Source organism: Coturnix japonica, chromosome Z (genome assembly GCF_054131305.1).
Source record: "Coturnix japonica strain WE chromosome Z, WE-NBRP24, whole genome shotgun sequence".
Lineage (NCBI taxonomy): Eukaryota > Metazoa > Chordata > Aves > Galliformes > Phasianidae > Coturnix > Coturnix japonica.
The window spans coordinates 3,539,351-3,663,593 of record NC_140702.1 but is presented as its reverse complement, the minus strand read 5'-3'; the positions used below and the strand labels follow the sequence as shown (position 1 = coordinate 3,663,593).

Genomic DNA, 124,243 nt, shown 5'->3' with positions numbered 1-124,243 from the left:
CTGGACAGCGGACCACAAGTGTCCATTTCCATTGCAGCTCCCTGTAGAGAACAGCACCAATCAGCAGGCGTGAGTCAATTCATTCACAAGCTGCACAATGACTCTGTTCTTTACATGATAAAGAAACACACAGAGATTCCTGACCAAAAAGTTGGGAGTTAATAACGACCAAAGAGGTTCCTGTTCCTACGCCTCATCCTCTCACCCCAACTCCTGGATGATGCCCACAGGCTTCAAGTCAGCTCTCAAATCCATTGAACTCCAGTCACAGAACTCCATCAAAAAGGATGTCACACATGTGACACTTACATACATTTTGCATCAGAAACAGTGACGCCAGCAGGAGCAGAGAGGTGACTGTCCCCCTGTACTCAGCACTGGTGAGGCCACAACTCGAATTCTGTTTCCAGTTTGTGGCCCCTCACTGCAAAAAAGACACTGAGGCATTGGAACGTGTTCAAAGAAGGGCAACAAAGCTGGTGAGGGGTCTGGAGCACAATGGGGCCATATGAGGAGAGGCTGCAGGAGATGGGAATGTCCAGCCTGGAGAAGAGGTGGCTCAGGGGAGACCTCATTGCTCTCTGTAACTTCCTGAAGGGAGGTTGCATTGAGCTGGAGGTCGGTCTCTTCTCTCGTGTCATTATTGATAGAACTAGAGGGAATGTTTTCAAGCTGCAGCAGGGGAGGTTCAGGCTGGACATTAGGAAATATTACTTCTCAGGAATGTCCGTGCCAGGCACTGGAATGGACTGCCCAGGGAGGTGGTGGAGTCACCCACTCTGGGGGTGTTCAAGGAACGTCTGCAGAAATCCCTGCTGAAATCCTGACCTCTGCCACAGGTGGCTGAGTGACACAAAAGCTGTGTCCTTGGTTCCCGGCCTTACCTTCCCATGCCGTTCATCTTGCTCTGCAGCTCCTGCTCTGAATAGTCTTCTTATATTCCCATGTGATGTACCCTGAAATACATCATTTAGTGAGTCTGAACAAAACATAAGACATTAATTGGAACTGTGAAGAAAAGTTTTTTGCACTTTACTTGGAGAATGTTCCATGCTATACCTTCTTTTCTCAATTGTAACACATGATTTTTTATAAAAAGAAACACAGCAAGTCAGCTTTTCAGTGTGCACATTGATGAAACTTGGTGAAATACAACTTTAGAAAAAGGTAATTTGAAAATTTAAATATTCTTATCAGAATCTCTGCTATTAGTTACCGTTCCCAGGTTCTGATATGATGATGATTCTCTCAGAGCTGTTTTGTCACTCCCCCCCTCAAATGCACTTCAAGTGCTTTAGGAGCATCACTGGAATTTTGAATAAACTCGATATATTTTAGCAAAGCTGCTACAGATGCATGACTGCAGTACTTTCGAAAAATATCATCTTGATTGAACGCTGAACAGTGTTATTTAATTATATTCCAGGTAATTAAATTAATTAAACCAAGGAAATCACCTCCCAGTCAGTCAGCTCTCACCAGGGAAATTGCTTCCCTGCCAAGCAGATGCAACCAACACAAGCTGCTACATCACTCTAGGGCCCCACTGAGTCTTCCCAAGGGGTCTCCAAAGGCTTCCCTGTTGACTTCTGGGAACCTGGGAACACTCACATGGAAGCCAGTGCCCCCTAATGTGCCCCAGAGGTTTCTCAGGGCCCCGCAATTAGCTCTACAGACATCCAGATATGCCCCAGAGCAAGTATGTGTGCTGTAGGGAGCCCAAGAGACATTCCAGAGTATCCTAGTACTCCTCATTGCGCTCAAGGGTTCTTCACCTGTCTCTAAATATGCCATACTGGACTTTGTTTTCTCTTCTGGAGCCTTCCTTAGTTCTCAGCTTTGCTTTCTCATGCCATTTATCATTCAGTTTAGAGATTATTTTAACTAAAATATTTTAATCCACCATATTTTCTGAAAACTAAGAATTGATCCCGCTCAAGGAAACAGAAGAGAAAAACATCACCCACAGGCTGCAGATATTTACCTCGACTTCTCTACATGCCATCCCCAGTGTGCTTTTCAACTCACCTTGCACAGTGACCCTGGCTTTTGTTTCAGAGTCCTCTGTCTCACAGGTGTACTCCCCGCTGTCCTTGGCGGTAGAGTCATGGATGATCAGAATGGCCCCAGTTCCCTCCTACTGCAAGTCGTACTTCTGGCTTTTTCTGATTGCTTTGCCATCCTTGTACCACCTGATGTTCACATCTGGTTTTGACAGCTCACGGCTCAGGCTGATGTCCTGCCCTGCTGCTGCTGTCTTATCCTCCAGCTGTTTTGTTACCTCAGTAGGTTTTTCTGAAAGAAAACATGCTTTTTGAGTAACATACACTTAGGGTAGGATGCCTCTCTCAAAATACACGCATCTACATGCTGGACTTAAGTTAGAGAGGCACTTGCAACAGAGGCCATCCTACAGCCAGCAGTAATCTGTAAAGTACAGACAATTGAATTCCAGGCACCATTAATTCTCTCTTAAATCTACCCCACTAAGGATGATGAACCATGTCTGAAAACTGCCTCTTCCTTCTCTCCACTGATCACACTGGGAGCCTCAGATGATGCTCTCAGATGCACATGTTCTAGATAGGAATTTGTTGTACAGCTAGATGATGTGAAGGCCATCCCTTCAGCTTATACTTAGAGGATATTTGCTCCCACAGTTCCCTCAACAGATCATTCCTGATTTACTGGTAATGGAACAAGCTGTAGTGAGATGCCCATTTCCAACACTACCCCAGTGCTTTAGGTAGTTCTCACATTTGTGTCAAATGGTTCCTCCTTTTACTTATTTTTAAGAGAAATTCTCAGTGCTTCAAGGTTCAAGTAGAAGGTTGCTATTCACTTTAACCATATTATGAGTTAGCTCTCATGACAATCTTATCAGAAGACAGTTGAAGGAATCAGACCCCAGAATCTCTCCCATCTCATTACCTTTCACAAACAGAGAGGCTTTGGAGGTTAGACCACGGGCAATAAAAACAACTTCCCCAGAGTCAGTAGGAGTCACACTTTTGATAAGGAGAGTCTCTTACCAACCCACGTTAGAAGCTTTAAATCACCCACCACTTTCCACTCTGCTTCCATTCAGTGTCCAGTTGAACTCATCAATGCTTTCATGGGACAGAATGCATTCAAAAGTACACTCTTCTACCTCCTGGATTTCATTGTTTTTCAGCCGTTTGCTAATGCCAATATTCAGCTCTGAAAGATAAGAGATAGGTTAGTATGAGGTTTAGATGGAGAAAAGGCATTTGTGACCGATGTGAGTAGCAGTACTGGTGTTTGAACTCAGGATTTGCAGATCATGGCTGCGTTCCTCACTGATGTATTCTCTAAGACATTCTCCTCTCAGAATTAACAGAAAGCTATAAAAAAAAAGAGACGTGAATCTCTTGGCTTTGCTCTGGAAGAACTACAAGGAGAGCAGCTCAGTCCATGGAGCACAATGAAGATTCAATGAGCTACAGAGGGAAAAACCTAACAGAGAGGACAACTCTAGGATGCTGCGTGAGAAAAAGGGTTTTGCCTACGACAAGACATTAAATGTTTCTATTAGCTCTTTTGTTACCATCCTACCCCTACTGGTGTTCAAACCATTTCTCCATTTTAGGGATGTTTAGAAAGGAAACATTTCCAGGACATCCTTGATGTGTTTGGTGATTTTCATGGCAAAAGGAGATACATTTACTTCAAAAGCAATGGGAATTTTCCAGACATCACTGCGCTAAATTGCAGAAATACAGTTCTATTGTAGAAACTATTAAGGCTCGTGGGGGAATAGGTGTAAGACATAGTGACCACACTGAATGTGCTTTTAGCACTCCTTCACTTTCCACAGTACTTACCCTGAACGCCGACATTTGACTTGGCAACATCAGTGCCAATATCACAGGTATATAAACCTGCATCTGACTTCTCGAGGTCATGGAGAAGGAGACATAGGGTCTTCCCAGACTGTAGCAGCTCAAACTTGTTGCCAGAAGTGAGCACAACACCGTCCTTTTTCCACACTGGTTTGACCTTCTCTTTAGAGACTTCGCATTCCAATTTAATCACACCCCACTCCTCAACAAAAGCATCATTCAAACACTTCATGAAGACAGCTGGCTTCTCTGCAATTAAACAGGCAAAACAGAACAACATGATACAGAAGTTGAGACATTTCCAGTTGTGTTCAGATTTTTAAAGAGGTATCAATAAATCTTTACCATTACTGACGACACCAATATAGAACCTAAAGTGGTTTCATGTCTGTTGACTGAATACGCTTTATGGAATTCTCAAGTATTCAGTAGGAGAATACAGGGAACAGGAGGGACAGCCTGCATTGCCGTAGGTGGGACTGATATCATATGAAAAAATTGGGATGTAGCTCTTCTAAAGCTGGAGAGCTGGCATTGCCCTCACGTGGAGCAGAGCTCATACAGCAGGCCACAGTATTAAGAGGATAAGCTGCTGAACACTTTTGATTTTCCTCTTTATTGACTCCTTTTATCTATCTTCTATTTCACACATCAGAGGTTTACACTGGGGAAAAAACATCCACCAAATGCAAAAGAAAGGAGAAAGAGGAAATCCTTCAAACTCTGAGCGCGTAGAGTAAAAGAGCTTAATTACTGGGGAGAGCAGATTAGAATCACAGTATCCTTAGAATTGGAAGAGACCCTTAAAGGCCATCTAGCCCAGCTCCCCTGCAATAAACAGGGACATTCACAGCTAGATCGGGTTGCTCACAGCCTGTCATTAGTCATTCCAGAGGCAAAACACACACTGAATGATCTCTCCCTGCAGTCATAAATCCTTGGAGACAACAGCATTGACACTGCATGGCACTGAAGCAGTAAAAAAATCTGCTCCTGTAACTCTCCTTGTGTTAAGTAAAATGATGATAAAAAGCAATGGAATGCTTTGGCAGGACACCAAAACCATCCTCCTTCGTTGATATCTGCTGCAATGGAACCTTCCACTGGAAGAAAGCCCCTGATGACTTGTCACCCCAGAGAGGTGAGCTTTAGAAGCAGGACTGCTGCACAATAGAATGAACTGTCGCTCCTTAGCATCTCTTACTTCCAGGAGGGCTGTGATCAGACCCACCTCTCACCTTCAGGCGCGCGCTTTCTGACACCTTGTCTGACTTCACTGTCACTGGGCCAGCATCCTCAGGCTTAACCTGCTTCACTGTCAGTGTGCAGCAGTTGCCAACGTTCTTGATGTCATTGTAATTGTTGGTGTAAAGGAGGCTGCCATTCAGAAAACATTCTACATCCTCGTCATCATGGGACAGCTCGCAGGAGAAGACAGCAGAGCTCTCTTCTTCAATTTCCACATCCTGCAGGTGCTTCCTTACTTCTACGTCGTGGGCTGTAGGGAAACAAGGTGAACTGTTACCACTGTTACTATAAAGCATACTGGGATGTGGTAGAATGGCTGGACTAGATAATCTTTGTGTAATCTTCTCAGTGAAGTTTATACATTTGCAAAGTTAGCAGGAGAGAACGGCAGAAATCAACCTCAAGAAGAGAAATCTGAGGTGAAATAGGACATGGAAGAGGCCACCCTCCCTGCTCATACCTTCAGCTGTCAGCGTGGCCTCAGTCTCTGCAATTCCCGCCTTGCACTTGTACACACCAGCATCATTGGGCTTCAGCTTGAGAATCTGGAGCTCTGCTGAATGCTTATCCCTCTTGATCTTGTACTTCTCAGAGGGCTCGATGGGTGTGTGGCCCTTGAACCATTTCACAACCTTTGGAGAAGGCCTGAAGTCACAGGACAGGATGACAGAATGACATTCCAAAGCTGTCTTGTCCTCCAACTTCCTGGTGATTTGTATATGGTAATCTGAAAAGCAGGGGTGGAAGAGAAGAAAGGATGAGGACAATTGGAAGAAGAGGAAAGTCTCTTGCATCTATTCCATTCCAATTAATTTCATGTTCACAATGGTTCTGTGAACCACTCTAAAGATAAAACAAATGATTATCTATAGGGAAGGCCATTGATTACATTTCTATAAAGTAATACTGTATAGTATCTACCAAATGCAAGGTCCAGCTCTTGCTCTGTGCTTATTAAATTGCTCCCAGTTGAGGCTTTTATTCAAATAAGAGTGAGTTGAAAATATAATAAGTACTTTAGGATGTGAATGGAGACTCTTACACTGGGGACAACAGCAGATAAAAAGCCTGGAAGTTTCTTTCAGATAAAATCAATGACAAACTGCATCAAATTTAGGTGCTACCAAACTTAAACTTGTCTACTTCAGAAATACAATTAATTTCACCTGATTTGACTTCTTTGGTATAGCCAAGGACAAAACCTCAGCTCTGTAGATCTGAACAGTAAGCACATCACAACTATTCATACAGATCTTTTACTGAGACGCAGCTGTCTCATTTAGTGTCCAATGACTTTGAACTGGAAATGGAGCAGAACCTCCAGACACACACACAATATTTCAAAGATCCCAGTGAAGGAAGACTGGACATTAATTAATTCTTCATCTTCATGATGTAAACCAAGCCAGGATATGTTACCTCTAACAAGCAGATTGGCTGTGGATTTTGATTTGCCAATTGAGAACTGAATGGTGCCTGTCATATCAGTGGTGGTTTTCGGTATGGTCAGCCGGTGGATGGTGCCTTCTTGCTGCATAATCAAGTTTCCGCCAGCCTGTAAGACTTCCCCACGTAGATACTACTTGGGAGGTTTCACAGAAGGAATGGGTATCTCGCATTCAAATTTGGCTTCTTCAGGCTCAGTCACATCCTCATCACACAGCTCCTTTACTAGATTAATGGATTGCTCTTTAAGAAGGATGGAACAAGAGAAAGCAGAGATTTAGAAGGAATGTAAATAACCCTTACATTATCACCCTACTTACTCACGTCAGCATTACTGCACATGAACACTACACCTATCAGCTCAAAATGCCTTAAAACATCATTAAAAAATAATAGAAAGAAAGGAATGCTGTTAAGAAGTCAGAAAATAAGACTGACAACCAGAAGAGAGCCCAGATCTTCTGATTCCCAGTCCAACATCCAAATCAAACCATGACCTTCCCATCCCGATATCAAACTCCTCGCATTACGAAATGGAAAAGAGGTTCAATGAAACACGGACATTGATAATTACTTTGGTTTAATACAGCAACTTAGCTCTGAACAACAAGTTTTCTCCTAGTAAAGGTCTCTGTAGCTCAAATGTAATGACTCAACTTAGGAGAAATTCATTTTCCAGGATGTTCTTGCCCTTATAATTGTAACAGTGGCAAAGCTGGGGACTGAACTCTTGAGTAGCGTGCTAACTCAAATGTCTCCCTTTTCTTTATCACACTTAACATCATATATATACCCTAACATTGTATAAATTAAAAAAAACAAAACTGTGGTCTTTTCAAACAGACAGAGAAAATGAAGAAAAAGTCAAGCTATGTTTTTATCCCTCAACGTTCAAACACAAATCTGAAGTCTAGAGGTAGAAAATCAACCTCCTAAGAAAATAATCTGTTTTACTTAGCAAAAGTAAATCCCAAAAGACAAGCTGCATATTTTGTGGGCAGAAAGGTAGGTAGCTAGGAGTTTTTATTTCTGTGAAAGGTTCTGGTGGTGTTTAGCTTCCTTGACATTAAAGCAAAAGTTGTTGGCTGGTTTATAACATAAGATAATTTAAGCAAAATCGTCATCAGAAGCATAATTACCTTTCACTGTAAGATGGGCACTTTTTCTGCTACAGATTTTATTTCTGCTGCATCCTTGACTTGGACACGTGTGTAAGTCAGCGAGTAGGTCCTTCCTGAAGCAGAGAACCACAGAGTCACTAAGGCTGGAAAAGACCACTAAGGTCATCTAGTCCAACCGCCAACTCATCCCTACCAAACTGTGCTCTTGAGAGCAAACCCACAACCACACTTGGCTTCCTTGAGCAAACAGCTCTGAGGCAAATGGCCAGGCTGAGCATCATCCATCTGGTTTCACAGCATCACTGCCTGTTCTCTCATGTCAATGAAACCACCCATTCCCCCATATCCACATCCCCACCAAAGCAGAATCTAAACATGGCTTCTACAAGGACTGACCGAATGCGGCCGCCGTCACCTTCAAAGTACCTGATACAGAAGGATCACACTCACTGTCAGACAAAACCTCTTTGGAGAGGTGAACTGACTGACCTGTTCACCCCCACTTTGGAAAGAACTGCACTCATTTCCTACCTGCTCCTGGCAGTGTGGGATGGTGGGATAGCATCACACTTCCCACACTAAGCTTCCCACCTGTCACTTGTTCCACCCTAACCTCAGTCCCAAAACAAAAGGGGAACTCCCTTCTGAACCTTCTTCACTTCATTTCAGATGTCCTTTCTGTTTGATCTCCAACCAACCCCCCACTCAGGAGAAAGATCCCCCTCTTACACCCTACCATCTTGCCGCATTCTGATGTTGTCATCAGCCTTCAGCTTGTTGTCATCTTTGTACCACTGGCTCTGAACCTCATCGTGTGAAATCTCACAGACAAAAGATGCACTCCCATACTCATTCACTTCCGCATCTTCCACTGGTTTCACAATCTTGATATCTCCAGCTGTGAAACAGTAGAGATATATTTGTCAGGGTATTTCCAGAACTGAGTCAAGCATCTTTTCCTTACACATACTTGCATAGAAAATAAGTAGGATTATGTTTTATTCTAAACCATCATCCATTCCTGCGTCATTTCTCTCTTCAACACAGTAAATGCATTATTGGCCTTGAACTTAAACATAGACTTACTAGCTACAATGGAGCTCCCTGCAAACAGTTTTCATGGAAACCAGAATCTCATTTATTCTAAAACCTTTCAAGCAAAATTAAGGGTAGAAAAACAATAGAATGGAATGAATCTTTAAGGTCATTTAGTTCCAATCCCACTGCTATAGGCAGGGACACCTCCCTCCAGACCAACTCTTCTCCTCAGGGTCAAGGCTTCTCTCAAATCATTCTCCTCTAAGCCTGTGCCTGTGCTTGGGATTGCCCTGACCCAGGTGCAGGGCCTTGGACTTGGCCACACTCAAGTTCATGAGGCTGCCAAGGGCCCACCTCTCCAGCCTGTCCAGGTCCCTCTGGGTAGCATCCCTTCCCTCTAGCACATCAACAGCACCGCTCAGCTTGGTGTCATCTGCAGACTTGCTGAGGCTGCATTTGATTCCACTGGCCATGTTGCCTACAAAAATGTTAAAGAAAACTGGTAACAACACCACCTTCCACCATGGAAAACTAGGCAGAACTCTACAATGTCATGTCACTACAAACCTGTCTGAACCATTGGCTTCTCTGCATGCTCATCACTAGTCTCTCCTTAGCTTGTGTGCCCACAATGTATAGGGAATGTCAGCCAGAAATCTTACCTAGGGGACATTTTTGCTTCAAAATCCCTTGAACATCACACAATCCCTTTTAACTCTCCAGGTCTGCACTTCTTTATGTCAGAATCAGCTCATATTTCTGTGCTACTATTTCCATTTCCTTCTGAAGGGCCTGGATACAACTTGGATAAACCTCTGGGGCAGAATTCCTGCATAAAACAGCCAGTACTGAAACACCAACCCAACCTGGTTGCAGACTGAGAGAGAAAATGAGAGTTCACCAAAGTCATGGGACAGAACAGATGTTCATGTTCATGCTAACACTGAACCCAAGTGGCCACATGAGGACAGCATCTAGTAGGAAATCAGATAAAAGCATCCTTTCAGACGTCCCTTTGGAAAGTGGCATCTACCAGGGCACAGCAGACCCGTCTGTTCAGTAACCAGTCTGATGCTTCAGAGCCAGCTGATGAACTACAAACTGGGGTTTAACCAGTGCAACACATGGAGGGAAAATCTGTCTTGAGCATAAAGAAGAAAGAGAAAGGTATCCAAAATGACTAACCAAGAAATGCCCAAACTGCCCATGAAGCATTTCTTCCTGTGGTGCAAAACACCACAAGAGGATTTATTTGCTCTTTCAGTTAAACATACCATGAACCTTTAGGGTAGCTGATGTCTTGTCTTCAGCTGCTTGGCACGTGGGTGTTCCCTGACCTTCATATTCACACTGGTGAATCATGAGACTTCTCCTATTTCCCTGGGAAGTAATGCCCACTTTTTTACTATGATGGAGCTCCTTCCCATCTAAGAAGGGAAAGTATCAAGTCAGATCTCCATGAGTCCTTCCATCTCTGCACTGAGCATAGGCAGCCTTCAGATCTATGCTTAATTCACCCGCTTCCCTAGAATTAATGGAACTGTGCTTACTGGAACATATGCTGAAGCTTAAGCACAGTGTAGTGTTTTCAACATGGAGGAATGGCTATAGAACATGCATAAATTCTGGCTGACCTATGACAGCTTAAAGCACTGTGGAAAACTGTTAACAAGCCCGTTTGGACATCATCTTGAATAAATGACGTTATCCCCAAGTAAGGGAAGGAACAGCTGAGCACAGGGGAGGTACACAAAGTGCCAGAGCAAATTCTCACACTGTCAGGTGCAAAGAAAACTCAGATTTCACCCTAAAAGCCAGATCACAACAAGGATACAAAATCCTGGCTGAGAATTTCTGTGTTAGAGTTGAAGCTCAAGACTCTACACCAACCAACAATATTTTGTGCAGCAAGACCTCAGGAGTTCACAAGAAACACAAAACAAACTTCCATTTCAACTTGATAAATGAACTCAGGACATAATAACAAAGAGTGCTGATCTGGGCAAGTAAAAGAGCATAAAGAAAAGAGAGCAGTGCAAAAGCTATCAAGCAAAAGCTCAGACTCGCATCCCTTGGAAGTGAAATTAAAGGCTCTCATTCATTTCCAGACAAGTCAGAAAGGAAAACACCATTACATGCCATACCTTGAACCACTTGACATCCACGTTGGGCCTGGACAGCTCACACTCAAATGTGACCTTGTCCTTCTGAGTGACGCTCGTGTCTGCCAATGGTTTGCTGATTTACAAAGGCAATTCTGAGAAGGAGAAAGAAGGATGTGGATTTCGTTGGGAATGAGGTCTCTAGGAGCATCCGGCATAAGGAATAATGAAAGGCAGTGCCTACTCTCTATGCTTACTAGAACTTGTCATTAACAACAAAAAAACCTATTGTTTTGAGCACATTATCATTACTTGTGCTAGGGACAATAATGTTACAACAATCCTCTTGATAGATCAGGGATACTCTGGTGGCAATGGCCCAGTGCAAAACATTCCTATATGCATTACTGACATAATTGCCAATAGAATATTGGCATAACTGCCAATAGAAGTGATAAGTGCACATTTTGGGACACAGAGCAGAATTTAGTGACAACTCTCAGCCCGGAATATGTTGATGAAGAAGATGTCCTAACAGTGCATGCCAGTGATTTGACAAACCCTGCTCTATATGACACAGTTCGTCTTCAATTTTTGGGATCTTTGATTCCCAGTTGGCTCTTAGGAAAAAAAAAAAAAAAAAAAAAGCCACCCAAACAACCTAGTCCTCCCTCATCTCACCCTTCTCATCCAGCTGCTGCCTCACAGAAGGGGTAAAATAAAAACTCTCCTGTACTAGCAGAGAGATTTGCAACGGAGTAACTCAAGTAAGGATGGGAGACTGAAGGTGCTGGGGAAGACATCCAGGCTTTAGCTACAGGGCATGCATGCAGAATCACAATACAAAGGCCAGTCAGAGAAATCAGAGCTTCATGAGAATTAATGGGGTTGTTTCTACATGCCCACCATATCTGCCAGTGTAAAACCTTCCAGTGAAAAAAAGGAAAGCTACATATAGGTGGGGAGAATTGTTGGTGAAATTATTTGTGATATTTCTGCTAAGAATATGCCCAAAATCCTGGAGCAAGACTTCAAGTTAAGCAACTCAGTCTGTGTAAGTAGACTTACAGAAAGGAACCATAAAGCATGTGGAAGAAACTGTAAAGTTAATCCACAGCTAAAACAGAATAGAGACGAATTGCAGGAGCTTGTTTACTTTGCACAAGTGTGAGCTTTAACCACTGCTGAGCTCCTAGTACAAAAGTCTGAACCAATGCAACAAACCAACCCATCCATGCTGTACGAAAGAATGTACTGACACCACCAGAACACAAAATTCTATGGCTGAAAATACGCGCAAAAATCATCCAGCCCTTCTCCATTGCTCCAGGACATGCTCAGCTCTTTGTGCCCCAGATATTTCACTAACCTTTCCTGAAACCCACAGTGAAGGCTTCAAAGCCCCTCCAAATTACTAATCCAGTCATCCAACCATTAAATGCTTTTTTGTTGTATAACTCAAAACCAGCTATCATGTTATGTATGAGCACCTTCAAAGAGCCAACAGAGTCAATGATTTTATTGGAAGTATCAGATTTTATGACTTGCAGTAAGTGATCACCATAACTGACACTCACATCTCCTGCCTGTAGAGGAGATCCTCCTTGCATCTACAAAGATGCAAGAAGAAAAGAGGCAAAGAAGGGGTAAAAAAAATCCCATCTCACATTTGGGATGCTTAATTCCAGCCTTGAAGGCTGATTTCCTCGCTTAACTGCTGTGCTCTTCAGAAGCAGTTGTTCCACAGTTATTTAGAGAGAAAGACAAGTTTTGTACTTGGTTGTTAACACAAAGAACAGCATAAACACACAAATGAACTCAGCTTTGCAGTGTTGTAATGGCTGATGAGGGAAGCCAAGGATCCTTCCACACTGTCAGCCTTCATTTCCAGAGACATACCTTTGGGGGTGATGGTAATGCTGCTCTTGTCATCTCTGGACTCACACAAGTACTCTCCCTCATCCTCAGCCCGGATCCCTGTTATTGTCAGGGTTCTTCTGACCCCTTCCTCATCAATTTGGAAACGTTTGCTGGGTTTGATCTCAACTGCATTCCTGCGCCACACCACCTTCCCTTTGACATGGCTCACTTCCTCTTCCTCTAAGCCACATAAACAGCTGCTTAGTGCTCCCAAAGCGAATGCTCACCAGTTGATTCCAACTTGAAGGTCATCTTCTGGCCAGCAGCCTCGCAGATGTATTCTCCAGCACCTTTCTTCTCCAGCTGCTCCACAACCAGACGCCATGTTTTGCCCACAGATTCCATTCTGAACTTTCTGGAGGAGGCAAGCAGTCTTCCATCCTTGAACCATTTTACTCCAGTGCTACTTCACAGCTGAGGGAGGCACTTGCTGTCAGGGCAGCACTCACCTCTTTCTGCACCTGCTCCTGGTTTATAAACACAGGTTTTGGCCCTGAGGGAAGAAAAGAAAAAGTATTGACTGAGGGACTGAAATGAGACCATCTTGCAGGTCTGTATGTACAGGTTGGAACAGGTTTAGGTTACCACTTGTGACCAAACTAATAGCCTTCACCAGAGAATATCAGCTCTTCTGTTGAAACTAAGTGTCAAATCTAGGCAAGAAAGAACCTAGGAGCTGAAGGAACCAAGAGGGTCCTTGAACACCAGTCCCATGGTTGCAAGTCACTATGCAAACATATTGAACCCAAAAGAACATCTGTCCTGCAGGCAACCAAAGCCTGAGTTCCTTTTACTTAAGACCCACTGTGAAACATCAAAACACATAAACATGTGATAGTCAAACCACTGGCTGCCTTTTCATGACCCAGAATAGTACTCCTGGCTTCCTGAACAGACTACTCATGGCCTCTACCATTGCCACAACTGTGACTGTCAAAGGCACAAAGGAAATATGCTCACCAAAGCAGTCCTTTGTTCTTTGTGTGTGATTTGCAGATATCTGTTTTACTTGGAGCTCTGGGAATAGTCAGCTCTACCAGGTCTCTTACTGTGAGTAGCAGACTCACCTATCCAGATTTAGTCTGACTCAGCCTTGAATTTCTTGCTCCAGGTGATCAGTTTCCCCTCCTTGTACCACTTCACCTACGTCTTCACCTGGGCCACCTCGCAGCTCAGCGTGGCATTTTGAGTCAGTACAGCCTTCACCTCCTTTTGTACCTTGTCCTTGTTTGTAAACACGTCTTCTTCCTCTGCAGGGACATCACAACAGTCACACTGTTTTGCTGTAGTCTGCTGCAGAGCTTACTTCAGTTCCCCGTTTTCACTATACTTGCCATTCACAGGGAGCATCGTGATGCCTCATTAAGGCAGGAAAACACTTTCCCCTCTATTTTGCCTTGGGAAATGATAGGCATATCATATCACATCATATCATATCATATCATATCATATCATATCATATCATATCATATCATATCATATCACAAAGCTAAACATTTCGCTATCTGATAGCAGATTTGGACATGAGATTTAGAACACCTGCATGCACTGTTGAACCTCCTCCCTTCTCTTTGTTTCTTCTGATGTCTCTCTACATTTCCAGTAAATCAGAAGGGAACGGCCCTCTAGAACAGGTTGCCCAAGGAGACTGTGGATGCTCCATCCCTGCAGGCATTCAAGGACAGGCTGGATGTGGTTCTGGGCAGCCTGGGCTGCTGCTTGGCAACCCTGCACAGCGGAAGGAGGGGGCTGGAACTGGATGAGCACTGTGGGCCTTTGCAACCCAGACCATTTATTAGTCTGATTATTGGCATTTTCAACCTCATTTTGTCCTTCAAATTTTGTAACCAGATCTCTTCAAACACCTCCCCTTTTCTCACTCCTTGCATGCTAAGATTCCAAGCATTTTCTCACCTCTGACTTTCACTTGGAATGTTGCTTTGTCATCTTTTGTTTCACAGCTGTAGCTCCCTTGGTCTTTCAGGGTCACATTTTTGACCATGAGCTTGCGGTGCGTCCCCTGGGAGATGATGGTTGTCTTCTGGTCCTGCTTCACCTCTGTTTGATCTTTCTTCCATACAACAGCTCCGCTTGCAGCTGACACCTCACACACCAGCTCCAGGTCTTCAGAAGGACTGACTGATATTTCTGGAGTCATTTTTGGCTTGTTGACAACATTAATGGCTTCATCTGAAGAAAAAAAGAGAAAGTGGTTTACATCCTGACTCAGGCTTATTCAGCACAGCATGAAGATACAGTTAGAACTGATTGTAACGTCTCTGCTCATTACATTTGGGTGATGGAGTTTCACCTCTGGAGATACTCACATACAAACGTCTGTTTGATTCTCCTGTGTAAGGAAAGAGTAAGTTCTATGCAGACAGTTCTTATTTCTTTTAATCAAGTCTGTATTCTGCACGTGTTCTTCTGAAGCTAAAATGAAGGCAGCTAAGTAACGTGTTTGCAATGCATGAACAAACCTATTCAACACCTTGTCTCTAAGCTAACAAGCAGCGTTTGAAGAGCACATCAGTATTTCATGCCCTTCATTCCATCCAGACAGAACCTGCCTGAGGAGCAAGCTGATGGCTGTCAGCTACAGGCAGACCCAGCTTAGCATTGCATTTCTTAGAGCAACAACTGTTGCTTTCAGTCACTGAATATACCAAGGCCAATTGCTATGCCAGGCACATTTATGGCATCAGTGAACAAATAATGCTTTAAAAATTGTAATAGACAGGAGCCATCTATTCTTTTAAAACTAGGTGACCAAAGAAGAACAGTCCCTCTAGAGTCAAGCTGTTTAGAACTAATAGCATCAATCAATGTCACGTAGATAGATTACTTCCCTGCCCTAAGACCATCTTGTGACCATTTGGTGCTCCTAATTAAGCCCTCTTAATGGCTTTTTTGTCTGAGCCATGTGACATTTTGTGATAGGAGTTACTGCTAGTGTTCCCTTCACCCTACACCAAAGTAGGAGGTATCCATTCTCAGGGAATCATGCAGGCTTCCTCTGGATTTGATGCTCAACAGACAGCCCCAGAACTTTTTAAATCTTAGCTTAGCTCTCATCCAATAATGTTCATCAAACAGTGCAACTTGTCCTTTGGGGATGCCTTTGTTCTGCATCAACCAGTTCCAACGGAGTCTTCTCGGCTTGTTTTAGATCAGTTTTTTAACAGATAAAGAAAGGGGCTTTGAATTACAAAGTGAAATTGCAGAATGCATGATTCTCAACCAAACAGAACGGGAGGTGGGATGCAGGGTGAATACCTGAGCCAACACCACCTGCAAGCAACCCTTCAATATCTTAGGAATCTCTAGCCATCCCAAATCCAGTGTTGTGCTTGATCTATCATCTCTGCTGAGTTTTTAGCCTGCTGATGGTGAGCATCATGGTGGTGATGGGTGAGCAGTTGGACTAGAGGGTATTAATCAACCTTAAGGAGCCTGTGATCAGAGGAATGTGAATGTGCTGTTAAAGGTCACAAGCGCTGCACTGCAGCATGAGCATACACAGCAAAAGGCTTTCAGTAGAGCTTCAGTTCATAAATGAGGACTGGGTTATGGAAAATAGGCTCAAGATAGAAACCAGAAACCAGATCTTAACGCCAGGTTCTGTGAATGCAGCCAGTTGAATTTCACAGATATTGAATTTCAATGACAATTTCTTGTGTTATTTTATCCTCCAGCTCCACCCTGAACAGGAACATGTCAGTGACAAGCATTACTCCTCCAGGCTTGACCTGACAGTGCTTTACTTGCACTATGAGCTAATGGCTGTGCTTACAGCACCTCAGGGAGACACCTCAGAGATCACAACGTCCTTCGGGTACAGCAGGAGACACTCAACTCTCCAAATGTGGAGTTTAATTTGTCAAAAGAGGAGACTGGATTCCCATGCTAAGAACTTAGGACCATTTCAGTCATAGGTTTAAAGATGATGTAAGTGCTGAGGCAATTCATGAACTAGAAGAATGAAGCCCAGATGTCAGGGCTCAAGTCGTGACTCCAGTTGTCTCTTTGTTTATGAAGTCTGCCAGTGCTGAAACAAAATATGGGCACACAAAATATGTACGATGGTAAAGAACTGCAGGGACATTGCTGACCATGAGGCATTCATTTATCATAAGGCCAAACATACACGTTTAATCCTAGTTCTAATTGCTAGATTCTAATTCAGAAGCTGGCAAATTGGCAGCTTTTATAAACCACGTACCAGATTACCTTATCTCCACAAGTTGAAAGACATACACTGTACAGGGGACAGAGCCAAAGGAAGAAGCCCAGGGCTTAAAGAAAATGTCTAAACTCGGAAAACTGAGGAAAGAATTGGAACAAGCAAACTAGAAGGAAATAAATGGAGGGTGTTCTATTACTGCATTGTAACCCCCTGGAAAACAAATCGAGCCTAAAAGATGGAGACAACACTTAGGACTGAAAAGAAAAACAGAATTCCTTTATGGAAGTTAATTGGAGCGCAAAAGTTAGATGATGAAACTGGCCTCTATTAACACACAGTGGAATAATTGTAGTCACCTCACCACTGCTGGATGTGAGCCCAGCCACACAAAAGCAGCTGCTGGTTTTCACTGCAGATACTGCAGGAAGGAGGAACAGCCTCCAGACTGGACCAGCTGAGCGTGGCCCTACCAGGATTTGCTCCAAAAGTCTTATTACCAGTAGTGCTTCCTGCTGAAATACATGGGGGTCCTCCTTTGATTCCAACCCCAACCCACCCCACCATGCCCCCTGATAACATCCATCAGGGCCACATCTCCACAGTTCCTGAACACCTCCAGGGATCCCACCACCTCCCCCGGTAGCCTGTGCCAGTTAATTCTGAGGGCAGACCTGCCAGTATGAAATATTATGGTAACGTGACAAAGAGGGAGAAGAAAAGCAAAATTAAGACTAGCTGACAAGCCTTGGCAGGAAGTTCTGCTCTCCATAAGTTTAGTCCCGTTATTCAATTCTGTTTGGAGCTGTCTCCATGCCTCTCTGGAGTTTGTTCATTGAGAAGAAGCAATTAAGTAAGCTCTCCAATGCCAAAGTGCATACACTACTCTAGGGCTTTGTTGTTTCTCCATGGATCAACAAGGGTGACAAGCCAGAAGAATAAGATGAAGAGCCTCATGCATACTCAGTGTAAAAAAGAACAAGGCAATTGTTGCTGGGAAGAAGGTGCATTTGCATTTGTGTCTTCTGCAGAGGGTACTGCAGAAATGGAAAGTCTTCCACTGGAGCAAACAAAGGGCTCTCATTTATTGCAATCAAGGCCCAGCGTGTGGATCTCAGAGATCAGACCTAAACCCTGCAGCAAAACAGAGACCTGCGTGGGAAAGTTCAGTTTCTCCCTACATCTGTGTAAGAAAAAGCCCACCATGGAATGACAGCTAAGTAAACATCCCTGTGACTCGTCACAGGTCTCTTCTACATGTCAGTGCTGAGCAATTCAAGATATTTCATTTGGTCTTCTTGCCGGATTTACTAAGTAAAAATCAACCAAACATCTCCTTCTACTGATTAAGAATGCTCTAAACATGCTTCTGCAGAGGTTTCCACCCAGTGACAAACAGCTCCTCCCATCACGAATGTTTGTTATATTTGGTCATGCAACGCTGATTGATATTATTGAATGATTGCTCCCCTACTTCTAAACTATTCCAGTGCAATCAGAAAGGCTGTCTGAACCTGGAGCTGAAAGTACTGCTCTATGGTGATGCAGTGGTAAACCCGGTGACTGAATGCACTGGCCAATAGCTGTGAACTGCAGACATTCATCAGCTGGCATGAAGCAATCTGGTTCAGATACCAAGCAGCTGGGTAGATTGGCTTACCCTACACTCTGTGCTATCATGTTTAGGTCATTATCAGGACTCACATCAGTCCATGGGTTGCAATTTCAGGTATTTGGTACAGTCAGTGAATGCCTGCAGCCCCAGTTCTAATCAGCAGATCACAGCAACTATGCCTTGACTGGAAGAGGAAAGGAGAAGGATCAAAGCAAATACCTCTCACTTTCATCTTGCTGCTGACATCAACATTTTTGGCAACAAATTTCACTTCTGCTCCATCATCGTTCTTGGTGACGTTCTTTATGATTAGGCTGTGAGTAGTTTGGGTTCTCTTGATGATGCAGGTCTCGCTTTCCTGTAAGACTTTACCATTGATGTACCAAGTGCCGCAACACGTTGTTGTAAGGTCAATAGTAAACATGGCATTCCTTCCAGGTACAGCTTCACCAGTTGTTAGGGGGGATTTCACAGCCAGGACTGGTTCTGAGGAAGAACAACATGGATGTCTTAATGCTCTTTAGATGCAAGTCTGGTATCTCATTTAGAGATGGAAGATTAAATCATAGGTACATTTCTACTTCTCCCTTTGCATGAGTGCTGGAAGAAGCACTTCTATGCTTCAAATCTGTTACAGAAAGTTCTGCCTCTTGCACATGTGAGATATCAAAAGATAATAATATTCATGTCTCTGTCACAGAAACAGAACTTGTATCACTTTAGTGGTAGCTGGAGGTTGATAGGAGATAGGAGAACTAGGAATAAGGGAAAGCCTTTGGTGTGTTAATGCACTACTATCCTTCAAGTCAAAGAAAACAACTTTAGGGAACCAACACAGCTGCTCAGCACACACTGACCCATTTCCATTGGGGCTTTTGTGCTTACCAAGGTGCACGCTCCCTGGGAATTCCAGAGACGGGCTCTGTCCATGCACATTGACTGCAGACACTCGGAACTGATCATCAGCCTCTTCAGACAGATTGCTCACCGTGAACTCTGGGACGGGGACATGAGACTCGTGGCACCTCACCCAGGTGAAGCCAGTTAGTTTATTGGGTTCCACAATGTAGCCATCGATTGGAATGGGGCGGTGCATCTTCGGAGGGGACCATGCCAGCGTCACTGAGGTTTCTGTTTTATTATTCACCACGGGGTCAACTGGGGGCTGGGTGGGAGGTTTTCTGGGATCTGAACAGAAAGAAATACAGAAATATTAGCATAAGGTCATGTAGGCTGGAAAAGACCTTCAAGATCAGCAGACTCAACTTGCAGCATGACCTACTGAGTCCCACCGTTAACTACTGTGGTACCTGAGGACATACATGACAAGCTTATTCCTGCAGGTATTTGCATAGTGAATATATTCACCCTCTGGTTGCTTTGGAACATTTTAGAGGTTAAAATCCCATCAGACTTTTTCACTGTGTGCAGCCACTGATACAGGCAGGAGGCTGGGAATTACCTGACGGGCTCTAGTTACAGACTACTGACACAGTAAAGGATTGAGTTCATTTCGTTTTGGCCATCAGAAAGTTTGGTGTCTGGTTTAAGTCACACATCTAGACTCCAATTATAATCATATGGAGAACAGCACATTCAGGAGAACTCATCTCATCCTAATAAACCTGAATGAAATCACAGAATCATAGGATCACAGGAAGGCTTGGGTTGGAAGAAACCTTCAAGATCATTAAGTGCTAGATGCCAAAGGTCCCACTAACATAGCATGAAGCCAAAAGCTAGACGCTGGAATCAGATCTCCTCACCTTACCATCAGAAATCGAGATGTCATATTTTGCTCAGAGGTGCCTGCTTGTAGGAGGGACAGCTTCCGAGCTTTTTCTGCTCCAGGAACCAGCTCGAGCTTCAGAATTTAAACAGCAGTCAGAAATTAAACTGAGCTTTGTCACCTCCATCAAATAGAAGGAGTGGTTGGGTGGTACAGCTTTCCAAATAACTTAGAAACTGTCACAGCAATCAGATGCCTACCTTTTCTTTATTAACTTGTTAATACATAGAGCTTAATAGCATCAGAATGCCCCAAGCACTTCAGATAACACGACAGCTGTAAACCCTTCTTTAAGGATTCCTTTGTTTAACCTCTAAGTAACTGTAATTCAGTGGTGCTGGTGGGAGAAGGGAAGTCCTAATCTTCCCAGATGGTGAATAGAGTTGATGTTCACATGCAGACTGGTGCTGCAGCAGAGCCAGAAACCACTCATTTGGGAAACACAGCACCAAGAAAATAATGGGAATAGCTTCATAAAATCAGGCAGCTTCACTCAAATTTCATGTCAGGTCCATTATTCTTCCTATTTTCAGGAAGAAATGTTTTCCCTTTTTCTAGTAGTTTTCTTTTCCTTTCATGCAAGCAGCTTTGTAGCTTACAAAGTGTTTCCTAATCACCTCCTGGTGTGGACAAATCACACAGGTTTGACTCCATGTTTTACATAGTTAGCATTTTATATTTGTTCCAGTATGGAACTGTAGAGTCATAGAATGGCCTGAGTTGAAAAGGATCTCAAAGATCATCCAGTTCCAACCCCCTGCGATGTGCAGGGTCGCCAACCACCAGAACTGGCTGCCCAGAGCCACATCCAGCCTGGCCCTGAATGCCTGCAGGGATGGGGCATCCACAGCCTCCTTGGGCAACCTGTTCCAGTGCGTCATCACCCTCTGGATGAAAAACATCTTCCTAAGATCCAACTTAAACCTCCCCTGTCTCAGTTTAAAACCATTACCCCTTGTCCTATCACTGTCCTCCCTCATAAACAGCCATTCCCCCTCCTGTTTATATGCTCCCTTCAAGTACTGAAAGGCCACAATGAGGTCTCCCTGCAGCCTTCTCTTCTCCAGGCTAAAGAAGCCCATATCCCTCCACCTTTCCTCATAGGAGAGCTGCTCCAGCCCTCTGATCATCACAGTGGCCCTCCTCTGGACCCACCCCAACAGCTCCAAAAACTTATTGTCCACAGAAAGCATATAACCCTCATTCAATTGCCCTTCCACTCAGCTTAGAGCACTACTAAAACCAGCATCTTCACCTTAGCTCATCACACTGCTGCAGTTCCTTTTACAAGGATTTCACTGGCAAAAATAAAATCAAAGCTCTCAAAAGGGATTTAGCACAGTTACGTGTTACTGGCTACGAGAGCTGTCAGCACAGTCACCTGTCAGGCTTTGCTGCTGTTCTCTTTATGTAGAGGCACAACAAGGTTCAGACACCTCACAGTGCAATTCTCACTTGGACTGTAAAGAAAAAGGAGGCTTGAAAAGCAGCGTGTGGAAAACAAAGAAACAAGAATTAGAACAACAGTGGGGCCATGGCACTTGTAGGAATTGTTCTGCCTTTAACAGCAGAGCGATTCAAGAAGGATGAGGGCATTGCAAACCAGACCAGTTTGGACAGATTAACAACTGCAAGTAGTGGGTTCCAAAATTCCAGACATGAAATCAAAGCTGGAAAAACTCTTCACATTTTCATCTCTCAGTTTTTAGTACATTGTGCATTACAGTGCAAACAAGTCTTCACATACAACTTGGAAGCTAAAGACAAGTCTGACAAAACAGACTGCACAAAAATGATGGATAATTAACACAGCAAATTGCTCTTTCAAAAACTTAGTCATAGAAAGAGATCTCTGGAGTTGCTGTTCTGTAGAGCCCCAAAGCAGTCGCTTGAGGCAGTTCAGGATTAGCCAGAGACAAACCAGCCAGCTGTGTGAACTGAGACCAATTGCACTTTTCTAGTCTGTGGCCACTGACAGCTTCTGAGAGCTACCAAGCAATGCAACCTAGCAGAATTCAGAAGGGAAACCAAGAGAGCCTACCTGAGCTCCACTGCCTTGAAATGCTCTGTGGAGAGGGAAGGGAAAGAGGGGAAAACAAACACCGCTCAAGGGAAGTTGATTGGGGGTGGGAGTTGGAGGGGGTGGGATCAGAAAGGATTGTTAGGGTGGGAAATGGTTGGGTGGGAATACTGTCATTTCTTGACTGTTTGCTACGTTCCATGATTAAATGTCTTTGCCATATTTCTGCCTGCCTGCCTGCGGCCGTTCCTTCAGTTCCAAAGCCCACCTCCCCAGGCCCCCAGGCCCACCTTCAGGGCAATGTGGCTTCAGGGCAGCAGAAAGGGCAGTGTCCCAGATCTGCCACCACCATTGGACCCATCCCTCCCCTCCTCAGTCAGTTCTGCGTGGGAATGGAGGGATGAGAAAGGGGGATGGATGGCAATTCTAATTAAGGGAGAGCTGAGTGGCTCAGCCTGGAGTGGAGGAGGCTCACTGCCATCCCAGACACAGCCATCAGTCCCCAGGTGCAGAGAGGACTGAGCCAGGCTGCACCCTGCAGCACCCAGCAGCAGGATCCCAGTCTGAGGCCTGCCTAGGTCGTGTGGCTGCGCTGCAGGCTGAGCTATGGAGAAAGCCCCACTTGGAGATTTCTTCGCTCCCTGAATGTTCCCCCCTTTCTCCATCTTGCTCTGCTCCATCCCCAGCCGCAGCCCGGCGTCCCCGACATGTTGCTGTGCTTGCAGAGCTGGACTTGGCCCTTGACCTGTACAGGCCCCTGTCCCCACCTGTCGGATATCCACCTTGCCTTCTCACCCCTCTCTCTAGATCCAGTTCATGCCCCATCTATCTCACCTCCATGTCCCACCTACGTCCTCTCTACGTCTTTTGCTCTCCCCCAAACCACCCTCACGGTGCCTTACCTCCTGGCAGCCTCAGGGAAGGAGCACCCGGTGCCCTGAGCCCACAGGCCCAGCCCTGCACAGCACTGCACACACCACTGTCATGGCGGCGCCCGGGGCTGCCGCACAGCATCCTGGGAGTGGTAGTTCCTGCAGCTCCCAGCAGGCCCAGGCGAGGGCAGAGGGGAGCAGTGCTGTCAGCCGGGAGCTCGCCCAGAGAGCCCGATGTTCGGAGCACTTCACACCAGGAACTTTGGACTCGGCTGCTTCTGGCCACAACGTCCCTGAGCTGCTCAGGAAGCACAACTGTCTCACCCTCTGACAGCTGGGCTGTGCAAAGGAGGCTGCAGTTGCAGGCTCAGCTCTGCCCTGTTCCAGCAATGCACTTCCTTACAACTGGAGCACTGGCACGCTTGCTTCTTGCTTCAACGGAGCAATCGCCCACCGCTTTGCACACCTCTGTGCTCGTGACAATGGACACCACCCCATCCCTGCACACACACACACACACACACACACACACGGAATCACAGAATCACAGAATGACCCGGGTTGGAAGGGACCTCAAGGATCATGTAGTTCCAACGCCCCTGCCTAGCAGGGCCACCAAACATACACCTTTACTAGATCAGGTTGCCCAGGGCCCCGTCCAACCTGGTCTTTAACACCTCCAAGGACAGGGCATCCACAACCTCCCTGGGCAGCCTGTTCCAGGGCCTAACCACTCTCCTAGTGAAGAACTTCCTCCTAACATCCAACCTAAATCTTCCCTCTTTTAACTTAAAACCATTTCCCCTAGTCCTGCTATTATCAGCCCTTTCAAAGAGTTTACTCCCCTCCTAGGAGTAAGTTCCCTTCAGGTACTGAAAGGCTGCAATGAGGTCACCCCGCAACCTTCTCTTCTCTAGGCTGAACAAGCCCAACTCCCTCAGCCTGTCCTCATAGGGGAGGTGCTCCAGCCCCCTGATCATCTTCGTGGCCCTCCTCTGGACCCATTCCAAAATCTCCATGTCATTCTTGTACTGAGGGCTCCACACCTGGACACAGTACTCCAGATGGGGCCTCACAAGAGCAGAGTAGAGAGGGACAATCAACTCCCTTTACCTGCTGACCACCCCTCTCCTGATGGAGCCCAGGATCCCATTTGCTTTCCGGGCTGCCAGAGCGCACTGCTGGCTCATGTTAAGTTTCTCATCTATCAGGACCCCTAGGTCTTTTTCAGCCGAGCTGCTCTCAAGGACAACTCCTCCCAGCCTGTACAGGTGCCTGGGGTTCTTCCGGCCCAAGTGCAAAACCTTGCACTTTTCCGTGTTGAACCTCATTAGGTTCACCCGAGCCCAGCTTTCCAGCCTGTCAAGGTCCCTCTGAATGGCATCCGTTCCCTCCACCGAATCGACTGCACCACTCAGCTTGGTGTCATCAGCAAACTTGCTGAGGGTGCACTCCATTCCCTCATCGATGTCATTAAAGATGTTAAAGAGCACCGGTCCCAAGACAGACCCTTGAGGGACACTGCTCGTTACCAGCCTCCACCTGGACATAGAGCCATTGACCACCACCCTCTGTCTGCGGCCTTTCAACCAATTGCTTATCCATCTAGTTGTCCACCCATCAATTCCACTTCCCTCCAATTTGGAGATGAGGATGAGATGGGGGACCATGTCAAAGGCCTTGCTCAGGTCCAGGTAAATGACATCGGTCGCCTTCCCTTCGTCCACCAACGCCATCACTCCATCATAGAAGGCCACAAGATTAGTTAAGCATGACCTTCCCCTGGTGAAGCCGTGCTGGCTGTCTAGGATTACGTGCTCGTTCTTTATGTGATCGAGCCTGTTGTCCAGGAGGATCTGTTCCATAATCTTCCCAGGCACGGAGGTGAGACTCACCGGCCTGTAGTTACCTGGGTCCTCCCTGCTCCCCTTCCTGTAAATGGAAGTGACGTGACCCTTCCTCCAATCGTCCGGGAACTCACCTGACAGCCACACACACTTACCACCGCGTCCTTGCACACCCTCTTCCCACAGAGTCCAGAGCACATTAATGTCTTCTGACACTCACACTCAGAGAGAAAATGTCAAGGGGGAGCATGAGCATGTACATAAAGGATGTACGGACCTACAGATAAGGATGTGGTTGTGCATCTGAGTCTGTGCCTGCAGACAATGCAAGCGCTATGCATTGTCAACCAATGGAAATGATCAAACAGCTGCTTTGGGACAGACTGTCTGTAGGGCTCAGGCAGTGTGGCCTTCCAAGGTACTTCAGGTGTCTCAAAGAACAGAGGCAAGCAGTGATGATTCCTTTCTCTCTCGATTTTAATACTTGAAGGTAGAGCGCTTGAGAAAGACTTTGGAGGCTTTCCTCAGCCTCCTCCTTTCCTTGTACCTTTACAAAAGCGGATTGCCAAAAACCAAGAAGACTGGACACACTTTTTGGGTTTGGTTGTTTTTATTTTTTTTAGAATATTATAATATATATAATATATATTATATATTATACATAATATATATATAGTATATAGTACATAATTATATACTATATATATATTATATAATATATAATATTTATATATTATACATAATATATATATAGTATATAGTACATAATTATATACTATATATATATTATATAATATATAATATTTGTTGTTGTTGTTTTGGTGTATTTTGTGAATTTTTTTGTTTTTTTTTTTTTTTAATCCAGTCCAATGTAATAAATCCTCAGTCATACAAGGGATGAATTTTTAAGGTCTTGCTGCTGATGGACCACACTCCACTTGAACATCAAGTGGAGCAGGAGGTAGCCTTCATCCAGAAAGGTGGAATCTTGATAAGATGTTGATGTCTTATGGAGAGGAATTTCGGTGTCCCCCAGGCTAAGCCAACACACAGGCACAGATTTCTGGATGGTGACCATCACTTTCTGCCCCTCTCCTGCTGCCTGGTCACTCTTCGTCATCGGTATCCAGCAGGAGATCACGAAGCCCTGGAGGCACGGTGGTATCCAGCTCATCATCTGAAACTTCTTCCACCAGATTGGAAGGAACCAGTCCTCTTGTGCCGTCTGTCAGCTCTCCCAGAAACCAGCCATCCTCATCCATGTCTCCACAGATGTAAACATATTGTCCAGCTGTCAGTGGAAGCTCGTTTTCTGGGTCCTCATTCGGGCCCTCAAAAGGATTGTAGCTGTGACGAGCTATGAATCTTCGTATTGGTGGTGATGGTCTGCGACAATGCATGATGCAGACTGCCGCTGTCCAAACGTTCGGCTCCCCCAGCTTTTCCTGGGGGTTGGAGCATTCCCGTTTGGGATTTCCGTGCGGCCTCAGCTTTGTCCCCATCTCCTGGAGCTGTGTGCAGTTTTCCTCCAGACGCTTGCCGAGTGCTCCAAGTTTGATGTCAGCCTGCTGGACACTCTGCAGCTTCTGGCACGCTTCATCACCATCACTTTCTGCCCCTCTCCTGCTGCCTGGTCTCTCTTCGTCATCGGTATCCAGCAGGAGATCACGAAGCCCTGGAGGCACGGTGGTATCCAGCTCATCATCTGAAACTTCTTCCACCAGATTGGAAGGGACCAGTCCTCTTGTGCCGTCTGTCAGCTCTCCCAGAAACCAGCCATCCTCATCCATGTCTCCACAGATGTAAACGTATTGTCCAGCTGTCAGTGGAAGCTCGTTTTCTGGGTCCTCATTCGGGCCCTCAAAAGGATTGTAGCTGTGACGAGCTATGAATCTTCGTATTGGTGGTGATGGTCTGCGACAATGCATGATGCAGACTGCCGCTGTCCAAACGTTCGGCTCCCCCAGCTTTTCCTGGGGGTTGGAGCATTCCCGTTTGGGATTTCCGTGCGGCCTCAGCTTTGTCCCCATCTCCTGGAGCTGTGTGCAGTTTTCCTCCAGACGCTTGCCGAGTGCTCCAAGTTTGATGTCAGCCTGCTGGACACTCTGCAGCTTCTGGCACGCTTCATCACCATCACTTTCTGCCCCTCTCCTGCTGCCTGGTCTCTCTTCGTCATCGGTATCCAGCAGGAGATCACGAAGCCCTGGAGGCACGGTGGTATCCAGCTCATCATCTGAAACTTCTTCCACCAGATTGGAAGGGACCAGTCCTCTTGTGCCGTCCGTCAGCTCTCCCAGAAACCAGCCATCCTCATCCATGTCTCCACAGATGTAAACGTATTGTCCAGCTGTCAGTGGAAGCTCGTTTTCTGGGTCCTCATTCGGGCCCTCAAAAGGATTGTAGCTGTGACGAGCTATGAATCTTCGTATTGGTGGTGATGGTCTGCGACAATGCATGATGCAGACTGCCGCTGTCCAAACGTTCGGCTCCCCCAGCTTTTCCTGGGGGTTGGAGCATTCCCGTTTGGGATTTCCGTGCAGCCTCAGCTTTGTCCCCATCTCCTGGAGCTGTGTGCAGTTTTCCTCCAGACGCTTGCCGAGTGCTCCAAGTTTGACGTCAGCCTGCTGGACACTCTGCAGCTTCTGGCACGCTTCTGGGCCTTCAGGGTGGTTGTGGGCCTTCAGGGCCTGGCACTGCCTCTCCAGGTTGCTCAGGGCCTCTTGTTGCTCTGCAGCCTGAACACCCACCTCTGCTACAGCCCGACGGCAGGCCCTGGCCCCGCTGCAGGAGGCGGGTGGCTGCCCCTCCACGTGCTCCAGGATGTAGTGCAGGAAGCGCCTTCTCTGCTCCTGCAGCTCACACTGGAGGCGCTTGCTCTCCACGGCCTGCTCTCCACGGGACTTCCAGCAGAGCTGCCGCTGGACTTGCTGCTGCATTCTGCGGTCCGCTCTGCTGCTGCCGCTCCTCAGCAGCGCCTCCGCCAGCTGCCGCTGCAGATGCCATGCGTGGCGGATGGTGTCGTTGCGCCGCTTCTGCAGCAGCTCCGTCATCTGGCGCAGCTGGGCCTCCTTCTCCCGCAGCAGTTGGCGAATCTCTGCTTCCCACTGCCTCAGGCTCTGCTCCCGCAGGCGCTGCAGCTTTGACACCCGCACCCGCTCCCACTTGGAGCGCAGTTTGTCGGCCAGCAGCTGCCGCTCCCGCTCTGCCACCTCCTGCCGCTCACGTCTCTCAGCAGCGCAGCGGCGCTGCAGCTCCTGGGAGCGGAACCGCTCACCCTCCAGCTGGGCCTGCAGTGCCTTCAGCTCCTGCCTCTTCTCCTCCCGCTGCGCAGGGCAGGCGGGGGGCTGTGCCGGGCCCCGGCGGGGTGAGGGCCGGCTTCCAGGGAGCCCCAGGTCTTCCTTGGCTGTCTCTGGCACCTAGAACCAGAAAATCATACCATAACAAAATGGTCTGTGTAGGAAGGGGCCTTCAAGACTCTCCCGTTCCAAGCCCATGCCAAGGGCAGGGACAGCTTCCACTAGCTCACGTTGCCCAGAGGTGCCTCCAGTGGTGTCCGCGGAGCCTCCCCTCCCTCCCCAGGCTGAACAATCCCCACTCTCTCAGTGTGTCATCTCACCTGGACGTGAGCGTCCTTCATGGCCGGTCGACTGGAGCCCTGCTCTGCACAGTGGCGGCGCAGAGCTCCTTCTCCGTCCTGGGAGCAGGACATTCCGTTGCGGAGCTCGTCTTCCAAGCTGCCCACGACGTACTGGTTGAAGAGCCTCCTCTCCAGCTCCAGCTGCTGCTGGAGGTGGCGGATGCAGGCGGGCTGCTCCCCATCCGTCTCCCAGCGCAGCTTGCTGAGGACGTCCTGCAGCTGGGCATGGGCCGCCTCGCTGCGGCTGGGGGGGTTCCTCAGCACCTTGGCCAGCTGCTGCTGCAGCTCCCGAGCCTGGCACAGGGCTGCATCGCACTCCCGCTGCAGCAGCTCCTTTGTGGCGCGCAGCTCGGCCTCCTTCCAGCGCAGCAGCTGCCGGGTCACCGTCGCCCGCTGCCGCTGCTCCCACTCCTTCAGCTGCTGCTCTTCCTGGGCCTGCTGCTTCTCCCAGGCACAATGCAGTTGGTCGGCCAGCAGCTGCCGCTCCCGCTCTGCCGCCTCCTGCAGCTCACATCTCTCGGCAGCCCAGCGGCGCTGCAGCTCCTGGCAGTGGAGCCGCTCGCCCTCCAGCTGGGCCTGCAGCACCTCCAGCTCCCAGCTCTTCTCCTCCTGCTGTGCAGCGCAGGCTGGGGGCTGTGCCGGGCCCCGGCGGGGAGAGGGCCGGCTGCACTTGCCTTGTCCCCGTCCCGCACTGCCTCGCAGCACGGCCATGGCAAGATCTGAAGCTGAAGAGACCTTCGGCCTCCAAAAGCTCTGGCCAAAGGCCACCAACAATCGCTCTGCTCTCACTCGTGGGGTCTGCAAGGACAGCTGCCCCTGACCCCGTAGCGCCCACTGCCTCTCGTCCCTGTCGCAAGGGTGTGCAGACAGTGAATGCCTTGGGTGTGCTGCGCCAGCACCTTCTGTGCTGTGTGCTGGCCCAGCTCATAGTGGAGGGCGGGGCAGTGGCCTTCAGCTATTGGACAGTGAGGCCTTCTGGCCCAGCTCATAGTGGAGGGCGGGGCAGTGGCCTTCTGTGCTAGATTCTGCTCATAGATTCCACGTGTGAGAGGTAGATGTGTTTTTGCGGCGGAATTTGTCAGTATTATCAAGCTCATCTGGAGTTATAAGTTCAATGGTGCCACGCTTATTTGGAATTGTTTTAATTATTTTTTAAAGAAACTAAGGAGTATTTAAAAACCAAACAGATGGAAACACACACAAAGATGAAAGGAAACAAACAACAACAACAACAAATCCTTCCCTCCCCAACCAATCCAGACTCCGATCTTTCACTGGAATCACTTGATAAGCATTAACCCTTGGCAGCTGGCTTTGCCGTAATTGCTTCCCAGAGCTTGGCCTGCGTGCTTCTTAACAATATTATCTCTGGGTGGCTGTGGGTGGTGATGTCAGTCCTGAGATCGGTTCAACTTCACACTGGGGTTAACACAGTTTGTACAGGTCGTCCTGGCTCACTCACTCCCTGCACTGTGGTACCATTCCTTTTGACACCTTCATTCCTTGCTTTTATCCACCTGATGATGACTGACGTGTAACTATCCATGGTATCTCCAACTTCCTAACAAACTGGGATTTGAATCAAGGGACCTATCTGCTATCAGTTAGATGTGGTCACAGAAGAAACCCATCATAAAGCCCTTTGCAACGTGATGTAGTGTCATGGAGTCATTGATTGTAACACCAGTCCAGGAGGCCCATTGGGAACACGGTTGTTGGAAAGTGTCTAAGTTTTGATAAGAGATGTGAATGTGCTGGGGTCACCCTCTTGTAATTTATATGGTGGGGTGCCCTACGCACTCTGTTCTCTGAAATTTCTATAGACTATATCAATACCTGAACTGGCCAAATCAGTCTTTATCCTGAACCATTTGGATTGCCTTGGAGATGCTCAAATGGAAAATTCTATTTGTATTTAGCCTTGGAGCAATGTTCAGAGTTGTAGCGTGGTATAGTGATAGTGCTGCCCAAATCGAGTGTTCAGCTCAGTTCAGAGCTGACTGCTGGACCGAGAATCTCTACGATATTAGAGAACATATTTGCTCTATAAATTGTCCTGGCAAAACATAAAGTCATCTTTGAAAACACCACCTGGCAAGTCCACATGTTGTCAAATTGGACTAGACATGCTTTTGAAGAATTAAACTCACAAGTGCAACAAGCATTGCAAATGGCACTGCAACAACACTTAGTGCTTGATATGTTAAAACTTAACAGAGTGCATGTGGCATGCAAAGTGTAATCAAAGGGTAATGTATTTCTGTTCGTAATGCTACAGCCTTCCTAGAAGAAGCTTGAAGACAAGAGATCATAGAGCAAACATCTGAACTGTTCCACTCGGACCATCCTCTGACATTCTGGATGCTTCTCCTAACCAGGATTTCCTGCATATTGCACTTTAAAAAGCACTATGTTCTGGGAATGAACACTGACGTCACTCGACACCATGTGCAGCGGATGGGTGATCACCGTGTGAGCTGTGGAGGCTGCTGTGCAGGGCTGGGGATGGCACCTCCCCCATCTTAACTTAGAGGCCAGATGGGGATTGATTGGGAAATAAATTCCAAACTCACATTAAAATAAGTTTTGTATTGGCTCTGGTGTTCCGAACAATGTATATCTGGCAGTAACCTCCAGCTGTGGTGCAGCAGTTTGGGCAGTGATGTTGGCAGTGTTTGGCAGATGCTGCTAGTGAGCTGTGTCTGCAGGGGCAGCACGAGTGCCACTCTGCTCTGCTCCCAGATTTATAAACACGATGGAACTCAGGTTGGAACAGATGGAAGAATTCACTGGGTCTGACGTCTTCTGCAGATCTGCAGTCGGTTCATGGAGCTGAAACAATTCATCTCCTTATTGCTCCTGAAAAAGATTTTGCATAAAACAGTTGATATGTGATCACTGAAAATTGGAGAGTTACAGCAACACAGGAAAGAATTTACAGAAAATGGCTTATTTTATGAGGAAAAACTTGCATTACTTCAGGAGTTTGGTGTAATTCTGTCTCCCGGCAGAAAGTTCCCAAGATACAGACAGAAAAATCTTGGCAAAAATCATCAGGTACTGCACTTTCACTTGACTAAGTGCTATTGAGACATTGTATAGTGGAATCTGCAGGAAAGGTTGTGAGGGGATTTCCCCAAGGAGAAGTGAGATTTCAGGAACGGGACACACTCAGAAAACCCAGAATGATATTGAGGCAAATGTAAAAACGGCTGCTACAAAGCCAGTGATAACAAGAAAGAATTCACTTCCAGGAGTTTTTCAGAGCCCAGTTAAAAAGATTCACGGCACTGGCTGTAGGATCCTCTTTATTTCAAACAATCTGGATTTCTGAGCTAACTTTAGTTTACTTCCAATGAGAGCTGTGATTCAAACCAAGGTATTTCACAAGAAAACACCACTTTCCCAGAGTTCAGATTTGTTCCTAAGAAATCCCAACAAATCCCAGAGCTCTGGAAATAAGGAACTATAAGGGAAACAATGGCTGAGCTCGTATGTCTGCTTTGGGAAACCAAACAATCCCATTAAGTAACGCCCCCATGAAAGCCAGCAGCACTCTTCCACTGACGCAGTAAAGATCCCTGTTGCATACTGGTGATGGATTGGCTGCAATGGAAACCTCTTTTCTAAAGGTTAACAATCCCCCCAAAGCCTGGACTGCCTCATGGCTGTAACTCGTTATCTATCTGGAAAATGTCAGGTTGGCCGGTGTCCATTGTCACATGCAGCATTAAGTGTCCCGAGGTCTTTACCAAGGAAAATGTTTGTCACAGACAGGTAACTGCCAGCAAAGAACGTCCAGCATTGTCTGCACTGGAGCAAGCAAACAGCAAAGCAGAGCTTTTGACAAAGGACAAAGAGAAAAGTTCCCATGTGTACTGATCTCTACAAGAACCAACAGAATAATGGCAAGAAGGGATTACCTTATATCAGAGAGGTGTTGCAGTACAACAGGAGCTTCTCTGTATTTTGAATGTCCAGCCTGCAGTAACAAAGCAAGGTGGCACAGCGATGGAAAAAGGACTCGTTACTGCAGGCTGCCAGGACGGGCTGCAAGGGACCTGCAAAAGAAAAGGGTTTTTAAATGGCTGCACAGATGTTGGGGCAGAACAAATAAACTGGTGACTGATGGCTTTTCAGGGCTTTATATGCAACCGGAATAACTGGGTTGGTTCTGGGCACATGGTGCACAACTCAGGTAGAACTAGGAATGGCGTGGCATTGACTGCACCTACAAACCACCGAGTGCCGTCCTCCTGAAGTGGAGTACATCTCATCAAGCATTATACGACACACTGAAGGCAACAGTATTTGTGGGCACCTGCTAGATGACACTGTCAGGTGAACAAACTGACCAACAGCAAATGCCTTCAGTGCAGAAGTGGCACCGTGTGAAGAGGCAGCAGCCCGTGCAGCCTCTGTCTGCAGCGTGTGCACCAAAAAGCCATCCTGAACACAGTCCTGCCTGTCAGTAAGACCCCAGAGATAGAGTCAGCAACTAAAGAGACCAAGTGACAGAAAGCATACTATGGATTTACAGTCCAGCTCGTGTCTAGCAGTTTGAGGCATGTTTTGTCAGAGCAGCCCAATGCTTTGGTCCATTAGTGCTTCAGAACAGAAGCAGACAGCAACTTGTCTATAGGCAACTGATTCTACCAAAGAGAAAAGCACTGCAGAAAGTCTTATCTCCAGCTGCTGAGAAATCAATTCCCAGTCCTACCTCCATTCAATTAAGCATGACTCCTCCTTCTCCAAGGAGGATCCTCTATGAGGAGCAACATGGCAAAACGTGACCCTCTCACGTTACTCCACTATCCTTCAAACCAAGGCATCTAGCATCTCAAGCTTGGATTCTGGCAGGCAACAGGTTAGGAGGCAGTGGGTTCTTTCCTCACCAATCAGATCTTACAGCCGCACTGACCTTCCTATTTAGCAAAGCCAGACCCAAATCTCTCTTGTGCAATATTATGGCTGGTTTTGAAACTTGCAGCACATCCCTGTAATGGGGGCCGTGTGTTTCCCACATAGCTGGATTTGGGCTTTGGCATGAAAATTTGCAGTTGCTTTCTTTGGAACAGCAACAACCTACCTGTTAAGGGAGCTTGATGAAGATTTTCCACTCTCTGAGTACGATCTGACACAGCATCTGTTCCACAGCTTTTAGCAGGCCACTGGTGAGATGATACACTCACATTGGAGTTATTACATTTCATTTCTCAAATTTCATTCTGTTAAAGACAGTGTTTCAATTAAGAGAATGTACAGGTATTCCATAGGTACTTGAAGGAAATCTAAGCAATGATCCCTACAGTCTCGCTGTATAAAACTCCACTGAGAGTCTGAAAAAAAATTCAGGAGTTAACTGCTGGAATAATTCAAGATCTGCCCACGCTGTACAGAACACTGAGTCTGTTCTTTTGCACTTTACTTGGAGAATGTTCCATCCTATAACTTCTGCTCTCAATTGTAACACATGATTTTTTATAAAAAGAAAGATAACAAGTCAGCTCTTCAGTGTGCACATTGATGAAACTTGGTGAAATACAACTTTAAGAAAAGGTAATTTGAAAACTTCAATATTCTTATCAGAATCTCTGCTATTAGTTACCGTTCCAATGTTCTGATCTGATGATGTGTCTCTCAGAGCTGTTTTGTCACTCCCCCCCTCAAATGCACTTCAAGTGCTTTAGGAGCATCACTGGAATTTTGAATAAACTCGATATATCTTAGCAAAGCTGCTACAGCTGCACAACTGAAGTACTTTGGAAAAAAAAAGAAATCTTGATTGAACGCTGAACAGTGTTATTTAATTATAATCCAGGTAATTAAATTAATTAAACCAAGGAAATCACCTTCCAGTCACTCAGCTCTCACCAGGGAAATCGCTTCCCTGCCAAGCAGATGCAACCAACACAAGCTGCTACATCACTCTAGGGCCCCACTGAGTCTTCCCAAGGGGTCTCCAAAGGCTTCCCTGTTGACTTCTGGGAACCTGGGAACACTCACATGGAAGCCAGTGCCCCCTAATGTGCCCCAGACGTTTCTCAGGGCCCCACAATTAGCTCTACAGACATCCAGACATGCCCCAGAGCAAGTATGTGTGCTGTAGGGAGCCCAAGAGACATTCCAGAGCACCCTAGTACTCCTCAGTGCACTCATGGATGCTTCACCTGTGTCTAAATATGCCCTACTGGACTTTGTTTTCTCTTCTGGAGCTTTCCTTAGTTCTCAGCTTTGCTTTCTCATGCCATTTATCTCGCTCCACAGCTTTTGCTCGCAATATTCTCTCTTGCATTCCCACCTTCCAACAGAATCACAGAATTGTAGGGGTTGGAAGGGACCTCTAGTGATCATTGAGTCCAACCCCCCTGCCAATGCAGGCTCCCTACACCACGTTGCACAGGTAGGTGTTCAGGCGGGTCTTGAATATCTCCAGAGAAGGAGACTCCACCACCTCCCTGGGCAACCTGTTCCAGTGCTCCGTCACCCTCACCATAAAGAAGTTATAGTGCACATTCATGTGGAACTTCCTATGCAGAAGTTTCAGCCCATTACCCCTAGTCCTGTCCCCACGCACTACTGAAAGGAGACCAGCCGTGCCACTATGGCCCCCACACCTCAGGTATTTATAAACCTGGATCAAATCCCCTCTCAGCACAGCAAACGACAACCCTCTGCACTCTGCCAGTCAGACAGTTCACGACCCACTTCACTGTCCACTCATCTATCCCATACTTCCTCAGCTTTGTTATAAGGATGTCATGGGGGACAGTATCAAAAACCTTTCTGAAATCAAGGTAGACTACATCTACCACTCTAGCCCCGTCCACCCAGCTAGTGACATCTTCATAAAAGGCCACCAGGTTGGTCAAACACGACCTCCCCTTGGTGAACCCATGCTGATTACTCCTGATAACCTCCTTATCACCCAGTTCTCTGGAGATGGCATCCAGCACAAGCTGTTCCATCACCTTCCCTGGGACAGAGGTGAGGCTGACTGGCCTATAATTACCTGGCTCTTCCTTCTTGCCCTTTTTGAAGACTGCAGTGACATTGGTCATCCTCCAGTCTTCAGGCACCTCCCCAGTTCTCCAAGACCTCTGAAAGATTACAGAGAGCGGCTCAGCAATGACCTCCACCAGTTCTCTCAGCACCCGTGGATGCACCCCATGCACCCATCCCATGTATTTATGGACATTAATGTTTCCTAGGCAATCACAGACCACCTCTTCCCTGACTAAAGAGAAATCTCCTATTGTCCAGACTCTCTCATTAACCTCCAGGGTCTGGGATTTCTGAGGGAGAGCCTTTTCACTAAAGACAGAAGCAAAGAAGGCATTCAGTGTTTCTGCCTTCTCAGCATCCTCTGTTATCAGAACGCCTTCCTCCCCCCCTTGTTTTTTGTTTATTAGCAAACTATTAACATACTACAAAATAATAGCACTAATTACTAAGTAACATCACCATGCCAGCATCCCGACCAACTGCTTTAGAGATTTCTCCTTCATTTTGTGCAACACTTCAAAAACTGCAAAGGAAAAAAGCAAGTACAGAACCAGGACACCACTTCCCTCAGGATTTTACAGCCTCATTCATGTCTGACAGATGGAGGCCCTGACAACAAGAGCTGTGTCTGTCCATAACAAGGACTCACCTCTGCAGGTGCAGGGGCAGCTCTCAGAGAAGCCTTCTTCATTTCTGCTTTCTTCTCTTTTTGTCTTTTGTCTGGGAGCTGGTGTCAATCTCCCTGAGGGAAGGGAGGCCCCTTCAGAGGGATCTAGATAAGCTGGATCAACCTCACTGGGCTGAGGTGAATGGGATGAGGTTCAGTGAGGCCAAATGCCAGGTCCTGCACTTTGGCCACAATAACCCCATGCAGCGCTATAGGCTTGGGGCTGAGTGGCTGCAGGGCTGTGCAGAGGAAATGGACCTGGGGCTGTTGGTCGATGCTCAGCTGAACATGAGCCAACAGTGTGCCCAGGTGGCCAAGAAGGCCAACGGCATCCTGGCCTGTATAAGAAATAGTGTGGCCAGCAGAAGCAGAGAGGTAATCATCCCCTTGGACTCAACACTGGGGAGGCTGCGCCTCAAGTCTTATGTTCAGTTTTGGGCTCCTCGCTACAAGAAAGTCATTGAGGCACTGCAACTTGTACATGGAAGTCTGTCCCTCGAGCAGCTCCCATTCATCATCAGCTCCCATTCTGAACCCCACTGTGCAAAACAGCAAAACTTCTACTGCAAATGGCTGCAGTCACCAAAGCTCAGCCCACTATCCAGGTATCAGCCTTCTCCCTTCTGTTTTCCATCTTAGCCCATAGTTTTGCTTCCAGAAATGGAACTGCACTCCAACAGTCAAAACACAAACTAATACATCACTTTCACTGCTCCTTCCTGCACCCCCAAATTAATGGTTACCTGACACGCCCTACAGCACAGCACCTGCTCACAAGTATTATTCAAACTCTATTCTTTCATACTTCTTGAGAGAGGACGGTAAAAACTCACTTATGCATGGCGGTAAGGACAGTCTGTCCCCATCACATCCCTCTGTGTGCTGAAAGCTGCCATTGGATCTCTTGCAGCCTGCTGGCTGCTGCTCACAAACACAGGGAACTGCACCACACTGATTCTAAAGAGAGAAAGGAAGAAACTCTGGTGGGAATGAGCACCCAAGGTTTGCAGAGATGCTCCAGATTGTGCCAGAGATGGAATATCACAGTGCTGGGACATGATTGATCACTAAGGAAAACACTTGGAAGCACATTCAATCTGCAGAAGCTGTAATTACTGGGCACAGTCAGCTTTCCTATGGCTCAGCTGGAGTAGGAGGGTGCTCTCACACATCTGCTCAGGGGCTTCAGCTGAGACACTTGCACAATGCTGGGATCATTCTGATGGAAACTATGTCTTCAGATACCATGGTTAAATCCATCCAAAATGATCAAGCCGAGCCTTAGCTCTTGAGCAGCACTTCTTCCCCACCCTTCACTACTCCAAGCAGCTCCAACAAACTTCTCAGAAGAAATCCAGGCCAGCACAGACCTGGCAGACCAGAACCAAGTGCCGCTTGTGGGACGGCAGTGCCCACTCCTTGCTTCCACCCTGCTCCAGCAGGTTAAGGAGTCTGAGCATCACTGGCCTTTGACAGCTCAAGACTTTCAGCACCTCATGCCAACATTTCTCACTAAGATACACCTCAGGCATTGAATTCTCTTCTCACTACCTCCTCCCAGTCCTCCCCTAGGAACAGAAACCATTCAGATTCTACAGCAAACTACAGCTTCTGCACTGCAAGAGCACACTGAACCACCTGCAACAGTGAAACATGGTTTTGGAGAGTGGGTTTGAAAACACACCTTTAGACAGCTGTCTCCCTGTAGCCAAAAGGAAACCAAGCAGCAAAAGAAGAGTCCAGCCTGAAACATGTCCATGCTACTAGCCCAGGTTTTTCACAGTGAATGTAAAATCCATCCTGTTCTTGAGGTAACAAATGACCAGTGGGTCTCCCTTTGCTCCACCCCTTCTCCTTCAAAGCCAGAAAAAGAAAGAAAAAACAAGCAGAAGAAACCCAGACATACCTTTCCACACACAGAGCAGAAAGTGGAACAGCAGTTGTCTCCTTCCTGAGACATGGTGGGGAGCATCCCAGAGGAAGCCCAAGTTCTTTGCTTCTCTCCACAGGGACTTCAAGCACTCTTCGCAAGAGCTGCTTTGGTTCTTTCTTCAACTGCTTCCATCACCAGAATCTCCTTTGGAAAAGGAACACTAAAGAAAGAATCAGCAAATGAAAAAGAATGAGCAATAACCACTTTCCCAGCTTTCTTCTGACATGCAATTAAGACTCTCAGCTCTGGCGAGGTCTTAAAATCAGCTGGTTACAAGAACTGTCCCACAATATATCCAGCTTCTGTATAGCTGCCGTTATTTCTGACAGCGAGTGTAATCACAGAATCATAGAATGGCCCGGGTTGGAAGGGACCTCAAGGATCATGAAGATCAATCACCTCCCTGTCCCTGCTGGCCATCCCCTCTTCTGATGGAGCCCAGGGGACCATTTGCTCTCTGAGCTGCAAGAGCACGCTGATGGCTCACGTTCTGTTTTTCATCCACCAGGACCCCCAGGTCCTTCTCTGCGGGGCTTCTCTTAAGGACTGCTCCTCCCAGGCTGTAGAAATGCCTGGGATTCCTCCAGCCCAAGTGCAAAACCTTGCACTTTGCTGTGTTCCACCTCATGAGATTCACCTAGGCCAACCTCTCAGTTGAGCTCCCTCTGAATGGCATCCCTTCCTTCCACTGCATCAGCCGCACCACTCAGCAAACAGCAGAGGGTGCACTCCATTGCATCATTGGTGTCACTGATAACCATGTAAAAAAGCACTGGTCCCAAGAACTGGTCCTGAACACCTCCAGGGATCCCACCACCTCCCCGGGCAGCCTGTGCCAGTTAATTCTGTGGGCAGAACTGCCAGTATGAAATATTATGCTATCGTGACAAAGAGAGAGAAGAAAAGCAAAATTAAGACTAGCTGACAAGCCTTGGCAGGAAGTTCTGCTCTCCTTAAATTTATACCCATTATTCAATTCTCTTTGGAGCTGTCTCCATGCCTCTCTGGAGTTTGTTCTTTGAGAAGAAGCAATTAAGTAAGCTCTCCAATGCCAAACTGCATACACTACTCTAGGGCTTTCTCGTCTCTCCATGGATCAACAAGGGTGACAAGCCAGCAGAATATGATGAAGAGCCTCATGCATACTCAGTGTAAAAAAAAAAACACAATTGTTGCTGGGAAGAAGGTGCATTTGCATTTGTGTCATCTGCAGAGGGTACTGCAGAAATGGAAAGTCTTCCACTGGAGCAAACAAAGGGCTCTCATTTATTGCAATCAAGGCCCAGCGTGTGGATCTCAGAGATCAGACCTACACCCTGCAGCAAAACAGACTTTCCCTGCGTGGGAAAGTTCAGTTTCTCTCTACATCTGTGTAAGAAAAAGCCCACCATGGAATGACAGCTAAGGAAACATCCCTGTGACTCTTCACAGGTCTCTTCTACATTTGGGATCACTGCTACAAAAGAGCTGTTGACATCATCTCTCGTGGCCAACCTGAGAGAAGAGCAGGAAGGCTGGGATGCTCTTTTTCCTATCTTTCCCTTGATTTCCTCTATATCTTAGGGACGAATCACAGGACTGAACACAGAAATAAAATGGCTCTACAAAGCAGATTGGCCAGTTCAAGTCAAAACAGCCACTGAAAACACCCCAGATGCTGTCTGACAACAGCTGGACTGTCGGGGAGTCAGGTGAATGCAGTCTGCTGGCCCTGGGCAGGAAGAGGACAGCCCAGACTGTCACATACCTTTCACTGAAAGCTGATAGAGCATTTTATCCCCCTCACAGATGCACTGACAACTTACAGCATCATCCATTGAGACGCTGTGAATTTTCAGGGTGTGTTTCTTCCCCACAATGTGCAGTTCATATTTTTCACTGGCCTTGAGCTCCTTCCCATCCTTCATCCACCCCACAGTAGCGCCTGTGTCTGAAAGCTCAGCCTGCAGTTTGGCTTCCTCACACAGCCGAGCGGAGATCTTTTCTACATCTTTGCTTTTATTGGTAAATCTCACTGCAGCACCTGTCAGGAGCAAAGGCCTCGTTATTTCACTTTAGATCAGGCTAACGTGGTCAATGTTTGCTGCAACATCTCTGAAAAAGTATCACCTTCTGTTCCTGCACTCAGCATTGTGTCACTGCTGAGCAATTCAAGATATTTCATTTGCTCTTCTTCCGGATTTACTAAGTAAAAATCAACCAAATATCTCCTGCTACTGATTAAGACTGCTCTAAACATGCTTCTGCAGAGGTTTACACCCAGTGACAAACAGCTCCTCCCATCATGAATGTTTATTTGTTCTATTTGGTCATGCAAAGCTGATTCATAGAGATATTATTGGAATGATTGCTCCCCTACTTCTAAACTATTCCAGTGCAATCAGAAAGGCTGTCTGAACCTGGAGCTGAAAGTACTGCTCTATGGTGATGCTGTGGTAAACCTGCTGACTGAATGCACTGGCCAAGAGCAGTGAACTGCTGACATACATCAGCTGGCATGAAGCAATCTGGTTCAGATACCAAGCAGCTGGGTAGATTGGCTTACCCTACACTCAGTGCTATCATGTTTAGGTCATTACCAGGACTCACGTCAATCCATGGGATGCAATTTCAGGTACTTGGTACAGTCAGTGAATGCCTGCAGCCCCAGTTCTAATCAGCAGATCACAGCAACTATGCCTTGACTGTAAGAGGAAAGGAGAAGGATCAAAGCAAATACCTCTCACTCTCATCTTGGTGCTGACATCAACATTTTCGGCAACAAATTTCACTTCTGCTCCATCATCGTTCTTGGTGACGTTCTTTATGATTAGGCTGTGAGTAGTTTGGGTTCTCTTGATGATGCAGGTCTCGCTTTCCTGTAAGACTTTACCACTGAGGTACCAAGTGCCGCAACACGTTGTTGTAAGGTCAATAGTAAACATGGCATCCCCTCCAGGTACAGCTTCACCAGTTGTTAGGGGGGATCTCACAGCCAGGACTGGTCCTGAGGAAGAACAACATGGATGTCTTAATGCTCTTTAGATGCAAGTCTGGTATCTCATTTAGAGATGGAAGATTAAATCATAGGGACATTTCTACTTCTCCCTTTGCATGAGTGCTGGAAGAAGCACTTCTATGCTTCAAATCTGTTACAGAAAGTTCTGCCTCTTGCACATGTGAGATATCAAAAGATAAGGATATTCATGTCTCTGTCACAGAAACATAACTCGTATCACTTTAGTGGTAGCTGGAGGTTGATAGGAGGTAGGATAACTAGGAATAAAGGAAAGCCTTTGGTGTGTTAATGCACTACTATCCTTAAAGTCAGAGGAAACATCTTTAGGGAGCCAACACAGCTGCTCAGCACACACTGACCCATTTCCATTGGGGTTTTTGTGCTTACCAAGGTGCACGCTCCCTGGGAATTCCAGAGACGGGCTCTGTCCATGCGCATTGACTGCAGACACTCGGAACTGATCATCAGCCTCTTCAGACAGATTGCTCACCGTGAACTCTGGGACGGGGACATGAGACTCGTGGCACCTCACCCAGGTGAAGCCAGTTAGTTTATTGGGTTCCACAATGTAGCCATCGATTGGAATGGGGCGGTGCATCTTTGGAGGGGACCATGCCAGCGTCACTGAGGTTTCTGTTTTATTTTTCACCACGGGGTCAGTTGGGGGCTGGGTGGGAGGTTTTCTGGAAGCTGAGCAGAAATAAATACAGAAATATTAGCATAAGGTCATGTAGGCTGGAAAAGACCTTCAAGATCAGCAGACTCAACTTGCAGCATGACCTACTGAGTCCCACCATTAACTACTGTGGTACCCGAGGACATACATGACAAGCTTATTCCTGCAGGTATTTGCATAGTGAATATATTCACCCTCTGGTTGCTTTGGAACATTTTAGAGGTTAAAATCCCATCAGACTTTTTCACTGTGTGCAGCCACTGATACAGGCAGGAGGCTGGGAATTACCTGATGGGCTCTAGTTACAGACTACTGACACAGTAAAGGATTGATTTCATTTCATTTTGGCCATCAGAAAGTTTGGTGGCTGGTTTAAGTCATCCAATTATAATTTAAGACTCCAATTATCATCATATGGAGAACAGCGCATTTAGGAGAACTCATCTCATCTTAATAAACCTGAATGAAATCACAGAATCATAGGATCACGGGAGGGCTTGGGTTGGAAGAAACCTTCAAGATCATTAAGTTCTAAACACCCTGCCATGGGCTGGCTGCCCACTAACCAGCTCAGGCTGCCCATCACCCATCCAACCTCGTTTTCAACACCAAGGACAGGCATCCACAGCTTCTCTGGGCAGCCTGAAATGGAAGCAGTGAGACACATGTTGAAGATACTCAAACATTCACAACTGTAGAGAGAGCCAAATACTCCATACATATTGCCTGCCTGGGAAATGGTGTTAAAATGCCAACAACAGACTCATCCTGCTCATTGAAAATGGTGTGAACATGGCGTGCAGGATTCTTCCAGCAGCTAGTTAGATCTGCAAAGAGTAAAAATAGGAAATCTCAATGCGATACAATTTTCCCTCATAACATAAATAGACACATAACTGCTTTGGGGTGCACTGTTACCAGCCTGTCAGTTGCTGTTGGTCAGTGCTAGATGCCAAAGGTCCCACTAACATAGCATGAAGCTGAAAGCGAGACGCTGGAATCAGATCTCCTGACCTTACCATCAGAAACTGAGATGTCATATTTTGCTCAGAGGTGCCTGCTTGTAGGAGGGACAGCTTCCGAGCTTTTTCTGCTCCAGGAACCAGCTCCAGCTTCAGAATTTAAACAGCAGTCAGAAATTAAACTGAGCTTTGTCACCTCCATCAAATAGAAGGAGTGGTTGGGTGGTACAGCTTTCCAAATAACTTAGAAACTGGCACAACAATCAGATGCCGACCTTTTCTTTTTGAACTTGTTAATACATAGAGCTTAATAGCATCAGAATGCCCCAAGCACTTCAGATAACACGACAGCTGTAAACCCTTCTTTAAGGATTCCTTTGTTTAACCACTGAGTAACTGTAATTCAGTGGTGCTGGTGGGAGAAGGGAAGTCCTAATCTTCCCAGATGGTGAATAGAGCTGATGTTCACATGCAGACTGGTGCTGCAGCACAGCCAGAAACCACTCATTTGGGAAACACAGCACCAAGAAAATAATGGGAATAGCTTCATAAAATCAGGCAGCTTCACCCAAATTTCATGTCAGGTCCATTATTCTTCCTATTTTCAGGAAGAAAGGTTTTCCCTTTTTCTTGTAGTTTTATTTTCTTTTCCTTTCATGCAAGCAGCTTCGTAGCTTAAAAAATTGTTTTCTAATCACCTCCTGGTGTAGACAAATCACACAGGTTTGACTCCATGTTTTACATAGTTAGCATTTTATCTTTGTTCCAGTATGGAACTGTACAGCCATAGAATGGCCTGAGTTGAAAAGGATCTCAAAGATCATCCAGTTCCAACCCCCTGCTATGTGCAGGGTCGCCAACCACCAGACCAGGCTGCCCAGAGCCACAATCCAGCCTTTCCTCATAGGAGAGCTGCTCCAACCCTCTGATCATCACAGTGGCCCCTCCTCTGGACCCACCCCAACAGCACCACAACCTTATTGTCCACAGAAAGCATATAACCCTCATTCAATTGCCCTTCCACTCAGCTTAGAGCACTACTAAAACCAGCATCTTCACCTTAGCTCATCACACTGCTGCAGTTCCTTTTACAAGGATTTCACTGGCAAAAATGAAATCAAAGCCATCACAAGGGATTTAGCACAGTTACGTGTTACTGGCTACGAGAGCTGTCAGCACAGTCACCTGTCAGGCTTTGCTGCTGTTCTCTTTATGTTGAGGCACAACAAGGTTCAGACACTTCACAGTGCAATTCTCACTTGGACTGTAAAGAAAAAGGAGGCTTGAAAAGCAGCGTGTGGAAAACAAAGAAACAAGAATTAGAACAACAGTGGGGCCATGGCACTTGTAGGAATTGTTCTGCCTTTAACAGCAGAGCTTTTCAAGAAGTATGAGGGCATTGCAAACCAGACCAGTTTGGACAGATTAACAACTGCAAGTAGTGGGTTCCAAAATTCCAGACATGAAATCAAAGATAGAAAAACTCTTCACATTTTCATCTCTCAATTTTTCGTACATTGTGCATTACAGTGCAAACAAGTCTTCACATACAACTTGGAAGCTAAAGACAAGTCTGACAAAACAGACTGCACAAAAATGATGGATAATTAACAGAGCAATTTGCTCTTTCAAAAACAGAGTTTATGTCTTCTGGTCATAACACTTCAGAAGCCTCAGAGGCTTCTTCTCCTGTGTATATTTTCATTCATCTTAGATTTTGCTTTCATTCAATTTGACCTCACTAAACAAATATTGTCTAAGACCATGAGTATCACATAAATGTGCAGATCTCAAGCTGCTCACTTAACTAGTACCCCTGGCATGATGCTTTATTTTCCTCAGCTGATCATCTAGATTGTGCCTGTTGATTGTGCAACAACAGCCTGTTGGTCTCGATTACCTGTGAGAGGCTCTAACTTTGGCCAGGAAAAATCATTTGAGGACAAGTAATTCTCTTGGAATCAGTAAGGCAGTCTTCCCATTCTTTCTTACCAGCACCCATCTTACATGCTAATAAAGGCTTCTGGAAATCAGTTTGAAGATCAAGAAACAATTCAGTTCAAGCATATGCAATCACAGGATCTGTACGTCACCTGCAAAAGTCATTTTATTCTATCCACAATCTCATCCTACATGCAGTTCCTTAGAGGGTTCCTTAGGCACACCAACCCCATGCTCCTATTACAGTCCCTTGCATAAGACAGGTGATATACCTACAAGATTATCTACAGCTTAGACTATGAAAACAGGGAGTCTAGCTAGAGAAAATTATCTACCTGTGCTTCTGAGCAATCTGTTAACCACTCTCATACAGTTCAGGCCAATCCAAACAAGATGCAATGACATGTCAGCCACAGAAACAGCTTGATTTTAAGGAGTTTGTTTGGACAAGCCCCTGTTGCATACGGTGCTCAAACATGCATTACTTGGGGGCACATTGTATTTGATTTAACAGATCCTCTTACCTTTGGCTTTGCACAGAGTCCAAAGTCTATCAGCTTCAAATTGTCAATCAGCAGATTTTCCCGGTGGATGAGAAAGCAGTCAGGAATGATTTCCACCCAAATGCCCAAGGAAACATCTTTTCTCTTCTCTTATTTCCTGCTGTGGACAGTGGTTCCCAGTCTACTCAAAGCTCGCTCGCTCTCGCTGTCTCAGAGATCTTCACTGACTGCTGGCAAGTTCCCATCTTCCAATATCCCAGGTGGGAAATACTAGCTTGTATCTGTTGGAAAGGACCTGGGGACTAGGAGGACAAGTGGTGAGAGACCACAGGCTGAATGCAAGCCAGCAGTGTGCTCTGACAGAAAAGAAGTACAACAAGATCATCAGCTGCATTAAAAAGCAGCACAACCAGACCAGGACAAGTCATTCCTGCTTCAACACTCACTGGACCACATCTACAATACTGTATCTGGTTTTTGGCCAGGAAGGATAACAACCTGAAACAAACTCTGTGGATGACATCCAGCCTGTGCAGGGGGCTGAAGCTCCCACTCAGAGAAGAGAAGCTGGGGAGAAAGATGTTTGTTCAGGGTGTAGAGGAACCTCATGGCAGCTTCTCAGTGCCTACGGGGTGGGGAGAGGGGGTGCGTATGAAGATTGACTGAGGCTCTGGCCAGCAGGTCACGATGGGATAGTGACAGGAAACAGTCATACACCTAAACAGCAGACTAGATAGAAGGAAATAGCTTTCCAAGCACTGAACATATTACCCAGAGAGAACATGCAGCCTCATCCATCGCAGAAGGTGATGATGAGAGTGGGAAAAGCTCTTGAGAAACTTGGTCTCACGATTCCCAGAGCAGCAGGTTCAGGCACAAATCTCTACAAGTCACCTCCACACCCAGTTCCTGTCCAAGCCCATAAATCCATCAGCTTCTCAGCTGGAAGCCAGTTGCTTCTAAAACATACAGACAATGATTCATTTTTCAGAGGGGAAAGGTTCCTTAGATAGAGGGATTTCATAAGATGCCTAGGAAAATGCTCATGCTGTAATTATTTGCTTTACTCCGAGATACCAGCAGCTTACAAAATGCCAAGCTCTAACCTATTGGTGAGGAAATATTCAAGCCTTCCAGTACCTAACCTGTGCTTCAAGACTTCAGTGACAGAAAATCCATTGGATGGGGCCAGAGGAATGCATCTCACCCCATACCCTCTGTACAGCCACCATTTGTTTAAAGGATCACTCTTCCTTGAGGCACAAAACTAGAGCAGGTTACACAACAGACTGACACCACAAGGGCTTCTCTCGAGATACAAACTGCAGCAAAGAGCATCACAAAAATGTGAAACCAACACTCAGATCAGATCTGTGTCTCTGCTCCGCTCATTAGGAGCATCATGTTTTACTCCCCTTTCAGAGGAAGATACTTCTTCAAGGATAACAAAATCCAGCTCAGCTACAGAACACAGTACCAAATAGCAATAATTATCTAACATTTCCTGTAGGGAAAGAATCCTAAGCACACGTTATTGTCTGAGTTTCAGCTGGGACTGAATTATTTTCTTCAGTGTCTGATGTAATACTACGTTTTCATTCTAGAGTCTGAAAATGCATTTAGAGAGTATCAGAGAGAGATAAGTAACAATGACAGCACAGAAAGCATGCAACAGCACCGACAGGACTCTCCAGTTCCCCGTTCTCAATCAGAGAATATATATCAGAATATATAAAATTTTCTACTTAATTTTCAAACCAATGAATCTTGAACCCAGTCTCCACTGAGATATATAAGAATCCTTTCATTTCAGCTTTATTTTTATATTATTGTCTACTGCTAAAGATAAAAACAGTCAACTGAAGTGTGGCAGAAATTATTTCTTACCTCTAAGACTATAAATATTTCTTTGATGTCTCTCTTACATGATCCAATGGGCAAACATGTTGATGACTTCAGTTCTTCACGGCATGAATTTCTGTTTTAGCATGAGACAAGTCATCCTTAAGAGACCATAAAAGCAAGCGATGAAATCGCTAACTACTGTGACTTACCAGGTACCACATCTGACTGCTGTGGAACAGAACAAGCACATATGGGACTGTACACAATTCAACATCAACTCAGCAATGACTGACATCACTCCCATAGAAATTCTGAAACAGAGCTGTGAAAACTGAAAAGTAAAACATTCACCATTTTCATTGGCATTTTGGTAAAGTTGCTGTAATAATGTAATAATGTTGTAATGACATAATGTAATGATGTAATAACTTCCTCCATTTTACAGCCAGAGAATACTGCCCTCTGAACAAGGAGGAACAAGATTTGTGGTGCTCTGTTAAACTTTTTCCAGCTCTACAGCATCTTTCAAAAGGCAATGGGACCAGTAGGCTGTATTCCTATGTACCATCCCACCTGCCCCCGTGTTCTTGAGAACTCCACAACTCCAACAGAAGATATTATCATATTTAAATACCTTTTGGCTTACCCCTAAAGTAACTTTCTCCATGATTTTTACTGCAACTTTTTCACCACTAAGAAGATGCCGCCCAAGTTTTACCTTTGCAAAACCACCTACAATTCAGAACACAGATGCTTAAAGTTGAGTGTGAATTCTTCTCTAACATAATATTACAGGTAAAGCAGAGTACCTAGCATTGGGTGTAATGTTTTAATTAGAGGAAGAGGTAATCAGCACCATCAATTTCCAACTGGTTTCAAAAATCCAATTTCAAGTTTATACTAATGAAACCTGACTTAGAGAACTGACAAGAGCTGTCAATCTATTCTCAGATTAATTCTAGAGTGCTGAGACAGACTGTTAGGCGTGCTGTTTCTGTACAAAGATGACACTTACCCGTTCCAACTGTTTCATGGAATTCCTAGTACTTGAGAATTTCCTCGTAGTCACTGACAGACATCCTGAATGTGCAAGAACTGAAGATCCTCCAAGCACGTGCAATGAGGAAGTGCCAGCAGTGTTCACATCCTACTTAGGACATATTCTTAGAGGCAGAAGGGACACTCGTGGCAGATCCAGCAATGCTCATCTTCTCACCAACGTGCATCCCCCTCTCACCCAGCAACAACAAAACACAGTGCATGAAGCTGGCTTCACTTAGGTTAACAATATGGAACATCCCTCAGGGCTTTGTGCCACAGAGCAGTAGCAGGGCTGGACTACAGCTTGAGGAAGCAGTGGAAGCCTTTCCCTGTATGGTTACAGTGTCCCTGCATGCACCCCACAGCCAGAGCGTTGCAAGCTGAGCTGCCTTGATGTTTCTTACACTCATCGCAAACTCTGCAAATGAAAACTCAGTATGCAGTCATGGCACGATTGAGCACGAGCGTGCCTTTATTCAGTAGGAGAAAGGAGGGGGTGTGAAGTTTGGCGGAACGACGGGACTCATCCACTGTTGTCTCACTAGAGTGTCTCAGAAGTCGTGCTGTTGCCCGGAGCCTGGGACTCTTGGCCTGATTCTACCTGCCCCTCCAAGATGTTTGGCTTCTCCTCTGTAAAGCTGACCTGAGCCTGCATGGTTGTGCTGCTGTCGGGCCACTCGGGCTGTGCTTTCGCTGGGCTTTCCTGGAAAGGCTCTGGGTCACAGTCCAGGCTGGTGCCTGAGGTGTCTGGCAGGCTCAGGTCAGCAGGTTCATCAGGGATGGGGTGAATGAGAGCTTCAACGATGATGACATTTCTTTCTTCGTCACTGCTGTCATATGATAGGCTGTCACTTGAAGTGCCGCATCCTGTGCTTCCCATGAGCTCTATATTGATGGAAGCACAGGATGCGGCATCATCATATGAGCTGCGTCCTTCAGTTCCACAAGGGCTAGACTCACCTAGGAACGAGTAGATGCACAGTGGTTAGTGTTGAATGTTCAGAAGATGAATCATGAAACAGGTTCTTGCCATTTGGCTATGTAGTGGTGGTGGGCAGAAGCAAATAGGCTTCTAGCAAATGTGTCACTGTCTTGAAAGTGATCCTCGTGCAGGTCCAGCTCTTGTGTTGACAAGAGACTCATTTGGGAAAGACAGGGGTCAACTGAAGATGTCAGGCACGGGCCTGAACTCCACAAGGAGGTACAAGCCCACTGAAAGCAAGAATTCTACCCCTGTTGCTGACAAGCAGTGTTTTGAAAGCTGGATTTGCACCCTTACCTGCCAGGACCATGAATTCTGCTTCGGAGGGCGCACTGGCACTGCTCTGCAGTTGGTGTTCGGCCACACTGGATGTTCTGTGCAGGCAGAAGCACGAACACCAACTGCAAGCTGGTGACTCTGCCCTCTTACTGGGAGAACGTGGTCTGGAGAGAGAAAACAGAGCATGCTGTCAGTCGTGGTGCAGGGTGAGGGAAGAGCTGCACTGAGTCCTTGCCAATAGTTGCCCATTCCCGGCACTGTCTGCTTTCTGCTGAAACACAGCTTAGAAACACGCTCTGTTTCAAACAGCAGAGGATGCTTCCATTCCTACAGCTCAGCCCTCAAGTCCTGCTGGCTACATTCCTCTCAACCATGTCAATCAAGATACAGAGCATGTGAGTAAAGGCTACACAGCCGGACAGGACAGGAGCTGGCAGGCTCATACATATATAATGGACAAAAGTAAAACCAATAAAACCCACCCAACCAATGAAGATAGGGGCTGGAAAGGGAAGTCCTCTTTACCTTTTAGATGGAAAATCAATGACTGTGTGGAAGGTCCCCGGTACAGCTGCGGGACCCTCCTCCACTTCTACATCGCTGCTCCGAGTTGCAGTGGGAGAGCTTCTCTGGCCGCTTATCTGAGCCTGTGCCTCCTGCAGCGTGAGCAGCTTTGCAGCAGGAGACACAGACTTGGGCCCAGCCAGAGAACTGTTCCCTGCAAGGGAAAACCACAGGTAAGACCGAGGATCAGAAAGCAACAGCACAGCCATCCCAGTTCTGCATTTCTCTCAGACTTTCTTTTCCAAGCCACTGGAAGAAGAGGAGCTCAAACTAACTGTGTGCCCAGAGGTATGCTCAGGGCAAAGGACACAGCCATAATTAAAAACAGCTCACTGTACCAAAACAGGTAAACAAAAAGCCTATAAAAACTAGGGGGCTGGGATCTCAGAAAGCTTTGCTGCCATTTCAATCAAGCTTCACCTTCATGAAGAATACATAAACGGCAGTGACAGTTTTCTCCATGTAAGGTTTGGGTTTGGACACACTAAGGACCCAGAAACGGGGAGCCATATTCTAATCTAAGCCCAGACGCCTGCTGTCTCCTCGACAGCAAAAGCATTTTCAAGGGTCTTGGAGAAGGCCTGGATTGGATCAAGCTGTCAGATCCAGATCAAGCTAATGGAGGAAGATGCTCACCCTCTCCCACGGCTGATGTGGATTCGGAGCTGAAGACAACATCTGTGTGGGTTATGATGAACTCCACAACATCTGTCTGTGTCTGCAGCTCCTTACAGGCAGCTTCATTGCCTGCGCAGGCAGACGGGCTCTGCTGGGATCTGAAGAAAAGGCAGATCTTACAAGTCATTTCCCCAAGATCATTTCCCCAAGTCTGAATTTCTGTAGCCAAAAACTGCCAAACTGTGCTCTGGAGACTTCTGCAGTGGGCAAACAGTGATGCCACTGACGAAATTCTCCTGGATTATCAGGGACACAGCAGTCCCAGCAAAACAAGTGAGTAGAAACTGTCATCTAGAAATTGTGCCCCTGGGATTGAAGGAGAGCAGAATTAAGCATTGTGTTGAAATGGAAAAAGAAGTTTACCTTAAGAGGTTTGGAGCCCACACAATTGCTAGATTCTTAGCATCCATGCTGGTGATCGAGCAGTTCCCTGCTAGAGACGCCAGGTGTCTCATTAAATACTGCAGAGTCCTGGAAAAAAAGAGAGGCACATGTTCAGCACCAAAAAGCAACACGTGCTACAGTGCACAAAACAAACCTCCCTTAATGCTAGTTGATGTCATTGCTACCATCCCTGAATATGAAGTAGATAAAACGTTCCCAATGCCACCACGCTGTAGCACCAAGCCCTGCAAAGCACAGCCGCAGCCATCGGCTGCACCAACCGTGCCCCCGTGCCAAGGAACTGACCCAATTAATTGACCCAATGCAGCCTTCAGCCGCTGCAGCGTGCACAGGCATGATGTTGCAGGTGTGAGACAACACCTGGAATCGCATCATCGCCCTCTGAAAGGCAGCAGGGCTGAGCTCAGCAGACCGAGCGCAGCACTGACCTGTAGTGAGGAGCGGGCAGCTGCTGGATGGCATCCTTCATTCTCTGCACCCGCTCCTCCTCTGCAGCACCGGCAGCGTCCTGGAAAAAGGCAAGAAGGGATTCAGACACCAATCAGCATAGATAGCTGCCACAGGTTTGGGAACCATGGGGACAGCGCGCTGGTGGTCAGCACTGATGCAGACTCGATGCCTTCCAAGAGGCATCAGGGGAACACAGCAGCACGCAGCCTGTGCCATCAAGGCCAAGCAGTGCAAGCTCTGGGGGGCTTTACAGCCTGACTGCTCAGTGCAACTCCTTGCAGCAGGCATTCGTCTCTAAGTCCACCTTGCTATTAACCCCATTCTATCAATAGCAGGGGAACAGCAAAGGAAAGGGAATTCTCGCAAGCATTGTGAATAGATTAAATAAGCATTTCCTGGCACCACAAGTGCCATCAGTGAGAGGCAGGATGTGGCAAAGACATGCCTCATGGGGCTAACAGAAAGAAGACCTCAGAGCTGGGGCACTGCTGCAACCACTAGCCAGGACGCCCAGGGAACAGGAATGTGTCTTTATCAAGACACTGCCCTGAGCTTACCAAGAACTTGTCATACAACTGGTCAGTCAGCAGAGGGTTTGGGAGCTCCCTGAAATACATTTTACACAGGGAGCTCACGCTGTGAATTTCCTGGATGCTGAGCTCGGGAACTTGCTCCGTATCGAATTCATGGCTGCAGAGAAGGACACAGAATTGGGCAGAGGGCTTTGAGAAAGACGAAAACAAGTCCAAAGCCACACAAATAACAGTCAGGAAAAGGAAGGGGTTCCTCTGAACGCCCACAGCATGCCACGTGCGCCTACTGACAGCTGTGTAAGTTGCAGCACTCTTACCGTAGTCGCTGGATCTTGGACGCCACACCGGACAGGCGGTATATCCCGCGCACTACGCCACTCTGCTCAATGAACTGAGCACAGCTCTCGAGGACCTGGGGGACTACAGAACAAGAGCCAGCAGTTAGCTCAGCTTCTTACTCAAGTCCTGGTTCAGTCCGTGCTCTTCTCACATCCCATCCACTAAGCAAAGCTGGGCTAATGCTTCTTCCACCTTAGAGGAGAAATCGGGCAGAGATAGCTGTGAGGAAACTGCACCGAGATGTGTTCTTGGCTTTCCAGAAATGCCACGACCTATCAACAGCCCGGAGAAAGTAATTCTGGCAAAGCCACAAACACTGCAAGTCCCATCACAGCTCCCTCTGGAATGGAGGAATCCAATCTCATGACCAGAAGAGCTAGGAAAAGGATGCAGGATGCTCTCTGTGGCCAGAAGGCTTCCTACATTTTCAGGATGAAACAATTGCTAAATATGATCTCCCTTTCACCTTTAGATGCCCAACGGAGGAAGATCTCAGGAATGGGCTGTTCCTTACCATCATGCCCAGAGCGGAGAAGGTGCTCCCCCAGGTCACACCCAAACACCCCTTCCTTCTTTGGCTCCGGCTCTGTCGCTCTCCTGGGGCGGGCCTTCACCAGGGAGCGAAGGAAGGGGATGAGCTTGCCGCGTCTCCTTGGCACTGCACAACAAAACAAAGAATCCAGTTCATTTCAATTTCAGGCTTGGCTCAGTTGGACGAGGCCAAACATAATGCATTTGACAGGGCATGTAACAACGGGAAGAACATTCCCAACAAGGATACGCAAGAACAGATTTTCCCCATCCCTGGAGGTGCCCAAGGAGCTTAATGCAGTACTCTTGCTAAGCTTGCTGAACTTGGGCATTAACAAATTCCCTGAAACCCACATTTTGATCCCATTTTACTAACCCACTTATCAAATGTAACATACGTACCTGGCTCTGGCAATGAATTGAGGAGGGAATCGGGAACTTTTCCGCTGATGAGTTCAACGCAATCACAAGGGAAAAGCCCAACCTGTAATAAGAACAAAAAGACAGGTGGGCATTAGCCCAAGCCCAGAGCCAAAGGGAATGTCCACTGACACTGACACAGGGCAACTGTTTGCATCCAGATGCCATCCTGTGCAGGCAGAGCACCATCAACCTGAGATTCCCGACTCTACTGAAGTTGTGCTTTCTAGTAGGAAATGTGTGCCTACCTCAAAGCCACGCTTGCCTCTCCAAAAGGGGCTCAGCTCCTTTGGTGGCATGTCAACAATGCACACCAGATCTCCGACCTGCAAGAGATTAAAACATCAATCCCAGCTTCAGAAAATCTGGTAGGAAAACACAGCTCAAACGACTGCCTTCTTCTATGCATGACAACAAGGAACGCCTGGAACTGCTTACCTCAAGGGAGAGCTCATTCGGCCCCTGGGCGACGTGGCTCCTAATAACATGGGCTGCCGCAATTGCTGGAACGTTTAAAGATGACACCACACGCTCCAGCTGCGGCTTCCGCATGTTATCAGCCTGCAAAACAGAGAACAGGTCGTGGACAAGAGCTGAGGACAAACCAGGAGGATTTCAAGGTGAGGAGCACATCTGCAGAGAAAGCTGCAGCAAATGCGCTCTATCCTTATCAGGAGCACTTCAGAAGGAGCTGCACGTCTCATCACAGTTATTTCCCTTCCTGGCGTGCATTGCCAGGCCATACAAAGATGCATCTCTCTCTACCCAGACTAATCAGCAATGGCACTGGCGCAGGAGAGTATATCGAGTATATCTGCAGCTCCCTCTGCAGGCTCAACACAGGGAACAAAGACCAGACAGAGCTTCATACTGTACCTCCGTCGCCGCCACCTCAGGCTCACGGCTGATCCCACTGCACGCAGCACCCATCACAGCAAGTGTGAAGACTCTGGAACAGAGCAGAAACACACTTCTGTTTTCTCTATTCACACAGCACAGTATGGACAGACTTCTTCAGAGCTACCCGCGCATACCCTGCGGCAAAACCATGTGGGGGGACAAATCATGGCACGTACCTGGCAGTGAGATCACCTCAAGCTATCTGCAGCAGTTCCTTGTCGCTTTGCTCAGATTATATGAGAGCAAAAGCTGCACCGAGGCAGTGGGCAGAGGGCGAGGAGAGGAGAGAGAAAGAGCAGGTCAGTGAGCAGGGCTGAGACAGTCATGGAATAACACACACAGCACAACCATCCCATCCACTTGCTGCAAGACATGCTGAGTCTCAGGCTACGTGATGCCTGTCCGCCCAGCAACTTTACAATGCTTCCACAACTGAGCAAAGACAATTTAAGAAGCACGGGACAGGTGCCAACTTTACTGATACCCCCTTTGGAACGTGTGTAGCAGGGGAAAATTACATCTGATGGTCAAGAGTAAGCAATACGGTGCTGTGAGCTCAAACAGGCAGCAGTTCTCAACATCTCACTGCCCACCCGTCCATCCCATGCTGGTTAAGCTTACCTACAAGCTGCTGCACACGACGGTGTGAAGAAAAAGCACTAAAGGCACTAACTAACTAACGGAACTAACTAACTAACAGCACTAACTAACTAATGGCACTAACTAACAACACTAACTAACTAACAACACTAACTAAATAACAACACTAACTAACTAACAAAACTAACTAACTAACAAAACTAACTAACTAACAAAACTAACTAACTAACGGCACAAAAGGCACAAGAACCACAACACAACCAACCACTCCGACCACTAGCTCACCCACAAAGGAACACAGAACGCACCGCTCCTCCCCTCATTCCAGCCGCTTATGACATCACCAACGGCCAACAGCCTGGTCCACCATGACCCCCCACAAGGCGGGGAGCCAAGACCACGTGGTCACATCTGATTCCAACACGGCACCACAACATTCCAGGACTCAGTGTGGGCTTGGAATTCAATCCTGGTGTGGCAGCGCAATGGGAGGTGTTAGGGCACAGCTGAAGAGCTGACAGACAACGGACGTTTCCAAAGGAGGGTGTCAGATTAACTCTCAGCATTCACTTGCAGAGCTCTTTGGGATGCTTCAAACCCATTTTCACTGCCTAGCTCATTTCTAGAAAGTCCAGTTGAGAAATGCTCACTTTGTCTGGGGAACGCCTCTATGCATCATGAATGAAAAATAAAATAAAATGGGCACGCGACCCTATGAAACTTACCTCTCTGCTCTTGCTGTCAGCCAGACACCTCAGATGAGCATGACGTGTCCCTGCTCCTGAATGAAGATCCACCCAAGTCTGTGTTCCTCTCTGCTCCATCTCTGGGTCTAAAAGAAACACAGACACAGATGATTACAAGATCCTTTGTGCAGATGAAAGCACAGAGTGCACACGAATTCTCTTTAGCAAGAAATACTACTTGAGAATGCATAGAATCCACACATAAATTTACTTTCTCTTTAACCCTTTTTCCTTTGTACATGATTCCACTATTTATACCCTCAATTAATGATTCATACTGCACATGATGTTATGATGTAGAATATTGACAGCAACAGCACAAAACTATGACAGAATCCACAGACAGTTTTTTGAGAGGTAGTATGAAAGATGAACAGAAAGGAAATAGATTCATTAAAATAACCTTGTTAATCCTCTCCCTGTCAAAAAAGGAAGACTTCTGGGCACTGTTACCAGCAGCTCCTAGAACACCTTGCACCACAAACTGCGGCACATACATTTTCTTCCCACAGGTCCCTCACCTCCCTCATTAGTGTCAGATTCACTCAGGTTAAAATACATGGATCAGAACAGCCATTCAGTTTTGCTTAGGCAGGATCCCACCGCCGGGATGTCTCCCAGTCCCATTCCCTGCTTTTCCCAGCACCAGTTGGGGAAAGGAACAGCAACTGACATCACCTACCCAGACTTCTGCAGGGCCTTCCATTCAGTCACACATCACAGCGAGAAGCAGGAGAGCTCTCGTGGTACAAGAGAGTGGTGGGCTGGAGAAATAAAGGCTGCCTCTAAGATGGTGCTTCAAACAACATGTGGAACTTGACATGAGACATGAAAGACAGGGCTACATGTCCCAAAAGGGGGGAAGTTCCAGTTGCTGCAAGCCATCGAGGTAACCAATAGAGGGGCCCTGACTACAGCCTGGGCGGGGAAAGGGACAATAGAGTATACTGGGCTGTGTGGATTAGGTGGCCTGGCACATCATAATCACAGAAATATAAAGCCTTGGTGGACACTGGTGCACAATGCACCCTAATGCCCTCAAGTCACCAAGGGACACAACCAATATATATCCATGGAGTGACCGGGGCTTCCCAAGAATTGACTATGTTGGAGGCCAAAATAAGCCTCACTGGTAAAAACTGGCAAAAATACCCTATTGTGACTGGTCCAGAGGCTCCATGTATTTTCGGTATCGATATAACTTAGGATAGGATATTTTAAGGATCCCAAGGGGTATCGATGGGCCTTTGGGATAGATCCTGTTTACACAAACGGTGTTAAGCAGCTGTCAGCTTTACCTGGTCTGTCAGATGATACTTCTGCTGTGGGGTTGCTCCAGGTAAAAGACCAAGTGGTACCAATTGCCACCAAAGTGGTACAAGACAGCAGTTCCGCACCAATGGGGACTCATTGCTCCTCATTCACAAGCTAATTCGCCAATCAGAGAATCAGGGAGTGATTAGCAAAACTCACTCTGCTTTTAACAACCACATATGGCCAGTGCGTAAAGCCAATGGAGAATGGAGGCTGACATTGGATTACCGTGGCCTGAATGAATTCACACCTCCATTGAGTTCTGCTGTACCAGACATGCTAGAACTCCAGTATGAACTGGAGTCAAAAGAAGCTAGGTGGTTTGCCACCATTGACATTGCTAATGCCTTCTTTTCCATCCCATTGGCTGCAAAATGTAGGTCACAGTTTGCTTTTACCTGGAGAGCTGTTCAGTATACCTGGAACCGTTTACCTCAAGGGTGGAAGCACAGCCCAACCATTTCCATTGGTTGATTCAAGCTGTCTTGGAACAGGGTAATGCTCCTGAACACTTGCAGTATATTCATGATATTGTCGTGTGGGGCCATACAGCAGCAGAGGTTTTCAAGAAAGGAAAACAGATAATCCAAATTCTTTTGCAAGCTGGTTTTGCCATTAAGCGCAGCAAGGTGAAGGGGCCTGCCCAGGAAATCCAGTTCTTAGGTGTAAAACGGCAAGATGGGCATCGACACATCCCAGCAGATGTGACTGACAAAATCACTGCTATGTCTCCGCCCACCAACAAGACAGAGACCCAATCTTTTCTGGCAGTAGTGGGCTTTTGGAGAATGCATGTCCCAAACTACAGCCACATAGTGAGCCCCCTCTATTAAGTAACACAGAAGAAGAATAATTTCTCATGGGGTCCTGAGCAGCAGCAGGCTTTTGAGCAGATAAAACAAGAGATAGCCCATGCTGTGGCCTTGGGGCCAGTACAGACAGGACAGGATGTGAAGAACATCCTCTACACTGATGCTGGAGAGAAAGGTCCCACTTGGAGTTTGTGGCAAAGAGCTTCAGGAGAGACCCGAGGCCGACCCCTGGGATTCTGGAGTCGAGCATATAAAGGGTCTGAGGAGCGCTACACTCCAACTGAGAAAGAAGATCTTAGCCGTGTATGAGGGGGTTCGGGCTGCTTCTGAAGTAGTTGGGAAAGAGGTTCAGCTCCTTCTAGTACCTCGTTTGCCTGCAGCCCCCCCTGTCATGGACACAGGTAGGTTTTTGTTTAAACCGTGACAACTACCCAGAATGCAGCATCAGGGAATTTTTGCCTAGAACTTTAGAGAACTATTTTTAACTCAGAAAGGTCAGAGATAGAAAGTTCACACTGATTTCTGGGTCACCAGCCTCACCTTACATCAGCATTTTTGGTTTTTAAATAATACATGAAGTTCTCAGTGGCTCTACTTGGTAGTTCTTTCCCTTTCCATGCAGCTCGCTCTGTGCATGGCTTGTGAACCGCTATTCAGGCCAGACAGCTGCAGCCCCAAAGACCTGCCATAAATGTACAAATTCTACCAAGATAATGTCTTGGTAGTGGAGAAACAGGATGCGCAGTCACATGGCTCTCACACATACCTTGTACAACCAGCTTGGCTCTGGACTGGGCATCACCAATGTCACAGGTGTACACGTCACTGTCACTTTTCTCCAGATTTCTTATGGTCAGCTGCAGGTCTCGTCCTTTCTGTGCCATCTCGTATTTCCTGCCAGGCCTGAGCTCAGCAATGCCTTTCCTCCATATGACGGAGGATGCGGCTTTCTCACTCTGACATGTAAAAACTGCAGTTCCACTTCCTTCAATTTTCAGATCTGAAAGTTCCTTGATAAAGTAATTAGGTTTTTCTGGAAGGAAAAAAGGCGGATGAGGGTGTAGGACAAAGGGATTTGTTACCCCAACAAGTCCCAAGCATACAGAGGTGTCCTGAATCTCCTTTGCCCTCACTTCTAGAACATCACATAGAGATGAAAAGAGTCTAAGAAGACCACAGAGTCCACCCATTTACATAGGCTTGATCATTCCAGAAGATATCTGGAAAGTTTCATACCATTATACATGCGCTGGTAGGATCTCATCTGATCAACTGCATATAGTTTTGATTACACATATTCAATACAGACTAATTCAGATTGCCATCTTTTCTTGGCTCACTTAGACCCAAGATCATAGAATCATAGAATGATCACAGAATCATAGAGTGACCTGGGTTGAAAAGGACCTCAAAGATCATCTAGTTTCAAACCCCCTGCCAATGGGCCACCAACCACCAGACCAGGCTGCCCAGATCCACATCACACTGGAGAATCATTCAGTTTCCAGATTATTTTAAGGAAAAGATTTTAAGGCTGATGTCCTGCCCTGCTGCTGCTGTCTTATCCTCCAGCTGTTTTGTTACCTCAGTAGGTTTTTCTGAAAGAAAACATGCTTTTTGAGTAACATACACTTAGGGTAGGATGCCGCTCTCAAAATACACGCATCTACATGCAGGAGTACAGTTAGAGAGGCACTTGCAACAGAGGCCATCCTACAGCCAGCAGTAATCTGCAAAGTACAGACAATAGAATTCCAGGCACCATTAATTCTCTCTTAAATCTACCCCATTGAGGATGATGAACCATGTCTGAAAACTGCCTCTTCCTTCTCTCCACTGATCACACTGGGAGCCTCAGATGATGCTCTCAGATGCACATGTCCTAGATAGGAATTTGTTGTACAGCTAGATGATGTGAAGGCCATCCCTTCAGCTTATACTTAGAGGATATTTGCTCCCACAGTTCCCTCAACAGATCATTCCTGATTTACTGGTAATGGAACAAGCTGTAGTGAGATGCCCATTTCCAACACTACCCCAGTGCTTTGGGTAGTTCTCACATTTGTGTCAAATGGTTCCTCCTTTTACTTATTTTTAAGAGAAATTCTCAGTGCTTCAAGGTTCAAGTAGAAGGTTGCTATTCACTTTAACCATATTATGAGTTAGCTCTCACAACAATCTTATCAGGAGACAGCTGAAGGAATCAGACCCCAGAATCTCTCCCATCTCATTACCTTTCACAGACAAAGAGGCTTTGGAGGTTAGACCACGGGCAATAAAAACGACTTCCCCAGAGTCAGTAGGAGTCACACTTTTGATAAGGAGAGTCTCTTACCAACCCACGTTAGAAGCTTTAAATCGCCCACCACTTTCCACTCTGCTTCCATACAGTGACCACTTGAACTCATCAATGCTTTCATGGGACAGAATGCATTCAAAAGTGCAATCTTCTACCTCCTGGATTTCAGTGTTTTTCAGCCGTTTGGTAATGCCAATATTCAGCTCTGGAAGATAAGAGATATGTTAGTATGAGGTTTATATGGAGAAAAGGCATTTGTGACTGACGTGAGTAGCAGGACTGGTGTTTTAACTCAGGATTTGCAGATCATGGATGCGTTCCTCACTGATGTATTCTCTAAGACATTCTCCACTCAGAATCACCAGAAAGCTATAAAAAAAAAGAGACGTGAATCTCTTGGGTTTGCTCTGGAAGAACTACAAGGAGAGCAGCTCAGTCCATGGAGCAGAATGAAGATTCAATGAGCTACAGAGGGAAAAACCTAACAGAGAGGACAACTCTAGGATGCTGCGTGAGAAAAAGGGTTTTGCCTATGACAAGAAATTAAATGTTTATATTAGCTAATTTGTTACCACCCTACCTCTACTGGTGTTCAAACCATTTCTACATTTTAGGGATGTTTAGAAAGGAAACATTTCCAGGACATTCTTGACGTGTCTGGTGATATTCATGGCAAAAGGAGATACATTTACATCAAAAGCAATGGGAATTTTCCAGACATCACTGTGCTAAATTGCAGAAATACACTTCTATTGTAGAAACAATTAAGGCTCGTGGGGGAATAGGTGTAAGACATAGTGACCACACTGAATGTGCTTTCAGCACTCCTTTACTTTCCACAGTACTTACCCTGAACGCCGACATTTGACTTGGCAACATCAGTGCCAATATCACAGGTATATAAACCTGCATCTGACTTCTCGAGGTCATGGATAAGGAGACATAGGGTCTTCCCAGACTGTAGCAGCTCATACTTGTTGCCAGAAGTGAGCACAACACCGTCCTGTTTCCACACTGGTTTGACCTTCTCTTTAGAGGCTTTGCATTCCAATTTAATCACACCCTGCTCCTCACCAAAAACATCATCCAAGGACTTCATGAAGACAGCAGGCTTCTCTGCAATTAAACAGGCAAAACAGAACAACGTGATACAGAAGTTGAGACATTTCCAGTTGCTTTCAGATTTTTAAAGAGGGATCAATAAATCTTTACCAGTACTGACAACAACAATATAGATACTAAAGCGGTTTCATGTCTGTTGACTGAATATGCTTTATGGAATTCTGAACTAATCAGTAGGAGAATACAGGGAATAGGAGGAACAGCCTGCATTGCCGTGGGTGGGACTGATAGCATATGAAGTAATTGGGATGCAGCTATTCTAAAGCTGGAGAGCTGGCATTGACCTCACGTGCTGCAGAGCTCATACAGCAGGCCAAAGTATTAAGAGGATAAGCTGCTGAACACTTTTGATTTTCCCCTTTTATTGACTCCTTTTATCTATCTTCTATTTCACACATCAGATGTTTATACTGGGGAAAAAACTTCCACCAAATGCAAAAGAAAGGAGAAAGAGGAAATCCTTCAAACTCTGAGCGCATAGAGTAAAAGAGCTTAATTGCTGGGGAGAGCAGATTAGAATCACAGTATCCTTAAAATTGGAAGAGACCCTTCAAGGCCATCTAGCCCAGCTCCCCTGCAATAAACAGGGACATTCACAGCTAGATCGGGTTGCTCACAGCCTGGTCATTAGTCATTCCAGACACAAAACACACATTGAATGATCTCTCCCTGCAGTCATATATCCTTGGAGACAACAGCATTGACACTGCATGTTACTGAAGCAGTAAAAGAAATTGCTCCTGTAACACTCCTTGTGTTAAGTAAAATGATGATAAAAAGCAATGGAATGATTTTGCAGGACACCAAAATCATCCTACTTCGTTGACATCTGTTGCAATGGAACCTTCCACTGGAAGTTCAGTCAACAGACATGAAACTGATGACTTGTCACCCCAGAGAGGTGAGCTTTAGAAGCAGGATTGCTTCACAATAGAATGAACTGGAGCTCCTTAGCATCTCTTACATCCAGGAGGGCTGTGATCAAACCCACCTATCACCTTCAGGCGCGCGCTTTCTGACACCTTGTCTGACTTCACTGTCACTGTGCCAGCATCCTCAGGCTTAACCTGCTTCATTGTCAGTGTGCAGCAATTGCCAACGTTCTTGATGTCATTGTAATTGTTGGTGTAAAGGAGGTTGCCATTCAGGAACCATTCCACGTCCTCGTCATCATGGGACAGCTCGCAGGAGAAGACAGCAGCAGCTCTCTTCTTCAATTTCCACATCCTGCAGCTGCTTCGTTACTTCTGCGTTGCGGGCTGTGGGGAAACAAGGTGAACTGTTACCACTGTTACTATAAATCAAACTGGGATGTGGTAGAATGGCTGGACTAGATGATCTTTGTGTAATCTTCTCAGTGAAGATTATACATTTATAAAGTTAGCAGGAGAGAATGGCAGAAATAAACCTCGAGAAGAGAAATCTGAGGTGAAATAGGACATGGAAGAGGCCACCCTCCCTGCTCATACCTTCAGCTGTCAGCGTGGCCTCAGTCTCTGCAATTCCTGCCTTGCACTTGTACACACCAGCATCATTGGGCTTCAGCTTCAGAATCTTGAGCTCTGCTGAAAGCTTAACCCTCTTGATCTTGTACTTCTCAGAGGGCTCAATGGGTGTGTGGCCCTTGAACCATTTCACAACCTTTGGAGAAGGCCTGAAGTCACAGGACAGGATGACAGAATGACGTTCCAAAGCTGTCTTGTCCTCCAACTTCCTGGTGATTTGTATATGGTAATCTGAAAAGCAGGGGTGGAAGAGAAGAAAGGATGAGGACAATTGGAAGAAGAGGAAAGTCTCTTGTGTGTATTCCATTCCAATTAATCTCATGTTCACAATGGTTCTTTGAACCACTCCAAAGATAAAACAAACGACTGCCTATAGGGAATGCCATTGACTACATTTCTATAAAGTAATACTGTATATTATCTACCAAATGCAAGGTCCAGCTCTTGTTTTGTGCTTATTAAATTGCTCCCAGTTGAGGCTTTTACTCAAATAAGTGTGAGTTGAAAATATAACAAGTGCTTTAGCATGTGAATGGATAATCTTACGCTGGGGACAACAGCAGATAAAAAGCCTGGAAGTTTCTTTCAGATGAAATCAATGACAAACTGCATCAAATTTAGGTGCTACCAAACTTAAACTTGTCTACTTCAGAAATACAATTAATTTCACCTGATTTGACTTCTTTGCTATAGCCAAGGACAAAACCTCAGCTCTGTAGATCTGAATAGTAAGCACATCACAACTATTCAAACAGATCTTTTACTGAGACGCAGCTGTCTCATTTAGTGTCCAACGACTTTTAAATGGAAATGGAGCAGAACCTCCAGAAAACACACACAATATTTCAAAGACACCAGTGAAGGAAGACTGTACATTAATTAATTCTTCATCTTCATGATGTATACCAAGCCAGGATATGTTACCTCTGATGAGCAGATTGGCTGTGGATTTGGATTTGCCAACTGAGAACTGAATGGTGCCTGTCATATCAGTGGTGGTTTTCGGTATGGTCAGCCGGTGGATGATGCCTTCTTGCTGCATATTCAAGTTTCTTCCAGCCTGTAAGACTTCCCCACGTAGATACCACTTGGGAGGTTTCACAGAAGGAATGGATACTTCGCATTCAAATTTGGCTTCTTCAGGCTCAGTCACATCCTCATCACACAGCTCCTTTACTAGATTAATGGATTGCTCTTTAAGAAGGATGGAACAGGAGAAAGCAGAGATTTAGAAGGAATGTAAAAAACCCTTACATTATCACCCTACTTACTCACGTCAGCATTACTGCAAAAGAACACTACACCTATCAGCTCAAAATGCCTTAAAACATCATTAAAAATAATAGAAAGGAATGTTGTTAAGAAGACAGACAATAAGACTGACAACCTGAAGAGAGCCCAGATCTTCTGATTCCCAGTCCAACATCCAAATCAAACCATGACCTTCCCATCCCGATATCAAACTCCTCGCATTCCGAAATGGAATAGAGGTTCAATGAAACACGGATGTTGATAATTACTTTGGTTAAATACAGCAACTTAGCTCTGAACAACAAGTTTTCTCCTAGTAAAGGTCTCTGTAGCTCAAATGTAATGACTCAACTTAGGAGAAATTCATTTTCCAGGATGTTCTTGCCCTTATAATTGTAACAGTGGCAAAGCTGGGGACTGAACTCTTGAGTACTGTGCTAACTCAAATGTCTCCCTTTTCTTTATCACACTTAACATCATATATATACCCTAACATTGTATATATTAAAAAAAACAAAACTGTGCTCTTTTCAAACAGACAGAGAAAATGAAGAAAAAGTCAAGCTATGTTTTTATCCCTCAACGTTCAAACACAAATCTGAAGTCTAGAGGTAGAAAATCAACCTCCTAAGAAAATAATCTGTTTTACTTAGCAAAAGTAAATCCCAAAAGACAAGCTGGATATTTTGTGGGCAGAAAGGTAGGTAGCTAGGAGTTTTTATTTCTGTGAAAGGTTCTGGTGGTGTTTAACTTCCTTGACATTAAAGCAAAAGTTGTTGGCTGGTTTATAACATAAGATAATTTAAGCAAAATCGTCATCAGAAGCATAATTACCTTTCACTGTAAGATGGGCACTTTTTCTGCTACAGATTTTATTTCTGCTGCATCCTTGACTTGGACACGTGTGTAAGTCAGCGAGTAGGTCCTTCCTGAAGCAGAGAACCACAGAGTCACTAAGGCTGGAAAAGACCACTAAGGTCATCTAGTCCAACCGCCAACTCATCCCTACCAAACTGTGCTCTTGAGAGCAAACCCACAACTACACTTGGCTTCCTTGAGCAAAGAGCTCTGAGGCACATGGCCAGGCTGAGCATCATCCATCTGGTTTCACAGCATCACTGCCTGTTCTCTCATGTCAATGAAACCACCCATTCCCCCATATCCACATCCCCACCAAAGCAGAATCTAAACATGGCTTCTACAAGGACTGACCGAATGCGGCCGCCGTCACCTTCAAAGTACCTGATACAGAAGGATCACACTCACTGTCAGACAAAACCTCTTTGGAGAGGTGAACTGACTGACCTGTTCACCCCCACTTTGGAAAGAACTGCACTCATTTCCTACCTGCTCCTGGCAGTGTGGGATGGTGGGATAGCATCACACTTCCCACACTAAGCTTCCCACCTGTCACTTGTTCCACCGTAACCTCAGTCCCAAAACAAAAGGGGAACTCCCTTCTGAACCTTCTTCACTTCATTTCAGATGTCCTTTCTGTTTGATCTCCAACCAACCCCCCACTCAGGAGAAAGATCCCCCTCTTACACCCTACCATCTTGCCGCATTCTGATGTTGTCATCAGCCTTCAGCTTGTTGTCCTCTTTGTACCACTGGCTCTGAACCTCATTGTGTGAAATCTCACAGACAAAAGATGCACTCCCATACTCATTCACTTCCGCATCTTCCACTGGTTTCACAATCTTGATATCTCCAGCTGTGAAACACTAGAGATATATTTGTCAGGGTATTTCCAGAACTGAGTCAAGCATCTTTTCCTTACACATACTTGCATAGAAAATAAGTAGGATTATGTTTTATTCTAAACCATCATCCATTCCTGCGTCATTTCTCTCTTCAACACAGTAAATGCATTATTGGCCTTGAACTTAAACATAGACTTACTAGCTACAATGGAGCTCCCTGCAAACAGTTTTCATGGAAACCAGAATCTCATTTATTCTAAAACCTTTCAAGCAAAATTAAGGGTAGAAAAACAATAGAATGGAATGAATCTTTAAGGTCATTTAGTTCCAATCCCACTGCTATAGGCAGGGACACCTCCCTCCAGACCAACTCTTCTCCTCAGGGTCAAGGCTTCTCTCAAATCATTCTCCTCTAAGCCTGTGCCTGTGCTTGGCATTGCCCTGACCCAGGTGCAGGGCCTTGGACTTGGCCACACTCAAGTTCATGAGGCTGCCAAGGGCCCACCTCTCCAGCCTGTCCAGGTCCCTCTGGGTAGCATCCCTTCCCTCTAGCACATCAACAGCACCGCTCAGCTTGGTGTCATCTGCAGACTTGCTGAGGCTGCATTTGATTCCACTGGCCATGTTGCCTACAAAAATGTTAAAGAAAACTGGTAACAACACCACCTTCCACCATGGAAAACTAGGCAGAACTCTACAATGTCATGTCACTACAAACCTGTCTGAACCATTGGCTTCTCTGCATGCTCATCACTAGTCTCTCCTTAGCTTGTGTGCCCACAATGTATGGGGAATGTCAGCTAGAAATCTTACCTAGGGGACATTTTTGCTTCAAAATCCCTTGAACATCACACAATCCCTTTTAACTCTCCAGGTCTGCACTTCTTTATGTCAGAATCAGCTCATATTTCTGTGCTACTATTTCCCTTTCCTTCTGAAGGGCCTGGATACAACTTGGATTAACCTCAGGAGCAGAGTTCCTGCATAAAACAGCCAGTGCTGAAACACCAACCCAACCTGGTTGCAGACTGAGAGAGAAAATGAGAGTTCACCAAACTCATGGGACAGAACAGATGTTCATGTTCATGCTAACACTGAACCCAAGTGGCCACATGAGGACAGCATCTAGTAGGAAATCAGATAAAAGCATCCTTTCAGACGTCCCTTTGGAAGGTGGCATCTACCAGGGCACAGCAGACCCGTCTGTTCAGTAACCAGTCTGATACATCAGAGCCAGCTGATGAACTACAAACTGGGGTTTAACCAGTGCAACACACGGAGGGAAAATCTGTCTTGAGCATAAAGAAGAAAGAGAAAGGTATCCAAAATGACTAACCAAGAAATGCCCAAACTGCCCATGAAGCATTTCTTCCTGTGGTGCAAAACACCACAAGAGGATTTATTTGCTCTTTCATTTAAACATACCATGAACCTTTAGGGTAGCTGATGTCTTGTCTTCAGCTGCTTGGCACGTGGGTGTTCCCTGACCTTCATATTCACACTGGTGAATCATGAGACTTCTCCTATTTCCCTGGGAAGTAATGCCCTCTTTTTTACTATGATGGAGCTCCTTCCCATCTAAGAAGGGAAAGTATCAAGTCAGATCTCCACGAGTCCTTCCATCTCTGCACTGAGCATAGGCAGCCTTCAGATCTATGCTTAATTCACCCGCTTCCCTAGAATTAATGGAACTGTGCTTACTGGAACATATGCTGAAGCTTAAGCACAGTGCAGTGTTTTCAACATGGAGGAATGGCTACAGAACATGCATAAATTCTGGCTGACCTATGACAGCTTAAAGCACTGTGGAAAACTGTTAACAAGCCCGTTTGGATATCATCTTGAATAAATGACGTTATCCCCAAGTATGGGAAGGAACAGCTGAGCACAGGGGAGGTACACAAAGTGCCAGAGCAAATTCTCACACTGTCAGGTGCAAAGAAAACTCAGATTTCACCCTAAAACACAGTTCACAACAAGGCTACAAAATCCTGGCTGAGAATTTCTCTGTTAGAGTTGAAGCTCAAGACTCTACACCAACCAACAATATTTTGTGCAGCAAGACCTCAGGAGTTCACAAGAAACCCAAAACAAACTTCCATTTCAACTTGATAAATGAACTCAGGACATAATAACAAAGAGTGCTGATCTGGGCAAGTAAAAGAGCATAAAGAAAAGAGAGCAGTGCAAAAGCTATCAAGCAAAAGCTCAGACTCGCATCCCTTGGAAGTGAAATTAAAGGCTCTCATTCATTTCCAGACAAGTCAGAAAGGAAAACACCATTACATGCCATACCTTGAACCACATGACATCCACGTTGGGCCTGGACAGCTCACACTCAAATGTGACCTTGTCCTTCTGAGTGACGCTAATGTCTGCCAATGGTTTGCTGATTTTCACAGGCAATTCTGAGAAGGAGAAAGAAGGATGTGGATTTCGTTGGGAATGAGGTCTCTAGGAGCATCTGGCATAAGGAATAATGAAAGGCAGTGCCTACTCTCTATGCTTACTAGAACTTGTCATTAACAACAAAAAAACCTATTGTTTTGAGCACATTATCATTACTTGTGCTAGGGACAATAATGTTACAACAATCCTCTTGATATATCAGGGATACTCTGGTGGCAATGGCCCAGTGCAAAACATTCCTATATGCATTATTGACATAATTGCCAATAGAATATTGGCATAACTGCCAATAGAAGTGATAAGTGCACATTTTGGGACACAGAGCAGAATTTTGTGACAACTCTCAGTCCGGAATATGTTGATGAAGAACATGTCCTAACAGTGCATGCCAGTGATTTGACAAACCCTGCTCTATATGACACAGTTCGTCTTCAATTTTTGGGATCTTTGATTCCCAGTTGGCTCTTAGGAAAAAGAAAAAAAAAAAAAAAGCCACCCAAACAACCTAGTCCTCCCTCATCTCACCCTTCTCATCCAGCTGCTGCCTCACAGAAGGGGTAAAATAAAAACTCTCCTGTACTAGCAGAGAGATTTGCAACGGAGTAACTTAAGTAAGGATGGGAGACTGAAGGTGCTGGGGAAGACATCCAGGCTTTAGCTACAGGGCATGCATGCAGAATCACAAAACAAAGGCCAGTCAGAGAAATCAGAGCTTCATGAGAATTAATGGGGTTGTTTCTACATGCCCACCCTATCTGCCAGTGTAAAACCTTCCAGTGAAAAAAAGGAAAGCTACATATAGGTGGGGAGAATTGTTGGTGAAATTATTTGTGATATTTCTGCTAAGAATATGCCCAAAATCCTGGAGCAAGACTTCAAGTTAAGCAACTCAGTCTGTGTAAGTAGACTTACAGAAAGGAACCATAAAGCTTATGGAAGGGAACTGTCAAGCTAATCCACAGCTAAAACAGAGTAGAGACGAATTGCAGGAGCTTGTTTACTTTGCACAAGTGTGAGCTTTAACCACTGCTGAGCTCCTAGTACAAAAGTCTGAACCAATGCAACAAACCAACCCATCCATGCTGTACGAAAGAATGTACTGACACCACCAGAACACAAAATTCTATGGCTGAAAATACGCGCAAAAATCATCCAGCCCTTCTCCATTGCTCCAGGACATGCTCAGCTCTTTGTGCCCCAGATATTTCACTAACCTTTCCTGAAACCCACAGTGAAGGCTTCAAAGCCCCTCCAAATGACTAATCCAGTCATCCAACCATTAACTGCTTTTTTGTTGTATAACTCAAAACCAGCTATCATGTTATGTATGAGCACCTTCAAAGAGCCAACAGAGTCAATGATTTTATTGGAAGCATCAGATTTTATGACCCGCAGGAAGTGATCACCATAACTGACACTCACATCTCCTGCCTGTAGAGGAGATCCTCCTTGCATCTACAAAGAAGCAAGAAGAAAAGAGGCAAAGAAGGGGTAAAAAAAAATCCCATCTCACATTTGGGATGCTTAATTCCAGCCTTGAAGGCTGATTTCCTCGCTTAACTGCTGTGCTCTTCAGAAGCAGTTGTTCCACAGTTATTTAGAGAGAAAGACAAGTTTTGTACTTGGTTGTTAACACAAAGAACAGCATAAACACACAAATGAACTCAGCTTTGCAGTGTTGTAATGGCTGATGAGGGAAGCCAAGGATCCTTCCACACTGTCAGCCTTCATTTCCAGAGACATACCTTTGGGGGTGATGGTAATGCTGCTCTTGTCATCTCTGGACTCACAGAAGTACTCTCCCTCATCCTCAGTCCAGATCCCTGTTATTGTCAGGGTTCTTCTGACCCCTTCCTCATCAATTTGGAAACGTTTGCTGGGTTTGATCTCAACTGCATTCCTGCACCACACCACCTTCCCTTTGGCATGGCTCACTTCCTCTTCCTCTAAGCCACATAAACAGCTGCTTAGTGCTCCCAAAGCGAATGCTCACCAGTTGATTCCAACTTGAAGGTCATCTTCTGGCCAGCAGCCTCACAGATGTATTCTCCAGCACCTTTCTTCTCCAGCTGCTCCACAACCAGACGCCATGTTTTGCCCACAGATTCCATTCTGAACTTTCTGGAGGAGGCAAGCAGTCTTCCATCCTTGAACCATTTTACTCCAGTTGGATCCTGTGCTACTTCACAGCTGAGGGAGGCACTTGCTGCCAGGGCAGCACTCACCTCTTTCTGCACCTGCTCCTGGTTTATAAACACAGGTTTTGGCTCTGAGGGAAGAAAAGAAAAAGTATTGACTGAGGGACTGACATGTGAGCATCTTGCAGGTCTTTATATACAGGTTGGAACAGGTTTAGGTTACCACTTGTGCCCAAACTAATAGCCTTCACCAGAGAATATCAGCTCTTCTGTTGAAACTAAGTGTCAAATCTAGGCAAGAAAGAACCTAGGAACTGAAGGAACCAAAAGGGTCCTTGAACACCATTCCCATGGTTGCATGTCACTATGCAAACATATTGAACCCAAAAGAACATCTGTCCTGCAGGCAACCAAAGCCTGAGTTCCTTTTACTTAAGACCCACTGTGAAACATCAAAACACATAAACATGTGATAGTCAAACCACTGGCTGCCTTTTCATGACCCAGAACAGTACTCCTGGCTTCCTGAACAGACTACTCATGGCCTCTACCATTGCCACAACTGTGACTGTCAAAGGCACAAAGGAAATATGCTCACCAAAGCAGTCCTTTGTTCTTTGTGTGTGATTTGCAGATATCTGTTTTACTTGGAGCTCTGGGAATAGTCAGCTCTACCAGGTCTCTTACTGTGAGTAGCAGACTCACCTATCCAGATTTAGTCTGACTCAGCCTTGAACTTCTTGCTCCAGGTGATCAGTTTCCCTCCTTGTACCACTTCACCTACGTCTTCACCTGGGCCACCTCGCAGCTCAGCGTGGCATTTTGAGTCAGTACAGCCTTCACCTCCTTTTGTACCTTGTCCTTGTTTATAAACACATCTTCTTCCTCTGCAGGGACATCACAACAGTCACACTGTTTTGCTGTAGTCTGCTGCAGAGCTTACTCCAGTTCCCCGTTTTCACTATACTTGCCCTTCACAGGGAGCATCGTGATGCCTCATTAAGGCAGGAAAACACTTTCCCCTCTATTTTGCCTTGGGAAATGATAGGCATATCATATCATATCACATCATATCATATCATATCATATCATATCATATCATATCATATCATATCATATCATATCACAAAGCTAAACATTTCGCTATCTGATAGCAGATTTGGACATGAGATTTAGAACACCTGCATGCACTGTTGAACCTCCTCCCTTCTCTTTTTTTCTTCTGATGTCTCTCTACATTTCGAGTAAATCAGAAGGGAACGGCCCTCTAGAACAGGTTGCCCAAGGAGACTGTGGATGCTCCATCCCTGCAGGCATTCAAGGCCAGGCTAGATGTGGTTCTGGGCAGCCTGGGCTGCTGCTTGGCAACCCTGCACAGAGGAAGGAGGGGGCTGGAACTGGATGAGCACTGTGGGCCTTTGCAACCCAGACCATTTATTAGTCTGATTATTGGCATTTTCAACCTCATTTTGTCCTTCAAATTTTGTAACCAGATCTCTTCAAACACCTCCCCTTTTCTCACTCCTTGCATGCTAAGATTCCAAGCATTTTCTCACCTCTGACTTTCACTTGGAATGTTGCTTTGTCATCTTTTGTTTCACAGCTGTAGCTCCCTTGGTCTTTCAGGGTCACATTTTTGACCATGAGCTTGCAGTGCATCCCCTTGGAGATGATGCTTGTCCTCTGGTCCTGCTTCACCTCTGTTTCATCTTTCTGCTATACGACAGCTCCGCTTGCAGCTGACACCTCACACACCAGCTCCAGGTCTTCAGAAGGACTGACTGATATTTCTGGAGTCGTTTTGGGCTTGTTGACAACATTAATGGCTTCATCTGAAGAAAAAAAGAGAAAGTGGTTTACATCCTGACTCAGGCTTATTCAGCACAGCATGAAAATACAGTTAGAACTGATTGGAATGTCTCTGCTCATTACATTTGGGTGATGCAGCCAGCTGAATTTCACAGATATTGAATTTCAATGACAATTTCTTGTGTTATTTTACCTTCCAGCTCTACCCTGAACAGGAACATGCCAGTGACAAGCATTACTCCTCCAGGCTTGACCTGACAGTGCTTTCCTTGCACTATGAGCTAATGGCTGTGCTTACAGCACCTCAGGGAGACACCTCAGAGATCACAACGTCCTTCGGGTACAGCAGGAGACACTCAACTCTCCAAATGTGGAGTTTAATTTGTCAAAAGAGGAGACAGGATTCCCATGCTAAGAACTTAGGACCATTTCAGTCAGAGGTTTAAAGATGATGTAAGTGCTGAGGCAATTCATGAACTACAAGAATGAAGCCCAGATGTCAGGGCTCAAGTCATGTCTCCAGCCCCATCTGGAGATAAGGCTGTCCTGATTTCATAACAACACAGTTACATTATTTCCTCGTACTATGGATTTGCACAGGGACAACAGTAAGGTCAGAATTGCTTCAATAGAGATATGCAATCTTTGTCCTAAATACTGGAAACCCACAGGGTTGGACATATAAAATGAATTAAGTCTGAAGTGCTTTGCATGGATTGCAATCCCATGTTTGCCTCACAAACTTACCTGAGACTTTCCAACCAAAAATCAGAGTGTCATCTCCAATTTTGCAGATGCATGTTCCCTTGTCTTCTTTCGTTACAGCTGAAGCCACAAGCTTACGCACTTTCCCTTTATCTTCCATTGTGAATTTCTTACTGGTCATGATTTCTTTGCCATTTTTGTACCACTTCACCATGACATTGCAAACAAATCGAGCCTAATAGATGGAGTCAACTAGGACTGAAAAGAAAAACACAATTCCTTTATGGAAATTAATTGGAGCTCAAAAGTTAGATGATGAAACTGGCCCCTATTAACACACAGTGGAATAATTGACTTCAAAGATTCAAAATCTCACCACTTTCTTAGCCAAAAGTTTAAGCCTAAGGCCACGGTCCTATTTTACTGCGGGTAATGGAGTTTGCTTTCCAACTTCTTGTTAACATATCATTTCAAAACAGCACACACAACTGAGTTGGGTCTGTTGAGACAGCGCAGTCAGAGCTGCTAAAATCAAAGTCTGGATTATGCATGCATTTGTTCTGCAGTTCCAAGAACACACATGTATAATACAAATTCAACAACGTTCTACACAACGCCTGTCTTTTAGGAGCTCGAGAGCCAGCTGATGGACACTGGGATGCCTGAGATCCTGTCAATACATTTAACTCCATACTATCATACAGTCAAATTTCATTCATTTTTTCAGGAACTGTCTCTTATCATTGTAGTCCCCTCACCACTGCTGGATGTGAGCCCAGCCACACAAATGCAGCTGCTGGTTTTCAGTGCAGATACTGAAGTAAGGAGGAACAGCCTCCAGACTGGACCAGCTGAGCGTGGCCCTACCAGGATTTGCTCCAAAGGTCTTATTACCAGTAGGGCTTCCTGCTGAAATACATGGGGGTCCTCCTTTGATTCCAACCCCAACCCACCCCACCATGCCCCCTGATAACATCCATCAGGGCCACATCTCCACAGTTCCTGAACACCTCCAGGGATCCCACCACCTCCCTGGGCAGCCTGTGCCAGTTAATTCTGTGGGCAGACCTGCCAGTATGAAATATTATGCTAACATGACAAAGAGAGAGAAGAAAAGCAAAATTAAGACTAGCTGACAAGCCTTGGCAGGAAGTTCTGCTCTCCATCAATTTAGTCCCGTTATTCAGTTCTGTTTGGAGCTGTCTCCATGCCTCTCTGGAGTTTTTTCTTTGAGAAGAAGCAATTAAGTAAGCTCTCCAATGCCAAACTGCATACACTACTCTAGGGCTTTGTTGTTTCTCCATGGATCAACAAGGGTGACAAGCCAGAAGAATATGATGAAGAGCCTCATGCATACTCAGTGTGAAAAAAAAAGGCAATTGTTGCTGGGAAGAAGGTGCATTTGCATTTGTGTCATCTGCAGAGGGTACTGCAGAAATGGAAAGTCTTCCACTGGAGCAAACAAAGGGCTCTCATTTATTGCAATCAAGGCCCAGCGTGTGGATCTCAGAGATCAGACCTACACCCTGCAGCAAAACAGACTTTCCCTGCGTGGGAAAGTTCAGTTTCTCTCTACATCTGTGTCAGAAAAAGCCCAGCATGGAATGACAGCTAAGTAAACATCCCTGTGACTCTTCACAGGTCTCTTCTACATTTGGGATCACTGCTACAAAAAGAGCTGTTGACATCATCTCTCGTGGCCACCCTGAGAGAAGAGCAGGAAGGCTGGGATGCTCTTTTTCCTATCTTTCCCTTGACTTCCTCTATATCTTAGGGATGAATCACAGGACAGAACACAGAAATCAAATGGCTCTACAAAGCAGATTGGCCAGTTCAAGTCAAAACAGCCACTGAAAACACCCCAGATGCTGTCTGACAACAGCTGGACTGTCGGGGAGTCAGGTGAATGCAGTCTGCTGGCCCTGGGCAGGAAGAGGACAGCCCAGACTGTCACATACCTTTCACTGAAAGCTGATAGAGCATTTTATCCCCCTCACAGATGCACTGACAACTTCCAGCATCATCCATTGAGACGCTGTGAATTTTCAGGGTGTGCTTCTTCCCCACAATGTGCAGTTCATATTTTTCACTGGCCTTGAGCTCCTTCCCATCCTTCATCCACTCCACAGTAGCGCCTGTGTCTGAAAGCTCAGCCTGCAGTTTGGCTTCCTCACGCAGCCGAGCGGAGATCTTTCCTACATCTTTGCTCTTATTGGTAAATCTCACTGCAGCACCTGTCAGGAGCAAAGGCCTCGTTAGTTCAATTGATATCAGGCTAACGTGGTCAATGTTTGCTGCAACATCTCTGAAAAAGTATCACCTTCTGTTCCTGCACTCAGCATTGTGTCAGTGCTGAGCAATTCAAGATATTTCATTTGGTCTTCTTGCCGGATTTACTAAGTAAAAATCAACCAAACATCTCCTTCTACTGATTAAGAATGCTCTAAACATGCTTCTGCAGAGGTTTCCACCCAATGACAAACAGGTCCTCCCATCATGAATGTTTATTTGTTCTATTTGGTCATGCAACGCTGATTGATAGAGATATTATTGGAATGATTGCTCCCCTACTTCTAAATTATTCCAGTGCAATCAGAAAGGCTGTCTGAACCTGGAGCTGAAAGTACTGCTCTATGGTGATGCAGTGGTAAACCTGCTGACTGAATGCACTGGCCAAGAGCTGTGAACTGCAGACATTCATCAGCTGGCATGAAGCAATCTGGTTCAGATACCAAGCAGCTGGGTAGATTGGCTTACCCTACACTCAGTGCTATCATGTTTAGGTCATTACCAGGACTCACGTCAGTCCATGGGATGCAATTTCAGGTATTTGGTACAGTCAGTGAATGCCTGCAGCCCCAGTTCTAATCATCAGATCACAGCAACTATGCCTTGACTGGAAGAGGAAAGGAGAAGGATCAAAGCAAATACCTCTCACTCTCATCTTGCTGCTGACATCAACATTTTTGGCAACAAATTTCACTTCTGCTCCATCATTGTTCTTGGTGACGTTCTTTATCATTAGGCTGTGAGTAGTTTGGGTTCTCTTGATGATGCAGGACTTGCTTTCCTGTAAGACTTTACCACTGAGGTACCAAGTGCCGCAACACGTTGTTGTAAGGTCAATAGTAAACATGGCATCCCCTCCAGGTACAGCTTCACCAGTTGTTAGGGGGGATTTCACAGCCAGGACTGCTTCTGAGGAAGAACAACATGTATGTCTTAATGCTCTTTAGATGCAAGTCTGGTATCTCATTTAGAGATGGAAGATTAAATCATAGGGACATTTCTACTTCTCCCTTTGCATGAGTGCTGGAAGAAGCACTTCTATGCTTCAAATCTGTTACAGAAAGTTCTGCCTCTTGCACATGTGAGATATCAAAAGATAAGGATATCCATGTCTCTGTCACAGAAACATAACTCGTATCACTTTATTGGTAGCTGGAGGTTGACAGGAGATAGGAGAACTAGGAATAAGGGAAAGCCTTTGGTGTGTTAATGCACTGCTATCCTTAAAGTCAAAGGAAACATCTTTAGGGAACCAACACAGCTGCTCAGCACACACTGACCCATTTCCATTGAGGTTTTTGTGCTTACCAAGGTGCACGCTCCCTGGGAATTCCAGAGACGGGCTCTGTCCATGCGCATTGACTGCAGACACTCGGAACTGATCATCAGCCTCTTCAGACAGATTGCTCACCGTGAACTCTGGGACGGGGACATGAGACTCGTGGCACCTCACCCACGTGAAGCCAGTTAGTTCCTTACGTTCCACAACGTAGCCATTGATTGGAATGGGGTGGTGCATCTTGGGAGGGGACCATGCCAGCGTCACTGAGGTTTCTGTTTTATTTTTCTCCACGGGGTCAGCTGGGGGCTGGGTGGGAGGTTTTCTGGGAGCTGAACAGAAATAAATACAGAAATATTAGCATAAGGTCATTTAGGCTAAAAAAGACCTTCAAGATCAGCAGACTCAACTTTCAGCATGACCTACTGAGTCCCACCATTAACTACTGTGCTACCTGAGGACATACATGACAAGCTTATTCCTGCAGGTATTTGCATAGTGAATATATTCACCCTCTGGTTGCTTTGGAACATTTTAGAGGTTAAAATTCCATCAGACTTTTTCACTGTGTGCAGCCACTGATACAGGCAGGAGGCTGGGAATTACCTGATGGGCTCTAGTTACAGACTACTGACACAGTAAAGGATTGATTTCGTTTCATTTTGGCCATCAAAAAGTTTGGAGTCTGGTTTAAGTCATCCATCTAGACTCCAATTATAATCATATGGAGAACAGCGCATTTAGGAGAACTCATCTCATCTTAATAAACCTGAATGAAATCACAGAATCATAGGATCACGGGAGGGCTTGGGTTGGAAGAAACCTTCAAGATCATTAAGTTCTAAACACCCTGCCATGGGCTGGCTGCCCACTAACCAGCTCAGGCTGCCCATCACCCATCCAACCTCGCCTTCAACACCAAGGACAGGCATCCACAGCTTCTCTGGGCAGCCTGAAATGGAAGCAATGAGCCACATGTTGAAGATACTCAAACATTCATGACTGTAGAGAGAGCCAAATACTCCATACATATTGCCTGCCTGGTCAATGGTATTAAAATGCCAACAACAGACTCATCCAGCTCATTGAAAATGGTGTGAACAAGGCGTACAGGATTCTTCCAGCAGCGAGTTAGATCTGCAAAGTGTAAAAATAGGAAATCTCAATGCAATGCAATTTTCCCTCATAACATAAATAGACACATAACTGTTTTGGGGTGCACTGTTACCAGCCTGTCAGTTGCTGTTGGTCAGTGCTAGATGCCAAAGGTCCCACTAACACAGCATGAAGCCGAAAGCTAGACGCTGGAATCAGATCTCCTGACCTTACCATCAGAAATTGAGATGTCATATTTTGCTCAGAGGTGCCTGCTTGTAGGAGGGACAGCTTCCGAGCTGTTTCTGCTCCAGGAACCAGCTCCAGCTTCAGAATTTAAACAGCAGTCAGAAATTAAACTGAGCTTTGTCACCTCCATCAAACAGAAGGAGTGGTTGGGTGGTACAGCTTTCCAAATAACTTAGAAACTGGCACAACAATCTGATGCCTACCTTTTCTTTTTGAACTTGTTAATACATAGAGCTTAATAGCATCAGAATGCCCCAAGCACTTCAGATAACACGACAGCTGTAAACCCTTCTTTCAGGATTCCTTTGTTTAACCACTGAGTAACTGTAATTCAGTGGTGCTGGTGGGAGAAGGGAAGTCCTAATCTTCCCAGATGGTGAATAGAGTTGATGTTCACATGCAGACTGGTGCTGCAGCACAGCCAGAAACCACTCATTTGGGAAACACAGCACCAAGAAAATAATGGGAATAGCTTCATAAAATCAGGCAGCTTCACCCAAATTTCATGTCAGGTCCATTATTCTTCCTATTTTCAGGAAGAAAGGTTTTCCCTTTTTCTTGTAGTTTTATTTTCTTTTCCTTTCATGCAAGCAGCTTTGTAGCTTAAAAAATTGTTTTCTAATCACCTCCTGGTGTGGACAAATCACACAGGTTTGACTCCATGTTTTACATAGCTAGCATTTTATATTTGTTCCAGTATGGAACTGAACAGCCATAGAATGGCCTGGGTTGAAAAGGATCTCAAAGATCATCCAGTTCCAACCCCCTGCTATGTGCAGGGTCGCCAACCACCAGACCAGGCTGCCCAGAGCCACAATCCAGCCTTTCCTCATAGGAGAGCTGCTCCAACCCTCTGATCATCACAGTGGCCCCTCCTCTGGACCCACCCCAACAGCACCACAAACTTATTGTCCACAGAAAGCATATAACCCTCATTCAATTGCCCTTCCACTCAGCTTAGAGCACTACTAAAACCAGCATCTTCACCTTAGCTCATCACACTGCTGCAGTTCCTTTTACAAGGATTTCACTGGCAAAAATGAAATCAAAGCCGTCACAAGGGATTTAGCACAGTTACGTGTTACTGGCTACGAGAGCTGTCAGCACAGTCACCTGTCAGGCTTTGCTGCTGTTCTCTTTATGTAGAGGCACAACAAGGTTCAGACACCTCACAGTGCAATTCTCACTTGGACTGAAAAGAAAAAGGAGGCTTGAAAAGCAGCGTGTGGAAAACAAAGAAACAAGAATTAGAACAACAGTGGGGCCATGGCACTTGTAGGAATTGTTCTGCCTTTAACAGCAGAGCTTTTCAAGAAGTATGAGAGCATTGCAAACCAGACCAGTTTGGACAGATTGACAACTGCAAGTAGTGGGTTCCAAAATTCCAGACATGAAATCAAAGCTGGAAAAACTCTTCACATTTTCATCTCTCAATTTTTCATACATTGTGCATTACAGTGCAAACAAGTCTTCACATACAACTTGGAAGCTAAAGACAAGTCTGACAAAACAGACTGCACAAAAATGATGGATAATGAACAGAGCAAATTGCTCTTTCAAAAACTTAGTCATAGAAAGAGATCTCTGAAGCTGCTGTTCTGTAGAGCCCCAAAGCAGTCGCTTGAGGCAGTTCAGGATTAGCCAGAGACAAACCAGCCAGCTGTGTGAACTGAGACCAATTGCACTTTTCTAGTCTGTGGCCACTGACAGCTTCTGAGAGCTACCAAGCAATGCAACCTAGCAGAATTCAGAAGGGAAACCAAGAGAGCCCACCTGAGCTCCACTGCCTTGAAATGCTCTGTGCAGAGGGAAGGGAAAGAGGGGAAAACAAACACCGCTCTACATCCCTCTGAGCCAATAGACGCTTTGCCCTGGATTAGCTCTGGTGCTGCATAAGCTGGGCTTCCACAGCATGTGTTCAGGCGGTAATCAAGGCCTCCCTGGAAGAACACAAAAAAAGACAGAGAAACGTTTGATTTAACAGAGTTTATGTCTTCTGGTCATAACACTTCAGAAGCCTCAGAGGCTTCTTCTCCTGTGTATGTTTTCATTCATTAGATATTTTTTTCATTCAGTGTGACCTCACTAAGCAAATATTGTCTAAGACCATGAGTATCACATAAATGTGCAGATCTCAAGCTGCTCACTTATCTAGTACCCTTGGCATGATGCTTTATTTTCCTCAGCTTACCATCTAGATTGTGTCTGTTGAAGGTGCAACAACAGCCTGTTGGTCTCGATTACCTGTGAGAGGCTCTAACTTTGGCCAGGAAAAATCATTTGAGGATAAGTAATTCTCTTGGAATCAGTAAGGTAGTCTTCCCATTCTTTCTTACCGGCACCCATCTTACATGTTAATAAAGGCTTCTGGAAATCAGTTTTATAATCAAGAAACAATTCAGTTCAAGCATATGCAATCACAGGATCCGTACGTCAACTGCAAAAGTCATTTTATTCTATCCACAATCTCATCCTACATACAATTCCTTAGAAGGTTCCTTAGGCACACCAACCCCATGCTCCTATCACAGAATCTTTGAAAAGACAGGTGATATACCTACAAGATTATCTACAGCTTAGACTATGAAAACAGGGAGTCTAGCTAGAGAAAATAATCTACCTGTGCTTCTGAGCAATCTGTTAACCACTCTCACACAGTTCAGGCCATTCCAAACAAGATGCAATGACACGTCAGCCACAGAAACAGCTTGATTTTAGGGTGTTTGTTTGGACAAGCCCCTGTTGCATACGGTGGTCAAACATGCATTACTTGGGGGCACATTGTATTTGATTTAACAGATCCTCTTACCTTTGGCTTTGCACAGAGTCCAAAGTCCATCAGCTTCAAATTGTCAATCAGCAGATTTTCCCGGTGGATGAGAAAGCAGTCAGGAATGATTTCCACCCAAGTGCCCAAGGAAACATATTTTCTCTTCTCTTATTTCCTGCTGTGGACAGTGGTTCCCAGTCTACTCAAAGCTCGCTCGCTCTCGCTGTCTCAGAGATCTTCACTGACTGCTGGCAAGTTCCCATCTTCCAATATCCCAGGTGGGAAATACTAGCTTGTATCTGTTGGAAAGGACCTGGGGACTAGGAGGACAAGTGGTGAGAGACCACAGGCTGAATGCAAGCCAGCAGTGTGCTCTGACAGAAAAGAAGTACAACAAGATCATCAGCTGCATTAAAAAGCAGCACAACCAGACCAGGACAAGTCAGTCCTGCTTCAACACTCACTGGACCACATCTACAATACTGTATCTGGTTTTTGGCCAGGAAGGATAACAACCTGAAACAAACTCTGTGGATGACCTCCAGCCTGTGCAGGGGGCTGAAGCTCCCACTCAGAGAAGAGAAGCTGGGGAGAATGATTTTTGTTCAGAGTGCCTTCCAGTAGCCTTAGATAGAGGGATTTCATAAGATGCCTAGGAAAATGCTCGTGCTGTAATGATTTGCTTTACTGAGAGATATCAGCAGCTTACAAAATGCAAAGCTATAACCTATTGGTGAGGAAATATTCAAGCCTTCCAGTACCTAACCTGTGCTTCAAGTCTTCAGTGACAGAATTGACAGAGTGACAGAGTAATGCATCTCACCCCACACCCTCTGTATAGCCACCATTTGTTTAAAGGATACTCTTCCTTGAGGCACAAAAAAATAAAAACACATTCATTATTATTTATGGAAGACTGACTGCAGTTCAGGCTCACTGGTTTGAGGTCTCTGGGCATAACCCTGACTGTGAACAGAAGCAATTGCTGAAAGAATCTGTCAAAAAAAGACTGGAGCTTCCTCTTCCAAAAGGTGGTCCTTAGAAACAATGTCATCAAACAGCTCCCATCCAGGACAATACTGTCATAAGAAAGCTAAGGTTATCTGAAAATGCATTTAGAGAATATGAGAGAGAGAAGTAACAATGACAGCACAGAAAGCACGGAACAGCACCGACAGGGCTCTCTCCTGTTCCCCATGCTCAATAAGAGAATATGTATCAGAATATATAAAATTTTCTACTTAATTCTCAAACCAATGAATCTTGAACCCAGTCTCCACTGAGATATATAGGAATCATTTCTTTTCAGCCTTATTGTTATATTATTGTCTACTGCTAAAGATAAAAACAGTCAACTGAAGTGTGGCAGAAATTATTTCTTACCTCTAAGACTATAAATATTTCTTTGATGTCTCTCTTACATGATCCAATGGGCAGACACGTTGATGACTTCAGTTCTTCATGGCATCAATTTCTGTTTTAGCATGAGGCAAGTCATCCTTAAGAGACCATAAAAGCAAGCGACGAAATCGCTAACTACTGTGACATACCAGGTACCACATCTGACTGCTGTGGAACAGAACAAGCACATATGGGACAGTACACAATTCAACATCAACTCAGCAATGACTGACATCACTCCCATAGAAATTCTGAAACAGAGCTGTGAAAAATGAAAAGTAAAACATTCAGCATTTTCATTGGCATTTTGGTAAAGTTGCTGTAATAAAGTAACAATAATGTAATGTAATAATGTAATAACTTCCTCCATTTTACAGCCAGAGAATACTGCCCTCTGAACAAGGAGGAACAAGATTTGTGGTGCTCTGTTAAACTTTTTCCAGCTCTACAGCATCTTTCAAAAGGCAATGGGACCAGTAGGCTGCATTCCTATGTACCATCCCACCTGCCCCTGTGTTCTAGAGAAGTCCACAATTCCAACAGAAGATATTATCATATTTAAATGCCTTTTGGCTTACCCCTAAAGTAACTTTCTACATGATTTTTACTGCAACATTTTCACCAGTAAGAAGATGCCGCCCGAGTTTTACCTTTGCAAAACCACCTATAATTCAAAACACAGATGCTTAAAGTTGAGCGTGAATTCTTCTCTAATATAATACAACAAGTACAGCAGAGTACCTAGCATTGGGTGTAATGTTTTAATTAGAGGAAGAGGTAATCAGCACCATCAATTTCCAACTGGTTTCAAAAATCCAATTTCAAGTTTATACTAATGAAACCTGACTTAGAGAACTGACAAGAGCTGTTAATCTATTCTCAGATTAATTCTAGAGCGGTGAGACAGACTGTTAGGCGTGCTGTTTCTGTACAAAGATGACACTTACCCGTTCCAACTGTTTCATGGAATTCCTAGTACTGGAGAATTTCCTCGTAGTCACTGACAGACATCCTGAATGTGCAAGAACTGAAGATCCTCCAAGCACGTGCAATGAGGAAGTGCCAGCAGTGTTCACATCCTACTTAGGACATATTCTTAGAGGCAGAAGGGACACTCGTGGCAGATCCAGCAATGCTCATCTTCTCACCAACGTGCATCCCCCTCTCACCCAGCAACAACAAAACACAGTGCATGAAGCTGGCTTCACTTAGGTTAACAATATGGAACATCCCTCAGGGCTTTGTGCCACAGAGCAGTAGCAGGGCTGGACTACAGCTTTAGGAAGCAGTGGAAGCCTTTCCCTGTATGGTTACAGTGTCCCTGCACGCACCCCACAGCCAGAGCGTTGCAAGCTGAGCTGCCTTGATGTTTCTTGCACTCATCCCAATCTCTGCGAATGAAAACTCAGAATTCAGTCAAGGTGTTGATTGAGCACGAGCGTGCCTTTATTCAATGGGACAAAGGAGGGGGTGTGAGGTCTGGTGGAAAGAAGGGACTCATCCTCTTTTGTCATCATGAGAGTGGCTCAGAGATCGTGATGTTGCCCGGATCCTCTGTCTCTTGGCCTGATTCTATGCCCCCCTCCGAGATGCTCGGCTTCTCCTCTGTGACGCTGACCTGAGCCTGCATGGTGGTGTCGCTTTCGGGGCACTCGGGCTGTGCTTGGGCTGGGCTGTCCTTGAAAGGCTCTGGGTCACAATCCAGGTTGGTGCATGTAGTGTCTGGCAGGCTCAGGTCAGCAGCTTCAGGAGGGATGGGATGAATGAGAGCTTGGACGACGATGATGTTCTTCTCTCCATCGCTGATTACATATGGAAGGCTGTCAGTTGAACTGTAGCATCCTGTGCTTCCTAACAGCTCCACATTGATGGAAGCACAGGATGCGCCATCATCAAATGCCCTGCAGCTTCGAGGTAGACAAGGGCTCGAGTCACCTAGGAAGGAGTAGATGCACAGGGGTTAGTGTCATACGTTCACAAGATCACAGAATCACAGAATGACCCGGGTTGAATGGGACCTCAAGGATCTTGTAGTTCCAACCCCCCTGCCTAGCAGGGCCACCAAACATACACATTTACTAGATCAGGTTGCCCAGGGCCCTAGTCCAACCTGTGTTGCTGACAAGCAGTGTTTTGAAAGCTGGGTTTGCACCCTTACCTGCCAGGACCAAGACTTCTGCTTCAGAGGGCTCCCTGGCACTGCTCTGCAGTTGGTGTTCAGCCTGAGGGGATGATCTGTGTAGGCAGAAGCACGAACACCAACTGCCAGCTGCTGACTCTGCCCTCTTACTGGGAGAACTTGGTCTGGAGAGAGAAAACAGAGCATGCTGTCAGTCGTGGTGCAGGGTGAGGGAAGAGCTGCACTGAGCCCTTGCCAATTGTTGCCCGTTCGTGGCAATGCCTGCTTTCTGCTGAAACATAGCTTAGAAACGCGCTGTGTTTCAAACAGCAGAGGATGCTTCCATTCCTACAGCTCTGCCTTCAAGTCCTGCTGGCTACATTCCTCTCAATGATGTCAATCAAGATGCAGAGCATGTGAGTAAAGGCTACACAGCCAGACAGGACAGGAGCTGGCAGGCTCATATATATATAATGGACAAAAATTAAACCAGTAAAACCCACCCAACCAATGAAGATAGGGGCTGGAAAGGGAAGTCCTCTTTACCTTTTAGATGGAAAATCAATGACTGTGTGGAAGGTCCCCGGTATAGCTTCGGGGCCTTCTTCCACTTCAATCTCGCTGCTCCATGTCGCAGTGGGAGAGCTGCTCTGGCCTTTCCTCTGAGCCTGTGCCTCCTGCAGCGTGAGCAGCTTTGTAGCAGGAGGCACAGACTTGGGTCCGGCCAGAGAAATGTGCCCTGCAAGGGAAAACCACAGGTAAGCCGGAGGATCAGAAAGCAGCAGCACAGCCATCCCAGTACTGCATTTCCTTCACACTTGCTCATCCTGTCTCCTCGACAGCAAAGCATTTTCAGGGGTCTTGGAGAAGGTCTGTATTGGATCAAGGTGTCAGATCAACATCAAGCTAATGGAGGAAGAAGCTCACCCTCTCCCACGGCTGATGTGGATTTGGAGCTGAAGAGGACATCTGCGTGGGTTATGATGAACTCCACCACAGCTGCCTGTTTCTGCAGCTCCACACAGGCAGCTTCATTGCTGGCGCAGGCAGAAGGGCTCCGCTGGGATCTGAAAAAAAGGCAGATCTTACAAGTCATTTCCCCAAGATCATTTCCCCAAGTCTGAGCTTTTGCAGAGAAAAACTGTCAAGTTGGGCTCTGGAGACTTCCGCAGTGGGCAAACAGCGATGCAACTGACGAAATTCTCCTGGATGATCAGGGACACAGCAGTCCCAGCTAAACAAGTGAGTAGAAACTGTCATCCAGAAATTGTGCCCCTGGGGTTTGGGGAGAGCAGAACTAAGCATCGTGTTGAAACGGAAAAAGAAGTTTACCTTAAGAGGTTTGGAGCCCACACAATCACTAAATTCTTAGCGTCCATGTTTGTCACGGAGCAGTTCCCTGCCAGATTCGCCAGGTGCCTCATTAGGTACTCGAGGGTGCTGGAAAACAAGAGAGGCAGATGTTCAGCACCAAAAAGCAAGCCATAATTCAGTGCACAAAACAAACATAACTTCATGCTGGTTGTTGTCATTGCTACCATCCCTGAATATTAAGTAGATAAAACGTTCCCAGTGCCACCACGCTGCAGCACCAAGCCCTGCAAAGCACAGCCGCAGCCATCGGCTGCACCAACCGTGCCCCAGTGCCAAGGAACTGACCCAATCAATTGACCCAATGCAGCCTTCAGCCGCTGCAGCGTGCACAGGCATGATGTTGCAGGTGTGAGACAACACCTGGAATCGCATCATCGCCCTCTGAAAGGCAGCAGGGCTGAGCTCAGCAGATCGAGCGCAGCACTGACCTGTAGTGAGGAGCGGGCAGCTGCTGAATGGCATCCTGCATTCTCTGCACGCGCTCCTCCTCTGCAGCAGCAGCAGCGTCCTGGAAAAAGGCAGGAAGGGATTCAGACACCAGTCAGACTGGAGAGCTGCCAAAGGTTTGGGAACCATGGGGACAGCGCGCTGGTGGTCAGCACCGAGGCAGACTCGATGCCTTCCAAGAGGCATCAGGGGAACACAGCAGCACGCAGCCTGTGCCATCAAGGCCAAGCAGTGCAAGCTCTGGGGGGCTTTACAGCCTGATTGCACAGTGCAGCTCCTTGCAGCAGGCATTCGTCTCCAAGTCCACCTTGCTATAAACCCCATTCTACCAATAGCTGGGGAACAGCAAAGGAAAGGGAAATCTCACAACCATTGCGAATAGCTTAAATAAGCACCTCCTGGCACCACAAGTGCCATCAGTGAGAGGCAGGATGTGGCAAAGACATGCCTCATGGGGCTAACAGAAAGAAGACCCCAGAGCTGGGGAACTGCTGCAACCACTAGCCAAGACGCCGAGGGAACAGGTACGTGTCATTTCCAAGACATTGCCCTGTGCTTACCAAGAACTTGTCATACAGCTCCTCGGTCAGCAGCGGGTTCGGGAGCTCCCTGAAATACATCTTGCACAGGGAGCTCACGCTGTGAATTTCTTGGACGCTGAGCTCGGGAACTTGCTCCGTATCGAATTCATGGCTGCAGAGAAGGACACAGAATTGGGCAGAGGGCTTTGAGAAAGACGAAAACAAGTCCACAGCCACACAAATAACAGTCAAGAAAAGGAAGGGGTTCCTCTGAACTCCCGCAGCATTGCACGGACCCCTACTGACAGCTGTGTCAGTCGCAGCACTCTTACCGTAGTCGCTGGATCCTGGACGCCACGCCGGACAGGCGGTATATCCCCTGCACTACGCCATGCTGCTCTATGAATTCAGAGCAGCTCTGCAGGACCTGGGGGACTAAAGAACAAGAGCCAGCAGTTAGCTCAGCTTCTTACTCAAGTCCTGGTTCAGGCCGTGCTCTTCTCACATCCCATCCTCTAAGCCCAGCCAGGCTACGGCTTGCTTCCTCCTTAGAGGAGAAAGCTGGCAGAGACAGCTGTGAGGAAACTGCACAGAGATGTGTTCTTGGCTTTCCAGAAATGCCACAACCTATCAACAGCCTGGAGAAAGTAATTCTGGCAAAGCCACAGACACTGCAAGTCCCATCACAGCTCCCTCAAAAATCTAAAGAGCAGAAGAGCTAGGAAAAGGATGCAGGATGCTCTCTGTGGCCAGAAGGCTTCCTGCATTTTCAGGCTGAAACAACTGCTGGATATGATCTCCCTTTCACCTTTACATGCCCAACGGAGGAAGATCTCAGGAATGGGCTGTTCCTTACCATCACGGCCAGAGTGCAGAAGGTGCTCCCCCAGGTCACACCCAAACACCCCTTCCTTCTTTGGCTCCGGCTCCGTCGCTCTCCTGGGACGGGCCGTCACCAAGGAGCGAAGGAAGGGGATGAGCTTGCCCCGTCTCCTTGGCACTGCACAACAAAACAAAGAAACCAGTTCATTTCAGGCTTGGCTCAGTTGGACGAGGCCAAACATAATGCATTCGACAAAGCATGTAACAATGGGAAGAGCATTCCCAACAAGGACACGCAAGAACAGATTTTCCCTATCCCTGGAGGTGCCCAAGGAGCTTAATGCAGTACTCTTGAAAAGCTTGCTGAACTTGGGCATTATCTAACCCCCTTAAAGCCACATTCTGACCCCATTTGACTAATCCACATTATCAAATGTAACATATGTACCTGGCTTTGGCAAGGAATTGATGAGGGACTCGGGAACTTTTCCCCTGATGAGTTCCATGCACTCACCAGGGAAAAGTCCAACCTGTAACAAGAACAAAAAGGCAGGTGGGCATTAGACCAAACACAGAGCCAAAGGGAAGGTCCTCTGACACCGACACAGGCCAACCGTTTGCGTCCAGAAGACATCCTGTGCAGGCAGAGCAGCTCTGATCAGAGATTCACAACTCTATTGAAATTGCACACTTTAGTCGGAAACGTGTGCCTACCTCAAAGCCACGCTTGCCTCTCCAAAAGGGGCTCAGCTCCTTTGGTGGCATGTCAATAATGCACACCAGATCTCCGACCTGCAAGAGAATGAAACGTCAATCCCACATTCAGCAAATCTGGTAGGAAAACACATCTCAAACGACTGCCTTCTTCTATGCATGACAACAAGGAACGCCTGGAACTGCTTACCTCAAGGGAGAGCTCACCCGGCCCCTGGGCGACGTGGCTCTTGATAACATGGGCCGCCGCAATCGCTGGAACGTTCAAAGATGACACAGCACGCTCCAGCTGCGGCTTCCGCATGTTATCAGCCTGCAAAACAGAGAACAGGCCATGGTCAGGAGCTGAGGACAAACCAGGAGGATTTAAAGGTGAGGAGCACATCTGCAGAGAAAGCTGCAGCAAATGCACTCCGTCCTTATCAGGAGCACTTCAGAAGGAGCTGCATGTCTCATCACAGTTTTTTCCCTTCCTGGCGTGCATTGCCAGGCCATGCAAAGATGCATCTCTCTCTACCCAGACTAATCAGCAATGGCACTGGCGCAGACAGCTGGCCAGGCCCTTTTTGGCCCATTCTTTCCTGCAGGAGAGTACATCTGCAGCTCCTTCTAATGGCTCAACACAGGGAACATAGATCAGACAGAGCTTCATACTGTACCTCCGTCGCCGCCACCTCAGGCTCACAGCTGATCCCACTGCACGCAGCACCCATCACAGCAAGTGTGAAGACTCTGGAACAGAGCAGAAACACACTTCTGTTTTCTCTATTCACACAGCACAGGATGGACAGACTTCTTCAGAGCTACCCGCGCATACCCTGCAGCAAAACCATGCGGGGGGACAAAACATGGCACGTACCTGGCAGTGAGATCACCTCAAGCTATCTGCAGCAGTTCCTTGTCGCTTTGCTCAGATGGAATGAGAGCAAAAGCTGCACCGAGGCAGTGGGCGGAGGGTGAGGAGAGGAGAGAGAAAGAGCAGGTCAGTGAGCAGGGCTAAGACAGTCATGGAATAACACACACAGCACAACCATCCCATCCACTTGCTGCAAGACATGCTGAGTCTCAGGCTACGTGATGCCTGTCCGCCCAGCAACTTTACAATGCTTCCACTACTGAGCAAAGACAATTTAAGAAGCACGGGACAGGTGCCAACTTTACTGATACCCCCTTTGGAACGTGTGTACCAGGGGAAAATTACGTCTGATGGTCAAGAGTAAGCAATATGGTGCTGTGAGCTCCGACAGCCAGCAGTTCTCAACACCTCACTGCCCACCCATCCATCCCACGCCAGCTCAACTTACCTACAAGCTGCTGCACACGACGGTGTGAAAAAAAAGGCACTAACGGCACTAACTAAAAGCACTAACTAACTAAAGGCACTAACTAACTATTGGCACTAACTAACTAACGGCACTAACTAACGGCACTAACTAACGGCACTAACTAACTAAAGGCACTAACTAACTAAAGGCACTAACTAACGACACTAAAGGCACTAAAGGCACAAGAACCACAACGCAACCAACCACTCCGACCACTAGCTCACCCACAAAGGAACACAGAACGCACCGCTCCTCCCCTCATTCCAGCCGCTTATGACATCACCAACGGCCAACAGCCTGGTCCACCATGACCCCCCACAAGGCGGGGAGCCAAGACCACGTGGTCACATCTGATTCCAACACGGCACCACAACATTCCAGGACTCAGTGTGGGCTTGGAATTCTATCCTGGTGTGGCAGCGCAATGGGAGGTGTTAGGGCACAGCTGAAGAGCTGACAGACAACGGACGTTTCCAAAGGAGGGTGCCAGATTAACTCTCAGCATTCTCTTGCACGGCTCTTAGGAATGCTTCAAACCCATTTTCACTGCCTAGCTCATTTCTAGAAAGTCCAGTTGAGAAATGCTCACTTTGTCTGGGGAACACCTCTATGCATCATGAATTAAAAATAAAATAAAATGGGCACGCGACCCTATGAAACTTACCTCTCTGCTTTTGTTGTCAGCCAGACACCTCAGATGAGCATGACGTGTCCCTGCTCCTGAATGAAGATCCACCCAAGTCTGTGTTCCTCTCTGCTCCATCTCTGGCTCTAAAAGAAACACAGACAGAGATGATTACAAGATCCTTTGTGCAGACGAAAGACAAGGGTGCACACGAATTCTGTTTAGCAAGAAATACTACTGTCCCAATGGACTGCTGTGGTAGTACTTGAATCCTCATTTGGGGCTGGAGCTCAACAGGTCAACACATCAGAAATAACACAAAGTGCATCTGGAAGACGTGTCTCAAAGCCCAGAAAATCCAACACGGGAGGGGGCTGGACAGTGGACCACAAGTGTCCATTTCCATTGCAGCTCCCTGTAGAGAACAGCACCAATCAGCAGGCGTGAATCAATTCATTCACAAGCTGCACAATGACTCTGTTCTTTACGTGATAAAGAAACACACAGAGATTCCTGACCAAAAAGTTGGGAGTTAAGAACGACCAAAGAGGTTCCTGTTCCTACGCCTCATCCTCTCACCCCAACTCCTGGGTGATGCCCACAGGCTTCAAGTCAGCTCTCAAATCCATTGAACTCCAGTCACAGAACTCCATCAAAAAGGATGTCACACATGTGACACTTACATACATTTTGCATCAGAAACAGTGACGCCAGCAGGAGCAGAGAGGTGACTGTCCCCCTGTACTCAGCACTGGTGAGGCCACAACTAGAATTCTGTGTCCAGTTTGTGGCCCCTCACTGTAAAAAAGATACTGAGGCACTGGAACTTGTTCAAAGAAGGGCAACAAAGCTGGTGAGGGGTCTGGAGCACAATGTGGCCATATGAGGAGAGGCTGCAGGAGATGGGAATGTCCAGCCTGGAGAAGAGATGGCTCAGGGGAGACCTCATTGCTCTCTATAACTTCCTGAAGGGAGGTTGCAGTGAGCTGGGGGTCGGCCTCTTCTCTCGTGTCATTACTGATAGAACTAGAGGGAATGGTTTCAAGCTGCGGCAGGAGAGGTTCAGGCTGGACATTAGGAAATATTACTTCTCAGAAAGGGTGGCCAGGCACTGGAATGGACTGCCCAGGGAGGTGGTGGAGTCACCCACGCTGGGGGTGTTCAAGGAACTACTGGATGTTGTGTTGAAGGATGTGTTTAGTGGGAGCTAGTGGTAATAGGAGAACGGTTGGACTGGATGTTCTTTAGGTCTTTCCCAGCTCTGGTGATTCTATGATTCTGTGATTCATACGCTAAGAAGCAAGGAGAGTTTCTTTTGTTAACTCTTTCAATAGAGAGAATAGTTGATATCCGCTTCTCCGGACAACAGAAACACGGTACCAGCTTTCTAAGCCAACCCACCTACAGCAGACAGACAACGCATATGTAAAGGAGCACGCACATCCCCTCCGGCATAACTTGAGACGACAACCCACCTTCAGATCTCTGTGCATTTCCCTTGTTTTACACCCATGAAGCCTCGGTGCAGCTCCATGGGTGTCACACAAGGCCTGCAGGGCCTTCCTCCACAAAGCCCATTTGCAGGCCTTGCTCCGTGAGGATTGCCACCGGCCCTCCTGAGCAAAAACAAGCACTAAGAACGAGAGCAAAGCACACTGGATTCGCCCTGGCCTGGCCCAAGCCCCAGTCCTACCAGACAGACCCTGGGATGAAAACTACTCCACAAACACCAGATGGACACCAGCAAACAAGAAGTACATCTGATACAGTCCCAAGCAAGCACCAAGCCTCCCCAGGAAGCTCTTTGCCATCTGCTTCGTCATCACCTTTCCTTCCCTCCACACCTCAATCCCAAAGTCGTTTCCACACCTGCCAGCACGTGTTACCTCCCACCTGCTCATCGCACAGAGCTTCAACAGCACCAAATTTGCTTCCAGGGCCCTCCTTCAACTCACTGTGCTAACACTCATGATTCAAATTACACAGAAATCCTAGCAGAAGTTCTCAGTGAGAACTGCACCTAACATCCCTCCTTCTACAAGCAAACAGGCCCAACACGTGGTCATAACAATGCCTGCATAAAAAGAAGCAGAGATGGCACGGCAGGACAGACGTACTCGGTGTGCACGTCTGAAGCCATTTGGAACCTAGTCGCTCTTGCTGCATGACCCCTGACTTCTGTTAAAAGCTGAACGGTCCCCAGAGCTCCTGTTTCCATCAGCTGCCACCATCCAAAGCAGCCAGCTTTCTTACAGTCACCTGGCCCAAACATCCCTTTTGCTCTACACTTGATTCCTGCAAGAGGAGGGAGGCTGGCACGCAGACCATCCTTCCAACACCCCATCCCTGCAGCAAGGGATCACAGCGCTGGCACAGCTGAAACAAAAAGGGTGTGCGAGTTTCCTGTTAGCACTCAGTGTAAACAAATCTACCACTGAGCAACACCGTGAGCCCCCACTCACCTCAGCACAGGTCAACCTGTAACCCCCGCCTTCCCCTATCCATGTGCACATGCACACCCGTGTGCCACCCTGCCTGCTTTGCACACCCCCATGTACACACCGCATCGTGTGCCCTCCTTTGCATTCACAGACATGTGCAAACCATCCCTGGGAACACCTACGTGCCTACACCTTCCACAAACACCCCTTTGTGTGCACCTGTGTGCAACCCAACTCCTTAGCACACGCACACGTTTGTGCCACCCTGTCCACGCACTCACCATGTGCCCTCCAGCACCCAAAGATTGCAGAGATGCTCCAGATTGAGCCAGAGATGGAATATCACAGTGCTGGGACATGATTGATCACTAAGGAAAACACTTAGAAGCATATTCAATCTGCAGAAGCTGTAATTACTGGGCACAGTCAGCTTTCCTATGGCTCAGCTGGAGTAGGAGGGTGCTCTCACACATCTGCTCAGGGGCTTCAGCTGAGACACTTGCACAATGCTGGGATCATTCTGATGGAAACTATGTCTTCAGATACCATGGTTAAATCCATCCAAAATGATCAAGCGGAGCCTTAGCTCTTGAGCAGCACTTCTTCCCCACCCTTCACTACTCCAAGCAGCTCCAACAAACTTCTCAGAAGAAATCCAGGCCAGCACAGACCTGGCAGACCAGAACCAAGTGCAGCTGGTGGGACGGCAGTGCCCACTCCTTGCTTCCACCCTGCTCCAGCAGGTTAAGGAGTCTGAGCCTCACTGGCCTTTGACAGCTTAAGACTTTCGGCACCTCATGCCAACATTTCTCACTAAGATACACCTCAGGCATTGAATTCTCTTCTCACTACCTCCTCCCAGTCCTTCCCTAGGAACAGAAACCATTCAGATTCTACAGCAAACTACAGCATCTGCACTGCAAGAGCACACTGAACCACCTGCAACAATGAAACATGGTTTTGGAGAGTGGGTTTGAAAACACACCTTTAGACAGCTGTCTCCCTGTAGCCAAAAGGAAACCAAGCAGCAAAAGAAGAGTCCAGCCTGAAACATGCCCATGCTACTAGCCCAGGTTTTTCACAGTCAATGCAGAATCCATCCTGTTCTTGAGGTAACAAATGACCAGTGGGTCTCCCCTTGCTCCACCCCTTCTCCTTCAAAGCCAGAAAAAGAAAGAAAAAACAAGCAGAAGAAACCCAGACGTACCTTTCCACATACAGAGCAGAAAGTGGAACAGCAGTTGTCTCCTTCCTGAGACATGGTGGGGAGCATCCCAGAGGAAGCCCAAGTTCTTTGCTTCTCTCCAGAGGGACTTCAAGCACTCTTGGAAAGAGCTGCTTTGGTTCTTTCTTCAACTGCTTCCATCACCAGAATCTCCTTAGGAAAAGGAACACTAAAGAAAGAATCAGCAAATGAAAAAGAATGAGCAATAACCACTTTCCCAGTTTTCTTCTGACATGCAATTTAGACTCTCAACTCTGGCAAGGTCTTCAAATCAGCTGGTTACAAGAACTGTCACCAAATATATCCAGCTTCTGTACAGCTGCCGTTATTTCTGTCAGTGAGTGTAATCACAGAATCATAGAATCTTCCACTGGAGCAAACAAAGGGCTCTCATTTATTGCAATCAAGGCCCAGCGTGTGGATCTCAGAGATCAGACCTACACCCTGCAGCAAAACAGACTTTCCCTGCGTGGGAAAGTTCAGTTTCTCTCTACATCTGTGTAAGAAAAAGGCCACCATGGAATGACAGCTAAGTAAACATCCCTGTGACTCTTCACAGGTCTCTTCTACATTTGGGATCACTGCTACAAAAAGAGCTGTTGACATCATCTCTCGTGGCCACCCTGAGAGAAGAGCAGGAAGGCTGGGATGCTCTTTTTCCTATCTTTCCCTTGATTTCCTCTATATCTTAGGGATGAATTACAGGACAGAACACAGAAATCAAATGGCTCTACAAAGCATATTGGCCAGTTCAAGTCAAAACAGCCACTGAAAACACCCCAGATGCTGTCTGACAACAGCTGGACTGTCGGGGAGTCAGGTGAATGCAGTCTGCTGGCCCTGGGCAGGAAGAGGACAGCCCAGACTGTCACATACCTTTCACTGAAAGCTGATAGAGCATTTTATCCCCCTCACAGATGCACTGACAACTTACAGCATCATCCATTGAGACGCTGTGAATTTTCAGGGTGTGTTTCTTCCCCACAATTTGCAGTTCATAATTTTCACTGGCCTTGAGCTCCTTCCCATCCTTCATCCACTCCACAGTAGCGCCTGTGTCTGAAAGCTCAGCCTGCAGTTTGGCTTCCTCACACAGCCGAGCGGAGATCTTTTCTACATCTTTGCTCTTATTGGTAAATCTCACTGCAGCACCTGTCAGGAGCAAAGGCCTCGTTAGTTCAATTGATATCAGGCTAACGTGGTCAATGTTTGCTGCAACATCTCTGAAAAAGTATCACCTTCTGTTCCTGCACTCAGCATTGTGTCAGTGCTGAGCAATTCAAGATATTTCATTTGGTCTTTTTGCCGGATTTACAAAGTAAAAATCAACCAAACATCTTATACTGATTAAGAATGCTCTAAACATGCTTCTGCAGAGGTTTCCACCCAATGACAAACAGGTCCTCCCATCATGAATGTTTATTTGTTCTATTTTGTCATGCAAAGCTGATTGATAGAGTTATTATTGGAATGATTGCTCCCCTACTTCTAAACTATTCCAATGCAATCAGAAAGGCTGTCTGAACCTGGAGCTGAAAGTACTGCTCTATGGTGATGCAGTGGTAAACCTGCTGACTGAATGCACTGGCCAAGAGCTGTGAACTGCAGACATTCATCAGCTGGCATGAAGCAATCTGGTTCAGATACCAAGCAGCTGGGTAGACTGGCTTACCCTACACTCAGTGCTATCATGTTTAGGTCATTACCAGGACTCACGTCAGTCCATGGGATGCAGTTTCAGGTATTTGGTACAGTCAGTGAATGCCTGCAGCCCCAGTTCTAATCATCAGATCACAGCAACTATGCCTTGACTGTAAGAGGAAAGGAGAACGATCAAAGCAAATACGTCTCAATCTCATCTTGGTGATGACATCAACATTTTGGGAAAAGGCAAATAACATAACAATATTCATGTCTCTGTCACAGTAACATAACTTGTATCATTTTAATGGTAGCTGGAGTTTGATATGAGATAGGAAAACGAGGAATAAAGGAAAGACTTTGGTGTGTTAATGCACGACTATCCTTCAAGTCAAAGGAAACATCTTTAGGGAACCAACACAGCTGCTCAGCTCACACTGACCCATTTCCATTGGGGTTTTTGTGCTTACCAAGGTGCACGCTCCCTGGGAATTCCAGAGACGGGCTCTGTCCATGCGCATTGACTGCAGACACTCGGAACTGATCATCAGCCTCTTCAGACAGATTGCTCACCGTGAACTCTGGGACGGGGACATGAGACTCGTGGCACCTCACCCACGTGAAGCCAGTTGGTTTATTGGGATCCACAATGTAGCCATCGATTGGAATGGGGCGTTGCATCTTCGGAGGGGACCATGCCAGCGTCACTGAGGTTTCTGTTTTATTTTTCACCACGGGGTCAGCTGGGGGCTGGGTGGGAGGTTTTCTGGGAGCTGAACAGAAATAAATACAGAAATATTAGCATAAGGTCATGTAGGCTGGAAAAGACCTTCAAGATCAGCAGACTCAACCTTCAGCATGACCTGCTGAGTCCCACCATTAACTACTGTGCTACCTGAGAACATACATGACAAGCTTATTTCTGCAGGTATTTGCGTAGTGAATATATTCACCCTCTGGTTGCTTTGGAACATTTTAGAGGTTAAAATCCCATCAGACTTTTTCACTGTGTGCAGCCACTGATACAGGCAGGAGGCTGGGAATTACCTGATGGGCTTCTAGTGACAGACTACTGACACAGTAAAGGATTGATTTCATTTCATTTTGGCCATCAGAAAGTTTGGTGTCTGGTTTAAGTCACCCAATTATAATTTAAGACTCCAAGTATAATCATATGTAGAACAGCACATTCAGGAGAACTCATCTCATCTTAATAAACCTGAATGAAATCACAGAATCATAGGATCACGGGAGGGCTTGTGTTTGAAGAAACCTTCAAGATCATCCAGTTCTAAACACCCTGCCATGGGCTGGCTGCCCACTAACCAGCTCAGGCTGCCCATCACCCATCCAGCCTCGCCTTCAACACCAAGGACAGGCATCCACAGCTTCTCTGGGCAGCCTGAAATGGAAGCAATGAGCCACATGTTGAAGATACTCAAATATTCATGACTGTAGAGAGAGCCAAATACTCCATACATACTGCCTGCCATATCACCTCCTGGTCTGGACAAATCACACAGGTTTGACTCCACGTTTTACATAGTTAGCATTTTATATTTGTTCCAGTATGGAACTGTACAGCCATGGAATGGCCTGGGTTGAAAAGTATCTCAAATATCATCCAGTTCCCACCCCCTGCTATGTGCAGGGTCACCAGCCACCAGACCAGGCTGCCCAGAGCCACATCCAGCCTGGCCTTGAATGCCTGCAGGGATGGGGCATCCACAGCCTCCTTGGGCAACCTGTTCCAGTGCGTCACCACCCTATGAGCGAAAAACATCTTCCTAAGATCCAACCTAAACCTCCCCTGTCTCAATTTAAAACCATTCCCCCTTGTCCTATCGCTATCCACCCTCATACACAGTCATTCCCCCTCCTGTTTATACACTCTCTTTCATACTGCATACTGTTATCATTTTCATGACATTTTATTGTGCAGCACCTTGCACAATGTGGTCTTAATTATATGTGTCCATACAGATAATGTTACTAGTGCTGATAATCAGTGTTTATGTTTGTTGTTTCCTACCCTAGAGCAGGATCACATAGCACACTGCACTGTTCAGCTAGATCTTGTGTTGGGCTATTTTCAACTCTGTTTACCTATTTTTAGATTCTCATGGTGTGCTTCTACCTACACCAGTTTCTTTCTTTCTAAAGCTGATAGGCTTGCTTTTCTCAAATAAATAAATAAAAATAAAAAATTCTTGAAGTCAGCTCAGCCTCAAAAACAAGCATTAACAGGTGTTACAGATGGTAGGAAAGTAAACATTTTTCCAAGGCTGTACAGGAGGACTTCTGAGGCAAAATTCAGCTCATATGTGTATTATCAAACCTGTGTTCTAGTTTTAAAAGGGCATTTTTAGAAGCCTGGTGAGTTATTATACATTTTATCCTTTGTACCATATTCCTTCTCCCCAGAGCAAAATATTACCTGAACATATAAAAGATCTGTTATTTTTTAAAAACAAAAGCATTTTGTTCTTCTGGATTACTAGTTAATCTGTTTACTTGTTTCTCTACTGAAAGAATCTGGATGTTGCTCGCCTTCATTCTTTGTGGTAGCATCGGTAACGGCAGGATGGTTGGACTTAGAAGATCTTGTAGGTCCTTTCCAACATAGTGATTCTATGATTCATGACTGGCATTGGCAAGACTATCTGCATGGAGCAAAAAAGAATAATCAGTTGTGTCATTGACAAAGCATAAAAAGGTGTAGGAGGCATCTCTTGTAATGCACAGAGTGATGACATGTACCAAAACTGAATTTTGAGGTTCTTCTGGACCTTACACAAAGTACAGAACAAAACTGGTCTTATCTATTTTGAAAAATTACAAAACAGCAAGGTTCATGACAGAAGTTGACTGCATTGGTATTAAAATAAACATGAAGTCATTATAACTCAGTCTTAAAGTATTACTCTTTCTCCCCCCGTAATTATTTATCAAATTAAGTAGGTGCAAATATTCTTTCCTCATTCCACAATTTCTTATTAAACACACTCTCAAATTGTCTTCTGCCAGAGACATACAAACAGAACTAAGAGAGAATGGCATGTACACTACAGAATTTGGGGGGCAAAGGAAGGAAAGATCTTTCAGCTGAGACCATATCCATCTTGTAAGGAAGTCCCTTGAATGGAAGAGTTCCATTTAAAAAAGTCCCTTCCCATCTTTCCTTTAGATCCCCATCAGGTGCTGGAAGATTCCCCCTGAGATATCTCTTCCCCAGGCTCAAGATCCCCAACTATCTAAGCCTATCCTCTTAGGGATGGTGTTCCAGCCCTCTTACCCTCTCTGCAGCCCTCCTCAGCACCTGCTCCAACACCTTAGTGTCCTTTTGTTGAGAACCCGCAAGTATCCCAGGTGGTGTCTCACAAGAGCAGAGCAGAGGGGCAGAATCACCTCCCTTGACTTGCTGGCCACACTTCTTTGATGCAAACCAGGTATGGCATATCATTGATCTTCTGGGCTGCAAGTACACACTGATGGTCGTGTTGAGTCTTTTATCCACCAGCATTCCTAAATCCTCCTTCTCAGGGCTGATTTCAAGCCATTCACCATCCAACCTACATCTTTGGGATTGCCCCCAGCTCATGTGCAGGACTTCCTAATTGGTCTTGTTGAATCACAGAATCACAGAATCACAGAATTATCCAGGTTGGAAGGGACCTCAAGGATCATGTAGTTCCAACCCCCCTGCCTAGCAGGGCCACCAAACATACACATTTACTAGATCAGGTTGCCCAGGGCCCCATCCAACCTGATCTTGAACACCTCCAAGGACGGGGCATCCACAACCTCACTGGGCAGCCTGTTCCAGGACCTAACCACCCTTCTAGTAAAGAACTTTCCCCTAACATCCAACCTAAATCTTCCCTCCTTCAACTTAAAACCATTTCCCCTAGTCCTGCTATTGTCAGCCCTTTCGAAGAGTTTACTCCCCTCCTGGGAGTAAGTTCCCTTCAGGTACTGAAAGGCTGCAATGAGGTCACCCCGCAACCTTCTCTTCTCCAGGCTGAGCAAACCCAACTCCCTCAGCCTGTCCTCATAGGGGAGGTGCTCCAGCCCCCTGATCATCTTCGTGGCCCTCCTCTGGACCCTTTCCAAAATCTCCATATCTTTTTTGTACTGAGGGCTCCACACCTGAATCTCACGAGGTTGGCATGGCTCACCTTTTAAGCCTGCCTGTGTCCTACTGGATGGGATCCCTTTGCTCTTGTAAGTCAACCACACCACTCAGTTTTCCCTTCAGGGTGCTGACTAGTGTTGAACTGTTGAACATGGCTCTGTAGGCATAGGCATGTTGCAATGATTCGTGTCTCTCTAGAAATGCCATAGTGGCAGTATACATTTTCCAAATATTTTACTAGTTTCTCAGGATTTTGTTCTAGGTGCCTGCCTATACCATCTCAAACTCCTTGCCACTCATAAATATCTAGCTACAGGGCAGATTCCTAGAAGAGATTTGTTAATAGTTGTTTAATCTTATGCAAATTCTGAAACACATTTAGTAGGCATAGAAACATTAGTGTACTGGCTTGAACACTCCTGTTCATCACTCCCACACCCTGCTACAAGATTCCTCAAGCCTGAAGATGACTGCAATACTAAATACTAACACCAGACTAGCTTCATGGTCAGTGTTATACCATGCAGAAAAATGATAACCTTAATTTATCTCTCAGAAATAATACATAATGCAGCAGGGATCATATATATAGTGAGTAAGGTATCAAATAACAGGTTTCCATGAAAGAGCTCTGACTGATCTCTGAAAATGAAAAATGTAACATTGTGACCAGTAACTATTAAACTAATACAACTCTTATAGCAATTTACTTTTAACACATTCTGACCAGATCTCAACCCCTCCAGCCCCAAAAGGACTGTCATGACTCAGCCTAGCCAGGCAGCCATTCACTTACTTCCCTGCAAGTGGCTTGAGAGAGAAAGCTGAAACTATTCACTAAGTCAGAAAAGGAGAATGGAAACTAAAATTTATATATACACATGAATATATATATATACATACATATATATATATATACACACAAACCAACTGTACAATTACTCACCATCCTCTGACCAGCACCCAGTTAATGATATAACTTTTTGCAGACCAACACCCCATTGGTGATGCAAAGTCTTACCATCCACCAAGCACTTCCCAGTGAACTCCTCCACAGATTTATAGCCTTCTGCATGCTGTCATGTAGTATCAAATAACTCCCTGCTTAATTGAGGCCAGCTGTCTTGGCTCTACCCTAACCCCTGCCCTGTACTGTAAAGGCAGCAGCTCTTCCCCTGTAAGAAGACTGGCTTGGTCCCAAGAGCTCTCCCAACACTTAGCATTAACAAAAACATCACTGTGCTATCAACAGCTGAAACCAGAACACAGAACTAACAGCACTCGTCTGAAAAGCTATACTTGGGAAGTACAAAGCAAGATAACCACTCAGAACTGACTGTAATTCTCTGGTTTCTGGACAATTTTCATTTAACCTTATCTTACAGTTTGCTGTAATTATTACGATGAAGTTCAGAGGTACAGACAAACACATAACTGGTAGCACCTCTGGAGTCAGTACAGGAAAATGTTGGACAGAATTAACTGTAAGTTTAAAGAGGTACCAAAGGCAAGAAGTCATCTAGCATGGGCACCTCAGGCAAGAATGAACTCACTAGGACAAGACCACATCCAATTTACTGATGCTACGACTACTTCAGCTTCACCTGTGGGGTGCACATGGAGAAAAGATATCAGAAATGCAAGGAAACATTTTGTGTTTTTGTGGGCACTGTTTAACTAAGTGTACCTGTATTAAATCATGTTTCTCACCATGAAAACTGAGCTTTAGAATTGCTTTCACAGTAAGACTTTGCCTTTGGTTTGGATGAAATATGTTCTCACCTATTTCTGCAACTTAGATTCCTAATATTCAGATTTTAAAAGTAAGCTATTTTACTGTAATCTTAACATCATACTCAGTATTATGGACACACTGTGGAACACACTAGTACTCCTTAGGTCATTTGTGCTGATAATGCATAATTGATAACACAAGTAGATTGAAGTGGCAGAAATTTCAAATGATTTTTCAGTGCAAAATGTTTCCTGACACTACTTCTGTTCAAAAATAATCCATGCAAGCTGGAAAAAAATTCTATGCATGTAGAATTAAATTGCCAAGAAACTTCAAGACAAAGTAAAATAACTTTTTTAAATTATGCAAGCCCATAAAAGATATAATCAGCTGATGTCTTAAGATCAGTAAAAGTTATAATTTCAGAGCTTTGGTGATCACGTAAATAGTATCTGTTTTCTCACTTTCATTTATTTATTTGTTTGTTTGTTTGTTTTGGACTGAGAAATCCCAACTGGCAAAAATCTTGCCTACAGCTGATTTAACTTAGCAAATGTCTTTGAGCATTAACTATTTTATAATAAATAATAAAGGAGTTGCAAAAAGGACAGAGAAGTGTGAACATACATCTCTTCAAGAAAGGTGTGCTTAATTTTTCTGCATGTGCTGAATTTCCTAAGAACTTTCTTCCAGTCTTTCTCTGTACTTGACAAAGAATAAAATTATCATTTCTGACCCCCCACTGTAGGTACTTCAAAGGAGATAAAAGAATTTTGTCAAAAATGGCTGCTCCTTCTTGTGAACAAATTGCACCACCTCCTTCCACAGGTCTCACTAAATCCTTCTGGAAACACAGTCCGAAGTCTCATACAACATTGCCATCTAGTGATGAAGTACTTGACTTACACTAAAAGAATATTAGACAGTCTTTGTGAAAAGAAAACTAATCAGGTTGTCTATCTTACCCACTCGGGACTACCTTTGAGAACTCTGTAAGCAACAAAGAAGTGATGAGTGTCACTTTTCTTCCCTGCATTCTTTGTACCACCCACTGCAATGAAAATGTGTTTTCAGATTAAAAATGTGTGTTCGCACTCTGGAAATCTGCATCTATGTCTGCGTTATCATGCATAGAGTAACCTTCATCAGAGCGGAGGAAGAAGCTGCAGTATACAGGTTCAGAAGAAATAACCATGACTTGTACAAGTATTTTACCAGGGAGGTAGAAAAAAGGAAGTATTATCTTAAGAGATAAGGAAAAAGAAATTCCATTGATCTTGAAATAGAAGAGTTACTAGAGGCCAAAAAATAAATGAATCATTATATCTAACTCAAAATATTTTTGCATGTATATCTTAATGTTATTAGGCCACTATATTGCAAAATACGAAGTGAAATTATATTCCCCTCCAAATATATTTGAATGCAATTGAATGTTATTAAAGAAATATCAATAGCTTCCCAAACCCTCAATTAGACTTGTTACACACATGAAACAAACTGCAAAAATATGGTACCAAATTTGTAGAAGGCATTCATGCAGTACGAAATTATTTTCAGAAATAACTGAGAAAAAAAGCATAAAAAATTGCACCTTTTTATTTTCTTTTTAAATCTAATGTTGGTGTTTTTCTTTGATCCGATAAGGGGATTAGGCTCATTTCTGCCAGTGACTTCCCTGTAACCTTGGAATAACGTAAACTACTCTTGATGGACTCAGAAATAAGCAAGCTCCTGCAAATCAAAGACAAAGGTCTTCTACAGGAACGGCACACCTATTTCCTAACACTATATATTTTGTTTATTGACAGACAACAAGCTAAGATATCAGCACGAACAGATTGTGTAAAATACCCAACGCACTGGAAAGAGCATTCCAAAAGTGATGAACACAGAATGGAGAAAGAGGAGATGTTGTGAGAGTAAGCTAAGAGGACAAGCCCATAGCAACCTTCAGTCCTCGGGTCAGCTGACAGGCTTTGTAATATTTCTGTTAATACAGAAAGAGTAATAATTAAGTAAATTTTAGATGAGGAACATTTCTGGCCTCAAGACAGTCACACAACTCTTCCAGTGGTGGAAAATGAGTTTATTTTATGGTTCAGTATAGAGAAAACGATTACTCTTGGAGGTCTTTACATTCCCTGGTTTTGTCAGTTAACCTCACTTGTTCAGCTTCTCACAGAAGAAACTTACTAATTTTCTTTGCCACCAAGAAGTCAAAAACAATTATCAGGACTTGGGACACATGCATTATTCAGCTCATCAAATAAAAAAATAATCAGGATTTTAAAAATAATAAAAATAATTAAATATAAAAAATCAAAAGCTGACCTGGAGTACTTTTTGAAGGGTACCATTGTGAATAGTATATGCATAGAACTACATGGAAACCTTGCAGCAGGCAAGCTTCTGAGAGCTACCAAGCAATGCAACCTAGCAGAATTCAGAAGGGAAACCAAGAGAGCCTACCTGAGCTCCACTGCCTTTAAATGCTCTGTGCAGAGGGAAGGGAAAGAGGGGAAAACAAACACCGCTCTACATCCCTCTGAGCCAATAGACGCTTTGCCCTGGATTAGCTCTGGTGCTGCATAAGCTGGGCTTCCACAGCATGTGTTCAGGCGGTAATCAAGGCCTCCCTGGAAGAACACAAATAAGAGAGAGAAACGTTTGCTTTAACAGAGTTTATGTCTTCTGGTCATAACACTTCAGAAGCCTCAGAGGCTTCTTCTCCTGTGTATATTTTCATTCATCTTAGATTTTGCTTTCATTCAATGTGACCTCACTAAGCAAATATTGTTTAAGACCACGAGTATCACATGTATGTGCAGATCTCAAGCTGCTCACTTATCTAGTACCCTTGGCATGATGCTTTATTTTCCTCAGCTGATCATCTAGATTGTGCCTGTTGATTGTGCAACAACAGCCTGTTGGTCTTGATTACCTGTGAGAGGCTCTAACTTTGGCCAGGAATAATCATTTGAGGATAAGTAATTCTCTTGGAATCAGTAAGGCAGTCTTCCCATTCTTTCTTACCATCACCCATCTTACATGTTAATAAAGGCTTCTGGAAATCAGTTTTAAGATCAAGGAACAATTCAGTTCAAGCATATGCAATCATAGGATCCGTACGTCACCTGCAAAAGTCATTTTATTCTATCCAAAGGAAACATATTTTCTCTTCTCTTATTTCTTGCTGTGGACAGTGGTTCCCAGTCTACTCAAAGCTCGCTCACTCTCGCTGTCTCAGAGATCTTCACTGACTGCTGGCAAGTTCCCATCTTCCAATATCCCAGGTGGGAAATACTAGCTTGTATCTGTTGGAAAGGACCTGGGGACTAGGAGGACAAGTGGTGAGAGACCACAGGCTGAATGCAAGCCAGCAGTGTGCTCTGACAGAAAAGAAGTACAACAAGATCATCAGCTGCATTAAAAAGCAGCACAACCGGACCAGGACAAGTCATTCCTGCTTCAACACTCACTGGACCACATCTACAATACTGTATCTGGTTTTTGGCCAGGAAGGATAACAACCTGAAACAAACTCTGTGGATGACATCCAGCCTGTGCAGGGGGCTGAAGCTCCCACTCAGAGAAGAGAAGCTGGGGAGAAAGATGTTTGTTCAGAGTGCAGAGGAACCTCATGGCAGCTTCTCAATGCCTACGGGGTGGGGAGAGGGGGTGCGTATGAAGATTGACTGAGGCTCTGGCCAGCAGGTCACAATGGGATAGTGACAGGAAACAGTCATACACCAAAACAGCAGACTAGATAGAAGGAAATAGCTTTCCAAGCACTGAACATATTACCCAGAGAGAACATGCAGCCTCATCCCTCGCAGAAGGCGATGATGAGAGTGGGAAAAGCTCTTGAGAAACTTGGTCTCACGATTCCCAGAGCAGCAGGTTCAGGCACAAATCTCTACAAGTCACCTCCACACCCAGTTCCTGTCCAAGCCTATAAATCCATCAGCTTCTCAGCTGGAAGCCAGTTGCTTCTAAAAGGTACAGACAAAGCTTTATTTTTCAGTGGGGAAAGGTTCCTTAGATAGAGGGATTTCATAAGATGCCTAGGAAAATGCTCGTGCTGTAATGATTTGCTTCCTTTGCATTCCTATGTACCATCCCACCTGCCCCCTTGTTCTTGAGAACTCCACAACTCCAACAGAAGATATTATCGTATTTAAGTGCCTTTTGGCTTACCCCTAAAGTAACTTGCTCCATGATTTTTAGTGCAACTTTTTCACCCGTAAGAAGATGCCGCCCGAGGTTTACCTTTGCAAAACCACCTACAACTCAAAACACAGATGCTTAAAGTTGAGTGTGAATTCTTCTCTAATATAATATTACAGGTAAAGCAGAGTACCTAGCATACACTGTGTGTAATGCTTCAGTTAGAGGAAGAGGTAATCAGCACCATCAATTTCCAACTGGTTTCAAAAATCCAATTTCAAGTTTATACAAATGAAACCTGACTTAGAGAACTGACAAGAGCTGTCAATCTATTCTCAGATTAATTCTAGAGTGGTGAGACAGACTGTTAGGCGTGCTGTTTCTGTACAAAGATGACACTTACCCGTTCCAACTGTTTCTTGGAATTCCTAGTACTTGAGAATTTCCTCGTAGTCACTGACAGACATCCTGAATGTGCAAGAACTGAAGATCCTCCAAGCACGTGCAATGAGGAAGTGCCAGCAGTGTTCACATCCTACTTAGGACATATTCTTAGAGGCAGAAGGGACACTCGTGGCAGATCCAGCAATGCTCATCTTCTCACCAAGGCGCATCCCCCTCTCACCCAGCAACAACAAAACACAGTGCATGAAGCTGTCTTCACTTAGGTTAACAATATGGAACATCCCTCAAGGCTTTGTGCCACAGAGCAGTAGCAGGGCTGGACTACAGCTTGAGGAAGCAGTGGAAGCCTTTCCCTGTATGGTTACAGTGTCCCTGCACGCACCCCACAGCCAGAGCGTTGCAAGCTGAGCTGCCTTGATGTTTCTTGCACTCACCCCAATCTCTGCGAATGAAGACTCGGAATGCAGCCAAAGTATTGATTGAGCACGAGCGTGCCTTTATTCAATGAGACAAAGGAGGGCGTGAGAGGTCCAGGCTTTCAGATGGAACCAATCCTACGTTGTTATGGAGAGAGTGGCTCAGAGACGATGCTGCTGCCTGTAGTCTGGGACTCGTGGCCTGATTCTACACCCTCCTGTGTGATGCTCGGCTTCTCCTCAGTGACGCTGACCTGAGCCTGCCTGGTGGTGCTGCTGTTGAGGGACTCGGGCTGTGCTTGTGCTGGTGTGTCCTCAAATGGCACTGGGTCACAATCCATGCTGGTGTCTGAGGTGTCTGGCAGGCTCAGGTCAGCAGCTTCATCAGGGATAGCATGAATTATGGCTTGAAGCTGGATGATATTCTCCTCTCCATTGATGCATTCACATAGAATGTTGTCCTTTGAACTGCAGCATCCTGTGCTTCCTAACAGCTCTATATTGATGGAAGCACAGGATGCTGCATCATCATATGTCCTGCGTCTTTGGCTTACACAAGGGCTGGAGTCACCTAGGAAGAAGTAGATGCAGAGTGGTTAGTGTCGAACGTTCACAGGATGAATCATGAAGGAGGTTCTTGACATGTGGCTATGTATTGGTGGTGGGCAGAAGCAAATAGGCTTCTAGCAACAGTGTCACTGTCTTGAAAGTGATCCTCTTGCAGGTCCAGCTCTTGTGTTGACAAGAGACTCATTTGGGAAAGACAGGGGTCAACTGAAGATGTCAGGCACAGGCTTGAAAGCTAGGAGGAGGTACAAGCCCACTGAAAGCATGAATTCTACCTGTGTTGCTGACAAGCAGTGTTTTTGCTGGATTTGTTTTTGCTGGATTTGCTCGCTTACCTGCCAGGAGCACGACTTCTGTTTCTGATGGCTCCCTGGCATTGCTCTGCAGTTGGTGTTCATCCACTGCTGATGGTCTGCGCAGGCACAAGCAAGAACACCAACTGCATGCTGGTGACTCCATCCTTCTTCTTGGACAGCTTGGTCTGGAGAGAGAAAACAGAGCATGCTGTCAGTCGTGGTGCAGGGTGAGGGAAGAGCTGCACCGAGCCCCTGCCAACAGTTCCCTATTCCTGGCACTGCCTGCTTTCAGCTGAAACACAGCTTAGAAACGTTCTCTGTTTCAAACAGCAGAGGATGCTTCCATTCCTACAGATTAGCCCTCAAGTCCTGCTGGCTACATTCCTCTCCACCATTTCGAGCAACATGAAGAGCATGTAAGCAAAGGCTCCACAGCCAGACAGGACAGGAGTTGGCAGGCTACATTATATATAATGGACAAAAAATAAACCAATAAGACAAACCAAACAAATGATGTTAGCAGCTGGAAAGCGAAGTCCTCTTTACCTTTCAGATGGAAAATTAATGACTGTGTGGAATCCGCTCGGTACAGCTGTGGAGTCATCCTCCATCTCGATGTCCCTGCTCCGTGTCAGAGTGGGAGAGCTGCTCTGGCCACATCTCTGGGCCTGAGCCTCCTGCACTGTGAGCAGCTTCATGGCAGGAGGAGACACAAACACAGACATGGACCCGCCCAGAGAACTGTGCCCTGCAAGGGAAAACCACAGGTAAGACAGAGGATCAGAAAGCAGCAGCACAGCCATCCCAGTTCAGCATTTCTCTCAGACTTGCTTATCCGAGACACAGGAAGAAGAGGAGCTCAAACTAACCGTGTGCTCAGAGGTATGCTCATGGCAAAGGAAACAGCCACAATTAAGAGCAACTCACTATACTGAAACAGGCAAACAAAAACCCTAGAAAAACTCAGGGGCTGGGATTTCAGAAAGATTTGCTGCCACAATTCAATCAAGCTTCACCTGCTTGCAAAACATCTTAACAGCAGTGACAGTTCTCTACATGGAAGGTTTGGTTTTAGACACACTACGGATCCAAACAGAGGGCCATATTCAAATTTAAACCCTGAAGCCTGTTGTCTCCTTGACAGCAAAAGCATTTTTAAAGGTTTTGGAGAAGGCCTGGATTGGATCAAGGTGTCAGATCAAGCTAATGGAGGAAGACACTCACCCTCTCCCACGGCTGGTGTGGATTCGGAGCAGAAAAGGACATCTGCGTGGCTAATTATTAACTCGACCACATCTGTCTGCGTCTGCAGCTCCATGCAGGCAGCTTCATTGCTGGAGCAGGCAGAAGGGCTCTGCTGGGATCTGAAGAAAAGGCAGATCTTACAAGTCATTTCCCCAAGATCATTTCCCCAAGTCTGAATTTCTGTAGCCAAAAACTGTCAAGCTGGGCTCTGGAGACTTCCGCAGTGGGCAATCAGCGATGCCACTAACGAAATTCTCCTGGATGATCAGGGACACAGCAGTCCCAGCTAAACAAGTGAGTAGAAACTGTCATCTCGAAATTGTGTCCCTGGGGATGGAGGAGAGCAGAACTAAGCATCGTGTAGAAACGGAAAAAGAAGTTTACCTTAAGAGGTTTGGAGCCCACACAATCGCTAAGTTCTTAGCGTCCATGCTGGTGTCGGAGCAGTTCCCGGCCAGAGTCGCCAGGTGTCTCATCAGGTACTCGAGGGTCCTGGAAAACAAGAGGGGCAGATGTTAACCACCAAATAGCAAGCCGTGCTGCAGTGCACAAAACAAACATAACTTCATCCAGCTCAGCAGACCGAGTGCAGCACTGACCTGTAGTGAGGAGCGGGCAGCTGCTGGATGGTGTCTTTCATTCTGTGCACCCGCTCCTCCTCTGTAGCAGCACCAGCAGCGTCCTGGAAAAAGGCAGGAAGGGATTCAGACACCAGTCTGAGGTGTCTGAATCCCTTCCTGCCTTCCAAGAGGCATCAGGGGAACACAGCAGCACGCAGCCTGTGCCATCAAGGCCAAGCAGTGCAAGCTCTGGGGGGCTTAACAGCCTGACTGCGCAGCGCAGCTCCTTGCAGCAGGCATTTGTCTCCAAGATGCTATTAACCCCATTCTACCAATAGTTGGGGAACAGCAAAGGAAAGGGAATTCTCACAAGCAAGGTGAATACCTTAAATAAGCACCTCCTGGCACCACCACAAGTGCCATCAGTGAGAGGCAGGATGTGGCAAAGACATGCCTCATGGGGCTAACAGAAAGAAGACCTCAGAGCTGGGGCACTGCTGCAACCACTAGCCAGGATGCACAGGGAACAGGTACGTGTCATTTCCAAGACATTGCCCTGAGCTTACCAAGAACTTGTCATACAGCTCCTCGGTCAGCAGCGGGTTTGGGAGCTCCCTGAAATACATTTTGCACAGGGAGCTCACGCTGTGAATGTCTTGGACGCTGAGCTCGGGAATCTGCTCTGTATCGAATTCATGGCTGCACAGAAAGACACAGAATTGGGCAGAGGGCTTTGAGAAAGATGAAAACAAGTCCAAAGCCACACAAAATACAGTCAAGAAAAGGAAGGGGTTCCTCTGAACACCCGCAGCATGGCACGTGCCCCTACTGACAGCTGTGTCAGTCGCAGCACTCTTACCGTAGTCGCTGGATCTTGGACTTGACACCAGACAGGCGGTATATCCCCCGCACCACGCCATGAAGCTCAATGAATTGAGCACTGCTCTGCAGGACCTGGGGGACTACAGAACAAGAGCCAGCAGTTAGCTCAACTTGCCCAAAGGAGCAAGATCTCAGGAATGGGCTGTTCCTTACCATCACGCCCAGAGCGCAGAAGGTGCTCCCCCAGGTCACACCCAAACACCCCTTCCTTCTTCAGCTCCGGCTCCGTCGCTCTCCTGGGGCGGGCCTTCACCAGGGAGCGAAGGAAGGGGATGAGCTTGCCCCGTCTCCTTGGCACTGCACAACAAAACAAAGAAACCAGTTCATTTCAGGCTTGGATCGGTTGGACGAGGCCAAACATAATGCATTTGACAGAGCATGTAACAACGGGAAGAGCATTCCCAGCAAGGGCACTCAAGAAGAGATTTTCCCTATTTCTGGAGGTGCCCAAGGAGCTTAATGCAGTCCTCTTGCTAAGCTTGCTGTACTTGGGTATTAATGAACCCCCTTAAAGCCACATTCTGACCCCAGTTTACTAACCCGCATTGTGAAATGTAAAATACGTACCAGGCTTTGGCAATGAATTGAGGAGGGACTCAGGAACTTTTCCACTGATGAGTTCCGCGCACTCACCAGGGAAAAGCCCAACCTGTAATAAGAACAAAAGACAGGTGGGCATTAGCGCAAGCCCAAAGCCAAAGGGAAGGTCCTCTGACACCGACACAGGGCAACCGTTTGCATCCAGCAGCCATCCTGTGCAGGCAGAGCAGCTCCAACCTGAGACTCCCGACTCTACTCAAGTTGTGCTCTCTAGTCAAAAACGTGTGCCTACCTCAAAGCCACGCTTGCCTCTCCAAAAGGGGCTCAGCTCCTTTGGTGGCATATCAGTAATGCTCACCAAATCTCCAACCTGCAAGAGATTGAAACATAAATCCCACATTCAGCAAATCTGGTAGGAAAACACAGCTCAAACAACTGCCTTCTTCTATGCATGACAACAAGGAACACCGGTAACTGCTTACCTCCACGGAGAGCTCACCCGGCCCCTGGGCGACGTAGGACTTAATAACATGGGCTGCCGCAATCGCTGGAACGTTAATCGATGACACTACACGCTCCAGCTGCGGCTTCCGCATGTTATCAGCCTGCAAAACAGAGCACAGGCCATGGTCAGGAGATGAGGACAAACCAGGAGGATTTCAAGGTGAGGAGCACATCTGCAGAGAAAGCTGCAGCAAATGCGCTCTATCCTTATCAGGAGCACTTCAGAAGGAGCTGCACGTCTCATCACAGTTATTTCCCTTCCTGGCATGCATTGCCAGGCCATGCAAAGATGCATCTCTCTCTACCCAGACTAATCAGCAATGGCACTGGCGCAGACAGGTGGCCAGGCCCTTTTTGGCCCATTCTTTCCTGCAGGAGAGTACATCTGCAGCTCCTTCTAATGGCTCAACACAGGGAACAAAGACCAGCCAGAGCTTCATACTGTACCTCCGTCGCCGCCACCTCAGGTTCCCGGCTGATCCCACTGCACGCGACGCCCATCACAGCAAGTGTGAAGACTCTGGAACAGAGCAGAAAGACACTTCTGTTTTCTCTATTCACACAGCACAGTATGGACAGACTTCTTCAGAACTACCCGTGCATACCCTGCGGCAAAACCATGCGGGGGGACAAAACATGGCACGTACCTGGCAGTGAGATCACCTCAAGCTATCTGCAGCAGTTCCTTGTCGCTTTGCTCTGATGGAATGAGAGCAAAAGCTGCACCGAGGCAGTGGGCGGAGGGTGAGGAGAGGAGAGAGAAAGAGCAGGTCAGTGAGCAGGGCTAAGACAGTCATGGAATAACACACACAGCACAACCGTCCCATCCACTTGCTGCAAGACATGCTGAGTCTCAGGCTACGTGATGCCTGTCCGCCCAGCAACTTTACAATGCTTCCACTACTGAGCAAAGACAATGGAAGAAGCACGGGACAGGTGCCAACTTTACTGATACCCCCTTTGGAGCGTGTGTACCAGGGGAAAATTACGTCTGATGGTCAAGAGTAAGCAATACGGTGCTGTGAGCTCCAACAGCCAGCAGTTCTCAACACCTCACTGCCACCCATCCATCCCACGCTAGCTCAACTTACCTACAAGCTGCTGCACACGATGGTGTGAAGAAAAAAAAAATAAAGGAACTAACTAACTAACTAACTAACAACACTAACTAACTAACAACACTAACTAACTAACGGCACTAACTAACAACAGTAACTAACTAACAAACAGAACTAACTAACAAACAGAACTAACTAACTAACGGCACTAAAGGCACAAGAACAACAACACAACCAACCACTCTGACCACTAGCTCACCCACAAAGGAACACAGAACGCACCGCTCCTCCCCTCATTCCAGCTGCTTATGACATCACCAACGGCCAACAGCCTGGTCCACCATGACCCCCCACAAGGCGGGGAGCCAAGACCACGTGGTCACATCTGATTCCAACACGGCACCACAACATTCCAGGACTCAGTGTGGGCTTGGAATTCTATCCTGGTGTGGCAGCGCAATGGGAGGTGTTACGGCACAGCTGAAGAGCTGACAGACAACGGACGTTTCCAAAGGAGGGTGCCAGATTAACTCTCAGCATTCTCTTGCGGGGCTCTTAGGGATGCTTCAAACCCATTTTCACTGCCTAGCTCATTTCTACAAAGTCCAGTTGAGAAATGCTCACTTTGTCTGGGGAACGCCTCTATGCATCATGAATGAAAAATAAAATAAAATGGGCACGCGACCCTATGAAACTTACCTCTCTGCTCTTGCTGTCAGCCAGACACCTCAGATGAGTATGACGTGTCCCTGCTCCTGAATGAAGATCCACCCCAGTCTGTGTTCCTCTCTGCTCCATCTCTGGCTCTAAAAGAAACACAGACAGAGATGATTACAAGATCCTTTGTGCAGACGAAAGACAAGGGTGCACACGAATTCTGTTTAGCAAGAAATACTACAGTCCCAATGGACTGCGGTGGTAGTACTTGAATCCTCATATGGGACTGGAGCTCAACAGGTCAACACATCAGAAATAAAACAAAGTGCATCTGGAAGACGTGTCTCAAAGCCCAGAAAAATCCAACACGGGAGGGGGCTGGACAGTGGACCACAAGTGTCCATTTCCATTGCAGCTCCCTGTAGAGAACAGCACCAATCAGCAGGCGCGAATCAATTCATTCACAAGCTGCACAATGACTCTGTTCTTTACATGATAAAGAAACACACAGAGATTCCTGACCAAAAAGTTGGGAGTTAATAACGACCAAAGAGGTTCCTGTTCCTACGCCTAATCCTCTCACCCCAACTCCTGGATGATGCCCACAGGCTTCAAGTCAGCTCTCAAATCCATTGAACTCCAGTCACAGAACTCCATCAAAAAGGATGTCACACATGTGACACTTACATACATTTTGCATCAGAAACAGTGACGCCAGCAGGAGCAGAGAGGTGACTATCCCCCTGTACTCAGCACTGGTGAGGCCACAACTCGAATTCTGTTTCCAGTTTGTGGCCCCTCACTGCAAAAAAGACACTGAGGCATTGGAATGTGTTCAAAGAAGGGCAACAAAGCTGGTGAGGGGTCTGGAGCACAATGGGGCCATATGAGGAGAGGCTGCAGGAGATGGGAATGTCCAGCCTACAGAAGAGGTGGCTCAGGGGAGACCTCATTGCTCTCTATAACTTCCTGAAGGGAGGTTGCATTGAGCTGGAGGTCGGCCTCTTCTCTCGTGTCATTATTGATAGAACTAGAGGGAATGGTTTCAAGCTGCGGCAGGAGAGGTTCAGGCTGGACATTAGGAAATATTAGTTCTCAGAAAGGGTGTCCAGGCACTGGAATGGACTGCCCAGGGAGGTGGTGGAGTTACCCACCCTGGGGGTGTTCAAGGAACGTCTGCAGAAATCCCTGCTGAAATCCTGACCTCTGCCACAGGTGGCTGAGTGACACAAAAGCTGTGTCCTTGGTTCCCGGCCTTACCTTCTCATGCCGTTCATCTTGCTCTGCAGCTCCTGTTCTGAATAGTCTTCTTATATTCCCATGTGATGTACCCTGAAATACATCATTTAGTGAGTCTGAACAAAACATAAGACATTAATTGGAACTGTGAAGAAATGTTTTTTGCACTTTACTTGGAGAATGTTCCATGCTATACCTTCTTTTCTCAATTGTAACACGTGATTTTTTATAAAAAGAAACACAGCAAGTCAGCTTTTCTGTGTGCACATTGATGAAACTTGGTGAAATACAACTTCAGAAAAAGGTAATTTGAAAATTTAAATATTCTTATCAGAATCTCTGCTATTAGTTACCGTTCCCATGTTCTGATTTGATGATGATTCTCTCAGAGCTGTTTTGTCACTCCCCCCCTCAAATGCACTTCAAGTGCTTTAGGAGCATCACTGGAATTTTGAATAAACTTGATATATTTTAGCAAAGCTGCTACAGATGCATGACTGAAGTACTTTGGAAAAATATAATCTTGATTAAACGCTGAACAGTGTTATTTAATTATAATCCAGGTAATTAAATTAATTAAACCAGGGGAATCACCTCCCAGTCAGTCAGCTCCCACCAGGGAAATCGCTTCCCTGCCAAGCAGATGCAACCAACACAAGCTGCTACATCACTCTAGGGCCCCACTGAGTCTTCCCAAGGGGTCTCCAAAGGTTTCCCTGTTGACTTCTGGGAACCTGGGAACACTCACATGGAAGCCAGTGCCCCCTAATGTGCCCCAGAGGTCTCTCAGGGCCCCGCAATTAGTTCTACAGACATCCAGACATGCCCCAGAGCAAGTATGTGTGCAGTAGAGACTCTGTCATTTAACTCAAGGATCTGGGATACCTGAGGGAGAGCTTTTCCACTAAAGACAGAAGCAGAGAAAGCGTTCAGTATTTCCGCCTTCTCAGCATCCTCTGTTACCAGAACCCCTTCCTCTGTTACCGACCCCTCCCAACACCCCTTGTTTTTTGTTTATTATCAAACTATTAACATACTACAAAATAACAGCACTCATTACACAAGTAACATCATCATGCCAGCATCCCGACCACCTGCTTTAGAGATTTATCCTTCATTTTGTGTAACACTTCAAACACTGCAAAGAAACAAAGCAAGTGCAGAAACAGGACGACACTTCCCTCAGGATTTTACAGTCTCATTCATGTCTGACAGATGGAGGCCCTGACAACAAGAGCTGTGTCTGTCCATAACAAGGACTCACCTCTGCAGGTGCAGGGGCAGCTCTCAGAGAAGCCTTCTTCATTTCTGCTTTCTTCTCTTTTTGTCTTTTGTCTGGGAGCTGGTGTCAATCTGCCTGAGGGAAGGGTGGCCCCTTCAGAGGGATCTAGATAAGCTGGATCAACCTCACTGGGCTGAGGTGAATGGGATGAGGTTCAGTGAGGCCAAATGCCAGGTCCTGCACTTTGGCCACAGTAACCCCATGCAGCGCTATAGGCTTGGGGCTGAGTGGCTGCAGGACTGTGCAGAGGAAATGGACCTGGGGCTGTTGGTCGATGCTCAGCTGAACATGAGCCAACAGTGTGCCCAGGTGGCCAAGAAGGCCAACGGCATCCTGGCCTGTATAAGAAATAGTGTGGCCAGCAGGAGCAGAGAGGTAATCATCCCTTTGGACTCAACACTGGGGAGGCTGCGCCTCAAGTCTTATGTTCAGTTTTGGGCTCCTCGCTACAAGAAAGTCATTGAGGCACTGGAACTTGTACATGGAAGTCTGTCCCTTGAGCAGCTCCCATTCATCATCAGCTCCCATTCTGAACCCCACTGTGCAAAACTTCTACTGCAAATGGCTGCAGTCACCAAAGCTCAGCCCACGATCCAGGTATCAGCCTTCTCCCTTCTGTTTTCCATCTTAGCCCATAGTTTTGCTCCCAAAAATGGAACTGCACTCCAACAGTCAAAACACAAACTAATACATCACCTTCACTGCTCCTTCCTGCACCCCCAAATTAATGGTTACCTGACATCCCCTACAGCACAGCACCTGCTCACAAGTAACATTCAAACTCTATTCTTTCATACTTCTTGATAGAGGACAGTAAAAACTCCCTTCTGCATGGCACTAAGGACAGTCTGTCCCCATCACATCCCTCTGTGTGCTGAAAGCTGCCATTGGATCTCTTGCAGCCTGCTGGCTGCTGCTCACAAACACAGGGAACTGCACCACACTGATTCTAAAGAGAGAAAGGAAGAAACTCTGGTGGGAATGGGCACCCAAGGATTGCAGAGATGCTCCAGATTGTGCCAGAGATGGAATCTCAGAGTGCTGGGACATGATTGATCACTAAGGAAAACACTTGGAAGCACATTCAATCTGCAGAAGCTGTAATTACTGGGCACAGTCAGCTTTCCTATGGCTCAGCTGGAGTAGGAGGGTGCTCTCACACATCTGCTCAGGGGCTTCAGCTGAGACACTTGCAAAATGCTGGGATCATTCTGATGGAAACTATGTCTTCAGATACCATGGTTAAATCCATCCAACATGATCAAGCAGAGCCTTAGCTCTTGAGCAGCACTTCTTCCCCACCCTTCACTACTCCAAGCAGCTCCAACAAACTTCTCAGAAGAAATCCAGGCCAGCACAGACCTGGCAGACCAGAACCAAGTGCAGCTGGTGGGACGGCAGTGCCCACTCCTTGCTTCCACCCTGCTCCAGCAGGTTAAGGAGTCTGAGCCTCACTGGCCTTTGACAGCTCAAGACTTTCAGCACCTCATGCCAACATTTCTCACTAAGATACACCTCAGGCATTGAATTCTCTTCTCACTACCTCCTCCCAGTCCTGCCCTAGGAACAGAAACCATTCAGATTCTACAGCAAACTACAGCATCTACCCTGCAAGAGCACACTGAACCACCTGCAAGAATGAAACGTGGTTTTGGAGAGTGGGTTTGAAAACACACCTTTAGACAGCTGTCTCCCTGTAGCCAAAAGGAAACCAAGCAGCAAAAGAAGAGTCCAGCCTGAAACATGCCCATGCTACTAGCCCAGGTTTTTCACAGTCAATGCAGAATCCATCCTGCTCTTGAGGTAACAAATGACCAGTGGGTCTCCCCTTGCTCCACCCCTTCTCCTTCAAAGCCAGAAAAAGAAAGAAAAACAAGTAGAAGAAATCCAGACGTACCTTTCCACACACAGAGCAGAAAGTGGAACAGCAGTTGTCTCCTTCCTGAGACATGGTGGGGAGCATCCCAGAGGAAGCCCAAGTTCTTTGCTTCTCTCCACAGGGACTTCAAGCACTCTTGGCAAGAGCTGCTTTGGTTCTTTCTTCAACTGCTTCCATCACCAGAATCTCCTTTGGAAAAGGAACACTAAAGAAAGAATCAGCAAATGAAAAAGAATGAGCAATAACCACTTCTGACATGCAATTTAGACACTTGACTCGGGCAAGGTCTTCAAATCAGCTGGTTACAAGAACTGTCCCACAATATATCCCGCTTCTGTACAGCTGCTGTTATTTCTGACAGCGAGTGTAATCACAGAATCATAGAATGGCCCGGGTTGGAAGGGACCTCAAGGATCATGAAGATCAATCACCTCCCTGTCCCTGCTGGCCATCCCCTTTTCTGATGGAGCCCAGGGGACCATTTGCTCTCTGAGCTGCAAGAGCACGCTGATGGCTCACGTTCTGTTTTTCATCCACCAGGACCTCCAGGTCCTTCTCTGTGGGGCTTCTCTTAAGGACTGCTCCTCCCAGGCCGTAGAAATGCCTGGGATTCCTCCAGCCCAAGTGCAAAACCTTGCACTTTGCTGTGTTCCACCTCATTAGATTCACCTAGGCCAACCTCTCGGTTGAGCTCTCTCTGAATGGCATCCCTTCCTTCCACTGCATCAGCCGCACCACTCAGCAAACAGCAGAGGGTGCACTCCATTGCATCATTGGTGTCACTGATAACCATGTAAAAAAGCACTGGTCCCAAGACAGACTCCTGGATGACACCACTTGTTATCGGCCTCCACCTGGACACAGAACCATGAATCACCACCCTCTGTCTGTGGCCTTTCAACCAATCCCTTATCCACCAGGTGGTCCACCTGTCAAATCCACATCCCTCCAGTTTAGAGATAAGGATGTGGTGGAGGGCCATGTCAAAGATCTCGCTCAAGTCCAGGTCAATGACATCAGTTTCCTTCCTTTTGTCCACAAATGCCGTCACTCCATCATAGAAGGCCACCAGATTGGTTAGGCATGGCCTTCCCCTGCTAAAGCCACGCTGGCTGTCTTTGATCACATGCTCATTTCTTATGTGATCAAGCATGTCTTTGAGGCGGATTTGTTCTTCAGCATCTTCATCACAGTTACACATTTGAATCAAATAATTGGTGTTCCTGTCACGAAGAAAACCTCTTTGTCTTCTACTCCTGCAGCACTTCTGTGCTTTCACCAGAAGGAAAGGGAGAGGCCAACTCCTAGATCCAAATTTTAAGAAACCAACACCCAATAGGTGTCATCTGAAGTAAAATAGCAGAGAAATTAAGATGGCTCTTCTGCATCCAGCTTGGATCACTCCCTCACTCAGGCACACCACCATCAGATCAAGGAGATGCTGCCTTCACCTTAGAGACTGTATGGGAAATCACAGCTTGAACCTCTGATTATCAGTTGAGGCAAGTGTTGGGTCAGCTGTGGGAGCACAGGTGAGAGTAATCTAGCTGTGCTCACAGAAGGGGTGGACCTCAACTCCACCTCCTCTGAGACCTCATTTAAGGGCTGACCACCACTGAGGCAGCATCTCTTGGAGGTTGCTCCCCAGTTGAGACTGCCTCAGCTTTCTGGTCAAGGCATTGACATTGGTGACTTTCCCTTTGCTAATAACATTTGACTATTTACCACCATCTTGGTTAACATCTTTTTACTAGCCACCCTTACAGAGACCATAAGGGTTTGGGCTTCCAAACTCTCAGCAAGCATTTGGATCAGACAGCTTCCTGCTGGGGAGCTCCCTGCATCACTGCTGCCTATTCTGGTACTGTACCCAAAGATGCTTCAGAGCTCATTAGCATGGACTTCCTTCCTCCCCTCAGCAGCTGCTCCTGCACTCACCTTCATTCCTACTCAGATACCGGCCGCTTCCAGCACCAGCTGACCTGCAAGACACAGAAAGGAAAGGTGGGAGTCATGCAAACGCACAAGCCCAAGGCTGCGTCACCACCACGTATGGCAGCCTCAGGAAGTCAGCTGCAACTACAGCCTTTGTCAGAATGGAAACAGGCACCGTCAATTAAGTGTGACCTCTGAACTCATTGCCACCATCAGAAATAGGCACTGAAATCGCTCACTTCACTGCAGCTGATTACCTCCAAATGCTTGCAGATGGTGTCATCTGCAAACTTGCTGAAGCTGCATTTGATTCCACTGTCCATGTTGCCTACAAAAATGTTAAAGAACACTGGTCCCAACACAACCCTCCACCTGGACACTGAGCTATTGACTGCAACTCTCTGAGTGTGACCATCCAGACAGTTCCTTATCCTGCAACTGGTCCATCCATCAAAACCATTTTTCTCCACTTTGGTGACCAGGATGTCATGCAGGACGGGATCAAATGCTCTGCACAAGTCCAAGTAGATTATGTCAGTTGCTCTCCCATTATCCACCAATGCTGTTACTCAATCATGAAAGGCCACCAAGTTTGTCAGCCATGGCTTGACCTTGATGAAGCCATATTGGTTACCACCAATCACCTCATCTTTATTTTCCAAACTACAAACCTGTCTGAACCATTGGCTTCTCTGCATGCTCATCACTAGTCTCTCCTTAGCTTGTGTGCCCACAATGTATGGGGAATGTCAGCCTCAAATCTTACCTAAAGGACATTTTTGCTTCAAAATCCCTTGAACAACACACAATCCCTTTTAACTCTCCACGTCTGCGCTTATTTATGTCAGATCAGACCATAGTTCTGTGCTGCTATTTCCCTTTCCTTCTGAAGGGCCTGGATACAACTTGGATTAACCTCAGGAGCAGAGTTCCTGCATAAAACAGCCAGTACTGAAACAGCAACCCAACCTGGTTGCAGACTGAGAGAGAAAATGAGAGTTCACCACTTGTGAATAATGAGGCTTCTCTTATTTCCCTGGGAAGTAATGCCCACTTTTTTACTTTGACGGAGCTCCTTCCCATCCTAGAAGGGAAAATGTCAAGTCAGATCTCCATTAGTCCTTCCATCTCTGCACTGAGCAAAGGGAGCCTTTAGATCTATGCTTAATTCACCCACTCCCCTAGAATTAATGGAACTGTGCTTACTGGAACATATGCTGAAGCTTAAGCACAGTGCAGTGTTTTCAACATGTAGGAATGGCTATAGAACATGCAGAAATTCTGGCTGACCTATGACAGCTTAAAGCACTGCGGAGGACTGTTAACAAGCCCGTTTGGACATCACCTTGAATAAATGACGTTATCCCCAAGTAAGGGAAGGAACAGCTGAGCACCGGGGAGGTACACAAAGTGCCAGAGCAAATTCTCACACTGTCACATGCAAAGAAAACTCAGATTTCACCCTAAAACACAGTTCACAACAAGGCTACAAAATCCTGGCTGAGAATTTCTGTGTTAGACTGTACTCCAACCAACAATATTTTGTGCAGCAAGACCTCAGGAGTTCACAAGAAACCCAAAACAAACTTCCATTTCAACTTGATAAATGAACTCAGGACATCATAACAAAGAGTGCTGATCTGGGCAAGTAAAAGAGCATAAAGAAAAGAGAGCAGTGCAAAAGCTATCAAGCAAAAGCTCAGACTCGCATCCCTTGGAAGTGAAATTAAAGGCTCTCATTCATTTCCAGAGAAGTCAGAAAGGAAAATACCATTACATGCCATACCTTGAACCACTTGATGTCCACCTTGGGCCTGGACAGCTCACACTCAAATGTGACCTTGTCCTTCTGAGTGACGCTAATTTTGATTGCAATTTTCATTTTTGGATCACTTAGGGCTTCAGCCACTTAATGGAACTAACTCAGTTAAAAGTCAGGGGTAAAATAAAAACTTTCTTGTACTAGCAGAGAGATTTGCAACAGAGTAACTGAAGTAAGGATGGAAGACTGAAGGTGCTGGGGAAGACATCCAGGCTTTAGCTACAGGGCATGCACGCAGAATCACAAAACAAAGGCCAGTCAGAAAAATAAGAGCTTCATGAGAATTAATGGGGTTGTTTCTACATGCCCATTCTATCTGCCAGTGTAAAACCTTCCAGTGAAAAAAAGGAAAGCTACAGATGGGTGGGGAGAATTGTTGGTGAAAATGATTTTTTTGGAAGCATCAGATTTTATGACTCGCAGTAAGTGATCACCATAACTCACACTCACATCTCCTGCCTGTAGAGGAGATCCTCCTTGCATCTACAAAGATGCAAGAAGAGGCAAAGAAGGGGTAAAAAAAATCCCATCTTATATTTGGGATGCTTAATTCCAGCCTTGAAGGCTGATTTGCCCACTTAACTGCTATGCTCTTCAGAAGCAGTTGTTCCACAGTTATTTAGAGTGAAAGAAGTTTTGTACTTGGTTGTTAACACAGAGAACAGCATAAACACACAAATGAACTCAGCTTTGCAGTGTTGTAATGGCTGATGAGGGAAGCCAAGGATCATTCCACACTGTCAGCCTTCATTTCCAGAGACATACCTTTGGGGGTGATGGTAATGCTGCTCTTGTCATCTCTGGACTCACAGAAGTACTCTCCCTCATCCTCAGCCCGGATCCCTGTTATTGTCAGGGTTCTTCTGACCCCTTCCTCATCAATCTGGAAACGTTTGCTGGGTTTGATCTCAACTGCATTCCTGCACTACACCACCTTCCCTTTGACATGGCTCACTTCCTCTTCCTCTAAGCCACATAAACAGCTGCTTAGTGCTCCCAAAGCGAATGCTCACCAGTTGTTTCCAACTTGAAGGTCACCTTCTGGCCAGCAGCCTCGCAGATGTATTCTCCAGCATCTTTCTTCTCCACCTGCTCCACAACCAGACGCCGTGTTTTGCCCACAGATTCCCTTTGGAACTTTCTGGAGGAGGCAAGCAGTCTTCCATCCTTGTACCATTTTACTTGGGTTGGGTCCTGTGCTACTTCACAGCTGAGGGAGGCACTTGCTGTCAGGGCAGCACTCACCTCTTTCTGCACCTGCTCCTGGTTTATAAACACAGGTTTTGGCTCTGAGGGAAGAAAAGAAAAAGTATTGACTGAGGGACTGAAATGAGACCATCTTGCAGGTTTGTATGTACAGGTTGGAACAGGTTAAGGTTACCACTTGTGCCCAAACTAATAGCCTTCACTAGAGACTATCAGCTCTTCTGTTGAAACTAAGTGTCAAATCTAAGCAAGAAAGAACCTAGGAACTGAAGGAACCAAGAGGGTCCTTGAACACCAGTCCCATGGTTGCAAGTCACTATGCAAACATATTGAACCCAAAAGAACATCTGACCTGCAGGCAACCAAAACCTGAGTTCCTTTTACTTCAGACCCACTGTGAAACATCAAAACACATAAACATGTGATAGTCAAACCACTGGCTGCCTTTTCATGACCCAGAACAGTACTCCTGGCTTCCTGAACAGACTCCTCATGGCCTCTACCATTGCCACAACTGTGACTGTCAAAGGCACAAAGGAAATATGCTCACCAACGCAGTCCTTTCTTCTCTGTGTGTGATTTGCAGATATCTATCTTACTTTGAGCTCTGGGAATAGTCAGCTCTGCCAGGTCTCTTACTGTGAGTAGCAGACTCACCTATCCAGATGCAGCCTCCAACATAAAGGCATAGTAAAAAGGCAGTGTACTACTAGGAGAAGTTCCTGCTTCTCCTGCCATGAAAGGCTGCACGTACAACATGCACTCCAGCCTCACTGCACATACTTATCTCAGTCAAATGTTTTGGTGAACAAGAATTACAGTTTGGGATCTCAGGCACAGGAGAGATTTGAATAATATCTTGAATATTGCTTCCATTGTACATAAATCAGTAATAATTATTCTACAGACAGACTGAAACAGGTCTTTGTGCCATACTAAAACCAAATACTTTCTACAAAGCCAGCCAATCAAGTCTAGAGAAAAAACCTCAGCACAGACTACTGCAACTGGATCACTGTATAATAGAAACTAGATTTTACTTTACTGTTCTCTGCTGTATTTCAGACAACACCTGTCTTACCTGTGCCATGAATCTTGAAGGTGAGTTTCTGGCCAGCAGCCTCGCAGCTGTACTCCCCTGCACCTTTCTTCTCCACCTGGCTCACCACCAGCCGACGCTGTTTGCCCTCTGACTCAGCCTTGAACTTCTTGCTCCAGGTGATCAGTTTCCCCTCCTTGTACCACTTCACCTCCGTCTTCTCCTGGGCCACCTCACAGCTCAGTGTGGCATTTTCTGTTGGTGTAGCCTTCACCTCCTCCTGCACCTTCTCCTTGTTTGTAAATACCACTTCTGGCTCTTAGAAGGGAAAATAATTCATGTCCAAGATATGAATTTGCCCACTGCCCTTCCACTTTACAGGAACAATGGAAAACCATCTCTTTGACCTGGCAGAACACACCTAAAGCTGCTGGGATAACATGCAAACTGTGCCATGGAGGGTGATTTTCATTTGCTTGTCTGTTTGATGAAGCTTTGTTTCCTAAAGAAGCTTTTAGTAATCTCTTTGTGACAAAGCAACTATCTCTGTGCAGCAAGGTAGGAGATCACCTGAGGGGTTCTTAAAGTCACTTCGCTGCAAAGGAGGAAATATTTTGGTTGAAGCTGAGTGCAAACTGACAAATTTTAGCATCAGGAAATGTACCATGCTGCATCAGAGACACATAGCATTCATTTCTTTCGATCCCAGTAGCTGCCTCTGTTGTCAGCACTGGATCATTCTGTTCACTGCAAAGAGTGACGGACCAGGACTCCATGTTCAGGACTTTGTCACTATTTCCCATCCCATCCTGAGAAGAGCTAAGCTTATCTCACATTATTAGAATCATAGAATTACCCAGGTTGGAAAAGACCTTGAAGATCATCAATTCCTACCACAGCCTAACCATAGTACCCTAACTCTAAAAACCCTCTACTGCATCCAAATGGTGGAATATCCTCATCGTCCTGGAGGCACATTAGTCAGGTCACTTGGGAGGCAGAGTAGGTCAGAAAACAAAAGTGTTTTTCCTACTCTGGAGCCACAGCATGGCAATGAATCTTGGATGACTCGCCACACCACTTTCTTCCCCTTGCTGCCAACTACTTGATGTCTCAGAAACATTAATCTACAGAAAACCTTTCAGTTATATCTTCCCCATAGCATGAGACAAGACCTTCCAAGATGAATAAAAAGTGATCAGACATTGGGCTGACACCCAAATGCTCACCACGATGCCCCTCTTCTAAATCATTCCTAGAATCAGCTGCACTTCACAGTTCTCCAGTTGTACCAGTGTGTGGGGATAGACAGGCACAAGTACAACCTTCCTGTGTATGGATCTGCTCCCATAGCAATGGGAAACTCTGCAAGTTTTTAAAGGATGGAGCTGCCTGTCCTAAGGACTTTCTAAAGCTTTATGGAGGAGATACAAAGTGAAATATATTCACAACTATTTTCTCCATTTTCCCAGCAGACCTGAACAATACCAGTCATGGTTTACAAAAATATGACACCCAATAGGAAATATTCTTATAAAAGAATAATCATTTTTATAAATATTCGAGAA

At 46.0% G+C, this 124,243-nt stretch overlaps 11 protein-coding genes and 2 long non-coding RNA genes across 15 annotated transcripts; all 13 read right to left on the bottom strand.

Annotated features, from left to right (window-relative positions):
• Positions 1–1,760: 1,760 nt before the first annotated feature.
• LOC146753554 (obscurin-like) lies at positions 1,761–6,701 on the bottom strand. The gene is made up of 4 exons (XM_085529250.1): positions 6,531–6,701; positions 5,572–5,838; positions 5,204–5,361; positions 1,761–1,775 (listed from the first exon to the last, which is right to left on the bottom strand). Exons 1-4 carry the CDS (start codon positions 6,646–6,648, stop codon positions 1,761–1,763), a joined length of 558 nt encoding a protein of 185 aa, XP_085385376.1. The 5' UTR covers positions 6,649–6,701.
• Positions 6,702–6,722: 21 nt separating this feature from the next.
• On the bottom strand, positions 6,723–10,970 carry LOC146753553 (uncharacterized). Its single transcript, XR_014940041.1, has 4 exons — positions 10,861–10,970; positions 8,415–8,576; positions 7,697–7,791; positions 6,723–6,800 (listed from the first exon to the last, which is right to left on the bottom strand). It is a non-coding gene; the product is annotated as an uncharacterized LOC146753553 (long non-coding RNA).
• Positions 10,971–12,501: 1,531 nt separating this feature from the next.
• Positions 12,502–14,922, bottom strand: LOC146753552 (obscurin-like protein 1). Its single transcript, XM_085530623.1, has 3 exons — positions 14,653–14,922; positions 13,806–13,988; positions 12,502–13,231 (listed from the first exon to the last, which is right to left on the bottom strand). Exons 1-2 carry the CDS (start codon positions 14,894–14,896, stop codon positions 13,882–13,884), a joined length of 351 nt encoding a protein of 116 aa, XP_085386749.1. The 5' UTR covers positions 14,897–14,922; the 3' UTR covers positions 12,502–13,231; positions 13,806–13,881.
• A 3,741-nt stretch (positions 14,923–18,663) lies between these two features.
• LOC146753551 (obscurin-like protein 1) lies at positions 18,664–20,126 on the bottom strand. The gene is made up of 2 exons (XM_085529248.1): positions 19,422–20,126; positions 18,664–19,022 (listed from the first exon to the last, which is right to left on the bottom strand). The coding sequence occupies exons 1-2, from the start codon at positions 19,630–19,632 to the stop codon at positions 18,664–18,666; spliced, it is 570 nt and encodes a 189-aa protein (XP_085385374.1). The 5' UTR covers positions 19,633–20,126.
• Positions 20,127–25,950: 5,824 nt separating this feature from the next.
• On the bottom strand, positions 25,951–29,690 carry LOC146753550 (uncharacterized). The gene is made up of 4 exons (XM_085529247.1): positions 29,523–29,690; positions 28,681–29,121; positions 27,661–28,480; positions 25,951–26,051 (listed from the first exon to the last, which is right to left on the bottom strand). The coding sequence occupies exons 1-4, from the start codon at positions 29,688–29,690 to the stop codon at positions 25,951–25,953; spliced, it is 1,530 nt and encodes a 509-aa protein (XP_085385373.1).
• A 136-nt stretch (positions 29,691–29,826) lies between these two features.
• On the bottom strand, positions 29,827–38,508 carry LOC146753549 (uncharacterized). Of its 2 annotated transcripts, XR_014940035.1 has the most exons (5): positions 37,207–37,587; positions 35,714–35,801; positions 33,791–33,929; positions 32,625–32,762; positions 29,827–31,560 (listed from the first exon to the last, which is right to left on the bottom strand). It is a non-coding gene; the product is annotated as an uncharacterized LOC146753549 (long non-coding RNA). The 2 variants fall into 2 exon arrangements; XR_014940036.1 differs by lacking the exons at positions 35,714–35,801; positions 37,207–37,587 and adding an exon at positions 38,280–38,508.
• A 2,471-nt stretch (positions 38,509–40,979) lies between these two features.
• Positions 40,980–43,112, bottom strand: LOC146753548 (obscurin-like protein 1). The gene is made up of 3 exons (XM_085529246.1): positions 41,692–43,112; positions 41,026–41,292; positions 40,980–40,990 (listed from the first exon to the last, which is right to left on the bottom strand). Exons 1-3 carry the CDS (start codon positions 41,900–41,902, stop codon positions 40,980–40,982), a joined length of 489 nt encoding a protein of 162 aa, XP_085385372.1. The 5' UTR covers positions 41,903–43,112.
• Positions 43,113–49,365: 6,253 nt separating this feature from the next.
• Positions 49,366–88,155, bottom strand: LOC107306151 (rho GTPase-activating protein 32-like). 2 transcript variants are annotated; one of them, XM_085530612.1, is made up of 15 exons: positions 58,592–58,854; positions 55,679–55,785; positions 54,530–54,602; positions 54,330–54,402; positions 53,892–54,014; positions 53,702–53,779; positions 53,436–53,517; positions 53,017–53,160; positions 52,481–52,583; positions 52,188–52,320; positions 51,609–51,688; positions 51,139–51,246; positions 50,734–50,873; positions 50,059–50,251; positions 49,366–49,697 (listed from the first exon to the last, which is right to left on the bottom strand). In XM_085530612.1, the coding sequence occupies exons 4-15, from the start codon at positions 54,381–54,383 to the stop codon at positions 49,445–49,447; spliced, it is 1,491 nt and encodes a 496-aa protein (XP_085386738.1). In that variant the 5' UTR covers positions 54,384–54,402; positions 54,530–54,602; positions 55,679–55,785; positions 58,592–58,854; the 3' UTR covers positions 49,366–49,444. The 2 variants fall into 2 exon arrangements, with proteins under 2 accessions (XP_085386738.1, XP_085386739.1); XM_085530613.1 differs by lacking the exons at positions 52,188–52,320; positions 52,481–52,583; positions 53,017–53,160; ... (5 more) ...; positions 55,679–55,785; positions 58,592–58,854 and adding exons at positions 86,350–86,482; positions 86,643–86,745; positions 87,167–87,310; ... (1 more) ...; positions 87,847–87,924; positions 88,037–88,155.
• Positions 59,355–61,325, bottom strand: LOC146753547 (obscurin-like). Its single transcript, XM_085530190.1, has 3 exons — positions 60,974–61,325; positions 60,161–60,329; positions 59,355–59,423 (listed from the first exon to the last, which is right to left on the bottom strand). Coding segments are annotated over exons 1-3 (420 nt in total). The 5' UTR covers positions 61,224–61,325; the 3' UTR covers positions 59,355–59,422.
• LOC146753546 (myosin-binding protein H-like) lies at positions 62,056–66,491 on the bottom strand. Its single transcript, XM_085529245.1, has 5 exons — positions 65,555–66,491; positions 64,837–64,931; positions 63,676–63,945; positions 62,716–62,982; positions 62,056–62,096 (listed from the first exon to the last, which is right to left on the bottom strand). Exons 3-5 carry the CDS (start codon positions 63,791–63,793, stop codon positions 62,056–62,058), a joined length of 426 nt encoding a protein of 141 aa, XP_085385371.1. The 5' UTR covers positions 63,794–63,945; positions 64,837–64,931; positions 65,555–66,491.
• LOC146753545 (obscurin-like) lies at positions 71,810–78,986 on the bottom strand. The gene is made up of 2 exons (XM_085530625.1): positions 76,364–78,986; positions 71,810–72,084 (listed from the first exon to the last, which is right to left on the bottom strand). The coding sequence occupies exons 1-2, from the start codon at positions 76,572–76,574 to the stop codon at positions 71,969–71,971; spliced, it is 327 nt and encodes a 108-aa protein (XP_085386751.1). The 5' UTR covers positions 76,575–78,986; the 3' UTR covers positions 71,810–71,968.
• On the bottom strand, positions 81,158–86,162 carry LOC146753544 (rho GTPase-activating protein 32-like). Its single transcript, XM_085529244.1, has 8 exons — positions 86,157–86,162; positions 85,771–85,850; positions 85,301–85,408; positions 84,896–85,035; positions 84,515–84,707; positions 84,008–84,153; positions 82,797–83,784; positions 81,158–81,947 (listed from the first exon to the last, which is right to left on the bottom strand). The coding sequence occupies exons 1-7, from the start codon at positions 86,160–86,162 to the stop codon at positions 83,363–83,365; spliced, it is 1,095 nt and encodes a 364-aa protein (XP_085385370.1). The 3' UTR covers positions 81,158–81,947; positions 82,797–83,362.
• Positions 88,156–106,021: 17,866 nt separating the features above from the next.
• Positions 106,022–112,770, bottom strand: LOC146753543 (rho GTPase-activating protein 32-like). Its single transcript, XM_085530606.1, has 15 exons — positions 112,316–112,770; positions 111,206–111,278; positions 111,006–111,078; positions 110,537–110,659; positions 110,347–110,424; positions 110,082–110,163; positions 109,668–109,811; positions 109,492–109,594; positions 109,199–109,331; positions 108,672–108,754; positions 108,457–108,564; positions 108,052–108,191; positions 107,374–107,575; positions 106,867–107,012; positions 106,022–106,535 (listed from the first exon to the last, which is right to left on the bottom strand). Exons 3-15 carry the CDS (start codon positions 111,057–111,059, stop codon positions 106,111–106,113), a joined length of 1,821 nt encoding a protein of 606 aa, XP_085386732.1. The 5' UTR covers positions 111,060–111,078; positions 111,206–111,278; positions 112,316–112,770; the 3' UTR covers positions 106,022–106,110.
• Between the last annotated feature and the right edge of the window lie 11,473 nt (positions 112,771–124,243).

What these genes read in the sequence shown, in the direction of transcription:
- LOC146753554 (XM_085529250.1), bottom strand. Translation starts at nt 6,648, where the DNA reads ATGCAGCAAGAAGGCACCATCCACCGGCTGACCATACCGAAAACCACC. An exon ending in AGCCAATCTGCTTGTTAGAG is followed by an intron (nt 5,839 to 6,530) that starts GTAACATATCCT and finishes CCTGCTTTTCAG; the next exon opens with ATTACCATATACAAATCACC. An exon ending in GGCCACGCTGACAGCTGAAG is followed by an intron (nt 5,362 to 5,571) that starts GTATGAGCAGGG and finishes GTTTCCCTACAG; the next exon opens with CCCACGACGTAGAAGTAAGG.
- LOC146753552 (XM_085530623.1), bottom strand. Translation starts at nt 14,896, where the DNA reads ATGACTCCAGAAATATCAGTCAGTCCTTCTGAAGACCTGGAGCTGGTG. An exon ending in ATTCCAAGTGAAAGTCAGAG is followed by an intron (nt 13,989 to 14,652) that starts GTGAGAAAATGC and finishes ATGTCCCTGCAG; the next exon opens with AGGAAGAAGACGTGTTTACA.
- LOC146753551 (XM_085529248.1), bottom strand. Translation starts at nt 19,632, where the DNA reads ATGCACCGCCCCATTCCAATCGATGGCTACATTGTGGAACCCAATAAA. An exon ending in CCCAGGGAGCGTGCACCTTG is followed by an intron (nt 19,023 to 19,421) that starts GTAAGCACAAAA and finishes GTTCTTCCTCAG; the next exon opens with AACCAGTCCTGGCTGTGAAA.
- LOC146753550 (XM_085529247.1), bottom strand. Translation starts at nt 29,690, where the DNA reads ATGAGCTGGGCCAGAAGGCCTCACTGTCCAATAGCTGAAGGCCACTGC. An exon ending in GAGGCAGTGGGCGCTACGGG is followed by an intron (nt 29,122 to 29,522) that starts GTCAGGGGCAGC and finishes CAGGAAGAGCAG; the next exon opens with CAGCTGAAGGAGTGGGAGCA. An exon ending in TGAAGGACGCTCACGTCCAG is followed by an intron (nt 28,481 to 28,680) that starts GTGAGATGACAC and finishes TTCTGGTTCTAG; the next exon opens with GTGCCAGAGACAGCCAAGGA.
- LOC146753548 (XM_085529246.1), bottom strand. Translation starts at nt 41,902, where the DNA reads ATGCACCGCCCCATTCCAATCGATGGCTACATTGTGGAACCCAATAAA. An exon ending in CCCAGGGAGCGTGCACCTTG is followed by an intron (nt 41,293 to 41,691) that starts GTAAGCACAAAA and finishes GTTCTTCCTCAG; the next exon opens with GACCAGTCCTGGCTGTGAGA.
- LOC107306151 (XM_085530612.1), bottom strand. Translation starts at nt 54,383, where the DNA reads ATGGGTGCTGCGTGCAGTGGGATCAGCCGTGAGCCTGAGGTGGCGGCG. An exon ending in CGAATGAGCTCTCCCTTGAG is followed by an intron (nt 53,780 to 53,891) that starts GTAAGCAGTTCC and finishes AATCTCTTGCAG; the next exon opens with GTCGGAGATCTGGTGTGCAT. An exon ending in ATTGATTTTCCATCTAAAAG is followed by an intron (nt 49,698 to 50,058) that starts GTAAAGAGGACT and finishes TTCTCTCTCCAG; the next exon opens with ACCACGTTCTCCCAGTAAGA.
- LOC146753547 (XM_085530190.1), bottom strand. Translation starts at nt 61,223, where the DNA reads ATGAAGTCCTTGGATGATGTTTTTGGTGAGGAGCAGGGTGTGATTAAA. An exon ending in GTCAAATGTCGGCGTTCAGG is followed by an intron (nt 60,330 to 60,973) that starts GTAAGTACTGTG and finishes CTTATCTTCCAG; the next exon opens with AGCTGAATATTGGCATTACC.
- LOC146753546 (XM_085529245.1), bottom strand. Translation starts at nt 63,793, where the DNA reads ATGCAGCAAGAAGGCATCATCCACCGGCTGACCATACCGAAAACCACC. An exon ending in AGCCAATCTGCTCATCAGAG is followed by an intron (nt 62,983 to 63,675) that starts GTAACATATCCT and finishes CCTGCTTTTCAG; the next exon opens with ATTACCATATACAAATCACC. An exon ending in GGCCACGCTGACAGCTGAAG is followed by an intron (nt 62,097 to 62,715) that starts GTATGAGCAGGG and finishes CTGAACTTCCAG; the next exon opens with TGGAAGGTTCCATTGCAACA.
- LOC146753545 (XM_085530625.1), bottom strand. Translation starts at nt 76,574, where the DNA reads ATGCACCACCCCATTCCAATCAATGGCTACGTTGTGGAACGTAAGGAA. An exon ending in CCCAGGGAGCGTGCACCTTG is followed by an intron (nt 72,085 to 76,363) that starts GTAAGCACAAAA and finishes TTTTTTCTTCAG; the next exon opens with ATGAAGCCATTAATGTTGTC.
- LOC146753544 (XM_085529244.1), bottom strand. An exon ending in CTGCCCGCTCCTCACTACAG is followed by an intron (nt 85,409 to 85,770) that starts GTCAGTGCTGCG and finishes CTTGTTTTCCAG; the next exon opens with CACCCTCGAGTACCTAATGA. An exon ending in AGAAGTCTTGGTCCTGGCAG is followed by an intron (nt 83,785 to 84,007) that starts GTAAGGGTGCAA and finishes ACTCCTTCCTAG; the next exon opens with GTGACTCGAGCCCTTGTCTA.
- LOC146753543 (XM_085530606.1), bottom strand. Translation starts at nt 111,059, where the DNA reads ATGGGCGTCGCGTGCAGTGGGATCAGCCGGGAACCTGAGGTGGCGGCG. An exon ending in TCTGCGCTCTGGGCGTGATG is followed by an intron (nt 109,595 to 109,667) that starts GTAAGGAACAGC and finishes CTTGTTCTGTAG; the next exon opens with TCCCCCAGGTCCTGCAGAGC. An exon ending in CTGCCCGCTCCTCACTACAG is followed by an intron (nt 108,565 to 108,671) that starts GTCAGTGCTGCA and finishes CTTGTTTTCCAG; the next exon opens with GACCCTCGAGTACCTGATGA.